The sequence below is a fragment of the Oncorhynchus gorbuscha genome, linkage group LG12 (assembly GCF_021184085.1).
Source record: "Oncorhynchus gorbuscha isolate QuinsamMale2020 ecotype Even-year linkage group LG12, OgorEven_v1.0, whole genome shotgun sequence".
In the NCBI taxonomy this organism is placed as follows: Eukaryota; Metazoa; Chordata; class Actinopteri; order Salmoniformes; family Salmonidae; genus Oncorhynchus; species Oncorhynchus gorbuscha.
In genome coordinates, this window is record NC_060184.1 from 4125995 (window position 1) to 4270173 (window position 144179).

Genomic DNA, 144179 nt, shown 5'->3' on the forward strand with positions numbered 1-144179 from the left:
CAGGTCTGGGTGTTGTGCAGAAACCCCTAGGTCCTGGAGAACAGGTAATGGAGGACATTAGGAGGATCCAGGTCTGGGTGTTGTGCAGACACCCCTAGGTCCTGGAGAACAGGTAATGGAGGACATTAGAAGGATCCAGGTCTGGGTGTTGTGCAGAAACCCCTAGGTCCTGGAGAACAGGTAATGGAGGACATTAGAAGGATCCAGGTCTGGGTGTTGTGCAGAAACCCCTAGGTCCTGGAGAACAGGTAATGGAGGACATTAGAAGGATCCAGGTCTGGGTGTTGTGCAGAAACCCCTAGGTCCTGGAGAACAGGTAATGGAGGACATTAGGAGGATCCAGATCTGGGTGTTACAGTTACAGGGAACAGGGTAGGAGACAGAGACATAAACAAGCAACAAGTTACACTGTACTGGGAGAAAATGTGATGGATTAGTCCGATGTTATAAATGGGAGAAATGTACTGTTCAACAGTTTTGGAAGGTGTAGCCTACCTCAAGCTGGTCCCCCTCATTCTGATCCGAACTCACTGGTTAATTTTTATAAACTCAGCATAATAACCATTTCTTGTTTTGTCTATTGGGCTTCACCGAAGTGTAGGGCGTCAGAGCTTTCAGTGGTCGACCGTCCAACTGGAGAAGGTTGTTGGCTTCCACCGAGGAAACCCTAGGAAGAGAAAGAGAAAAATGTCAGTGTTAGGGAAAACTCAAATCTAGCTTCAGGTTATTTATTGGGGTTATTATCTGAGAGTTTTTATTTTCATCTTAATGGATAGTGACCCCAGCTAGGAGCGAAAGAGCAGCAAGTTTTCCCAGGTCTCACCTTCCTTTTGTCAATCTTCATATATATATACGTATAGCACTTAGTCTCACCTTCCTTTTGTCAATCTTCCAAACCAAGTAATTAGCCCGGATGTCGTAGTACATATATATATACGTATAGCACTTAGTTCCCTTTCATGATTCTGCTCCAGTAGACCTTGATCTTTTTTTTGGTACAGTTGTGTCATGAATTCATTTTCACAGATTGTTTTTTATACACTTTAAATGGTAATCATAGACTAAAACACTGGATTCTGGTGTGTGGAATATAGAGAGAGGTGGTTGCTGTGTGGGTGGGAAGTTCTGCCTGTCCCTTGTTCTCAACAGGTACAGCCAGTCTGTTTCTCCTGTGTCTTGTCCATGTCCAGTCTCACCTTGTTCTCAACAGGCACAGCCAGTCTGTTTCTCCTGTGTCTTGTCCATGTCCAGTCTCACCTTGTTCTCAACAGGCACAGCCAGGCAGTTTCTCCTGTGTCTTGTCCATGTCCAGTCTCACCTTGTTCTCAACAGGCACAGCCAGTCTGTTTCTCCTGTGTCTTGTCCATGTCCAGTCTCACCTTGTTCTCAACAGGCACAGCCAGTCTGTTTCTCCTGTGTCTTGTCCATGTCCAGTCTCACCTTGTTCTCAACAGGCACAGCCAGTCTGTTTCTCCTGTGTCTTGTCCATGTCCAGTCTCACCTTGTTCTCAACAGGCACAGCCAGTCTGTTTCTCCTGTGTCTTGTCCATGTCCAGTCTCACCTTGTTCTCAACAGGAAGTCAGTCTGTTTCTCCTGTGTCTTGTCCATGTCCAGTCTCACCTTGTTCTCAACAGGAAGTCAGTCTGTTTCTCCTGTGTCTTGTCCATGTCCAGTCTCACCTTGTTCTCAACAGGAAGTCAGTCTGTTTCTCCTGTGTCTTGTCCATGTCCAGTCTCACCTTGTTCTCAACAGGAAGTCAGTCTGTTTCTCCTGTGTCTCGTCCATGTTCAGTCTCACCTTGTTCTCAACAGGCACAGCCAGTCTGTTTCTCCTGTGTCTTGTCCATGTCCAGTCTCACCTTGTTCTCAACAGGAAGTCAGTCTGTTTCTCCTGTGTCTCGTCCATGTCCAGTCTCACCTTGTTCTCAACAGGCACAGCCAGTCTGTTTCTCCTGTGTCTCGTCCATGTTCAGTCTCACCTTGTTCTCAACAGGAAGTCAGTCTGTTTCTCCTGTGACTCGTCCATGTCCAGTCTCACCTTGTTCTCAACAGGCACAGCCAGTCTGTTTCTCCTGTGTCTTGTCCATGTTCAGTCTCACCTTGATTGATAACATATCTCTTGGAGCGCCAGAATATACATGAACAGCGGACAATCATCTTTACCTGGTCAAAAACCTCCGTATCCTGGTCAAAAACCTCTGTATCCTGGTCAAAAACCTCCGTATCCTGGTCAAAAACCTCCGTATCCTGGTCAAAAACCTCCGTATCCTGGTCAAAAACCTCTGTATCCTGGTCAAAAACCTCCGTATCCTGGTCAAAAACCTCCGTATCCTGGTCTAAAACCTCCGTATCCTGGTCTAAAACCTCAGTATCCTGGTCTAAAACCTCCGTATCCTGGTCAAAAACCTCCGTACCCTTGTCAAAAACCTCCGTATCCTGGTCAAAAACCTCCGTATCCTGGTCTAAAACCTCCGTATCCTGGTCTAAAACCTCCGTATCCTGGTCAAAAACCTCTGTATCCTGGTCTAAAACCTCAGTATCCTGGTCAAAAACCTCCGTATCCTGGTCAAAAACCTCCGTATCCTGGTCAAAAACCTCCGTATCCTGGTCAAAAACCTCCGTATCCTGGTCAAAAACCTCCCTGGTCAAAAACCTCCGTATCCTGGTCAAAAACCTCCGTATCCTGGTCTAAAACCTCCGTATCCTGGTCAAAAACCTCCGTATCCTGGTCAAAAACCTCCGTATCCTTCTCAGTCCGTGCCTGAAGGTGGTCCTCGGAGGCGATCTGGATCTGGTTCGATAACTTCCACATCAGGTGGGGTTTCAGCGATCTGAAAGTACGTTATACAAAAATAGCAATAGACCAACAACAACACTAATAGACAAACAACAACAACAACACTAATAGACAAATAACAACATTAATAGACATCAACAACAACACAGATAGACAAACAACAACACTAATAGACAAACAACAACAACACTAATAGACAAACAACAACAACAACAACACTAATAGACAAATAACAACATTAATAGACAACAACAACAACACAGATAGACAAACAACAACACTAATAGACAAACAACACAAATAGACAAACAACAACACTAATAGACAAACAACAACACTAATAGACAAACAACAACAACAACAACACTAATAGACAAACAACAACACTAATAGACAAATAACAACAACAACACTAATAGACAAACAACAACACTAATAGACAAACAACAACAACAACACTAATAGACAAACAACAACACTAATAGACAAACAACAACAACAACAACACTAATAGACAAACAACAACACTAATAGACAAACAACAACAACAACACTAATAGACAAACAACAACACTAATAGACAAACAACAACAACAACAACACTAATAGACAAACAACACAAATAGACAAACAACAATGGAAGATATTGAAATATGTCTGATTTTCTACCATAGAAAAACAATAACAACGACTTGTCAATCAAAAAATAAAAACCTTGGTCACAACCTATGATATCCTTATCTTGTTCCGAAGTTCATGACCTCAAAACGACCTTGGCAGAACCGTAGGTATTGAAGATGTCCAATATTGCCAGTCTTGTCCTTGATGGGTATCATACAAAATAAAAATAAAATACATTTTTGGTTCCAACCACACCTTTTTAATGGCGTTACACAAGGGGATCTAGAGTTAAGCACAATCTCTTCCTTTACTGACTTTAATGGGTATTGGCTCCACCCACTTGGTAAGGCGATTGGTCGTCATTAGACCAATCAGCTGTTGCCATTCCTGGAGTATAGTGAAGAGTCTGATGAGTTCCACCACTAACATTTACAGTGAGATTAGAAGATGACTTTATTCTTACCCGTGTCTGTGTCATACAGTATACAGATTTTAATATCGGTAAAGACACACACACACACACACACACACACACACACACACACACACACACACACACACACACACACACACACACACACACACACACACACACACACACACACACACACACACACACACACACACACACACACATTCAATAATGTTGAATTTGAATTTGGCAAAATGTGAATTTGTGGCAATTTACCCGATCATGTGCCATGGTGAAACAACCGATGGGCTTCAACTCCACCACCAGTCTTCACCCTCTCAAACGTCTGGCAGACTAGACAGGTACTGACCTATAAGCACAAAGTGACACATTGAAACATTGTGTGCTCTCTGATATGACATTCATTGAAATCATAATCATTTCAGATATATTACAATGCGATTGATAAACAAAAAGATTATTTCACTTGCCCCAGCTGTCCTCATCCTTGACAATTCCACGCCAGAAGAAGTGTAGGTTGATTTTGGCAATCATGCTCTTCACTCCCGAAATGGCCAGCATGCATCTCGGTCAGCATGGCCTCCTCCTCCTCCTCCTCCTCCTCCTCCCTCCTCCTCAGTGAAAGTCACCCTGCTGTGTGGCTGGCCATCCTTCCCCCGTAGGTAGATATGATTGATTAACAAGTTGGAGGACAAGAGTTGTTGAAATACTCTTGTCTAAGCGCATTGACACTGCTGTCTCTCTCTGTTTCTCTCTCTTCCCACCTCTCTCTCTTTCATCCTTTCTCTCTCTGTTTCTCTCTCCTCCCACCTCTCTCTCTTTCATCCTTTCTCACTCTGTTTCTCTCTCTTCCCACCTCTCTCTCTTTCATCCTTTCTCTCTCTGTTTCTCTCTCCTCCCACCTCTCTCTCTTTCTTTCATCCTTTCTCTCTCTGTTTCTCTCTCCTCCCACCTCTCTCTCTTTCATCCTTTCTCTCTCTGTTTCTCTTTCTTCCCACCTCTCTCTCTTTCATCCTTTCTCTCTCTGTTTCTCTCTCCTCCCACCTCTCTCTCTTTCTTTCATCCTTTCTCTCTCTGTTTCTCTCTCTTCCCACCTCTCTCTCTTTCATCCTTTCTCACTCTGTTTCTCTCTCCTCCCACCTCTCTCTCTTTCATCCTTTTCTCTCTCTGTTTCTCTCTCCTCCCACCTCTCTCTCTTCCATCCTGTCTCTCTCTGTCTGTCAGTCTGTCTGTCAGTGTGTCTGTCTGTCTCTCTCTCTTCCTGTCTCTCTCTGTCTGTCAGTGTGTCTGTCTGTATCTCTCTCTCTTCCTGTTTCTCTCTGTCTGTCAGTGTGTCTGTCTCTCTCTCTTCCTGTCTCTCTCTGTCTGTCAGTGTGTCTGTCAGTGTGTCTGTCAGTGTGTCTGTCTAGCGAAGACACCCAGTAAAGGTAAAGTGAACCTACCACTACTGCTCCACAAATGTAATGCCATTTGTAGCCATTGTTCTCTCTCTTACGTTTTATCTTAACAAGATATGATCACGGTTGTTTTATACTGTTAACCTTGGTTTATTGGGCGTTACTGCCAAACAGTAGCCTGTATTGAGTTTGGTTAATAAACCTGGAATTGGTCAACCCCCCCAGCGACCGGCAGAGGAAGCCCAGCGACCGGCAGAGGAAGCCCAGCGACCGGCAGAGGAAGCCCAGCGACCGACAGAGGAAGCCCAGCGACCGGCAGAGGAAGCCCAGCAACCTAGCGACCGGCAGAGGAAGCCCAGCGACCGGCAGAGGAAGCCCAGCGACCAGCAGAGGAAGCCCAGCGACCGACAGAGGAAGCCCAGCGACCGGCAGAGGAAGCCCAGCAACCCAGCGACCGGCAGAGGAAGTACAGCGACCAGCAGAGGAAGCCCAGCGACCGACAGAGGAAGCCCAACGACCGGCAGAGGAAGCCCAGCGACCGGCAGAGGAAGCCCAGCAACCCAGCGACCGGCAGAGGAAGCCCAGCGACCGGCAGAGGAAGCCCAGCAACCGGCAGAGGAAGCCCAGCGACCGACAGAGGAAGCCCAGCGACCGGCAGAGGAAGCCCAGCAACCCAGCGACCGGCAGAGGAAGCCCAGCGACCGGCAGAGGAAGCCCAGCAACCGGCAGAGGAAGCCCAGCAACCGGCAGTGGGATAAAGTTGAAGCAAGAGAGTTTTTGGCCGATATTGTGCTCTTTTTTTCTCATTGACTAAATATTTGATCTCCTTACAGTTTTCAGTTTCAAAAGCTATAAACTGTAACAACATTTTGTTATTTTTTAATTATTTTTTTAGAAGGAGTTCAAGGGCAAATTAGTTATTACACTTCACAGAGTTAGGTGTTCCCTGACAGAAATATATTACATTTGCTTTACCGTGCTGTGGTACAAAACAGAAGTTCATAAAGAGGTCAAAGCCAGTTAGCTAGCTAACTACAAACTAACCCCTTTGCTAGATAGCTTAGCTAAGAAATTGCCTGCACCAAGCTTCCACTTTCCAGCTAATTATTTCACATTTAACTGACCGGGTAATCCAATCCAATTTGCAATGTGTCTCCATGCAGCATTTCTTTGCACGTGGTTCCCAGAAGCAATTGTCATTTTGGTCAAAAATGGGAGGGAACCCAGAGACAGCGAAAATGGGAGGGAACCCAGAGACAGCGAAAATGGGAAGGAACCCAGAGACAGCGAAAATGGGAGGGAACCCAGAGACAGCGAAAATGGGAGGGAACCCAGAGACAGCGAAAATGGGAGGGAACCCAGAGACAGCGAAAATGGGAGGGAACCCAGAGACAGCGAAAATGGGAGGGAACCCAGAGACAGCGAAAATGGGAGGGAACCCAGAGATAGCGAAAATGGGAGGGAACCCAGAGATAGCGAAAATGGGAGGGAACCCAGAGATAGCGAAAATGGGAGGGAACCCAGAGATAGCGAAAATGGGAGGGAACCCAGAGATAGCGAAAATGGGAGGGAACCCAGAGACAGCGAAAATGGGAGGGAACCCAGAGACAGCGAAAATGGCCGTTTCATCTACGCTGCAAACCTGTCTGCAGCCTTGCCGAAGCACATGGGGGTCAAGTACAGGGAACGGTTTGACGAAAACAAAATATGGCAAAACGCATCTGGTGTATATATGGCATTGGGATGAAAGCATCGGGGAGATAAGTTATTTCAGCCACTTATTGAGACTTGAAGGACAGCTGGTGTTTGGTTGCTGGAATTATTTTTAGTGTGAAGGTAGCCTACTTTTTGAAGGTTGTTTGACAATCAGATGAAAAACATTTACATTTACATTTACATTTAAGTCATTTAGCAGACGCTCTTATCCAGAGCGACTTACAAATTGGTGCATTCACCTTATGACATCCAGTGGAACAGTCACTTTACAATAGTGCATCTAAATCTTAAAGGGGGGGGGGGGTGAGAGGGAATACTTATCCTATCCTAGGTATTCCTTAAAGAGGTCATTGTATTCATGTCACATGAATGCAATGGGGCGGCAGGGTAACCTAGTGGTTAGAGTGGAGGGGCGGCAGGGTAGCCTAGTGGTTAGAGTGGAGGGGCGGCAGGGTAGCCTAGTGGTTAGAGTGGAGGGGCGGCAGGGTAGCCTAGTGGTTAGAGTGGAGGGGCGGCAGGGAAGCCTAGTGGTTAGAGTGTAGAGGCGGCAGGGTAGCCTAGTGGTTAGAGTGTAGAGGCGGCAGGGTAGCCTAGTGGTTAGAGTGTAGAGGCGGCAGGGTAGCCTAGTGGTTAGAGTGGAGGGGCGGCAGGGTAGCCTAGTGGTTAGAGTGGAGGGGCGGCAGGGTAGCCTAGTGGTTAGAGTGTAGAGGGGGCAGGGTAGCCTAGTGGTTAGAGTGGAGGGGCGGCAGGGTAGCCTAGTGGTTAGAGTGGGAGGGGCAGGGGCAGGGTAGCCTAGTGGTTAGAGTGGTTGGAGGGGCGGCAGGTAGCCTAGTGGTTAGAGTGGAGGGGCGGCAGGTAGACTAGTGGTTAGAGTGGAGGGGCGGCAGGTAGCCTAGTGGTTAGAGTGGAGGGGCTGCAGGTAGCCTAGTGGTTAGAGTGGAGGGTTGGCAGGGTAGCCTAGTGGTTAGAGCGTTGGACTAGTAACCGCAAGGTTGCAAGTTCAAACCCCTGAGCTGACAATGTAAAAATCTGTTGTTCTGCCCCTGAACAGGCAGTTAACCCACTGTTCCTAGGCTGTCATTGAAAATAAGAATTTGTTCTTAACTAACTTGCCTGCTTAAATAAAGGTAAAATAAACATTAAAAGGTCATACATTTTTTTACACTTAAATTAAAACCAGTGGGGGGAGGGCGTGGGCCTCAGGCTGGCCACTGCCTGGGGCCTCCAAATCACTATGTCCCGTCTCTTGTCTCTAGCTTAAATAGACAGATTTTGAATGGGATTTGTTACCGCAACATGTAAAGTGTTTGTCCCATGTTTCATGAGCTGAAATAAAATAAATGCTCCATTTAATTGTATTAATTTTACCTTTATTTAACCAGGCAAGTCAGTTAAGAACAAATTCTTATTTTCAATGACGGCCTAGGAACAGTGGGTTAACTGTCTGTTCAGGGGCAGAACGACAGATTTGTACCTTGTCAGCTCGGGGGTTTAAACTTGCAACCTTTCGGTTACTAGTCCAACACTCTAACCACTACGCTAACCTACCGCCCCCATAAAGCTTATTTCTCACAATTGTTGTGCATAATTGTGTTTATATCCATGTTAGTGAGCATTTCTCCTTTGCCAAGCTAATCCATCCCCCTGACTGGTGTATCAAGAAGCTGAATAAACGGCATGATCATTACAAAGGTGCACCTTGTGCCGGGGACAATAAAAGGCCACTCTAAAATGTGCAGTTTTGTCACACAACACAATGCCACAGATGTCTCAAGTTTTGAGGGAACGTGCAATTGGCATGCTGACTGCAGGAATGTCCAATTAAATGTTAATTTCCCTTAAGTCGCCTCCAACGTAATTTTAGAGAATTTGGCAGTACACCCAACCAGCCTCTCAACCGCAGATCACATGAAGCCACGCCAGCAAAGAACCTCAACATCCGCCTTCTTCACTTTCGGGATCATCTGAGACCAGCCACCCAGACAGCTGATGAAACTGAGGAGTATTTCTGTCTGTAATAAAGCCCTTTTGTGGGGAAAAACTAATTCTGATTGGCTGGGCCTGGCTCCCAAGTGGGTGGGTCTATGCCCTCCCAATCCCAACCCATGGCTGCGCACCTTGCCAATCATGTGAAATCCATAGATTAGATACTAATGAATTAATTCCAATTGACTGATTTCCTTATGAATTGTAACTCAGTAAAATCGTTGAAATTGTTGCGTGTTGTTTTTATATTTTAGTTTGGTGCTGCATCCATGGCAATGTCTCACTGGCGCCACCTGCTGGTTTCTCAAACTTCAGTTTCAGGATATGAAAGCTCAGTTGCTGACTTTAATTCAAATCGTTAGATTAGATACACATAGTACCAGTCGAATGTTTGGACACACATACTCATTCAAGGGTTTTTTCTTTATTTTTTGCTATTTTATACATTGTAGAATAATAGTGAAGACATGAAAACTATCAAATAACACATATGGAATCATGTAGTAACCCAAAAAGTTTTTTTTTAAATCACGATATTTTTTATATTTGAGATTCTTCAAAAGTAGCCACCCTTTGCCTTGATGACAGCTTTGCACACTCTTGGCATTCTCTCAACCAGCTTCATGAGAGTCACCTGGAATGCGTTTCAATTAAAAGGTGTACCTTGTTAAAAGTTAATTTGTGGAATTTCTTTCCTTCTTTATGCGTTTGAGCCAATCAGTTGTGTTGTGACAAGGTAGGGGTGGTATACAGAAGATAGCCCTCTTTGGTAAAATACCAAGTCCATTACAGCTCAACTACTCAAAGAGAAAAGACAGTCCATCATCCCTTTAAGACATGAAGGTCAGTCAATCCGGAAAATAACGTTGAAAGTTTCTTTAATTGCAGTCGCAAAAACCATCAAGTGCGATGATGAAACTGTCTTCCATGAGGACCGCCACAGGATATCACGTCCCAGAGGATATCACGTCCCAGAGGATATCACGTCCCAGAGGATATCACGTCCCAGAGGATATCACGTCCCAGAGGATATCACGTCCCAGAGGATATCACGTCCCAGAGGATATCACGTCCCAGAGGATATCACGTCCCAGAGGATATCACGTCCCAGAGGATATCACGTCCCACAGGATATCACGTCCCAGAGGATATCACGTCCCACAGGATATCACGTCCCAGAGGATATCACGTCCCAGAGGATATCACGTCCCAGAGGATATCACGTCCCAGAGGATATCACGTCCCCTCTCCTGCAGATCATACTGTAATGACCCTGGGTTGATATCGACTCTGCTGCTCGAGCTTTTGTGGCACAGTCAATAGCGCGCTGGACTTCGGGCTAGAAGGTCGAGGGTTTGAGACCTGCTCCCTGCCTGTTTCATTACAATATGTTAATCAGAGTTAACTGCATCTCAGATTGCAGCCCAAATAAATGCTTCACAGAGTTCAAGTAAACAGACACATCTCAACATCAACTGTTCAGAGGAAACTGTGTAAGTCAGGCCTTCATGGTCGAATTTCTACAACAAAAAAACACTACTAAAGGACACCAATTAGAAGAAGAGACATGTTTGGGCCAGGAAACACGAACATTGGACATGAGACCAGTGGAAATCTGTCCTTTGGTCTGATGAGTCTAAATCTGAGATTTTTGGTTCCAACCACCGTGTCTTTGTGAGACGCAGAGTAGGTGAATGGATGATCTCCGCATGTGTGGTTTCTACCGTTAAGCATGGAGGAGGTGTGATGGTGTGGGGGTTATTTCCTGGTGACACTGTCTGTGATGTATTTAGAATTCAAGGCACACTTAACCAGCATGGCTACCACAGCATTTTGCAGCGATATGCCATCCCATCTGGTTTGCACTTAGTGGGAATATAATTTGTTTTTCAACAGGACAATGACCCAACACACCTCCAGGCTCTGTAAGGACTATTTGACCAAGAAGGAGAGTGATGGAGTGCTGCATCAGATGACCTGGCCACCACAATCACCTGACCTCAACCTAATTGAGATGGTTTGGACCACAGAGTGAAGGAAAAGCAGCCAAAAAAGTGCTCAGCATATGTGGGAACTCCTTTCAGACTGTAGAAAAAGCATTCCTCATGAAGCTGGTTGAGAGAATGCCAAGAATGTGCAAAGCTGTCATCAAGGCAAAGGGTGGCTGCTTTGAAGAATCTCAAATCTCAAATATATTTTGATACACTTTTTTTTGGCTACTACATGACTCCATATGTGTTATTTGATCGTGTTGATGTCTTCACAATTATTCTACTGTGTAGAAAATAGTAAAAAATAACAAAAAAAACCCTTGAATGAGTAGGTGTGTCTGAACTGTTGACTGGTGCTGTATATGTAACATCTATAGTGTCGTTGTGAATTAGAAATAGTTAAATAGTTTCCCATTGATTGGCATCGGAACCTTAATGTCCGATGTCCTCTTGTTCCAGTCGGCATGTTTTTGTGTTCCCACTTCATTCTCACTCAACCAGTAACATTTCTGGTCAAACATCAGCAGAGGTGCCAGGTAGGATGCTAGTGTTTACATTTAAAATCTAGTTACATTTACAAATCTAAATTGTTGTTGTTGGACGTGTTGATTAACCAATGTATCGGACAAAGATATCATTATCAGCCTTGCTACACTTTCAGGTTGTCTACGCAGTTTAACCTTAGATAGGAAGTTAGCTCTCTAGCTAAATCTGTCATTCGTTGATAAAACTCAACTATGGTCTCCACCGCTCGCTACTTTTATTCCGTTTACCTGTATAAAAGCCGTCTGTCAGGAACCAAAGATACACGTTTTATATGAATTTAAAATGATCTAATATCAGCCTACCAGCTTGCGTACGTCGTTAGTTAGTTAGCTAGATGCCTAGCCGGTAGCTAATGCTAGTGGGTACTCGGGGAAATCAATTCAATTACTGGCTTTATTGGTATATGTTAAATATACAGAAGTGAAATAAACACAAATATACAGTAAACATTACACTGCATAGAAGTTCCAAAATAAAGAGGATTACAAATGTCATTAAAACAATATCAATTCAATTCAAGGGTCTTTATTGGCATGGGGATACATGTGTTAACATTGCCAAAGCAAGTGAGGTAGATAATATACAAAAGTGAAATGAACAGTAAACATTACACATATCTCCAACTGGGACAAATCGATTTGAACAGTCAACCAACTCGAGTCTCTTTCTTGAACTCCGACCCGAAGATCCACCGATGTCTTGATTTGACCTCGTATTTTTCCGAGTTCGTAGTTGTTTTGAACGCGGCATGAGGGCTGTCACTCCTACAACCTCCCGAGTTGGTTAGTTATCTTATGGTGCTTTCAATACAACTGCGAACTCGGAGATCGCCGATTCCTGAACGTTCAATCTACATGGGAACTCGGGGCGGAAACGAGCTCCCGACTGTTGAAAAATCAACTTGAATACTCATCCAACTCGGGGCTATTTATAAAACTCTGACCTGAAGGTCACTGCCATCATGATTTGTTTTGAACTCGGGGGGATAAAATAAAAAAGGTGACACACACTAAATATTTTTCTCAGTCGGAGCTGTCCCCCCCAGAGCTCTCTCTCTCAGTTGTCTTGATCAAACTGCAGTCGAGGAGTTCGCATTTGTTTTGAACGCTGTATTTTTTTTTTGAGCTCAGACTTCCCGACCTGAAGATCACTGATTTCATAATTTGACCGTTTATATATATATTTTCTTCGAGTTCCCAGTTGTCTTGAAAGCACAATTTGATTGCCAGGAAGTTTGCACCAGGAACATGTTAACGAGCTAGGTGGCCAAAGCTAGTATTGCAAGCATCTGATGTCTATCAAACATTAAATTATAATTTCTTGTTGTGAAAAAGAAACTGCACCTCTTGGTTGAGAAAATAAATAAACATACAGAGGCAACTGAGTGGACTATCTCTGGTTAATGAACAAATACAAAAAGGCTAGCTAACTCACACTATCGCCTTATGGTAGGCTGTCTGTGTCTCTGTTTTAGGAAATGGAGTTTGCTGAGCTGATTAAGACCCCCAGAGTGGATGGGGTGGTGTTGAGGAGACCCTTCCTTCCCACAGTGGAGGGAACTCTCTGTCTGACAGGACATCACCTCATACTGAGCTCTAGACAGGACAACACAGAGGAACTCTGGCTGCTGCATGCTAACATCGATGCCATAGAGAAGAGGTGGGTGTTCGGTAGCTCAGGCTCAGCGTCAAGCTGCTCCATGCTAACATCGATGCCATAGAGAAGAGGTGGGTGTTCGGTAGCTCAGGCTCAGCGTCAAGCTGCTCCATGCTAACATCGACCCCATAGAGAAGAGGTGGGTGGTCGGTAGCTCAGGCTCAGCTTCAGGCTGCTGCATGCTAACATCGACCCCATAGAGAAGAGGTGGGTGGTCGGTAGCTCAGGCTCAGCTTCAGGCTGCTCCATGCTAACATCGACCCCATAGAGAAGAGGTGGGTGGTCGGTAGCTCAGGCTCAGCTTCAGGCTGCTGCATGCTAACATCGACCCCATAGAGAAGAGGTGGGTGGTCGGTAGCTCAGGCTCAGCTTCAGGCTGCTGCATGCTAACATCGACCCCATAGAGAAGAGGTGGGTGTTCGGTAGCTCAGGCTCAGCTTCAGGCTGCTGCATGCTAACATCGACCCCATAGAGAAGAGGTGGGTGGTCGGTAGCTCAGGCTCAGCTTCAGGCTGCTGCATGCTAACATAGAGAAGAGGTGGGTGTGTGTGTACAGAACAAACACAATGGGGTTGTAGGGGGATATTTGGGGTTAGGGACTTGCTAGTAGGTATAAAGACCTGAGTGTCAGGGTTGAGGATGGGGTGAGGGGTTAGGATCAGGGGTGAGGGTAAGGAGGGGTTAGGATTAGGGGTGAGGGGTTATGATCAAGCTTAGGGTCAGTGTTAACCTTCTCCTTCCCCTATCTGCAGGTTTGTGGGGTCTCTGGGCACCATCATAGTCAAGTGTAAAGACCTCAGGGTGATTCAGCTGGATATCCCTGGCATGGAGGAGTGCCTCAACATCGCCAGCTCTATCGAGGTGAGGAGGGACTATAGTCTCCATGTTTTATATAAAAACATCAATGGTATGAATAGGAACAATGCAGGTTGACCAGTAAACTATCCTCTGGTATCAATCCCAGCATGGAGATAAACAATGGTATCAATCCCAGCGTGGAGATAAACAATGGTATCAATCCCAGCATGGAGATAAACAATGGTATCAATCCCAGCATGGAGATAAACAATGGTTCAATCCCAGCGTGGAGATAAACAATGGTATCAATCCCAGCGTGGAGATAGACAATGGTATCAATCCCAGCGTGGAGATAAACAATGGTATCAATCCCAGCGTGGAGATAAACAATGGTATCTATCCCAGCGTGGAGATAAACAATGGTATCAATCCCAGCGTGGAGATAAACAATGGTATCAATCCCAGCGTGGAGATAGACAATGGTATCAATCCCAGCGTGGAGATAAACAATGGTATCAATCCCAGCGTGGAGATAAACAATGGTATCAATCCCAGCGTGGAGATAGACAATGGTATCAATCCCAGCGTGGAGATAAACAATGGTATCAATCCCAGCGTGGAGATAGACAATGGTATCAATCCCAGCGTGGAGATAAACAATGGTATCAATCCCAGCGTGGAGATAGACCTCTAGAGGAGTTTCTCTCTGGTTCTAATCTCATTCATAGACACTTCCGCCTAAATGCCTGGTCTGGTGGACCAACGAGTCAAACTTGGCATTCGTCAGCCGACACAGACAGTCGGAAGAACCCCCCGCCCCCAAATAAATAGTCTTAATGTACCCACCAATCCTCTCCGACAATACCTTCCCTCTAACCCTCCCCTTTACACTAGCAAAGCAGATTCACACATCAGTCATGTGATTCGCTAAAATGAAATGATGACAAATACTTAAGTCAGTAGGTCCCTCAGAATTCTACGGTCACTCCCACTAAGGTCAACTCTGAGTGGTTGCTATCCCAGGCTTGTATGTGTTGTACACAATAACCTGGGGAGGAGGTTACTAGCTATGGTTCTCAGGCTGTGGTCACATTCTCTATGAAGTGTTCACTACAGAGTGCACACTCAACGTAATACCTGCTCTCTTCCTCTAGGTTCTGTCCACTCTGGACTCGGTCTCCTTGATGTACCCAGTCAACGTAATACCTCCTCTCTTCCTCTAGGTTCTGTCCACTCTGGACTCGGTCTCCTTGATGTACCCAGTCAACGTAATACCTCCTCTCTTCCTCTAGGTTCTGTCCACTCTGGACTCGGTCTCCTTGATGTACCCAGTCAACGTAATACCTCCTCTCTTCCTCTAGGTTCTGTCCACTCTGGACTCGGTCTCCTTGATGTACCCAGTCAACGTAATACCTGCTCTCTTCCTCTAGGTTCTGTCCACTCTGGACTCGGTCTCCTTGATGTACCCAGTCAACGTAATACCTGCTCTCTTCCTCTAGGTTCTGTCCACTCTGGACTCGGTCTCCTTGATGTACCCAGTCAACGTAATACCTCCTCTCTTCCTCTAGGTTCTGTCCACTCTGGACTCGGTCTCCTTGATGTACCCAGTCAACGTAATACCTCCTCTCTTCCTCTAGGTTCTGTCCACTCTGGACTCGGTCTCCTTGATGTACCCAGTCTTCTACCGGCCCATGTTTCAGGTCATTGAGGACGGATGGAAGTCTTTCCTTCCAGAGGATGCTTTCAAAGACCTGGAGTCCATGGTATGTAAGGGCTTCCCTGTTCACCCTGGGACCTGCTGAGGTAATACGATGAGTCTACAAAACATTAAGAACACCTTCCTAATATTGGTATGCAAGGGCTTCCCTGTTCACCCTGGGACCTGCTGAGGTAATACGATGAGTCTACAAAACATTAAGAACACCTTCCTAATATTGGTATGTAAGGGCTTCCCTGTTCAACCTGGAACCTGCTGAGGTAATACGATGAGTCTACAAAACATTAACCCGTCTCCTCCCCTTCATCTACATGTCCCCTCTCCTTCATCTACATGTCTCCTCTCCTTCATCTACATGTCTCCTCCCCTTCATCTACATGTCTCCTCCCCTTCATCTACATGTCTCCTCCCCTGCATCTACACTTATTGAAGTGGATTTAACAAGTGACATCAATAAGGGATCATATCTTTCACCTGGTCTGGTTATGTCATGGAAAGAGCAGCTGTTCTTAATGTTTTGTAGACTAAGAGTATATTGAGATAATTACCCCTGTACGTCTGTTTCTAATTACCGCTGGGTGTTGTATAGCTGTTTCTAATTACCTCTGTATGGCTGTTTCTAATTACCTCTGTATGGCTGTTTCTAATTACCTCTGGGTGTTGTATGGCTGTTTCTAATTACCCCTGGGTGTTGTATGGCTGTTTCTAATTACCTCTGTATGGCTGTTTCTAATTACCCCTGTATGGCTGTTTCTAATTACCCCTGTATGGCTGTTTCTAATTACCTCTGGGTGTTGTATGGCTGTTTCTAATTACCCCTGGGTGTTGTATGGCTGTTTCTATTTACCCCTGTATGGCTGTTTCTAATTACCCCTGTATGGCTGATTCTAATTACCTCTGGGTGTTGTATGGCTGTTTCTAATTACCGCTGGGTGTTGTATGGCTGTTTCTAATTACCGCTGGGTGTTGTATGGCTGTTTCTAATTACCCCTGTATGGCTGTTTCTAATTACCTCTGTATGGCTGTTTCTAATTACCACTGTATGGCTGTTTATAATTACCTCTGGGTGTTGTATGGCTGTTTCTAATTACCCCTGTATGGCTGTTTCTAATTACCTCTGTATGGCTGTTTCTAATTACCACTGTATGGCTGTTTATAATTACCTCTGGGTGTTGTATGGCTGTTTCTAATTACCCCTGTATGGCTGTTTCTAATTACCCCTGTATGGCTGTTTCTAATTACCTCTGGGTGTTGTATGGCTGTTTCTAATTACCTCTGGGTGTTGTATGGCTGTTTCTAATTACCTCTGGGTGTTGTATGGCTGTTTCTAATTACCCCTGTATGGCTGTTTCTAATTACCCCTGTATGGCTGTTTCTAATTACCCCTGTATGGCTGTTTCTAATTACCTCTGGGTGTTGTATGGCTGTTTCTAATTACCTCTGGGTGTTGTATGGCTGTTTCTAATTACCCCTGTATGGCTGTTTCTAATTACCCCTGGGTGTTGTATGGCTGTTTCTAATTACCTCTGGGTGTTGTATGGCTGTTTCTAATTACCCCTGTATGGCTGTTTCTTTTAGATCTGGATGTTTCAAGGTTTATTTGTCAAATAAGGCAAATGTTTCTTTCATGATATTTTTCAATAATGTTCTGTCAAATCAAATCAAATGTTTTTCTAAAGCCCTTTTTACATCAGCAGATGTCACAAAGTGACATAAAAACAACCCGTAAAAACCCAGCTTTCCTTAAGTATTTTAACGATCAAATCTCCCCTCCTCACTACCCCACCTCCCTCCCTCCTCTCCCTCCATCCATCCCTCCTCTCCCTCCATCCATCCCTCCTCTCTCTCCATCCATCCCTCCTCTCCATCCATCCATCCATCATCCCTCTCTATCCATCATCCCTCCTCTCCCTCCCTCCATCCATCAATTCGCTCCCTCCATCCATCCTCTCCATCCATCCCTCCTCTCCCTCCATCCATCCCTCCTCTCCCTCCATCCATCCCTCCTCTCCCTCCATCCATCCCTCCTCTCCCTCCATCCATCCCTCCTCTCCCTCCATCCATCCCTCCTCTCCCTCCATCCATCCCTCCTCTCCCTCCATCCATCCCTCCTCTCCCTCCATCCATCCCTCCTCTCCCTCCCTCCATCCATCTTCCCTCCTCTCCCTCCCTCCATCCATCCCTCCATCCATATTCCCTCCCTCCCTCCATCCCTCCTCTCCCTCCATCCATCCCTCCATCCATATTCCCTCCTCTCCCTCCATCCCTCCTCTCCCTCCATCCATCCCTCCTCTCTCTCCATCCATCCCTCCTCTCCATTCCTCCTCTCCCTCCATCCCTCCTATCTCTCCATCCATCCCTCCCTCCATCCATCCATCCCTCCTCTCCCTCCATCCATCCCTCCTCTCCTCCATCCATCCCTCCTCTCTCTCCATCCATCCCTCCATCCATCCCTCCTCTCCATTCCTCCTCTCCCTCCATCCATTCCTCCTCTCCATTCCTCCTCTCCCTCCATCCATCCATCCTCCATCCCTCCTCTCCCTCCATCCATCCCTCCTCTCCCTCCATCCATCCCTCCTCTCCCTCCATCCATCCCTCCTCTCCCTCCATCAATCCCTCCTCTCCCTCCATCAATCCCTCCTCTCTCTCTCTCCATCCATCCCTCCTCTCCATTCCTCCTCTCCCTCCATGCATCCATCCTCCATCCATCCCTCCTCTCCATCCATCCCTCCTCTCTCTCCATCCATCCCTCCTCTCCATTCCTCCTCTCCATCCATCCCTCCTCTCCATTCCTCCTCTCCCTCTATCCATCTCTCCTAGACTGAAGAGTGGCGTCTGACTGATGTGAATAAGGACTACAGTGTGTGTTCCTCCTACCCTCCTCTGGTGGCCGTACCTAAAGATGTGGATGACGACACCCTGAGGAAAGCAGCCGCCTTCCGCCACGGTGGACGCTTCCCCGTACTCAGCTACTATCACAAGAAGAACGGCATGGTGAGAGGAGTGCACGGCACCATGGGAAATTGAGTTTTTGTAGTCAATGTAGTTCACCATAGAGAAGTGTTCTCGTCTACCATGTTCATAATTTATGTGGCAGAATGTCTTTTAGGCTTTCCAAGGTATTAAACCCCAACTGAATTGGTCTATTTGAGTCTGATCTTAAAGGGAAAATCCACCCAAAAAACGGTCTTTTGGTATTTGTTTCATTAGTCCATTGTTGCAACACACAAACAAAAATGCATGTCATCAATCAATATTATTTGGAATCGGCTAAACTTTGAACATGGAGATATTAAATAAATGATAGAGAATAGGCCTTGAATAGGAAGAGTGAAAGAGACTCGTATACACTTCATTAACACAGGAATACAGCTGGTGGGATTGTTTTTGGCTGGCGTTTTCCTTCAAACCTTTTAGAGGTGGTGGGATTGTTTTTGGCTGGCGTTTTCCTTCAAACCTTTTAGAGGTGGTGGGATTGTTTTTGGCTGGCGTTTTCCTTCATACCTTTTAGAGGTGGTGGGATTGGTTTTGGCTGGCGTTTTCCTTCAAGCCTTTTAGAGGTGGTGGGATTGGTTTTGGCTGGCGTTTTCCTTCAAGCCTTTTAGAGGTGGTGGGATTGGTTTTGGCTGGCGTTTTCCTTCAAACCTTTTAGAGGTGGTGGGATTGTTTTTGGCTGGCGTTTTCCTTCATACCTTTTAGAGGTGGTGGGATTGGTTTTGGCTGGCGTTTTCCTTCAAGCCTTTTAGAGGTGGTGGGATTGGTTTTGGCTGGCGTTTTCCTTCAAACCTTTTAGAGGTGGTGGGATTGGTTTTGGTTGGCGTTTTCCTTCAAGCCTTTTAGAGGTGGTGGGATTGGTTTTGGCTGGCGTTTTCCTTCAAACCTTTTAGAGGTGGTGGGATTGGTTTTGGCTGGCGTTTTCCTTCAAACCTTTTAGAGGTGGTGGGATTGGTTTTGGCTGGCGTTTTCCTTCAAGCCTTTTAGAGGTGGTGGGATTGGTTTTGGCTGGCGTTTTCCTTCAAACCTTTTAGAGGTGGTGGGATTGGTTTTGGCTGGCGTTTTCCTTCAAGCCTTTTAGAGGTGGTGGGATTGGTTTTGGCTGGCGTTTTCCTTCAAGCCTTTTAGAGGTGGTGGGATTGGTTTTGGCTGGCGTTTTCCTTCAAACCTTTTAGAGGTGGTGGGATTGTTTTTGGCTGGCGTTTTCCTTCATACCTTTTAGAGGTGGTGGGATTGGTTTTGGCTGGCGTTTTCCTTCAAGCCTTTTAGAGGTGGTGGGATTGGTTTTGGCTGGCGTTTTCCTTCAAGCCTTTTAGAGGTGGTGGGATTGGTTTTGGCTGGCGTTTTCCTTCAAACCTTTTAGAGGTGGTGGGATTGGTTTTGGCTGGCGTTTTCCTTCATACCTTTTAGAGGTGGTGGGATTGGTTTTGGCTGGCGTTTTCCTTCAAGCCTTTTAGAGGTGGTGGGATTGTTTTTGGCTGGCGTTTTCCTTCAAGCCTTTTAGAGGTGGTGGGATTGTTTTTGGCTGGCGTTTTCCTTCAAGCCTTTTAGAGGTGGTGGGATTGGTTTTGGCTGGCGTTTTCCTTCAAACCTTTTAGAGGTGGTGGGATTGGTTTTGGCTGGCGTTTTCCTTCAAGCCTTTTAGAGGTGGTGGGATTGGTTTTGGCTGGCGTTTTCCTTCAAACCTTTTAGAGGTGGTGGGATTGGTTTTGGCTGGCGTTTTCCTTCAAGCCTTTTAGAGGTGGTGGGATTGGTTTTGGCTGGCGTTTTCCTTCAAGCCTTTTAGAGGTGGTGGGATTGGTTTTGGCTGGCGTTTTCCTTCAAGCCTTTTAGAGGTGGTGGGATTGGTTTTGGCTGGCGTTTTCCTTCAAACCTTTTAGAGGTGGTAAAAGTCTCATCTTTCTGTATGTTCAGTAGCACGTATAACGTAAATACATTTACATTTTAGTCTCTTAGCAGGCATTTTTATTCAGTGACTGAAGTGAAAAATATAACAACCTAATTAACCAATCAAAATGCTCAATTTCTGTCTTCCTCTGTGGTGTCTGCTTCTTGACCCCTGAGCTCTAATCCCTGATTCGCTCTCTGTCACCAGGTGATGATGCGTTCAGGCCAGCCGCTGACCGGCACCAACGGGCGTCGCTGTAAGGAAGACGAGAAGTTGATCAACGCCACGTTGCGGGCGGGGAAACGCGGCTACATCATCGACACGCGTACCGTCAGCGTGGCGCAGCAGGCCAAGGCACGGGGAGGAGGGTTCGAATCAGAGGCCAACTACCCACAATGGAGGAGGATTCACAAGGCTATAGAGAGGTGATGGAAGGGTGATAGTTATATTATATATTATTAGGTGATGGAATGGGTGGTAGTTATATTATATATATTATTAGGTGATGGATAGGGTGATAGTTATATTATATATTATTAGGTGATGGAATGGGTGATAGTTATATTATATATTATTAGGTGATGGAAGGGTGATAGTTATATTATATATATTATTAGGTGATGGAAGGGTGATAGTTATATTATATATATTATTAGGTGATGGAAGGGTGATAGTTATATATTATTAGGTGATGGAAGGGTGATAGTTATATTATATATTATTAGGTGATGGAAGGGTGATAGTTATATTATATATATTATTAGGTGATGGAAGGGTGATAGTTATATTATATATTATTAGGTGATGGAATGGGTGATAGTTATATTATATATATTATTAGGTGATGGAATGGGTGGTAGTTATATTATATATATTATTAGGTGATGGAATGGGTGGTAGTTATATTATATATATTATTAGGTGATGGATGGGTGATAGTTATATTATATATATTATTAGGTGATGGAATGGGTGATAGTTATATTATATATATTATTAGGTGATGGAAGGGTGATAGTTATATTATATATTATTAGGTGATGGAAGGGTGATAGTTATATTATATATTATTAGGTGATGGAATGGGTGATAGTTATATTATATATTATTAGGTGATGGAAGGGTGATAGTTATATTATATATTATTAGGTGATGGAATGGGTGATAGTTATATTATATATTATTAGGTGATGGAAGGGTGATAGTTATATTATATATATTATTAGGTGATGGAATGGGTGATAGTTATATATATTATTAGGTGATGGAAGGGTGATAGTTATATTATATATTATTAGGTGATGGAATGGGTGATAGTTATATTATATATTATTAGGTGATGGAAGGGTGATGGTGATCAAATCACATTTTTCACATACACATGGTTAGTAGATGTTATTGGTCACATGGTTAGCAGATGTTATTGGTCACATACACATGGTTAGCAGATGTTATTGGTCACATACACATGGTTAGCAGATGTTATTGGTCACATGGTTAGCAGATGTTAATGGTCACATGGTTAGCAGATGTTAATGGTCACGTACACATGGTTAGTAGATGTTATTGGTCACATACACATGGTTAGCAGATGTTATTGGTCACATACACATGGTTAGCAGATGTTATTGGTCACATGGTTAGCAGATGTTAATGGTCACATACACATGGTTAGTAGATGTTATTGGTCACATACACATGGTTAGCAGATGTTATTGGTCACATACACATGGTTAGCAGATGTTATTGGTCACATACACATGGTTAGCAGATGTTATTGGTCACATACACATGGTTAGCAGATGTTAATGGTCACATACACATGGTTAGCAGATGTTAATGGTCACATACACATGGTTAGCAGATGTTATTGGTCACATACACATGGTTAGCAGATGTTATTGGTCACATACACATGGTTAGCAGATGTTAATGGTCACATACACATGGTTAGCAGATGTTAATGGTCACATGGTTAGCAGATGTTATTGGTCACATACACATGGTCAGCAGATGTTAATGGTCACATGGTTAGCAGATGTTATTGGTCACATACACATGGTTAGCAGATGTTATTGGTCACATGGTTAGTAGATGTTAATGGTCACATACACATGGTTAGCAGATGTTATTGGTCACATACACATGGTTAGCAGATGTTATTGGTCACATACAGATGTTACATGGTTAGCAGATGTTATGGTAGTCACAGATGTTAATGGTCACATGGTTAGCAGATGTTAATGGTCACATGGTTAGTAGATGTTAATGGTCACATGGTTAGCAGATGTTAATGGTCACATGGTTAGCAGATGTTAATGGTCACATGGTTAGCAGATGTTAATGGTCACATGGTTAGCAGATGTTAATGGTCACATGGTTAGCAGATGTTATTGGTCACATGGTTAGCAGATGTTATTGGTCACATGGTTAGTAGATGTTAATGGTCACATGGTTAGTAGATGTTAATGGTCAGCAGATGTTAATGGTCACATGGTTAGCAGATGTTATTGGTCACATACACATGGTTAGTAGATGTTATTGGTCACATACACATGGTTAGTAGATGTTATTAGTCACATGGTTAGCAGGTGTTAATGGTCACATGGTTAACAGGTGTTAATGGTCACATGGTTAGCAGATGTTATTAGTCACATGGTTAACAGGTGTTAATGGTCACATGGTTAGCAGAGGTTATTGGTCACATACACATGGTTAGTAGATGTTAATGGTCACATGGTCAGCAGATGTTATTAGTCACATGGTTAGCAGGTGTTAATGGTCACATGGTTAACAGGTGTTAATGGTCACATGGTTAACAGATGTTATTAGTCACATGGTTAGCAGATGTTATTAGTCACATGGTTAACAGGTGTTAATGGTCACATGGTTAACAGGTGTTAATGGTCACATGGTTAACAGGTGTTAATGGTCACATGGTTAGCAGATGTTATTAGTCACATAACATGGTTAGTAGATGTTAATGGTCACATGGTCAGCAGATGTTATTAGTCACATGGTTAGCAGGTGTTAATGGTCACATGGTTAGCAGGTGTTAATGGTCACATGGTTAGCAGGTGTTAATGGTCACATGGTTAGCAGGTGTTAATGGTCACATGGTTAACAGGTGTTAATGGTCACATGGTTAGCAGATGTTATTAGTCACATAACATGGTTAGCAGATGTTATTGGTCACATGGCTAGCAGGTGTTATTGGTCACATGGTTAGCAGATGTTAATGGTCACATGGTTAGCAGATGTTAATGGTCACATGGTTAGCAGATGTTAATGGTCACATGGTTAGGTGTTAATGGTCACATGGTTAGCAGATGTTAATGGTCACATGGTTAGCAGATGTTATTGGTCACATGGTTAGTAGATGTTATTACAATACAAGTTATATAAATGTTATTAAAGTGACCAATGATTTCAAGTCTGTAGAAAGGATTCTGCCTACATGTGCTAGTGATGGCTGTTTAACAGTCTGAGGGCCTTGAGATAGAAGCTGTTGTTCAGTCTCTCTGTCCCAGCTTTGATGCACCTGTACTGACCTCGCCTTCTGGATGATAGCGGGGTGAACAGGCAGTGGCTCGGGTGGTTGTTGTCCTGATCTTTTTGGCCTTCCTGTGACAGGTGATGTAGGTGTCCTGTAGGGCAGGTAATTGCACCGCACCACCCTGATGGAGAGGGGTGAGGTCATGGTGATGGGGAGGGCGAGGTGAATGAGATGGTCAGGGAGAGGTGATGGGGAGGTGATGGGGAGGGCGAGGTGATGGAGATGTGAATGAGATGGGGAGGGAGAGGTGATGGGGAGGGAGAGGTGATGGGGAGGGAGAGGTGATGGGGGGGAGAGGTGATGGGGAGGGCGAGGCGATGGGGAGGGCGGGCGATGGGGAGGGCGAGGCGATGGGGAGGGCGAGGCGATGGGGAGGGCGAGGCGATGGGGAGGGCGAGGCGATGGGGAGGGCGAGGCGATGGGGAGGGCGAGGCGATGGGGAGGGCGAGGCGATGGGGAGGGCGAGGCGATGGAGATGTGAATGAGATGGGGAGGGAGAGGTGATGGGGAGGGAGAGGCGATGGTGGGGAGGGAGAGGCGATGGTCGGGGAGGGAGAGGCGATGGTCGGGGCGAGGCGATGGTCGGGGAGAGGCGATGGTCGGGGAGAGGCGATGGTCGGGGAGAGGCGATGGTCGGGGAGAGGCGATGGTCGGGGAGAGGCGATGGTCGGGGAGAGGCGATGGTCGGGGAGAGGCGATGGTCGGGGAGAGGCGATGGTCGGGGAGAGGCGATGGTCGGGGAGAGGCGATGGTCGGGGAGAGGCGATGGTCGGGGAGAGGCGATGGAGATGTATACAATAAGTGATCTTGTAGAGAATGAGAGAGGCCTCTTCTGGCCCAAAGCCTGTATTAGCAAGGGCAGCACCATTGAGGACTTTCACCATTGAAGAACTCAACTGAGTGGGACTTCCTCTGGGTTACGGAAGGTTCACATAATTCCATCCAGGTCATCAGGAGGGATCAGCCAATGAATGATACTCGTGAACAAACATTCTATAACTGCAGGTGGCAGTGAAGCACCAACCTTGTCTTTATACCTCTTCAGGTGGCAGTGAAGCACCAACCTTGTCTTTATACCTCTTCAGGTGGCAGTGAAGCACCAACCTTGTCTTTATACCTCTTCAGGTGGCAGTGAAGCACCAACCTTGTCTTTATACCTCTTCAGGTGGCAGTGAAGCACCAACCTTGTCTTTATACCTCTTCAGGTGGCAGTAAAGCACCAACCTTGTCTTTATACCTCTTCAGGTGGCAGTGAAGCACCAACCTTGTCTTTATACCTCTTCAGGTGGCAGTGAAGCACCAACCTTGTCTTTATACCTCAAACAACTGACTGCTTCAACACGGAAATCACCTCACTGGCACTGCCCGCGCGCCCCCAGACGGCCTAATGGAAACGATCTGGACGAGTTAGCCGACAACGTCACAGAAAAACGATGTGCACGCCTCAATGGGGCAGAAGGCCGTGTGGTTTATGGTTCTGAACGGGCAGATCTCTAGCAACAATGACACAAAAATGCAATGTGGGGAATTGTAGGTGGCTCGTTTTATCTTGTTATTGATACCCTGTCTTGTTTTGAGTCGAGTCATTTGATAATAGGCAACAAAAATTTGCTAGCTAGTTAATCAATAACTAACCATTTATTTGAGAGACAAGTCACAAACTCGGATACCTCCTGCACCTCAACCTGTTGTTTCAGCCTGCTGTTTCCCAAGTTTTACTTTAGTTTGTATTTATTTACGTTTTAGTGTCAACACATGCTACCAGCTAGCTAGCTAGGTTGCAATGGGGCTCGCTTCGCCTGGAATAGCTAACTAACATTTCCAGCGCTGTTGAAGCTATGTTTATTACGCTCTTGTCCGGGACAATATTGACAATGCAGACTTCCAATGTGGCAATTGTTTGCTAGCGGAGGTGGCTATCCTTAGCAAGCAAATGTCCATTTTGCTCGAACTTATGGGGGAAATTAACATTGGAACTTTCTCGTTCTCAACTCCAATGGCTGGACGCCACTCTGGGTGATGGATGATGGCTGGACGCCACTCGGTGCTGATGGATGATGGCTGGACGCCACTCGGGGCTGATGGCTGATGGCTGGACGCCACTCGGGGCTGATGGATGATGGCTGATGGCTGGACGCCACTCGGGGCTGATGGATGATGGCTGGACGCCACTCGGTGCTGATGGATGATGTTTCCCCATCTCGTCATCTGTCCATATCTGAAGGGTCTGTGCTACCTGGAACTAGCCTGCCAAGGAAGTCTTCTCCATCTGCTTCTCCTCCTCCATCTTGTAGTGAAGTAGGTGAAGAAGATTGTTCCTATCAGCGAGGTTCATTCAGAGCAGATTGATATAAGGAATAGCTTCGCTCCCATTGGTGCCTGATCTACCGGCGCCATCATCGATGGAATTACCTGTGTTTGCGGTGGCGGTTCTGACGCCAGCAGCAGCTTTGTCGCCGAGTTCGACTCCTTCCCCTCTCTTTGGATCTGACCGGGCACTGCCTGCTGTGGGAGGTCTGGACCTATCGCCGGGAGCAACGGGGGCGCACTCTATCCTGCTTCTCGTGGGCCTGTGGAAAGGTTCAACGAATTGTGTGAGTGGTAGGAATGGGCGGATTTCTCCGTTCTCCGGCTGCTGTATTGGACAGTTCAATGGTGAGAAATGTCTCAGTCCCTGGAGCACAAACGTTGTGCTATCCAGGAGCACGAGTACAGAACATCAACAAGCTGCTCCCAGACATTATAAACCTGCATCAGGACATCAATAATCTGCTCCGTAACATTATAAACCTGCATCAGGACATCAATAACCTGCATCAGGACATCAATAATCTGCTCACTAACATTATAAACCTGCATCAGGACATCAATAATCTGCACCAGGACATCAATAACCTGCACCAGGACATCAATAACCTGCATCAGGACATCAATAACCTGCATCAGGACATCAATAACCTGCATCAGGACATCAATAATCTGCTCCCTAACATTATAAACCTGCATCAGGACATCAATAATCTGCATCAGGACATCAATCTGCTCCCTAACATTATAAACCTGCATCAGGACATCAATAATCTGCATCAGGACATCAATAATAACATTATAAACCTGCATCAGGACATCAATAATCTGCTCCCTAACATTATAAACCTGCATCAGGACATCAATAACCTGCATCAGGACATCAATAATCTGCTCCCTAACATTATAAACCTGCATCAGGACATCAATAATCTGCTCCCTAACATTATAAACCTGCATCAGGACATCAATAACCTGCATCAGGACATCAATAACCTGCATCAGGACATCAATAATCTGCTCCCTAACATTATAAACCTGCATCAGGACATCAATAATCTGCATCAGGACATCAATCTGCTCCCTAACATTATAAACCTGCATCAGGACATAAATATTCTGCATCAGGACATCAATAATCTGCTCCCTAACATTATAAACCTGCATCAGGACATCAATAATCTGCTCCCTAACATTATAAACCTGCATCAGGACATCAATAACCTGCATCAGGACATCAATAATCTGCTCCCTAACATTATAAACCTGCATCAGGACATTATAAACCTGCATCAGGACATCAATAATCTGCTCCCTAACATTATAAACCTACATCAGGACATCAATAATCTGCATCAGGACATCAATAATCTGCTCCCTAACATTATAAACCTGCATCAGGACATCAATAACCTGCATCAGGACATCAATAACCTGCATCAGGACATCAATAATCTGCTCCGTAACATTATAAACCTGTATCAGGACATCAATAATCTGCTCCCTAACATTATAAACCTGCATCAGGACATCAATAATCTGCTCCCTAACATTATAAACCTGCATCAGGACATCAATAACCTGCATCAGGACATCAATAATCTGCTCCCTAACATTATAAACCTGTATCAGGACATCAATAATCTGCTCCCTAACATTATAAACCTGTATCAGGACATCAATAATCTGCTCCCTAACATTATAAACCTGCATCAGCACATCAATAATCTACTCCCTAACATTATAAACCTGCATCAGGACATCAGTAATCTGCTCCCTAACATTATAAACCTGCATCAGGACATCAATAATCTGCTCCCTAACATTATAAACCTGCATCAGGACATCAATAACCTGCATCAGGACATCAATAACCTGCATCAGGACATCAATAACCTGCATCAGGACATCAATAATCTGGTACCAGATATTATAAACCTGCATCAGGACATCAATAATCTGCTCCCTAACATTATAAACCTGCATCAGGACATCAATAACCTGCATCAGGACATCAATAACCTGCATCAGGACATCAATAATCTGCTCCCTAACATTATAAACCTGTATCAGGACATCAATAATCTGCATCAGGACATCAATAATCTGCTCCCTAACATTATAAACCTACATCAGGACATCAATAACCTGCATCAGGACATCAATAACCTGCATCAGGACATCAATAATCTGCTCCCTAACATTATAAACCTGCATCAGGACATCAATAATCTGCTCCCTAACATTATAAACCTGCATCAGGACATCAATAATCTGCTCCCAGACATTATAAACCTGCATCAGGACATCAATAATCTGCATTAGGACATCAATAACCTGCATCAGGACATCAATAACCTGCTCCCTAACATTATAAACCTGTATCAGGAAATTGAGTCTATCGTAATTCATGTGGGATTCAATGCCATTATGAAGGGCAGCTCAGAACACCTGAAGATGGATTTTAAAGAACTGATTGGGTCTCTGCTTTACACCAACAAACGCCCCATATTATCTGTCCCTCTGCCCTCCCTAAACGTGACATTGAACAGTTCAACAGACGTCTATCCCTCCGTAACTGGCTACCAGACTATTACAGCTCTGTGGGTGATTCTGGAAACAAAGCTTGTTTTATAAAGAGGAAGTGATCCACTCAAATCATTTGGTTTCCTGGATCCTTTCACAGCATTATAAGGAGGAAGTGATCCACTCACAGCATTATAAGGAGGAAGTGATCCACTCACAGCATTATAAGGAGGAAGTGATCCACTCACAGCATTATAAGGAGGAAGTGATCCACTCACAGCATTATAAGGAGGAAGTGATCCACTCACAGCATTATAAGGAGGAAGTGATCCACTCACAGCATTATAAGGAGGAAGTGATCCACTCAAATGATTTGGGTTCCAGGATCCTTTCACAGCGTTATGAGGAGGATGGGATCCACCCACTGTAACGCAAAGTCCAGGATCCTTTCACAGCATTATAAGGAGGAAGTGATCCACTCAAATGATTTGGGTTCCTGGATCCTTACACAGCGTTATAAGGAGGAAGTGATCCACTCAAATCATTTGGTTCCTGGATCCTTTCACAGCATTATAAGGAGGAAGTGATCCACTCAAATGATTTGGGTTCCTGGATCCTTACACAGCGTTATAAGGAGGAAGTGATCCACTCAAATCATTTGGTTTCCAGGATCCTTTCACAGCGTTATAAGGAGGATGGGATCCACCCACTGTAACGCAGGGTCCAGGATCCTTTCACAGCGTTATAAGGCAGTTTGAGACAATGACTTATCAGTGACCCAAATCCAGCTCAGTTAATCCCTACCATTGTGTCTCTGAGTCATCATTGCCCTGAATGCCTTTGCTGATCCCACAGCAGTAATCATGTACCTATGAACCAGATGTATACTGTCAGAACTGAGGCGGTGTGCCCTAGTAGACAGTCTACTGTGTGCAGCTCACCCTGCACTAACATAAATAACATGAGCATGTCTACTTATTCTAGGCTTTCCAGTAAAGCAATGAAAAGAATCAAGCATCCCCCGAAAAGTGTTAAACTGCCCACGTTAACAAATGTAGCTTAAGAAACAAGAATACATGAAATCAATAATTTGCTAGTAACAGATGACATTCATATTCCGACTGTCTCTGAAACTCGGTTAGATAACCTGAGCCATCATAAGTTATCAGTCAACCTACCAGGGATTGATGAGGAATTAAAAAATTGTACGGTTGAGAGGGATGAGGCTAAATAATATGTCTCTATAGTAAACAAATAAGTCTGACTGCACAACCGATTGGCAAAACATACTGCAAATTGAGAAATCATGTGACTAAACGGAAGAAGGAGAAACTACACTAGGAAACAAAGAAGAATGATAGTTAAAACCTGTGGAGCACCTTAAGTAAAGTTTTGGGCAAAAAGGCAAACTCGGCTCCATCATCTATTGAATCAGATGGCTCATTCATCACAAAGCCCACTGATATTGCAAACTACCCTAATAATTTTTTTCATTGGCAAAAAAATGTAGGCATGACATGCCAGCGACAGACGCTGACACTACACATCCAAGTATATCTGACCAAATTATGAAAGACAAGCATTGTAATTTTAAATGATGTAAAGTGGAGAGCCTGATAACCTATCTGATAACCTCTTCCCCCCCCCCCCCCCCCCCCCAGGTTCAGTATCCTCCAGGAGAGCCTGATAAAGCTGGTAGAAGTCTGTTATAACCTCTTTCCCCCCCCCCCCCCCAGGTCCAGTATTCTCCAGGAGAGCCTGATAAAGCTGGTTGAAGTCTATTATAACCTCTACTCTCCCCCACCCAGGTCCAGTATCCTCCAGGAGAGCCTGATAAAGCTGGTTGAAGTCTATTATAACCTCTACTCTCCCCCACCCAGGTCCAGTATCCTCCAGGAGAGCCTGATAAAGCTGGTAGAAGTCTATTATAACCTCTACTCTCCCCCACCCAGGCCCAGTATCCTCCAGGAGAGCCTGATAAAGCTGGTTGAAGTCTATTATAACCTCTACTCTCCCCCACCCAGGTCCAGTATCCTCCAGGAGAGCCTGATAAAGCTGGTAGAAGTCTATTATAACCTCTACTCTCCCCCACCCAGGCCCAGTATCCTCCAGGAGAGCCTGATAAAGCTGGTAGAAGTCTATTATAACCTCTACTCTCCCCCACCCAGGTCCAGTATCCTCCAGGAGAGCCTGATAAAGCTGGTTGAAGCCTGTAATGACCAGAGCCACAGTATGGACCGCTGGCTCAGTAAACTAGAGGCTTCTAATTGGCAGACTCACGTCAAGGAGATCCTCACTACTGCCTGTCTGGCTGCTCAGTGCATTGACAGGTAGGTAACCTCTATATTATCTCTCTATCTCTGTCTCTCTTTAAGTTAAACTCAAACTTTTATCCTTCTCGTGTCTGTCTGTCTCAGGGAGGGTGCGTCAGTACTTGTGCACGGGACAGAGGGGACAGACTCGACCCTACAGGTGACGTCTCTGGCTCAGATCATCCTGGACCCAGCCTGCAGGACCATTCAAGGATTCCAAGCTTTAGTGGAGAGAGAGTGGCTGCAGGTAACACACACACACACACACACACACACACACACACACACACACACACACACACACACACACACACACACACACACACACACACACACACACACACACACACACACACACACACACACACACACACACACACACACACCCTGAGACTGAACTATTCCCCCCCTAATAGCAAGCCTTCTCTTTCTGAAAATTCAATGATGATTTATTGGCATGGGAAACATATGTTGACATTGCCAAACCAGTGAAATAAACAAAAACAACACTTCATGTTTTGTTGTTGAAATGAACAGTACACATTACACTTACATGAAGGTTTCAAAACAATAGATGTTTCAAGTGTAAAAATGATCAGCTGTGTATAGTGTTTTAGCAATGTAGTTGAAGTGTGAATAATAGGGAAGACAAAATCAACACAAACACATCAATTGGGATGGCAACTTTCATAGAAGGCCCTTCTAGCCTTGTCTCTTAGATCGCTCACAGCCTTGTGGAAGTTACCTGTGGTGTTGACGTTTAGGCCAAGGTGTATATATAGTTGTTTGTGTGCTCTGGGGCAACGGTGTCTCGATAGAATGTGTATGTGTTGTCCTGGCAATTGGACTTTTTTGTGGGGGGAGGGAACACCATCATTTTTGTCTTACTGAGATTTACTGTCAGGGCTCAGGTCTGTCAGAATATGTGCAAAATATCTAGGTGCTGCTGTAGACCCTCTTTGGTTGGGGACAGAAGCACCAGATTAATCTGCAAACAGGAGACATTTGACTTCAGATTCTATTAGGGTGAGGCCAGGTGCTGCTAGTAGGGTGAGGCCAGGTGCTGCTAGTAGGGTGAGGCCAGGTGCTGCTAGTAGGGTGAGGCCAGGTGCTGCTAGTAGGGTGAGGCCAGGTGCTGCTAGTAGGGTGAGGCCAGGTGCTGCTAGTAGGGTGAGGCCAGGTGCTGCTAGTAGGGTGAGGCCAGGTGCTGCTAGTAGGGTGAGGCCAGGTGCTGCTAGTAGGGTGAGGCCAGGTGCTGCTAGTAGGGTGAGGCCAGGTTATGCTGACTGTTCTAGTGCCTTTCGCCAATTCAGCCTTATTCTTAAATGGGTGAAGAAAAATAATACTCATCAATCTACACACAATACCCCATAATGACATCACAATACCCCAGAATGACATCACAATACCCCAGAATGACATCACAATACCCCAGAATGACATCACAATACCCCAGAATGACATCACAATACCCCAGAATGACATCACAATAACCCAGAATGACATCACAATACCTCATAATGACATCACAAAACCCCATAAAGACAAAGCGAAAACAGGTTTTTAGAACTTCTGGCAAATTTATATGAAAAAAAAAAAAAAAAAAACTTCCAACGCAGGAGTGGCTTCGGGACACGTCTCTGAATGTCCTTGAGTGGACCAGCCAGAGCCCGGAATTGAACCCAATCGAACATCTCTGGAGAGACCTGAAAATAACTGTGCAGCAACTCTCCCCATCCAACCTGACAGAGCTTGAGAAGATCTGCAGAGAAGAATGGGAGAAACTCCCCAAAGTACAGGTGTGCCAAGCTAGTAGCGTCAAACCCAAGAAGACTGGAGGCTGTAATCACTGCCAAAGGTGCTGAATACTAATGTCAATGTGATATGTCAGTTTAACTTTTTTTATACATTTCTAAAAAAAACTGTTATTGCTTTGTCATTATGGGGTATTGTGATGCCATTATGAGGTATTGTGATGTCATTATGGGTTATTGTTTGTCGATTGATGAAAAAAACAAATCTATTTTAGAATAAGGCTGTAACATAAGAAAATGTGGAAAAAGTCAAGGGGTCTGAATACTTTCCGAATTCACTGTATTTATGTTGAAGAGGGTGGGGCTTGTGCTGCATCCCTGTCTCACCCCACGGCCTTGTGGAAACACATCTAATAGCTGAGTTAGAGAATCCAGTGGGTTCTGGTACTCTCTCTAATAGCTGAGTTAGAGAATCCAGTGGGTTCTGGTTAGTGGGTTCTGGTCTCTAATAGCTGAATTAGAGAATAGCTGAGTTAGAGAATCCAGTGGGTTCTCCAGTGGGTTCTGGTACTCTCTAATAGCTGAGTTAGAGAATCCAGTGGGTTCTGGTACTCTCTAATAGCTAGTGGGTTCTGGTACTCTCTCTAATAGCTGAGTTAGAGAATCCAGTGGGTTCTGGTACTCTCCAATAGCTGAGTTAGAGAATCCAGTGGGTTCTGGTACTCTCTCTAATAGCTGAGTTAGAGAATCCAGTGGGTTCTGGAGCTCTCTCTAATAGCTGAGTTAGAGAATCCAGTGGGTTCTGGAGCTCTCTCTAATAGCTGAGTTAGAGAATCCAGTGGGTTCTGGAACTCTCTCTAATAGCTGAGTTAGAGAATCCAGTGGGTTCTGGAACTCTCTCTAATAGCTGAGTTAGAGAATCCAGTGGGTTCTGGAACTCTCTCTAATAGCTGAGTTAGAGAATCCAGTGGGTTCTGGAACTAGCTGAGTTAGAGAATCCAGTGGGTTCTGGTACTCTCTAATAGCTGAGTTAGAGAGTCCAGTGGGTTCTGGAACTCTCTCTAATAGCTGAGTTAGAGAATCCAGTGGGTTCTGGAACTCTCTCTAATAGCTGATTCTAAGTCTAGTAATGTGTTTATTGGTTATATCTCCCTCCTCCCTCTAGGCGGGCCATCCGTTCCAGCAGCGTTGTTCCCAGTCAGCCTACAGTAACAGTAAGCCTCGTGGTGAAGCCCCGGTGTTCCTGCTCTTCCTAGACTGTGTGTGGCAGATCCTCCGCCAGTTCCCCTGCTCCTTCCAGTTCTCGCAACACTTCCTGGTTCTGCTCTTCGAACACACCTACGCCTCGCAGTTCGGGACCTTCATGTGCAACAGCGCCTCCGAGAGGTCTGTCAGAGAATTACATCCTGAGAGTCATACGTTATGTTTAGTTATGGATACACAGTGCCTTCAGAAAGTATTCATACACCTTGACTTATTACACATGTTGTCGTGCTACAACCTGAATTCAAAATTGATTAAATATATTTTGTTTCTCACCCACCAACACACAGTACCCCATAATGATATCACAGTACCCCATAATGATATCACAGTACCCCATAATGATATCACAGTACCCCATAATGATATCACAGTACCCCATAATGATATCACAGTACCCCATAATGATATCACAGTACCCCATAATGATATCACAGTACCCCATAATGATATCACAGTACCCCATAATGATATCACAGTACCCCATAATGATATCACAGTACCCCATAATGATATCACAGTACCCCATAATGATATCACATAATGTACCCCATAATGATATCACAGTACCCCATAATGATATCACAGTACCCCATAATGATATCACAGTACCCCATAATGATATCACAGTACCCCATAATGATATCACAGTACCCCATAATGATATCACAGTACCCCATAATGATATCACAGTACCCCATAATGATATCACAGTACCCCATAATGACAAAGTGAAAACATGTTTTTAGAAATGTTAGCAAATATATTGAAAATTAAATGCAGAAATATCAAATTTACATAAGTATTCACACCCCTGAGTCAATACATGTTAGAATCACCTTTAGCAGATATTACAGCTGTGAGTCTTTATTGGTAAGTCTCTAAGAGCTTTGCACGCCTGGATTGTACAGTATTTGCACATTATTCTTTAAAGAATTCTTCAAGCTCTATCAAGTTGGTTGTTGATCATTGCTAGACAGCTATTTTCAAATATTGCCATAGATAGTCAAGTCAAAACTGTAACACGGCCACTCAGAAACGTTCAGTGTAGTCTTGGTAAGCAACTACAGTGTAGATTTGGTCTTGTGTTTTAGGTTATTGTCCTGCTGGAAGGTGCATTTGCCTCCCTGTGTCTGTTGGAAAACAGACTGAACCAGGTTTTCCTCTAGGATTTTACCTGTGCTTAGCTCTATTCCGTTTCTTTGACAAGCATACCCATAACATGATGCAGCCACCACCATGCTTGAAAATATGAAGAGTGATACTCAGTGATGTGTTGGATTTGCCCCAAATATATCGCTTTGTATTCAGGACAGAAAGTTGCATTTCTTTGCAGATTTACTTTAGTGCCTTGTTGCAAACAGGAAGCATGTTTTGGAATATTTTTATTCTGTACAGGCTTCCTTATTTCACTCAACATTTAGGTTAGTATTGTGGAGTAACTACAATGTTGTTGATCCATCCTCAGTTTACTATCACAGCCATTAAACTATGTAACTGTTTTAAAGACACCATTGGCCTCATGATCAAATCCCTGAGCAGTTTCCTTCCTCTCCGGCAACTGAGTTAGGAAGGACGCCTGTATCTTTGTAGTGACTGGGTGTATTGATACACCATCCAAAGTTAAATGAATAACTTCACAAAGGGATGTTCAATGTCTGCTTCTTATGTGTACCCATCTACCAATAGGTGTCCTTTCTGAGGCAGTGGAAAACCTCCCTTTGTCTTTGTGGTTGAATCTGTGTTTTGAAATTCACGACTCGACTGAGTGACCTCACGATTATCTGTATGTGTAGAGGTACAGAAATGAGATCAGTCAGTCAAAAATCATGTTAAACTCTATTATCGCACACAGAGTGAGTCCATGCAATTTATTATGGGACTTATGAAAGCACATTCTGCCTCCTGAACGTGTTTCCGTTTGCCATAACATAGTGGTTGAATACCTATCGACTCAAGACATTTCAGCCATAACATAGTGGTTGAATACTTATCGACTCAAGACATTTCAGCCATAACATAGTGGTTGAATACTTATCGACTCAAGACATTTCAGCCATAACATAGTGGTTGAATACTTATCGACTCAAGACATTTCAGCCATAACATAGTGGTTGAATACTTATCGACTCAAGACATTTCAGCCATAACATAGTGGTTGAATACTTATCGACTCAAGACATTTCAGCCATAACATAGTGGTTGAATACTTATCGACTCAAGACATTTCAGCTTATCATTTTTTAATGATTTTTTTGTAATAACATAATTCAGCTTATCAGTATTTTTAATGATTTTTTTGTAATAACATAATTCCACTTTGACAGTATAGTGTAGTGTGTGTGTGTGTGTGTGTGTGTGTGTGTGTGTGTGTGTGTGTGTGTGTGTGTAGGCCAATGACACACAAAAAAAATCAACATTTTATTCCATTTTATATTCCGGCTGTGACACAACAACATGTGGAATAAGGGTTTGAATACTTTCTGAAGACCCTGTATCTCTACATGTCGTCCATGATGTTCCCTCTATAGTTCTGAACGTTGGACCAGGCGCTTGTAACGCCAGGGTAGTGGGTTCGATCCCCGGGACCACCCATACGTAGAATGTATGCACACATGACTGTAAGTCGCTTTGGATAAAAGCGTCTGCTAAATGGCATATATTATTATTATTATTATAGTTCTGAACGTTGGACCAGGGCCCGTACAGTACATGGCCAGTGCTGTTCTTTCCCTTGACTTTTTTAACCTGTGACCTGGTCAGCGTTACCTCAGACCTGGTCAGCCAATCACACGCAGGTCAGCGTTACCTCAGACCTGGTCAGCCAGAGAGAGAGTGTGTGTTCTACAGGGGAGAATCTCTGTTCACTGCAAGGGACTGGGGATACACAAGTCACTGCTCAAGTTACCCCTAAGTCAGACACTAATACGGCTTTAAAGAGTCACTAGTCAGACACTAATACGGCTTTAAAGAGTCACTAGTCAGACACTAATACGGATTTAAAGAGTCACTAAGTCAGACACTAATACGGATTTAAAGAGTCACTAAGTCAGACACTAATACGGATTTAAAGAGTCACTAAGTCAGACACTAATACGGCTTTAAAGAGTCACTAAGTCAGACACTAATACGGATTTAAAGAGTCACTAAGTCAGACACATACGGATTTAAAGAGTCACTAAGTCAGACACTAATACGGATTTAAAGAGTCACTAAGTCAGACACTAATACGGATTTAAAGAGTCACTAAGTCAGACACTAATACGGATTTAAAGAGTCACTAAGTCAGACACTAATACGGATTTAAAGAGTCACTAAGTCAGACACTAATACGGATTTAAAGAGTCACTAAGTCAGACACTAATACGGATTTAAAGAGTCACTAAGTCAGACACTAATACGGATTTAAAGAGTCACTAAGTCAGACACTAATACGGATTTAAAGAGTCACTAAGTCAGACGGATTTAAAGAGTCACTAAGTCAGACACTAATACGGATTTAAAGAGTCACTAAGTCAGACACACGGCTTTAAAGAGTCAAGTCAGACACTAATACGGATTTAAAGAGTCACTAAGTCAGACACTAATCGGATTTAAAGAGTCACTAAGTCAGACACTAATACGGATTTAAAGAGTCACTAAGTCAGACACTAATACGGATTTAAAGAGTCACTAAGTCAGACACTAATACGGATTTAAAGAGTCACTAAGTCAGACACTAGTCAGACACTACGGATTTAAAGAGTCACTAAGTCAGACACTAATACGGATTTAAAGAGTCACTAAGTCAGACACTAATACGGATTTAAAGAGTCACTAAGTCAGACACTAATACGGATTTAAAGAGTCACTAAGTCAGACACTAATACGGATTTAAAGAGTCACTAAGTCAGACACTAATACGGATTTAAAGAGCCGCTGAACATGCCGATTTGGCACGTTGCTCATAAACATTTTAATATATAATAATAATAATAATAATAATAATAATAATAATAATATATGCCATTTAGCAGACGCTTTTATCCAAAGCGACTTACAGTCATGTGTGCATACATTCTACGTATGGGTGGTCCCGGGGATCGAACCCACTACCCTGGCATTACAAGCACCATGCTCTACCAACTGAGCTACAGAAGGACCGAAAGAAAGATTTCAGTGTTGTAGGTGTGTATCCGGGTAATGATGTTTGTCCCCCCCGAACAAGCACTGCATATTTCACATCCTCAAAATCCCAAGAATGAATCTAAGATAATTCATTTTGGTACTTTTTTCCCCCAAATATGTAAAATTGCCCAACTAAAACATCGTACCAAAGTGTTTTGGTGCAACAAATGTACATCGTCAAATCAAAAACAAATGTATTCTAGTTTCGCTTTGTAGTCAATTTTGCCGCTAGAATAACTTTCCTGGCTCATATCAATGCCACATAGGCCATTTTCAAAGATTTGTTGCTTTTTAAAGGCAGTCCCTCTAAGGTGGCCTGCGTCCTAAATGGAACACTATTCCCTTTATAGTGCACATGTCCTGGTCTAAAGTAGTGCACTATGTAGGGAATAGGGCTCTATACGGCTCTGGTCTAAAGTAGTGCACTATGTAGGGAATAGGGTTCCATAGGGCTCTGGTCTAAAGTAGTGTACTATATAGGCAATAGGGCTCTGGTCAAAAGTAGTGCACTATGTAGGGAATAGGGTTCGATAGGGTTATGGTCAAAAGTAGTGCACTATGTAGGAAGTATGGTTCCATAGGTCTCTGGTCAAAAGTAGTGCACTATATAAGGAATAGGGTGCCATTTGGGATGTAGACTTGTCACTCAGGGCTGCTCCAGCAGACAAGGCCCACTTACCACTCTTATTTACTTGGTTCTTATGTGTGTGTACTTTTGAAAGCCGGGATGGGTTTCATTTGGGACAGATAGCTCCTAGCTGGTCTCATATTAAATCTCAACTAAAATGTGTAATGAATCATGTGGTAATTGAGCCAGTTGAGGTGACTAAACTGCCTGGAGTAACTCTGGATTGTGAACTGTCATGGTCAAAACATATTGATACAACAGTAGCTAAGATGGGGAGAAGTCTGTCCATAATAAAGCGCTGCTCCGCCTTCTTAACAGCACTATCAAGAAGACAGGTCCTAGAGGACCTAGTTTCTACCTTCTTAACAACACTATCAACAGGGCAGGTCCTAGAGGACCTAGTTTCTACCTTCTTAACAACACTATCAACAGGGCAGGTCCTACAGGCCTTAGTTTCTACCTTCTTAACAGCACTATCAACAAGGCAGGTCCTACAGGCCCTAGTTTCTACCTTCTTAACAGCACTATCGACAAGGCAGGTCCTACAGGCCCTAGTTTCTACCTTCTTAACAGCACTATCGACAAGGCAGGTCCTACAGGACCTAGTTTCTACCTTCTTAACAACACTATCAACAGGGCAGGTCCTAGAGGACCTAGTTTCTACCTTCTAGACAGCACTATCAACAAGGCAGGTCCTAGAGGACCTAGTTTCTACCTTCTTAACAACACTGTCAACAAGGCAGGTCCTATAGGCCCTAGTTTCTACCTTCTAGACAGCACTATCAACAAGGCAGGTCTTACAGGCCTTAGTTTCTACCTTCTAGACAGCACTATCAACAAGGCAGGTCCTACAGGCCCTAGTTTCTACCTTCTTAACAACAATATCAACAGGGCAGGTCCTACAGGCCCTAGTTTCTACCTTCTTAACAACACTATCAACAAGGCAGGTCCTACAGGCCCTAGTTTCTACCTTCTTAACAGCACTATCAACAAGGCAGGTCCTACAGGCCTTAGTTTCTACCTTAACAACACTATCAACAAGGCAGGTCCTACAGGCCCTAGTTTCTACCTTCTTAACAACACTATCAACAAGGCAGGTCCTACAGGCCCTAGTTTCTACCTTCTTAACAACACTATCAACAAGGCAGGTCCTACAGGCCCTAGTTTCTACCTTCTTAACAGCACTATCAACAAGGTAGGTCCTACAGGCCCTAGTTTCTACCTTCTTAACAACACTATCAACAAGGCAGGTCCTACAGGCCCTAGTTTCTACCTTAACAGCACTATCAACAAGGCAGGTCCTACAGGCCCTAGTTTCTACCTTCTTAACAACACTATCAACAAGGCAGGTCCTACAGGACAGATGGACTTCATCACTGCTGTTTGTTTCTTATTGTTCAGAGTAAATAACTCATGGACACTAGAGAAGCTTTAACCAAGTTTAATTCTGCCCAAAGGTTCTGTAAAGCTGTAATTAGGTAGCGGTCCTGCTGCTGGGTTGTTGCCCTCCTACGGCCTCCTCCACGTCTCCTGATGTACTGGCCTGTCTCCTGGTAGCGCCTCCATGCTCTGGACACTACGCTGACAGACACAGCAAACCTACTTGCCACAGCTCGCATTGATGTGTCATCCTGGATGAGCTGCACTACCTGAGCCACTTGTGTGGTTTGTAGACTCATGCTACCACTAGAGTGAAAGCACCCTCCAGCATTCAAAAGTGACCAAAACATCAACCAGGAAGCATAGGAACTGAGAAGTGGTCTGTGGTCACCACCTGCAGAATCTGACCTGACCTCCTGACCTCAACCCCTCCTTCACCTAATCCTCAGATGTCCATCTGTCTCCCCTATGTCAACACGGTGCTCTCCTCCCGTCCACCCAGCACATTCTTTCTACAGATCTCTCTCCTCAATATACCCTGCGTCTGATCTATCATGTCAGATGTAACAGAGTCAGATTCGCGACCTCACTTCCCAGCTTGAAAAGTCTCCACCCGTACTATTGAAACGCCTATCTTTTTGGTAGTTGGCTAAGACGTTGCTAAGTAGGTGGTCACGTGTGTTTTGCGAGGCAGAGGTCCCGGGTTCTAGCCTCGGTGGAAGCTGGTGCGGAAGGTCAAGCACAGGGCTTTAGGGAAACATGTGTTAACAAAATGTACAGTAAACATTACACTCACAAAAGTTCCATAAGACTCGAAAATACATTTTAAACGTCATATGTCTGTATACAGTGTTGTAATGATGTGCAAATAGTCAAAGGACAAAAGGGAAGATAAATAAACATAAATATGGGTTGTATTTACAATGGTGTTTGTTCTTCACTGGTTGACCTTTTCTCGTGGCAACAGGTCACAAATCTTGCTGCTGTGATGGCACACTGTGGAATTTCACCCAGTAGATATGGGAGTTTTATCAAAATTTGATTTGTTTTCTAAATCTTTGTGGGTCTCTGTAATCTGAGAGAAAAATGTCTCTCTATAATGGTCATACATTTGGCAGGAGGTTAGGAAGTGCAGCTCAGTTTCCACCTCATTTTGTGGGCAATTTGCACATAGCCTGTCTTCTCTTGAGAGCCATGTCTGCTTACGGTGGCCTTTCTCAATAGCAGGGCTATGCTCATTGAGTCTACATAGTCAAAGCTTTCCTTAAGTTTGGGTCAGTCACAGTGGTCAGGTATTCTGCCGCTGTGTACTCTCTGTTTACGGCCAAATAACATTCTAGTTTGCTCTGTTTTTTTTTGTTAATTCTTTCCAATGTGTCAAGTAATTATCTTTTTGTTTTCTCATGATTTGGTTGGGTCTTAATTGTGCTGTTGTCCTGGGGCTCTGTGGGGTCTGTTTGTGTGAACAGAGCCCCAGGACCAGCTTGCTTAGGAGACTCTTCTCCAGGTTCATCTCTCTGTAGGTGATGGCTTTGTTATGTTGCTTTGTTGAATTTAAAAGCTCCTTTCCGTGTTTTGATAATTAGCAGGTATCTGGATGCATTATTTGGTGTTTTACGTTGTACACTGAGGATATTTGTGCAGAATTCTGCCTGCAGAGTCTCAATTTGGTGCTTGTCCCATTTTGTGAATTCTTGGTTAGTGAGCAGATCCCAGACCTCACAACCATAAAGGGCAATGGGTTCTATAAATGATTCAAGTATTTTTTAGCCAGATCCTAATTGGTATGTCAACTTTTATGTTCCTTTTGATTGCATAGAAGGCCCTTCTTGAATTGTCTCTCAGATCGTTCACAGCTTTGTGGAAGTTACCTGTGGTGTTGATGTTTACGCCAAGAAATGTATAGTTGTTTGTGTGCTCTGGGGAAACGGTGTCTAGGTGGAATTTGTATTTGTTGTCCTGGTAACTGGAACTTCTTTTCTTTTTCTTTTTTTCTTTTTTTTTTGGAACACCATTATTTTGGTCTTACTGAGATTTACTGTCAGGGCCCAGGTCTGACAGAATCTGTGTAGAAGATCTGGGTGCTGCTGTAGGCCCTCCTTGGTTTGGGACAGAAGCACCAGATCATCAGCAAACATTAGTAGGGTCAGGCCAGGTGCTACAGACTGTTCTAGTGCCCTCGCCAATTCGTTGATATATATGTTGAAGAGGGTGGGGCTTAAGCTGCATCCCTGTCTCACGCCCCGGCCATGTGGAAAGAAATGGATGTTTGTGTACATGGATTTTATAATGATGTATGTTTTTCCCCCAGCACCACTTTCCACCAATTTGTATAACAGACCCTCGTGCCAAAGTCAAAAGCTTTTTTGAAATCAACAAGACATTAGAAGACTTTGCCTTTGTTTTGGTTTTGCTTGTCAATTAGAGTGTGCAGGGTGAATACGTGGTCTGTCGGAAGGTAATTTGGGATGAAGCCAATTTGGCATTTGTTCAGTACATTTTTTTTTCTGTCTGCAGTTAATGATAGTGCAGAGGATTTTCCCAAGGTTGCTGTTGACGCATATTCCATGGTAGTTTTTGGGGTCAAATTTATTTAGTCTTTTGTGGATTGTAGTGATCAGTCCTTGGTTCCAAATATTCAGGAAAATACCTAAGGAGTTAGAGTTTAATTATTGCCAATTGGAATTTGTATTTTATATATTTTATAATTTTGCATTACCATCAACACCACAGTCCTTTTGGGGTTGGAGGGTTTGTATTTTGTCCTGCACTTTATTCAATGTAATTGGAGAATCCATTGCGTTCTGGTAGTCTTTAATAGTTGACTCTAACATTTGTATTTGATCGTGTATATGTTTTTGCTGTTCTTTGTTAAAGAGCCATAAAGATTGGAGAAGTGGTTTACCCAGACATCTCCATTTTGGATAGATAATTCTTCATGTTGTTGTTTGTTATAGAGAGCCATAAAGATTGGAGAAGTGGTTTACCCAGACATCTCCATTTTGGATAGATAATTCTTCATGTTGTTGTCGTTTTATAGAGAGCCATAAAAGATTGGAGAAGTGGTTTACCCAGACATCTCCGTTTTGGATAGATAATTCTTCATGTTGTTGTTTGTTTAGAGTTTTCAAATTTTCCGGCGTGCTGCTCCTTATTTTTCTGAGTAGATGTTCAAGTTGACTGTGAGTTTGCTGTGGTCTGATAGGGGTGTCAGTGGGCTGACTGTGGTCTGATAGGGGTGTCAGTGTGCTGACTGTGGTCTGATAGGGGTGTCAGTGGGCTGACTGTGGTCTGATAGGGGTGTCAGTGGGCTGACTGTGATCTGATAGGGGTGTCAGTGGGCTGACTGTGGTCTGATAGGGGTGTCAGTGGGCTGACTGTGGTCTGATAGGGGTGTCAGTGGGCTGACTGTGGTCTGATAGGGGTGTCAGTGGGCTGACTGTGGTCTGATAGGGGTGTCAGTGGGCTGACTGTGGTCTGATAGGGGTGTCAGTGGGCTGACTGTGGTCTGATAGGGGTGTCAGTGGCTGACTGTGGTCTGATAGGGGTGTCAGTGGGCTGACTGTGGTCTGATAGGGGTGTCAGTGGGCTGACTGTGGTCTGATAGGGGTGTCAGTGGGCTGACTGTGGTCTGATAGGGGTGTCAGTGGGCTGACTGTGGTCTAATAGGGGTGTCAGTGGGCTGACTGTGGTCTGATAGGGGTGTCAGTGTGCTGACTGTGGTCTGATAGGGGTGTCAGTGTGCTGACTGTTACTGTGAACACTCTGAGAGACTCTGGGTTGAGGTCAGTGATAAAGTAGTCTACTGTGCTATTGCCAAGAGATGAGTTATAGGTGTACCTACCATAGGATTCCCCTCAGAGCCTACCATCGACTATGTACATATCCAGTGTCTGACAGAGCTGCAAGAGTTGTGCCTCGTTTTTGTTGGTTAAGTTGTCATAGTTGTGCCTAGGGGTGCATATGGGGGAGGGAATGCTGTCACCTGCAGGCAGGTGTTTGTCCCCCTGTGTGCTGAGGGTGTCAGGTTCTGGCGTTTAGGTCACTACAGACTAGTACATGTCCCTGGGCCTGGAAATGATTGATTTACCCCTCCAGGATGGAGAAGCTGTCTTCATTAATGGGGATTCTAGTGATGGGATATAGGTAGCACACAGGAGGACATTTTTCTCTGTTTGAGATCATTTTCTTTTGAATCTCTCCTATTCCCCCCCAGGTCTAAGTTGAACCTGTCTCAGAAGACGGTCTCTCTGTGGTCGTGGGTGAACAGGCCCCAGGAGGTGGAGAGGCTGTCGAACCCGCTCTACGAGGCCAACTGTCTGGTTATATGGCCCTCCGTAGCCCCTCAGAGCCTGCTACTATGGGAAGGTAAGAACCTGGCTCCATTCCTAACCCCTGACCCCAAATGTTCTGCCTACTCCCAGGTAGGTGTTTCTGTTTTGGATGGTTCACGAGTAGAATGGGTTTAGGGGAGCTCGACACTGACTTACTCAGACACACGACTAGCAATATCTAATATTCCAAACTACATGTTTGAGCTGTTAATTTTTACACTTCGCTTTTTTTTTTTTACAATTTCACAAAAAATAGGACTTTCAAAACCAAAAGTGTTCGTCTATTCCAGCTTCCCTCCCTTTTCTTAGTTTCTTGTTCACCTCTCAGTATGACCTCTTCCACTTCCTCTCTTCCTTTTTCTTTGTCTTAGTATCTGTATTTATTATGGATCCCCATTAGTTCCAGCTACTCTTCCTGGGGTTTATTATGGATCCCCATTAGTTCCTGTCAAGGCAGCAGCTACTCTTCCCGGGGTTTATTATGGATCCCCATTAGTTCCTGTCAAGGCAGCAGCTACTCTTCCTGGGGTTTATGATTGATCCCCATTAGTTCCTGCCAAGGCAGCAGCTACTCTTCCTGGGGTTTATTATGGATCCCCATTAGTTCCTGCCAAGGCAGCAGCTACTCTTCCTGGGGTTTATTATGGATCCCCATTAGTTCCTGCCAAGGCTGCAGCTACTCTTCCTGGGGTTTATTATGGATCCCCATTAGTTCCTGCCAAGGTAGCAGCTACTCTTCCTGGGGTTTATTATGGATCTCCATTAGTTCCTGTCAAGGCAGCAGCTACTCTTCCTGGGGTTTATTATGGATCCCCATTAGTTCCTGCCAAGGTAGCAGCTACTCTTCCTGGGGTTTATTATGGATCCCCATTAGTTCCTGTCAAGGCAGCAGCTACTCTTCCTGGGGTTTATTATGGATCCCCATTAGTTCCTGCCAAGGCAGCAGCTACTCTTCCTGGGGTTTATTATGGATCCCCATTAGTTCCTGCCAAGGCAGCAGCTACTCTTCCTGGGGTTTATTATGGATCCCCATTAGTTCCTGCCAAGGCAGCAGCTACTCTACCTGGGGTTTATTATGGATCCCCATTAGTTCCTGCCAAGGCAGCAGCTACTCTACCTGGGGTTTATTATGGATCCCCATTAGTTCCTGCCAAGGCAGCAGCTACTCTACCTGGGGTTTATTATGGATCCCCATTAGTTCCTGCCAAGGCAGCAGCTACTCTTCCTGGGGTTTATTATGGATCCCCATTAGTTCCTGTCAAGGCAGCAGCTACTCTACCTGGGGTTTATTATGGATCCCCATTAGTTCCTGTCAAGGCAGCAGCTACTCTTCCTGGGGTTTATTATGGATCCCCATTAGTTCCTGCCAAGGCAGCAGCTACTCTTCCTGGGGTTTATTATGGATCCCCATTAGTTCCTGTCAAGGCAGCAGCTACTCTACCTGGGGTTTATTATGGATCCCCATTAGTTCCTGTCAAGGCAGCAGCTACTCTTCCTGGGGTTTATTATGGATCCCCATTAGCTCCTGTCAAGGCAGCAGCTACTCTTCCTGGGGTTTATTATGGATCCCCATTAGCTCCTGCCAAGGCAGCAGCTACTCTACCTGGGGTTTATTATGGATCCCCATTAGTTCCTGCCAAGGCTGCAGCTACTCTTCCTGGGGTTTATTATGGATCCCCATTAGTTCCTGCCAAGGCTGCAGCTACTCTACCTGGGGTTTATTATGGATCCCCATTAGCTCCTGCCAAGGCTGCAGCTACTCTTCCTGGGGTTTATTATGGATCCCCATTAGTTCCTGTCAAGGCAGCAGCTACTCTACCTGGGGTTTATTATGGATCCCCATTAGTTCCTGCCAAGGCAGCAGCTACTCTACCTGGGGTTTATTATGGATCCCCATTAGTTCCTGCCAAAGCAGCAGCTACTCTTCCTGGGGTTTATTATAGATCCCCATTAGTTCCTGCCAAGGCAGCAGCTACTCTTCCTGGGGTTTATTATGGATCCCCATTAGTTCCTGCCAAGGCAGCAGCTACTCTTCCTGGGGTTTATTATGGATCCCCATTAGTTCCTGCCAAGGCAGCAGCTACTCTTCCTGGGGTTTATTATGGATCCCCATTAGTTCCTGCCGAGGCAGCAGCTACTCTTCCTGGGGTTTATTATTATATTTCACATTATTTAACTAGGCAAGTCAGTTAAGAACAAATGACAATGACGGCCTACAGTGGGTTAACTGCCTTGTTCAGGGGCAGAACGACAGCTCGGGGGTTCGATCTAGAACCCTTCCGATTACCAGTCCAACGCTCTAACCACTAGGCTACCTACCATTCCCTCAGGACACTACTCTACCACCACATATCCACAACACAAAATCCATGGGTGTTTCTCAATATGCATGCTACCGCGCTCCACAGTCTCATGCTCGGAGTGCATTTTCCAACAATGTTCTCTTGAATACGTTCTTGTGAGGCAGCAGCTGGAGAACTTCCTGGAATATTCCATTTGCAGCATCCCCACTGTATTCCTCACAAGGCTGAGCAGCACTCTTCCTACTGTTTATTATGAGCAGCACTCCCCATTAGTTCCTCCAAGGCAGCAGCACTCTTCCTGGGGTTTATTATGGATCCCCACACTGCCAAGGCAGCAGCTACTCTTCCTACTTATTACCTCACACTCCCCTACTGTAGTTCCTGCCTCAGGCTGAGCAGCACTCTTCCTACTTTATTACCATTAGTTCCTGCCAAGGCAGCACTACTCTTCCTGGGGTATTACCTCAGCACTCCCCATTATTACCTCACGCTGAGCAGCTACTCTTCCTACTGTATTTGGATCCCTCACGCTGAGCAGCACTACTCTTCCTACTTTATTACCTCAGCACTCCCCCTACTGTATTACCTCAGCAGCTCCCTTCCTGTATTACCTATGGATCCCCTACTGTATTACCTCATGCTGAGCAGCACTCTTCCTACTGTATTACCTCAGCACTCCCCTACTGTATTACCTGCCGAGGCAGCACTACTCCCCTACTGTTTACCTCAGCACTACCCCACTGTATTACCTCACGCTGAGCAGCACTCCCCTACTGTATTACCTCAGCACTCCCCCTACTGTATTACCTCAGCACTCCCCTACTGTATTACCTCATGCTGAGCAGCACTCCCCTACTGTATTACCTCAGCACTCCCCTACTGTATTACCTCAGCACTCCCCTACTGTATTACCTCAGCACTCCCCCTACTGTATTACCTCACGCTGAGCAGCACTCCCCTACTGTATTACCTCATGCTGAGCAGCACTCCCCTACTGTATTACCTCACACTGAGCAGCACTCCCCCTACTGTATTACCTCACGCTGAGCAGCACTCCCCCTACTGTATTACCTCACATTGAGCAGCACTCCCCCTACTGTATTACCTCACGCTGAGCAGCACTCCCCTACTGTATTACCTCACGCTGAGCAGCACTCCCCTACTGTATTACCTCAGCACTCCCCTACTGTATTACCTCACGCTGAGCAGCACTCCCCCTACTGTATTACCTCACGCTGAGCAGCACTCCCCCTACTGTATTACCTCACGCTGAGCAGCACTCCCCTACTGTATTACCTCACGCTGCACTCCCCTACTGTATTACCTCACACTGAGCAGCACTCCCCCTACTGTATTACCTCAAAGAGCAGCACCCCCTACTGTATTACCTCACACTGAGCAGCACTCCCCCTACTGTATTACCTCACGCTGAGCAGCACTCCCCCTACTGTATTACCTCACGCTGAGCAGCACTCCCCCTACTGTATTACCTCAGCACTCCCCTACTGTATTACCTCACGCTGAGCAGCACTCCCCCTACTGTATTACCTCACACTGAGCAGCACTCCCCCTACTGTATTACCTCAGCACTCCCCTACTGTATTACCTCAGCACTCCCCTACTGTATTACCTCAGCACTCCCCCTACTGTATTACCTCACGCTGAGCAGCACTCCCCCTACTGTATTACCTCATGCTGAGCAGCACTCCCCTACTGTATTACCTCAGCACTCCCCCTACTGTATTACCTCAGCACTCCCCCTACTGTATTACCTCACGCTGAGCAGCACTCCCCCTACTGTATTACCTCACACTGAGCAGCACTCCCCCTACTGTATTACCTCACGCTGAGCAGCACTCCCCCTACTGTATTACCTCACGCTGAGCAGCACTCCCCCTACTGTATTACCTCACGCTGAGCAGCACTCCCCCTACTGTATTACCTCACGCTGAGCAGCACTCCCCCTACTGTATTACCTCACGCTGAGCAGCACTCCCCTACTGTATTACCTCATGCTGAGCAGCACTCCCCTACTGTATTACCTCAGCACTCCCCTACTGTATTACCTCACGCTGAGCAGCACTCCCCCTACTGTATTACCTCACGCTGAGCAGCACTCCCCTACTGTATTACCTCACGCTGAGCAGCACTCCCCCTACTGTATTACCTCACGCTGAGCAGCACTCCCCCTACTGTATTACCTCAGCACCCCCTACTGTATTACCTCATGCTGAGCAGCTCCCCCTACTATATTACCTCACACTCCCCTACTGTATTACCTCACGCTGAGCAGCTCTCCCCCTACTGTATTACCTCACGCTGAGCAGCACTCCCCCTACTGTATTACCTCACGCTGAGCAGCACTCCCCTACTGTATTACCTCACGCTGCACTCCCCCTACTGTATTACCTCACACTGAGCAGCACTCCCCTACTGTATTACCTCACGCTGAGCAGCACTCCCCCTACTGTATTACCTCACGCTGAGCAGCACTCCCCCTACTGTATTACCTCATGCTGAGCAGCACTCCCCCTACTGTATTACCTCACGCTGAGCAGCACTCCCCTACTGTATTACCTCACGCTGAGCAGCACTCCCCCTACTGTATTACCTCACGCTGAGCAGCACTCCCCTACTGTATTACCTCACGCTGAGCAGCACTCCCCCTACTGTATTACCTCAGCACTCCCCTACTGTATTACCTCACGCTGAGCAGCACTCCCCTACTGTATTACCTCATGCTGAGCAGCACTCCCCTACTGTATTACCTCACGCTGAGCAGCACTCCCCTACTGTATTACCTCATGCTGAGCAGCACTCCCCCTACTGTATTACCTCACGCTGAGCAGCACTCCCCCTACTGTATTACCTCACGCTGAGCAGCACTCCCCTACTGTATTACCTCACGCTGAGCAGCACTCCCCCTACTGTATTACCTCAGCACTCCCCCTACTGTATTACCTCACGCTGAGCAGCACTCCCCCTACTGTATTACCTCACGCTGAGCAGCACTCCCCCTACTGTATTACCTCATGCTGAGCAGCACTCCCCCTACTGTATTACCTCATGCTGAGCAGCACTCCCCCTACTGTATTACCTCACGCTGAGCAGCACTCCCCCTACTGTATTACCTCAGCACTCCCCCTACTGTATTACCTCAGCACTCCCCTACTGTATTACCTCAGCACTCCCCTACTGTATTACACTCAGCACTACCCCTACTGTATTACCTCACGCTGAGCAGCACTCCCCTACTGTATTACCTCATGCTGAGCAGCACTCCCCCTACTGTATTACCTCACGCTGAGCAGCACTCCCCCTACTGTATTACCTCACGCTGAGCAGCACCCCTACTGTATTACCTCACACTGAGCAGCACTCCCCCTACTGTATTACCTCACGCTGAGCAGCACTCCCCCTACTGTATTACCTCACGCTGAGCAGCACTCCCCTACTGTATTACCTCAGCACTCCCCCTACTGTATTACCTCATGCTGAGCAGCACTCCCCCTACTGTATTACCTCACGCTGAGCAGCACTCCCCCTACTGTATTACCTCACGCTGAGCAGCACTCCCCTACTGTATTACCTCGAGCAGCACTCCCCTACTGTATTACCTCACGCTGCACTCCCCTACTGTATTACCTCACACTGAGCAGCACTCCCCTACTGTATTACCTCACACTGAGCAGCACTCCCCTACTGTATTACCTCACGCTGAGCAGCACTCCCCTACTGTATTACCTCACGCTGAGCAGCACTCCCCTACTGTATTACCTCAGCACTCCCCTACTGTATTACCTCACGCTGAGCAGCACTCCCCTACTGTATTACCTCACGCTGAGCAGCACCCCCTACTGTATTACCTCAGCACTCCCCCTACTGTATTACCTCCCACTCCCCTACTGTATTACCTCACGCTGAGCAGCACTCCCCTACTGTATTACCTCACGCTGAGCAGCACTCCCCTACTGTATTACCTCATGCTGAGCAGCACTCCCCCTACTGTATTACCTCAGCACTCCCCTACTGTATTACCTCAGCACTCCCCTACTGTATTACCTCACGCTGAGCAGCACTCCCCCTACTGTATTACCTCACGCTGAGCAGCACTCCCCCTACTGTATTACCTCACGCTGAGCAGCACTCCCCTACTGTATTACCTCACGCTGAGCAGCACTCCCCTACTGTATTACCTCACGCTGAGCAGCACTCCCCCTACTGTATTACCTCACGCTGAGCAGCACTCCCCTACTGTATTACCTCACGCTGAGCAGCACTCCCCCTACTGTATTACCTCACGCTGAGCAGCACTCCCCCTACTGTATTACCTCAGCACTCCCCTACTGTATTACCTCACGCTGAGCAGCACTCCCCCTACTGTATTACCTCACGCTGAGCAGCACTCCCCCTACTGTATTACCTCACGCTGAGCAGCACTCCCCTACTGTATTACCTCACGCTGAGCAGCACTCCCCTACTGTATTACCTCACGCTGCACTCCCCTACTGTATTACCTCATGCTGAGCAGCACTCCTACTATATTACCTCACGCTGGGCACACCCCTACTGTATTACCTCACGCTGAGCAGCTCTCCCCCTACTGTATTACCTCACGCTGAGCAGCACTCCCCCTACTGTATTACCTCACGCTGAGCAGCACTCCCCCTACTGTATTACCTCAGCACTCCCCTACTGTATTACCTCACGCTGAGCAGCACTCCCCTACTGTATTACCTCACACTGAGCAGCACTCCCCCTACTGTATTACCTCACGCTGCACTCCCCCTACTGTATTACCTCACGCTGAGCAGCACTCCCCCTACTGTATTACCTCACGCTGAGCAGCACTCCCTCTACTGTATTACCTCACGCTGAGCAGCACTCCCCCTACTGTATTACCTCACGCTGAGCAGCACTCCCCCTACTGTATTACCTCACGCTGAGCAGCACTCCCCCTACTGTATTACCTCACGCTGAGCAGCACTCCCCCTACTGTATTACCTCACGCTGAGCAGCACTCCCCTACTGTATTACCTCACGTTGAGCAGCACTCCCCTACTGTATTACCTCACGCTGCACTCCCCTACTGTATTACCTCACGCTGAGCAGCACTCCCCTACTGTATTACCTCACGCTGGGCAGCACTCCCCCTACTGTATTACCTCACGCTGAGCAGCACTCCCCTACTGTATTACCTCACGCTGAGCAGCACTCCCCTACTGTATTACCTCATGCTGAGCAGCACTCCCCCTACTGTATTACCTCACGCTGAGCAGCACTCCCCTACTGTATTTCACCTCAGCACTCCCCCTACTGTATTACCTCACGCTGAGCAGCACTCCCCTACTGTATTACCTCAGCACTCCCCTACTGTATTACCTCCCACTCCCCCTACTGTATTACCTCAGCACTCCCCTACTGTATTACCTCACGCTGAGCAGCACTCCCCCTACTGTATTACCTCAGCACTCCCCCTACTGTATTACCTCAGCACTCCCTCTACTGTATTACCTCAGCCCTACCCCTACTGTATTACCTCACGCTGAGCAGCACTCCCCCTACTGTATTACCTCATGCTGAGCAGCACTCCCCCTACTGTATTACCTCACGCTGAGCAGCACTCTCCCTACTGTATTACCTCACGCTGAGCAGCACTCCCCCTACTGTATTACCTCACACTGAGCAGCACTCCCCGTACTGTATTACCTCAGCACTCCCCCTACTGTATTACCTCACGCTGAGCAGCACTCCCCCTACTGTATTACCTCATGCTGAGCAGCACTCCCCCTACTGTATTACCTCACGCTGAGCAGCACTCCCCGTACTGTATTACCTCATGCTGAGCAGCACTCCCCCTACTGTATTACCTCACACTGAGCAGCACTCCCCCAACTGTATTACCTCACACTGAGCAGCACTCCCCTATTGTGTCTGTAGTTACGTTTTCACACTGAACCAGACAGTATGCCCCCTACTGTTTTAACACCACTGAACCAGCACTCCCTCTACTGTATTGTGTCTTAACACCACTGAACCAGGAGTGCAGTATGTTATGTTTTAACACCACTGAACCAGGAGGGGACAGTATGCTGCTTGGTGTTTTAACACCACTGAACCAGGAGGCAACCCATAAATACACCTAACTTGCCTAATAGGCAAGTGCCTTTCAGACTTTAATGTCAATTCCTGGACAGCCTTACGGACTCATGACTGGCTTACGAAGCTCACATGATCATATGACTGTCTTCCAATGCTTCGTGTGGGTTACCAGACGTCACTGAATTCCACCCTGGCATTCTCTCCCTGGCTGGGAATTGTTTGCTATCTGTGGCACGTGGACTGACTCTCTCTGCCCCCTCCAAAGTGCCCTGCGTTGTCTGCTTATTATAGGGCGTCCTTACTGACTTTAGGGTCACTTGAGTTGCAGTGACGCCTCCACAGAAGGTCAAAGGCCGGACGGGAGGCTTGCGTGCTAATTACCATTACATGAACATCGATGGACAAGCCAGCCGCGAGCAGACTCTAATCTTATGCCCGATGTCCAGTAGATGCCTTTTGTTTTGCCCGGATTTTCTGTACTTGACGCCCAAGTGCTTTGCTTTTTTCAAATAGCTAAAAGCTAAGCGAGCTATTTCTAGTCTGGTTATGAACTTCTGTTTTTACCACAGCACGGTAAAGCAACACGCGAGTTTATAATATTACCCAGAACGCACCGCAGCCTTGTGTGGCATCTCCAATGTATTGACTCATCTGGTGGCCATGAGGCATTAGTCCCTAGTTATTCTGATCGCCGTTTTAGATTCATACAAGACTGGTCAGATGCCACTTAAGTTCCCTGACCTTTAACCCTAAAGGTTGAATCATAACTTTTCCCGGTTTACACCACTTTCACTCCCATTGACTCCTATGCATAAGGATGTGTTCATAAATTCACTCTGGCAGTTCAGAGAGAATAAAATGTCACATTCGCTGTACAGACTTTACAGTGAAATGCTTTCCCAACGATGCAGAGTAAAACATGTTTTTAAATCTTTTTTTATAGTAACACAAGGAATAAAATATGAACCTATATACAGGAAGTACCAGATCATTTTGGATCTACATACAGGAAGTACCAGATCATTTTGGATCTACATACAGGAAGTACCAGATCAATGTGGAGCTATATACAGGAAGTACCAGATCAATGTGGAGCTATATACAGGAAGTACCAGATCAATGTGGAGCTATATACAGGAAGTACCAGATCAATGTGGAGCTATATACAGGAAGTACCAGATCAATGTGGAGCTATATACAGGAAGTACCAGATCAATGTGGAGCTATATACAGGAAGTACCAGATCAATGTGGAGCTATATACAGGAAGTACCAGATCAATGTGGAGCTATATACAGGAAGTACCAGATCAATGTGGAGCTATATACAGGAAGTACCAGATCAATGTGGAGCTATATACAGGAAGTACCAGATCAATGTGGAGCTATATACAGGGAGTACCAGATCAATGTGGAGCTATATACAGGGAGTACCAGATCAATGTGGAGCTATATACAGGGAATACCAGATCAATGTGGAGCTATATACAGGAAGTACCAGATCAATGTGGAGCTATATACAGGGAGTACCAGATCAATGTGGAGCTATATACAGGAAGTACCAGATCAATGTCTCTCTCTCTCTCTCTCATTTTCTCTCTCTCTCTCTCATTTTCTCTCTCTCTCTCTCTCTTCTGTCCCCCCCCCAAGGTGTGTTCCTGCGTTGGAAGCGCAGCTCCAGGTGTCTGGATGAGGCGTACGACGAGATGGTTCATATCATACAGTACAACAAAGAGCTGCAGAATAAAGTCAACAACCTCAGGAGACAGCTGGCCCAACTGGAGACTGAGGAGCCTCTGCTGCAAACACCATAGAGGATAGGGGGGAGGGAGGGAGGGAGAGAGAGAGGGAGAGAGAGAGGGAGAGAGGGAGAGAGAGAGAGAGAGAGAGAGGGAGAGAGGGGAGAGAGGGAGAGAGGGGAGAGAGGGAGAGAGAGGGAGAGAGAGGGAGAGAGAGGGAGAGAGAGGGGAGAGAGGGGGAGAGAGGGGGAGAGAGAGGGGGAGAGAGAGGGGGAGAGAGAGGGGGAGAGAGGGGGAGAGAGGGGGAGAGAGGGGGAGAGAGGGGAGAGAGGGGAGAGAGGGAGAGAGAGGGAGAGAGAGAGGAGAGGGAGAGAGGGAGAGAGAGGGAGAGAGAGGGAGAGAGAGGGAGAGAGAGAGGAGAGAGAGAGGGAGAGAGAGGGAGAGAGAGGGAGAGAGAGGGAGAGAGAGGGAGAGAGAGAGAGAGAGGGAGAGAGAGGGAGAGAGAGGAGAGAGAGAGGGAGAGAGAGGGAGAGAGAGGGAGAGAGAGGGAGAGAGAGGGAGAGAGAGAGAGGAGAGGGAGAGAGAGGGAGAGAGAGGGAGAGAGAGGGGAGAGATTAAAGAGAGAGGAGAGAGAGAGGGAGGGGGAGGGGAGGGGAGACTCAAGCAACCTGAGGCTGTATGTATTAAACATCTTGGACAGGATTTACCTGATCCTAGATCAGCACTCCTACTCTATCTAATGTTATTCATCATTATTATATAAAAGGCCTTATTGATGCTCCTACTCTGAACTGCCTGACGCATACGGTCCCAGAAGAAGAGAACGGTATGAACTGGGACGGGGACGAGGGACGAGGAACGGAGGGACAGGGACGGGACAGGGACGGAGGGACTGGGTAGAGAGATTTTTGAGTACTTTAAAAATGCTTCCTCGTCTTTAAGTAATGCGGTAGATTCCTTGCTTTACACCAATCTGCTGGTGGTAGGTCAGTGACTGCTGGAAAGGTGAGAGAGTTCTCTAGAGCAGCACTAAAGCCCAAAGACACACACACATCTCTCTATATTACAGCAGTGTATAGATATGTTCCTCATGCTACCCCTGGTCACCAGCCAGCAGCTGCCTGACTTTAGTAACCCCCCACCAGCTCACGTTCTACATAAATAGATCCACACACCCAGGCACCTCGTCCAGTTATGAAAGGGGCTCTTATTGCTGGATATGAGGAGACTTTGAAACACTACTCTGAGTAACCACGGCAACACGTGCCAGTAGCTGCACTGTGTACACACACTGGCTACTTTAGAACACACAGAACCACACACACTGGCCACTGTAGAACACACAGAACCACACACACACTGGCCACTGTAGAACACACAGAACCACATACACACTGGCTACTTTAGAACACACAGAACCACACACACTGGCCACTGTAGAACACACAACCACACACACACTGGCCACTGTAGAACACACAGAACCACATACACACTGGCCACTGTAGAACACACAGAACCACACACACTGGCCACTGTAGAATACAAAGAACCACATACACACTGGCTACTGTAGAACACACAGAACCACACACACTGGCCACTGTAGAACACACAGAACCACATACACACTGGCTACTGTAGAACACACAGAACCACATACACACTGGCCACTGTAGAACACACAGAACCACACACACTGGCTACTGTAGAACACACAGAACCACATACACACTGGCCACTGTAGAACACACAGAACCACACACACTGGCTACTGTAGAACACACAGAACCACATACACACTGGCTACTGTAGAACACACAGAACCACACACACTGGCCACTGTAGAACACACAGAACCACATACACACTGGCTACTTTAGAACACACAGAACCACATACACACTGACTACCATAGAACACACAGAACCACATACACACTGGCTACTATAGAACACACAGAACCACATACACACTGGCTACTATAGAACACACAGAACCACACACACACTGACTACTATAGAACACACATAACCACATACACACTGACTACTATAGAACACACATAACCACACACACTGACTACTTTAGAACACACAGAACCACATACACACTGACTACTTTAGAACACACAGAACCACACACACACTGACTACTATAGAACACACAGAACCATACACACACTGACTACTATAGAACACACAGAACCACATACACACTGGCTACTATAGAACACACAGAACCACATACACACTGGCTACTATAGAACACACAGAACCATACACACACTGACTACTATAGAACACACAGAACCATACACACACTGACTACTATAGAACACACAGAACCACATACACACTGACTACTATAGAACACACAGAACCACACACACACTGACTACTATAGAACACACAGAACCATACACACACTGACTACTATAGAACACACAGAACCATACACACACTGACTACTATAGAACACACAGAACCATACACACACTGACTACTATAGAACACACAGAACCACATACACACTGGCTACTTTAGAACACACAGAACCAAAAAATCAGAACGATTGAAAAGCAAATGTTGAAAAAATTAAACAAGATCATCGCTGTCGAAATAAAAGCCTATATATCCAAACTGAAAACGTTTAAATAAATTGAAAATAAAAAAATAAAAATAAATAAATAAAATGTAAAAATACAGTTTAACCATTGTCTTGGCAGACGTTACTACTGCCATTGCTGTTCTGCTCTAAAATAGCTTTTTGGGAGAGGTATTTCATGTGTAATATTGTCATTATACTAGCTAACTGCAGCAGATGGAAAGTTGATTATGTTGTACGTTTAACACTACGATGAACCTGTTTTGTACTTTTCATTGACTTGCTGTCTTCATTGGTCAAAATGTCTTAAGATAACAGTATAGGGTGTTCATCAGGGTTAGGGTCCATTCCGATTTCAGAAAGTTAACCAAATTTAGAAAATGTTCCTAGTTAAAAATGAGTTGCAGAGAATTGGAACGGAAATTGACCCCAAAACCTCGGTGGGCCGTCTTATCGCCTCAGACCAGAACATCGACCGTCGTCTTTCTGTTCGTTTCCTGGTGATTCTACACGTTGAGTCTCCGCCAGTCGTGGACACCACTGTCCTGCTGCTTTTAAAGGTTTCCTCTTCCTGCTGTGTTTCGGTTAGAAGAAGACACGCGGAAAAAAGCTACTGACGCTGAGGTTGAGCGATCAAGTCATCTTATGACGTGACGCAAAGCGGCATAAACGTTCGGAAACCTCTTTTTATGACTGTCCTTGTCGTACGTGTTTCTATCGGGTGCGATGGGGTGGCCTTCCAAGCGCTCTCCACGCCTGCATCCTGAAAGGGCGATACCTAGTCCCCCTAGCCTAATGTAGAGGTCAAAGGGCGATACCTAGTCCCCCTAGCCTAATGTAGAGGTCAAAGGGCGATACCTAGTCCCCCTAGCCTAATGTAGAGGTCAAAGGGCGATACCTAGTCCCCCTAGCCTAATGTAGAGGTCAAAGTGCGATACCTAGTCCCCCTAGCCTAATGTAGAGGTCAAAGGGCGATACCTAGTCCCCCTAGCCTAATTTAAATCTATGAACACTCTGTCTTAATAATGCGACTGACTGTCTACTTGTAGGTGGGCTGCCTGCTTTCTGCTAAGTCATGTTGCAGGGTTGGCTAGCCAACAACTTTACAAGAGTTGGCCTCTGAAAAATACACTGTCATTTGGGTGAAAAGCTGAGCGACTTAAGACACCGAGACGACTATATGGATCTGTATATTGAAAGAGTTTCTGAAAAGGGTTTCATGTTCGATGCCCGTTTTTATATTCCTATACTTATCTTGTAAACCACATAATGATTTGCGTGTATGAATGGCTTTTAGATGTCAAAATAGTTACAGCTTCAGAATGACAGGAAAGAGCTGTACATATTAGCCTTCTATCGGTGTCCACTGTTATCACGTGGGTTATAATTAGGCTCATGCTATGCTATGCTATGCTATACTATACTAATACATTGTTGTTATCGCTGACACACGTTGTTCTGTTTTAGCCTTCTCACGTTCTGACATTCACACCTCTGATCGGTGCAATTCCTTCTGGGGGGGAGGGTGGGGGGGGATATTCTGTTTAATCTAAGTTAAATATTTGAGTTTTTTTCTCTCATCTCCCATTTTGATTTCTTCTGTCTTTATGAAATGAACCTTTTTTTATTGAGTGATTTAAATTGAATATGTTTTCTCGGGCATTAAAAGAGGATTGTGCTGAAGGCATTGACGTGTGTTTATTGTGCCTGTCTCAAGACTTATTTCAGACAGGTTGTGTTTATTGTGCCTGTCTCAAGACTTATTTCAGACAGGTTGTGTTTATTGTGCCTGTCTCAAGACTTATTTCAGACAGGTTGTGTTTATTGTGCCTGTCTCAAGACTTATTTCAGACAGGTTGTGTTTATTGTGCCTGTCTCAAGACTTATTTCAGACAGGTTGTGTTTATTGTGCCTGTCTCAAGACTTATTTCAGACAGGTTGTGTTTATTGTGCCTGTCTCAAGACTTATTTCAGACAGGTTGTGTTTATTGTGCCTGTCTCAAGACTTATTTCAGACAGGTTGTGTTTATTGTGCCTGTCTCAAGACTTATTTCAGACAGGTTGTGTTTATTGTGCCTGTCTCAAGACTTATTTCAGACAGGTTGTGTTTCAGCTTCACACCGGACAGCCTGTACTGGACACTACATGACCTGCTCATCCAACATCTCTTTCTAAAATCATGGGCATTTAATATGGAGTTTGGTCCCCTCGTTGATGCTATAACAGCCTCCACTCTTCTGGGAAGGCTTTCTACTAGATGTTGGAACACTGCTTGCTTTCATTCAGCCACGAGCGTTGGTGAGGTTGGGCACTGATGTTGGGCGATTAGCTCTGGCTCTGCAGTCAGTGTTCCAATTCATGTTTTTATGGGGTTGAGGTCAGGGATCAAATCAAATTGTATTTGTCACAACAGGAATACACATTACAGTGAAATGCGTAAGTCTTTAACCAACAAGTCCTTAAGTCCTTTAGTCCTTAACCAACAAGTCCTTAAGTCCTTTAGTCCTTAACCAACAATGCAGTTTCAAGAAAATACCCCCCAAAAAGTAAGAGATAATAATAACAAATAATTAGAGAGCAGCAGTAAATAACAATAGCGGGGCTATATACAGGGGTTACAGAGTCAATGTGGAGACTATATACGGGGGGAACCGGTACAGAGTCAATGTGGAGACTATATACAGGGGTTACAGAGTCAATGTGGAGACTATATACGGGGGGAACCGGTACAGAGTCAATGTGGAGACTATATACAGGGGTTACAGAGTCAATGTGGAGACTATATACAGGGGTTACAGAGTCAATGTGGAGGCTATATACAGGGGTTACAGAGTCAATGTGGAGACTATATACAGGGGTTACAGAGTCAATGTGGAGGCTATATACAGGGGTTACAGAGTCAATGTGGAGACTATATACAGGGGGGTTACAGAGTCAATGTGGAGGCTATATACAGGGTTACAGAGTCAATGTGGAGACTATATACAGGGGGGGTTACAGAGTCAATGTGGAGACTATATACAGGGGGGGTGGAGACTATATACAGGGGTTACAGAGTCAATGTGGAGACTATATACAGGGGTTACAGAGTCAATGTGGAGACTATATACAGGGGTTACAGAGTCAATGTGGAGGCTATATACAGGGGTTACAGAGTCAATGTGGAGGCTATATACAGGGGTTACAGAGTCAATGTGGAGACTATATACAGGGGTTACAGAGTCAATGTGGAGGCTATATACAGGGGTTACAGAGTCAATGTGGAGACTATATACAGGGGTTACAGAGTCAATGTGGAGGCTATATACAGGGGTTACAGAGTCAATGTGGAGACTATATACAGGGGTTACAGAGTCAATGTGGAGACTATATACAGGGGTTACAGAGTCAATGTGGAGACTATATACAGGGGTTACAGAGTCAATGTGGAGACTATATACGGGGGGAACCGGTACAGAGTCAATGTGGAGACTATATACAGGGGTTACAGAGTCAATGTGGAGACTATATACAGGGGTTACAGAGTCAATGTGGAGACTATATACAGGGGTTACAGAGTCAATGTGGAGACTATATACAGGGGTTACAGAGTCAATGTGGAGACTATATACAGGGGTTACAGAGTCAATGTGGAGACTATATACAGGGGTTACAGAGTCAATGTGGAGACTATATACAGGGGTTACAGAGTCAATGTGGAGACTATATACAGGGGGGGTGAGACTATATACAGGGGTTACAGAGTCAATGTGGAGACTATATACAGGGGTTACAGAGTCAATGTGGAGGCTATATACAGGGGGGGTACTATATACAGGGGTTACAGAGTCAATGTGGAGGCTATATACAGGGGTTACAGAGTCAATGTGGAGACTATATACAGGGGGTACCGGTACAGAGTCAATGTGGAGGCTATATACAGGGGGTACCGGTACAGAGTCAATGTGGAGACTATATACAGGGGGTACCGGTACAGAGTCAATGTGGAGGCTATATACAGGGGGTACCGGTACAGAGTCAATGTGGAGCTATATACAGGGGTACCGGTACAGAGTCAATGTGGAGGCTATATACAGGGGGTACAGAGTCAATGTGGAGACTATATACAGGGGTACCGGTACAGAGTCAATGTGGAGACTATATACAGGGGGTACCGGTACAGAGTCAATGTGGAGGCTATATACAGGGGTACCGGTACAGAGTCAATGTGGAGGCTATATACAGGGGGTACTGGTACAGAGTCAATGTGGAGACTATATACAGGGGGTACCGGTACAGAGTCAATGTGGAGGCTATATACAGGGGGTACCGGTACAGAGTCAATGTGGAGACTATATACAGGGGTACCGGTACAGAGTCAATGTGGAGGCTATATACAGGGGTACCGGTACAGAGTCAATGTGGAGGCTATATACAGGGGGTACCGGTACAGAGTCAATGTGGAGGCTATATACAGGGGGTACTGGTACAGAGTCAATGTGGAGACTATATACAGGGGGTACCGGTACAGAGTCAATGTGGAGACTATATACAGGGGGTACCGGTACAGAGTCAATGTGGAGACTATATACAGGGGTACCGGTACAGAGTCAATGTGGAGGCTATATACAGGGGGTACCGGTACAGAGTCAATGTGGAGGCTATATACAGGGGGGGTACAGAGTCAATGTGGAGACTATATACAGGGGGTACAGAGTCAATGTGGAGACTATATACAGGGGGTACCGGTACAGAGTCAATGTGGAGGCTATATACAGGGGGTACCGGTACAGAGTCAATGTGGAGGCTATATACAGGGGGTACAGAGTCAATGTGGAGACTATATACAGGGGGTACCGGTACAGAGTCAATGTGGAGACTATATACAGGGGGTACCGGTACAGAGTCAATGTGGAGACTATATACAGGGGGTACCGGTACAGAGTCAATGTGGAGACTATATACAGGGGGTACCGGTACAGAGTCAATGTGGAGGCTATATACAGGGGGTACCAGTACAGAGTCAATGTGGAGGCTATATACAGGGGGTACCGGTACAGAGTCAATGTGGAGGCTATATACAGGGGGTACCGGTACAGAGTCAATGTGGAGACTATATACAGGGGGTACAGAGTCAATGTGGAGACTATATACAGGGGGTACCGGTACAGAGTCAATGTGGAGGCTATATACAGGGGGTACCGGTACAGAGTCAATGTGGAGACTATATACAGGGGGTACAGAGTCAATGTGGAGACTATATACAGGGGGTACCGGTACAGAGTCAATGTGGAGGCTATATACAGGGGGTACCGGTACAGAGTCAATGTGGAGACTATATACAGGGGGTACAGAGTCAATGTGGAGACTATATACAGGGGGTACCGGTACAGAGTCAATGTGGAGGCTATATACAGGGGGTACAGAGTCAATGTGGAGGCTATATACAGGGGGTACCGGTACAGAGTCAATGTGGAGACTATATACAGGGGGTACCGGTACAGAGTCAATGTGGAGGCTATATACAGGGGGTACCGGTACAGAGTCAATGTGGAGACTATATACAGGGGGTACAGAGTCAATGTGGAGACTATATACAGTATAATAAACTAATTAACTAAAATTAAACTAGTATAATAATACAGCTTATTCAACCATTCAACTAGTTTAATACAGCTCATCCAACTAGTTTAATACAGCTTATCCAACTAGTTTAATACAGCTCATCCAACTAGTTTAATACAGCTCATTCAACTAGTTTAATACAGCTTATTCAACCCTCCAACTAGTTTAATTCAGCTTATCCAACTAGTTTAATACATCTTATTCAACTCTCCAACTAGTTTAATACAGCTTATCCAACTAGTTTAATACAGCTTATTCAACCCTCCAACTAGTTTAATTCAGCTTATCCAACTAGTTTAATACAACTTATCCAACTAGTTTAATACAGCTTATCCAAATAGTTTAATGCAACTTACCAACTAGTTTAATGCATCTTATCCAACCATCCAACTAGTTTAATACAACTTATCCAACTAGTTTAATACAGCTTATCCAACTAGTTTAATACAGCTTATCCAACCATCCAACTAGTTTAATACTGCTTATCCAACTAGTTTAATGCATCTTATCCAACTAGTTTAATGCAGCTTATCCAACTAGTTTAATGCAGCTTATCCAACTAGTTTAATACAGCTTATCCAACCATCCAACTAGTTTAATACAGCTTATCCAACCATCCAACTAGTTTAATACAGCTTATCCAACCATCCAACTAGTTTAATACAGCTTATCCAACTAGTTTAATACAGCTTATCCAACCATCCAACTAGTTTAATACAGCTTATCCAACCATCCAACTAGTTTAATACAGCTCATCCAACTAGTTTAATACAGCTCATCCAACTAGTTTAATACAGCTCATCCAACTAGTTTAATACAACTCATCCAACTAGTTTATTACAGCTCATCCAACTAGTTTAATAAGCTTATCCAACTAGTTTAATACAACTCATCCAACTAGTTTATTACAACTCATCCAACTAGTTTAATACAGCTCATCCAACTAGTTTAATTCAGCTTATCCAACTAGTTTAATAAGCTTATCCAACTAGTTTAATACAACTCATCCAACTAGTTTAATACAGCTCATCCAACTAGTTTAATACAGCTTATTCCAACTAGTTTGTAATCAAAAGTCCCTGTTCAATTCCAGGTATCAGGGTCCAGGGGGCTAGATTTGGGACATAACCCAGAGTAATTTCCTTGAGGTCACAGAACTTTGTGTACTTTAAAAAGTGTGTCGCTCTAAATCACTGATTAACCTGTTGCTTTGGAGTCAGGGGCCTAAAGTAGTGCACTATGTAGGGAATAAGGTGCCATAGGGAATAGGGCTCTGGTCAACAGTAGTGCACTATATTAGGGGGCTATTTGGGACGCACATAGTGTCTTGTTTCATATTTCCCATACCCCTGATGACGGAAAAGGGGGTGTGCACCTATCGACCAATCACAAGTCATCTGAGTTATGAGCCTGCTCTCTGGTTACTCGGGTCAGTCCGTGGTCAGCCCTGCCCTGCCTCTCCTCAGATACAAACAAACCTCAAAGTCAAACGAAGGGTGTGGAAAAACCAACATGTTCACACTGATCTGTAGGCCTTAATCACATGATCTTTAGGCCTTAATCACATGATCTGTAGGCCTTAATCACGTGATCTGTAGGCCTTAATCACATGATCTGTAGGCCTTAATCACATGATCTGTAGGCCTTAATCACGTGATCTGTAGGCCTTAATCACATGATCTGTAGGCCTTAATCACATGATCTGTAGGCCTTAATCACATGATCTTTAGGCCTTAATCACATGATCTGTAGGCCTTAATCACATTTACATTACATTTAAGTCATTTAGCAGACGCTCTTATCCAGAGCGACTTACAAATTGGTGCATTCACCTTATGACATCCAGTGGGACAGTCACTTAACAATAGTGCATCTAAAACTTAGGGGGGGTGGGGTGAGAGGGATTACTTAACCTATCCTAGGTATTCCTTAAAGAGGTGGGGTTTCAGGTGTCTCCGGAAGGTGGTGATTGACTCCGCTGTCCTGGCGTCGTGAGGGAGTTTGTTCCACCATTGGGGGGCCAGGGCAGCGAACAGTTTTGACTGGGCTGAGCGGGAGCTGTACTTCCTCAGTGGTAGGGAGGCGAGCAGGCCAGAGGTGGATGAACGCAGTGCCCTTGTTTGGGTGTAGGGCCTGATCAGAGCCTGGAGGTTTGAGGTGCCGTTCCCCTCACAGCTCCAGGCAAGCACCATGGTCTTTAGCGGATAGCTTCAACTGGAAGCCAGTGGAGAGAACGGAGGAGCGGGGTGACATGAGAGAACTTGGGAAGGTGATCTTTAGGCCTTAATCACGTGATCTGTAGGCCTTAATCACATGATCTGTAGGCCTTAATCACATGATCTGTAGGCCTTAATCACGTGATCTGTAGGCCTTAATCACGTGATCTGTAGGCCTTAATCACATGATCTGTAGGCCTTAATCACGTGATCTGTAGGCCTTAATCACGTGATCTGTAGGCTTTAAGCACGTGATCTGTAGGCCTTAAGCACGTGATCTGTAGGCCTTAAGCACGTGATCTGTAGGCCTTAAGCACGTGATCTGTAGGCCTTAATCACGTGATCTGTAGGCCTTAATCACGTGATCTGTAGGCCTTAATCACGTGATCCTTAATCACGTGATCTGTAGGCCTTAATCACGTGATCTGTAGGCCTTAATCACGTGATCTGTAGGCCTTAATCACGTGATCTGTAGGCCTTAATCACGTGATCTGTAGGCCTTAATCACGTGATCTGTAGGCCAACTAGTTTAATCACGTGATCTGTAGGCCTTAATCCGTGATCTGTAGGCCTTAATCACGTGATCTGTAGGCCTTAATCACGTGATCTGTAGGCCTTAATCACGTGATCTGTAGGCCTTAATCACGTGATCTGTAGGCCTTAATCACGTGATCTGTAGGCCTTAATCACGTGATCTGTAGGCCTTAATCACGTGATCTGTAGGCCTTAATCACGTGATCTGTGCCTTAATCACGTGATCTGTAGGCCTTAATCACGTGATCTGGACGTGATCTTAATCACGTGATCTGTAGGCCTTAATCACGTGATCTGTAGGCCTTAATCACGTGATCTGTAGGCCTTAATCACGTGATCTGTAGGCCTTAATCACGTGATCTTTAGGCCTTAATCACGTGATCTTTAGGCCTTAATCACGTGATCTGTAGGCCTTAATCACGTGATCTGTAGGCCTTAATCACGTGATCTGTAGGCCTTAATCACGTGATCTGTAGTCCTTAATCACGTGATCTGTAGTCCTAGTCACGTGATCTGTAGTCCTAGTCACGTGATCTGTAGTCCTAGTCACGTGATCTTTAGGCCTTAATCACGTGATCTGTAGGCCTTAATCACATGATCTGTAGGCCTTAATCACATGATCTGTAGGCCTTAATCACATGATCTGTAGTCCTAGTCACGTGATCTGTAGGCCTTAGTCACGTGATCTGTAGGCCTTAATCACATGATCTGTAGGCCTTAATCACATGATCTGTAGGCCTTAATCACATGATCTTTAGGCCTTAATCACGTGATCTGTAGGCCTTAATCACGTGATCTGTAGGCCTTAATCACGTGATCTGTAGTCCTAGTCACGTGATCTGTAGGCCTTAATCACGTGATCTGTAGGCCTTAATCACGTGATCTGTAGGCCTTAATCACGTGATCTGTAGGCCTTAATCACATGATCTGTAGTCCTAGTCACATGATCTGTAGGCCTTAATCACGTGATCTGTAGGCCTTAATCACATGATCTGTAGGCCTTAATCACGTGATCTGTAGGCCTTAATCACGTGATCTGTAGGCCTTAATCACATGATCTGTAGGCCTTAATCACATGATCTTTAGGCCTTAATCACATGATCTGTAGGCCTTAATCACATTTACATTACATTTAAGTCATTTAGCAGACGCTCTTATCCAGAGCGACTTACAAATTGGTGCATTCACCTTATGACATCCAGTGGGACAGTCACTTAACAATAGTGCATCTAAAACTTAGGGGGGGTGGGGTGAGAGGGATTACTTAACCTATCCTAGGTATTCCTTAAAGAGGTGGGGTTTCAGGTGTCTCCGGAAGGTGGTGATTGACTCCGCTGTCCTGGCGTCGTGAGGGAGTTTGTTCCACCATTGGGGGGCCAGGGCAGCGAACAGTTTTGACTGGGCTGAGCGGGAGCTGTACTTCCTCAGTGGTAGGGAGGCGAGCAGGCCAGAGGTGGATGAACGCAGTGCCCTTGTTTGGGTGTAGGGCCTGATCAGAGCCTGGAGGTACTGAGGTGCCGTTCCCCTCACAGCTCCGTAGGCAAGCACCATGGTCTTGTAGCGGATGCGAGCTTCAACTGGAAGCCAGTGGAGAGAACGGAGGAGCGGGGTGACATGAGAGAACTTGGGAAGGTGATCTTTAGGCCTTAATCACGTGATCTGTAGGCCTTAATCACATGATCTGTAGGCCTTAATCACATGATCTGTAGGCCTTAATCACGTGATCTGTAGGCCTTAATCACGTGATCTGTAGGCCTTAATCACATGATCTGTAGGCCTTAATCACGTGATCTGTAGGCCTTAATCACGTGATCTGTAGGCCTTAAGCACGTGATCTGTAGGCCTTAAGCACGTGATCTGTAGGCCTTAAGCACGTGATCTGTAGGCCTTAATCACGTGATCTGTAGGCCTTAATCACGTGATCTGTAGGCCTTAATCACGTGATCTGTAGGCCTTAATCACGTGATCTGTAGGCCTTAATCACGTGATCTGTAGGCCTTAATCACGTGATCTGTAGGCCTTAATCACGTGATCTGTAGGCCTTAATCACGTGATCTGTAGGCCTTAATCACGTGATCTGTAGGCCTTAATCACGTGATCTGTAGGCCTTAATCACGTGATCTGTAGGCCTTAATCACGTGATCTGTAGGCCTTAATCACGTGATCTGTAGGCCTTAATCACGTGATCTGTAGGCCTTAATCACGTGATCTGTAGGCCTTAATCACGTGATCTGTAGGCCTTAATCACGTGATCTGTAGGCCTTAATCACGTGATCTGTAGGCCTTAATCACGTGATCTGTAGGCCTTAATCACGTGATCTGTAGGCCTTAATCACGTGATCTGTAGGCCTTAATCACGTGATCTGTAGGCCTTAATCACGTGATCTGTAGGCCTTAATCACGTGATCTGTAGGCCTTAATCACGTGATCTGTAGGCCTTAATCACGTGATCTGTAGGCCTTAATCACGTGATCTGTAGGCCTTAATCACGTGATCTGTAGGCCTTAATCACGTGATCTTTAGGCCTTAATCACGTGATCTGTAGGCCTTAATCACGTGATCTGTAGGCCTTAATCACGTGATCTGTAGGCCTTAATCACGTGATCTGTAGGCCTTAATCACGTGATCTGTAGGCCTTAATCACGTGATCTGCCTTAATCACGTGAGGCCTTAATCACGTGATCTGTAGTCCTTAATCACGTGATCTGTAGTCCTAGTCACGTGATCTGTAGTCCTAGTCACGTGATCTTTAGGCCTTAATCACGTGATCTGTAGGCCTTAATCACATGATCTGTAGGCCTTAATCACATGATCTGTAGGCCTTAATCACATGATCTGTAGTCCTAGTCACGTGATCTGTAGGCCTTAGTCACGTGATCTGTAGGCCTTAATCACATGATCTGTAGGCCTTAATCACATGATCTGTAGGCCTTAATCACATGATCTTTAGGCCTTAATCACGTGATCTGTAGGCCTTAATCACGTGATCTGTAGGCCTTAATCACGTGATCTGTAGTCCTAGTCACGTGATCTTTAGGCCTTAATCACGTGATCTGTAGGCCTTAATCACGTGATCTGTAGGCCTTAATCACGTGATCTGTAGGCCTTAATCACATGATCTGTAGTCCTAGTCACATGATCTGTAGGCCTTAATCACGTGATCTGTAGGCCTTAATCACATGATCTGTAGGCCTTAATCACGTGATCTGTAGGCCTTAATCACGTGATCTGTAGGCCTTAATCACATGATCTGTAGTCCTTAATCACATGATCTGTACGCCTAATCCCCTAGAGTATTAACATAATATAACATCCCCATCAGAATCTGTCTGTTTAAACTGAAGATATATATTTTTTTGTATGGGCTGTGTCTCAGTCCGCCACATTCTTCTATGGCTGCATTCCAAACACGTAAAAGACACACTCTCCCCTCAGCCCTCAAATTAAGTGGACACCTCTGATGATCTATCATGAGTTAACACTTGCAGGGCGAGGGGAGGAATGAATTCATTTTAAACGAATCGCCTTTGCATGGAAATCCGTCATTAGTTTGTCCCAACGTAGTGTTTTCAGTCATCACGGAACCACCGGTGGCTGTTGTGTGTGCTTTATATGCGCTACAGTTAATTATGAATCGCATTTCATATCTTGGCCAAAAAACAATATATCCGCAGACATCGAATACTAGCCATCTGACGATATCAGGTAAATTGAAAATTATAATGTGATTGTCAGGGAAAGTTATGCACTAGCTATCGTTTCCAAAAGAGAGACGTGTTTGTGCCATTATGTGCATTAGTAGCACAATTTCTAACTTATTTACATTCAGTTTTACTTATACTTGTGTAAGGTGACTCCATATTGATGTTAGTTTTAAGTTTTGGTAAAATTTTAATTGAGATGTACAATCATCCAGAATTAAATTATGGGGTGTTTCAGGCCCTGGAGTGAACAGAATTCAATCACTCACACTCGGACCAGGGTAGCCTAGTGGTTAGAGCATTGGACTAGTAACCGAAAGGTTGCAAGTTCATATCCCCGAGCTGACAAGGTACAAAATCTGTCGTTCTGCCCTTGAACAGGCCGTCATTGAAAATAAGAATTTCTTCTTAACTGACTTGCCAAGTAAAATAAAGGTAAAATAAAAAATAAAAACCACAAAAGAAGGATGAGGGACTTAGGTTGGCAACTTTCCTTGCATGGCTAATTGTGTGGACCGACAGCAAAGATGGCCGCTGGGATCCCCCCCCCCAAGGGCATATGGTGAGGGCAAGTGGACAAGCAATATGTCTTTGACATGTTTGGAATGCAGACCCCCCCCCCTGTCTGTGGTGGGAAGTGGCAGAGCTACAGTGATGCGGACCCCCCCGTCTGTGGTGGGAAGTGGCAGAGCTACAGTGATGCGGACCCCCTGTCTGTGGTGGGAAGTGGCAGAGCTACAGTGATGCAGACCCCCCCTGTCTGTGGTGGGAAGTGGCAGAGCTACAGTGATGCAGACCCCCCTGTCTGTGGTGGGAAGTGGCAGAGCTACAGTGATGCAGACCCCCCCCCCCTGTCTGTGGTGGGAAGTGGCAGAGCTACAGTGATGCAGACCCCCCAGTCTGTGGTGGGAAGTGGCAGAGCTACAGTGATGCAGACCCCCCCCCCCCCTGTCTGTGGTGGGAAGACCCCCCCCCCCCCCTGTCTGTGGTGGGAAGTGGCAGAGCTACAGTGATGCAGACCCCCCCCTGTCTGTGGTGGGAAGTGGCAGAGCTACAGTGATGCAGACCCCCCTGTCTGTGGTGGGAAGTGGCAGAGCTACAGTGATGCCCCCCCCCTGTCTGTGGTGGGAAGTGGCAGAGCTACAGTGATGCAGACCCCCCCCCTGTCTGTGGTGGGAAGTGGCAGAGCTACAGTGATGCAGACCCCCCCTGTCTGTGGTGGGAAGTGGCAGAGCTACAGTGATACCCCCCCCCCCCCCCTGTCTGTGGTGGGAAGTGGCAGAGCTACAGTGATGCAGACCCCCCCCCCCCCCCCTGTCTGTGGTGGGAAGTGGCAGAGCTGCAGACCCCCCCCCCCCGTCTGTCTGTGGTGAGTGCAGAGACCCCCCCCCGTCTGTCTGTGGTGGGAAGTGGCAGAGCTACAGTGGTGTTTCGCAGACCAGGTGACATCCCCAAAATCGGTCTTCTCACAATAGTGTCGCGCATTCGATGGTGTTCTTCGTAAGTATTATGTAAGTGGCTATATGAGAAGTGTATGATAATAAGGGTGTATTGTATGTATTAATGCTGAGTGTGTAATGTACAGTGTCTATTTTCTATACAGCAGTACCTGTGTTTAAGACAGTTTTCCCCTTGGGATATTTCATATGTATCATTTACTAAATCGTAATAAACATGAATAAAAGGTATGCTACCACGCCTATATTTTGTACCAATTGACAGCAACACAAATGTATTTTCAGTGAACTGTTGCTTGTTACAATGTTATGGGATTGTCAAAAAAATTTTTTTTAAATATATATATAATGTAAGATACCTGCCAGAACATTTCTCTGGTAACAGCTTTCCGCCACCTTAGCGTCATATTCCGTATGTTATCATAATGCTGGTCCTTCTGTAGCTCAGTTGGTAGAGCATGGCGCTTGTAACGCCAGGGTAGTGGGTTCGATTCCCGGGACCACCCATACGTAGAATGTATGCACACATGACTGTAAGTCGCTTTGGATAAAAGCGTCTGCTAAAAGGCATATATATTATTATTATATTATTATTATATTATTATTATATTACTCCCACTTTGAGGTCAGTTGACAAATGCCAGCTCCTGAGGTAATACATTACACAGTATACCGGAATAACGTTTCTTACCACAATTACAGAAATCACTGATATCATTTTTGTAAAAAAAAAAAAAAATTCAAATAGACTGCAAGAAATTTGACTTCCAGACATTAGAGGAGGAGTTTTTTTTAGTGGTATTTTTTAGTTTTGTCACCTCTCCCTCATGTCCCTTCACACACAATAGTGATGAGCGGCTTGAGGGTCATTTAATATTGCCTGGCTGAAGGGCGGGCGGGTTGAATAAAGAGAAACAATACCTTAACATGTTTTATAAATGTATCATTCTTGTGCAATTTATATCTATAGGCTACATTGAGGGTTTTTCGGTCTTAGTGCATAAACCTAAACTTCAGGGTTTAACTGTACTAGCGCCAAATAGCCAACACAGCCAATCTAAACTTCAGGGTTTAACTGTACTCGCGCCAAATAGCCAACACAGCCAATCTAAACGTTAGGGTTTAACTGTACTCGCGCCAAATAGCCAACACAGCCAATCTAAACGTTAGGGTTTAACTGTACTCGCGCCAAATAGCCAACACAGCCAATCTAAACTTCAGGGTTTAACTGTACTCGCGCCAAATAGCCAACACAGCCAATCGCTAAATGATGCTTTTGGGATCAGCAGTGCCGGCTGTGTTGTGTGGTAATTGTGAGTGCAGGCTGTGTTGTGTGGTGATTGTGAGTGCCGGCTGTGTTGTGTGGTGATTGTGAGTGCCGGCTGTGTTGTGTGGTGATTGTGAGGCAGCAGTGCCGGCTGTGTTGTGGTGATTGTGTGCCGGCTGTATTGTGTGGTGATTGTGAGTGCCGGCTGTGTTGTGTGGTGATTGTGAGTGCAGGCTGTGTTGTGTGGTGATTGTGAGTGCCGGCTGTGTTGTGTGGTGATTGTGAGTGCCGGCTGTGTTGTGTGGTGATTGTGAGGCAGCAGTGCCGGCTGTGTTGTGGTGATTGTGAGTGCCGGCTGTGTTGTGTGGTGATTGTGAGTGCCGGCTGTGTTGTGTGGTGATTGTGAGGCAGCAGTGCCGGCTGTGTTGTGGTGATTGTGAGTGCCGGCTGTGTTGTGTGGTGATTGTGAGTGCCGGCTGTGTTGTGTGGTGATTGTGAGGCAGCAGTGCCGGCTGTGTTGTGTGGTGATTGTGAGTGCCGGCTGTGTTGTGTGGTGATTGTGAGGCAGCAGTGCCGGCTGTGTTGTGGTGATTGTGAGTGCCGGCTGTGTTGTGTGGTGATTGTGAGTTCCGGCTGTGTGTTGTGGTGATTGTGAGTGCAGGCTGTGTGGTGTGGTGATTGTGAGTGCCGGCTGTGTTGTGTGGTGATTGTGAGGCAGCAGTGCCGGCTGTGTTGTGTGGTGATTGTGAGGCAGCAGTGCCGGCTGTGTGGTGTGGTGATTGTGAGGCAGCAGTGCCGGCTGTGTTGTGTGGTGATTGTGAGGCAGCAGTGCCGGCTGTGTTGTGTGGTGATTGTGAGGCAGCAGTGCCGGCTGTGTGGTGTGGTGATTGTGAGGCTCTATACAAATTCAATAGTCACAAGATGGGATTTCAAAATAGGCCTTGTGGCACGTCAAGGGAACTGTAGCCTGCTGTTGAGATGGGTTAAATGGAAACTGACATCTGGACACTGACTGTAGGTCTAGAACTTCTCACATTACCTTAACAACTTTTGCAGAATGAAGCGTTTCTTGCAGTAAAATGATACTCCAAATGGCTAAATTTGGACCTGGGAACAGGAGCGGAGAAATATGCTGAATTTATTTCTGCATCGTGAGAGAACGCAATAGTCAGTTAGATACAATCTGTAGAGGTGCTGTCTTCATCATAAAAGCAGATAGTACTTAAAATATATATATATAATCTTTCCCGTTTTTTTTGTTGCGTTATTGTATTTTCCTCCTCTAAACGTATTTGCACCGCGAAAGATGACCGAGAACTTTACCGATGTCAACTAGATTTAAGCATTTATTCTATCGACCTATTGCATTATTCTGTTGAACAAGGGTTGATTTAGTCTTCTAGGGCAAAAATATAATGACAAAAGATAAGCTGTATGTATCTCATTATAGACAAGTTGACTAACAAAAAGCCTTACAAAATGACCGAAATTATCAGCAGAAACTAAATCAGGCAACAACAAAAAATCCTGCACCCCCTGTCAAAAAATCGTTCTGCCGTGTTTACTGTAGCCTATAGTGCATTTTCTATATCTACTGGTTAGGTTTGAGTGGGGCCTCAGATTTTCACATATAGTCGTTGAGTTGGTGTGCAGTTCTCAGTCAATATCCTGACAGAACACTCCACTCATTGACGTCATGTGGGTGTGGACTCGGCGCGGCAATGGGACCGCACCTCCGAGGCTCCGCCAATCCGAGGGGAAACCGGCTTCTCTTGAACCCAGATGGCTTCTGCTGATATATAACGCCTGGTGCTGAGACATAATTTATGAAAACTTACGAGCGTCGTATAGCTTGTCTAGCTGACAGCGAATAGGACGGACCAGCCAAACTTGGGGAGAAGCATACCTAACCAAGGCGCAAAGAAACAAGGAACACTCTTCGAATTTCATAAAGATCCAGACTATTTATTTGGTGAGTAATTATTCATTTTAACGTATTAAGTTAAAGCAGATATGTTGTATAAACTGAATTGGGGTTTTATTCAAATTTCTTGAAGCAAAATGGACAATTATATGGGACAACATTGAGTTTTTTTTATGCTGCCGCAAATTAGAACTTATTTTAAGGACGTAATATAAAGAACTATATTATAGAGACTGTCGCTTATTGTTAATATTTCTCGAAATCGGCACTCTAGTAGAATTAAAACAACTCGATCGATTCAACTGTTGGCACATCTAACCTTCCCTCAACAAAAAAAAAGTATCCTAAGCAAATAGGACGACATAGAGAAGAAGATATAACACTAATGCTTGAAATTAAAACCTGCCAATGTGGTTTATAACATTTCCGTTACGTGGCCGATACCCGGCCTTTGTTCGGTGTAGGCTTTTCCAATCAGTCCCAGGACACCGTTCATATAAACCAGTGTGAGGATCTTACCTTCCAAAGGGAATGCATGCAGCCTGCTATACATTTATTCCCCTGTGGACCAATTCCTTACATAAAACATTCTCCATTCAACTGCAAAGGCATCAATTTCCTCAACTCGATTTAAGAAGGTGGGAAAAATAATTGATTGGCTGAAAGTGACATGCAACCCCTAGTGACTGGCGTTACCTACTCCAGCATGGTGGTGGTAAATGGTGTTTCATGAACAAAGTGCACATTTTCCCTGTTTTTTTGTTGTTGTTGTTGCCTTCTCTCTATTAAATAGAGTAAAGGAGGAAATTGACGCATTTGCAGCTTGTATAGCCGCCTGCATGCATTCCCTTTGCACAGTAAGATGAAACGACTCAATAGTGCATATCAATATGTTAAGTGTACACATCTACCTCAACGACCTCGTGCTCCTGCACATCCCCTCAATACAGGTACCCAGTGTCTATAGCCAAGTTATCGTTACTCATTGTGTATTTATTATTACTGGTACCCAGTGTCTATAGCCAAGTTATCGTTACTCATTGTGTATTTATTATTACTGGTACCCAGTGTCTATAGCCAGTTAGTTATCGTATTTATTATTACTGGTACAGTGTCATTGTGTATTTATTATTACTGGTACCCAGTGTCTATAGCCAAGTTATCGTTACTCATTGTGTATTTATTATTACTGGTACCCAGTGTCTATAGCCAAGTTATCGTTACTCATTGTGTATTTATTATTACTGGTACCCAGTGTCTATAGCCAAGTTATCGTTACTCATTGTGTATTTATTATTACTGGTACCCAGTGTCTATAGCCAAGTTATCGTTACTCATTGTGTATTTATTATTACTGGTACCCAGTGTCTATAGCCAAGTTATCGTTACTCATTGTGTATTTATTATTACTGGTACCCAGTGTCTATAGCCAAGTTATCGTTACTCATTGTGTATTTATTATTACTGGTACCCAGTGTCTATAGCCAAGTTATCGTTACTCATTGTGTATTTATTATTACTGGTACCCAGTGTCTATAGCCAAGTTATCGTTACTCATTGTGTATTTATTATTACTGGTACCCAGTGTCTATAGCCAAGTTATCGTTACTCATTGTGTATTTATTATTACTGGTACCCAGTGTCTATAGCCAAGTTATCGTTACTCATTGTGTATTTATTATTACTGGTACCCAGTGTCTATAGCCAAGTTATCATTGTGTATTTATTATTACTCATTGTGTTACTCATTATTTATTATTACTGGTACCCAGTGTCTATAGCCAAGTTATCGTTACTCATTGTGTATTTATTATTACTGGTACCCAGTGTCTATAGCCAAGTTATCGTTACTCATTGTGTATTTATTATTACTGGTACCCAGTGTCTATAGCCAAGTTATCGTTACTCATTGTGTATTTATTATTACATTGTGTATTTATTATTACTGGTACCCAGTGTCTATAGCCAAGTTATCGTTACTCATTGTGTATTTATTATTACTGGTACCCAGTGTCTATAGCCAAGCCAAGTTATCGTTACTCATTGTGTATTTATTATTACTGGTACCCAGTGTCTATAGCCAAGTTATCGTTACTCATTGTGTATTTATTATTACTGGTACCCAGTGTCTATAGCCAAGTTATCGTTACTCATTGTGTATTTATTATTACTGGTACCCAGTGTCTATAGCCAAGTTATCGTTACTCATTGTGTATTTATTATTACTGGTACCCAGTGTCTATAGCCAAGTTATCGTTACTCATTGTGTATTTATTATTACTGGTACCCAGTGTCTATAGTTATCGTTACTCATTGTGTATTTATTATTACACCCAGTGTTATAGCCGTTACTCATTGTGTATTTATTATTACTGGTACCCAGTGTCTATAGCCAAGTTATCGTTACTCATTGTGTATTTATTATTACTGGTACCCAGTGTCTATAGCCAAGTTATCGTTACTCATTGTGTATTTATTATTACTGGTACCCAGTGTCTATAGCCAAGTTATCGTTACTCATTGTGTATTTATTATTACTGGTACCCAGTGTCTATAGCCAAGTTATCGTTACTCATTGTGTATTTATTATTACTGGTACCCAGTGTCTATAGCCAAGTTATCGTTACTCATTGTGTATTTATTATTACTGGTACCCAGTGTCTATAGCCAAGTTATCGTTACTCATTGTGTATTTATTATTACTGGTACCCAGTGTCTATAGCCAAGTTATCGTTACTCATTGTGTATTTATTATTACTGGTACCCAGTGTCTATAGCCAAGTTATCGTTACTCATTGTGTATTTATTATTACTGGTACCCAGTGTCTATCAAGTTATCGTTACTCATTGTGTATTTATTATTACTGGTACCCAGTGTCTATAGCCAAGTTATCGTTACTCATTGTGTATTTATTATTACTGGTACCCAGTGTCTATAGCCAAGTTATCGTTACTCATTGTGTATTTATTATTACTGGTACCCAGTGTCTATAGCCAAGTTATCGTTACTCATTGTGTATTTATTATTACTGGTACCCAGTGTCTATAGCCAAGTTATCGTTACTCATTGTGTATTTATTATTACTGGTACCCAGTGTCTATAGCCAAGTTATCGTTACTCATTGTGTATTTATTATTACTGGTACCCAGTGTCTATAGCCAAGTTATCGTTACTCATTGTGTATTTATTATTACTGGTACCCAGTGTCTATAGCCAAGTTATCGTTACTCATTGTGTATTTATTATTACTGGTACCCAGTGTCTATAGTGTCCAAGTTATCGTTACTCATTGTGTATTTATTATTACTGGTACCCAGTGTCTATAGCCAAGTTATCGTTACTCATTGTGTATTTATTATTACTGGTACCCAGTGTCTATAGCCAAGTTATCGTTACTCATTGTGTATTTATTATTACTGGTACCCAGTGTCTATAGCCAAGTTATCGTTACTCATTGTGTATTTATTATTACTGGTACCCAGTGTCTATAGCCAAGTTATCGTTACTCATTGTGTATTTATTATTACTGGTACCCAGTGTCTATAGCCAAGTTATCGTTACTCATTGTGTATTTATTATTACTGGTACCCAGTGTCTATAGCCAAGTTATCGTTACTCATTGTGTATTTATTATTACTGGTACCCAGTGTCTATAGCCAAGTTATCGTTACTCATTGTGTATTTATTATTACTGGTACCCAGTGTCTATAGCCACTCATTGTGTATTTATTATTACTGGTACCCAGTGTCTTACTCATTGTGTATTTATTATTACTGGTTACCTCAGTGTCTATAGCCAAGTGTTATCGTTACTCATTGTGTATTTATTATTACTGGTACCCAGTGTCTATAGCCAAGTTATCGTTACTCATTGTGTATTTATTATTACTGGTACCCAGTGTCTATAGCCAAGTTATCGTTACTCATTGTGTATTTATTATTACTGGTACCCAGTGTCTATAGCCAAGTTATCGTTACTCATTGTGTATTTATTATTACTGGTACCCAGTGTCTATAGCCAAGTTATCGTTACTCATTGTGTATTTATTATTACTGGTACCCAGTGTCTATAGCCAAGTTATCGTTACTCATTGTGTATTTATTATTACTGGTACCCAGTGTCTATAGCCAAGTTATCGTTACTCATTGTGTATTTATTATTACTTACCCAGTGTCTATATTACTCATTGTGTATTTATTATTACTGGTACCCAGTGTCTATAGCCAAGTTATCGTTACTCATTGTGTATTTATTATTACTGGTACCCAGTGTCTATAGCCAAGTTATCGTTACTCATTGTGTATTTATTATTACTGGTACCCAGTGTCTATAGCCAAGTTATCGTTACTCATTGTGTATTTATTATTACTGGTACCCAGTGTCTATAGCCAAGTTATCGTTACTCATTGTGTATTTATTATTACTGGTACCCAGTGTCTATAGCCAAGTTATCGTTACTCATTGTGTATTTATTATTACTGGTACCCAGTGTCTATAGCCAAGTTATCGTTACTCATTGTGTATTTATTATTACTGGTACCCAGTGTCTATAGCCAAGTTATCGTTACTCATTGTGTATTTATTATTACTGGTACCCAGTGTCTATAGCCAAGTTATCGTTACTCATTGTGTATTTATTATTACTGGTACCCAGTGTCTATAGCCAAGTTATCGTTACTCATTGTGTATTTATTATTATAGCCAAGTTATCGTTACTCATTGTGTATTTATTATTACTGGTACCCAGTGTCTACAAGTTATCGTTACTCATTGTGTATTTATTATTCTGGTACCCAGTGTCTATAGCCAAGTTATCGTTACTCATTGTGTATTTATTATTACTGGTACCCATTGTTGTATTCATTGTGTATTTATTATTACTGGTACCCAGTGTCTATAGCCAAGTTATCGTTACTCATTGTGTATTTATTATTACTGGTACCCAGTGTCTATAGCCAAGTTATCGTTACTCATTGTGTATTTATTATTACTGGTACCCAGTGTCTATAGCCAAGTTATCGTTACTCATTGTGTATTTATTATTACTGGTACCCAGTGTCTATAGCCAAGTTATCGTTACTCATTGTGTATTTATTATTACTGGTACCCAGTGTCTATAGCCAAGTTATCGTTACTCATTGTGTATTTATTATTACTGGTACCCAGTGTCTATAGCCAAGTTATCGTTACTCATTGTGTATTTATTATTACTGGTACCCAGTGTCATTGTGTATTTATTATTACTAGTCTATAGCCAAGTTATCGTTACTCATTGTGTATTTATTATTACTGGTACCCAGTGTCTATAGCCAAGTTATCGTTACTCATTGTGTATTTATTATTACTGGTACCCAGTGTCTATAGCCAAGTTATCGTTACTCATTGTGTATTTATTATTACTGGTACCCAGTGTCTATAGCCAAGTTATCGTTACTCATTGTGTATTTATTATTACTGGTACCCAGTGTCTATAGCCAAGTTATCGTTACTCAGTATTTATTATACCCAGTGTCTATAGCCAAGTTATCGTTATTCATTGTGTATTTATTATTACTGGTACCCAGTGTCTATAGCCAAGTTATCGTTACTCATTGTGTATTTATTATTACTGGTACCCAGTGTCTATAGCCAAGTTATCGTTACTCATTGTGTATTTATTATTACTGGTACCCAGTGTCTATAGCCAAGTTATCGTTACTCATTGTGTATTTATTATTACTGGTACCCAGTGTCTATAGCCAAGTTATCGTTACTCATTGTGTATTTATTATTACTGGTACCCAGTGTCTATAGCCAAGTTATCGTTACTCATTGTGTATTTATTATTACTGGTACCCAGTGTCTATAGCCAAGTTATCGTTACTCATTGTGTATTTATTATTACTGGTACCCAGTGTCTATAGCCAAGTTATCGTTACTCATTGTGTATTTATTATTACTGGTACCCAGTGTCTATATCGTTACTCCACCCAGTGTCTATCAAGTTACTCATTGTGTATTTATTATTACTGGTACCCAGTGTCTATAGCCAAGTTATCGTTACTCATTGTGTATTTATTATTACTGGTACCCAGTGTCTATAGCCAAGTTATCGTTACTCATTGTGTATTTATTATTACTGGTACCCAGTGTCTATAGCCAAGTTATCGTTACTCATTGTGTATTTATTATTACTGGTACCCAGTGTCTATAGCCAAGTTATCGTTACTCATTGTGTATTTATTATTACTGGTACCCAGTGTCTATAGCCAAGTTATCGTTACTCATTGTGTATTTATTATTACTGGTACCCAGTGTCTATAGCCAAGTTATGTGTCATTTGTATTTATTATTACTGGTACCCAGTGTCTATAGCCAAGTTATCGTTACTCATTGTGTATTTATTATTACTGGTACCCAGTGTCTATAGCCAAGTTATCGTTACTCATTGTGTATTTATTATTACTGGTACCCAGTGTCTTATTATTACTGGTACCCAGTGTCTATAGCCAAGTTATCGTTACTCATTGTGTATTTATTATTACTGGTACCCAGTGTCTATAGCCAAGTTATCGTTACTCATTGTGTATTTATTATTACTGGTACCCAGTGTCTATAGCCAAGTTATCGTTACTCATTGTGTATTTATTATTACTGGTACCCAGTGTCTATAGCCAAGTTATCGTTACTCATTGTGTATTTATTATTACTGGTCATTGTCTATTTATTATTACTCTGGTATTTATTATTACTGGTACCCAGTGTCTATAGCCAAGTTATCGTTACTCATTGTGTATTTATTATTACTGGTACCCAGTGTCTATAGCCAAGTTATCGTTACTCATTGTGTATTTATTATTACTGGTACCCAGTGTCTATAGCCAAGTTATCGTTACTCATTGTGTATTTATTATTACTGGTACCCAGTGTCTATAGCCAAGTTATCGTTACTCATTGTGTATTTATTATTACTGGTACCCAGTGTCTAGTTATCGTTACTCATTGTGTATTTATTATTACTGGTACCCAGTGTCTATCAAGTTATTACTCATTGTGTATTTATTATTACTGGTACCCAGTGTCTATAGCCAAGTTATCGTTACTCATTGTGTATTTATTATTACTGGTACCCAGTGTCTATAGCCAAGTTATCGTTACTCATTGTGTATTTATTATTACTGGTACCCAGTGTCTATAGCCAAGTTATCGTTACTCATTGTGTATTTATTATTACTGGTACCCAGTGTCTATAGCCAAGTTATCGTTACTCATTGTGTATTTATTATTACTGGTACCCAGTGTCTATAGCCAAGTTATCGTTACTCATTGTGTATTTATTATTACTGGTACCCAGTGTCTATGTTATCGTTACTCATTGTGTATTTATTATTACTGGTACCCAGTGTCTATAGCCAAGTTATCGTTACTCATTGTGTATTTATTATTACTGGTACCCAGTGTCTATAGCCAAGTTATCGTTACTCATTGTGTATTTATTATTACTGGTACCCAGTGTCTATAGCCAAGTTATCGTTACTCATTGTGTATTTATTATTACTGGTACCCAGTGTCTATAGCCAAGTTATCGTTACTCATTGTGTATTTATTATTACTGGTACCCAGTGTCTATAGCCAAGTTATCGTTACTCATTGTGTATTTATTATTACTGGTACCCAGTGTCTATAGCCAAGTTATCGTTACTCATTGTGTATTTATTATTACTGGTACCCAGTGTCTATAGCCAAGTTATCGTTACTCATTGTGTATTTATTATTACTGGTACCCAGTGTCTATAGCCAAGTTATCGTTACTCATTGTGTATTTATTATTACTGGTACCCAGTGTCTATAGCCAAGTTATCGTTACTCATTGTGTATTTATTATTACTGGTACCCAGTGTCTATAGCCAAGTTATCGTTACTCATTGTGTATTTATTATTACTGGTACCCAGTGTCTATAGCCAAGTTATCGTTACTCATTGTGTATTTATTATTACTGGTACCCAGTGTCTATAGCCAAGTTATCGTTACTCATTGTGTATTTATTATTACTGGTACCCAGTGTCTATAGCCAAGTTATCGTTACTCATTGTGTATTTATTATTACTGGTACCCAGTGTCTATAGCCAGTGTTATCGTTACTCATTGTGTATTTATTATTACTGGTACCCAGTGTCTATAGCCAAGTTATCGTTACTCATTGTGTATTTATTATTACTGGTACCCAGTGTCTATAGCCAAGTTATCGTTACTCATTGTGTATTTATTATTACTGGTACCCAGTGTCTATAGCCAAGTTATCGTTACTCATTGTGTATTTATTATTACGTGTATCATTACGTGTTATTCCTTTTCTATTATTTCTCTATTTTCTTTCTCTCTGCGTTGTTGGGAAGGGCCCGTAAATAAGCATTTCACTGTTAGTCTACACCTGTTGTTTACGAAGCATGTGACAAATAAACATTTATTTGAAAGTCACGATCTATGGAAACGTAACGGCACTCAGGGCCGGGTGCAACCTTGGTTAAGTAAGAGACAGAAATGAAACACATCCTTCTGTGTTCTAGAAGTTCTAGCCTAGTTCATAGTGATTCTGAACAACAACAAAACATTGGCTGGGCTGAGCCTATAGCTGTATGCTGTGTTTAAATACAGTTGAAGCCAAATACATTTAAAGTTCTTCAGTTCTTCACTATTACTGACATTTAATCCTCGTACAAATTCCCTGTCTTAGATCAGTTAGAATCACCACTTTATTTTAAGAATGTGAAATGTCAGAATAATAGTAGAGAGAATGAATTATTTCAGCTTTTATTTCTTTCATCACATTCCCAGTGGGTCAGAAGTTTACATACACTCAATAAGTATTTGGTAGCATTGCCTTTGAATTGTTTAACTTGGGTCACATGTTTCGGGTAGCCTTCCACAAGATACCCACAGTACGTTGGATGAATTTTGGCCTATTCCTCCTGACAGAGCTGGTGTAGCTGAGTCAGGTTTGTAGGCCTCTCCCCTCTTTTTCAGTTCTGCCCACACATTTTCTATAGGATTGAGATCAGGGCTTTGTGATGGCCACTCCAATACCTTGACTTTATCGTCCTTAAGCCAGTTTGCCACAACTTTGGAAGTATGCTTGGGGTCATTGTCCATTTGGAAGAACCATTTGTGACCAAGCTTTTACTTCCTGGCTGATGTCTTGAGATGTTGATTCAGTATATCCAAATAATTGTCCCTCCTCATGATGCCATCTATTTTGTGAAGTGCACCAGTCCCTCCTGCAGCAAAGCACCCCCACAACATGATGCTGCCACCCCCGTGCTTCACGCTTGGGATGGTGTTCTTTGGCTTGCAAGCCTCCCCCTTTTTCCTCCAAACATAACGATTGTCATTATGGCTAAACAGTTCTATTTTTGTTTCATCAGACCAGAGGACATTTCTCCAAAAGCTATGATCTTTGTCCCCATGTGCAGTTTGCAAGTCATAGTCTGGCTTTTTTATGAGGGTTTTGGAGCAGTGGCTTCTTCCTTGCTGAGCGGCCTTTCAGGTTATGTTGATATAGGACTTGTTTTACTGTGGATATAGATACTTTTGTACCTGTTTCCTCCAGCATCTTCACAAGGTCCTTTGCTGTTGTTCTGGGATTGATTTGCACTTTTCGCACCAAAGTACGTTCATCTCTAGGAGACAGAACACATCTCCTTCCTGAGCGGTATGACGGCTGCGTGGTCCCATGGTGTTTATACTTGCGTGCTAGTCTTTGTCCAGATGAATATGGTACCTTCAGGCGTTTGGAAATTGCTCCCAAGGATGAACCAGACTTGTGGAGGTCTACTATATTTTTTCTGAGGTCTTGGCTGATTTTCTTTGATTTTCCCATGATGTAAAACAGAGGCACTGAGTTTGAAGGTAGGCCTTGAAATACATCCACAGGTACACCTCCAATTGACTCAAATTATGTCAATTAGCCTATAAGTAGCCATGACATCATTAGCCTAAAGCCATGACATCATTTTCTGGAATTTTCCAAGCTGTTTGAAGGCACAGTCAACTTAGTGTATGTAAACTTCTGACCCACTGGAATTGTGATACAGTGAATTTTAAGATAAATAATCTGTTTGTAAACAATTGTTGGAAAAAGTACTTGTGTCATGCACAAAGTAGATGTCCTAACCGACTTGCCAAAACTAGATTGTGGAGTGGTTGAAAAACAAGTTTTAATGACTCCAACCTAAGTGTATGTAAACTTTCGACTTGAACTAAAGCCTTAGGCTATAGGAATGCTGCGTTTACATAGCCAGTCCTTGGCTCAACGTGTTCTCATTTCGTATTATTCTGTACGTATATCTTTAGTATACATTTTATTATTTTTATTTTATTTCACCTTTATTTAACCAGGTAGGCTAGTTGAGAACACCTATATTTATCCAGGTAGGCTAGTTGAGAACACCTTTATTTAACCAGGTAGGCTAGTTGAGAACACCTTTATTTAACCAGGTAGGCTAGTTGAGAACACCTTTATTTAACCAGGTAGGCTAGTTGAGAACACCTTTATTTTAGGCCAGTTGAGAACACCTTTATTTAACCAGGTAGGCTAGTTGAGAACACCTTTATTTAACCAGGTAGGCTAGTTGAGAACACCTTTATTTAACCAGGTAGGCTAGTTGAGAACACCTTTATTTAACCAGGTAGGCTAGTTGAGAACACCTTTATTTAACCAGGTAGGCTAGTTGAGAACACCTTTATTTAACCAGGTCTAGGAACACCTTTATTTAACCTAGTTGAGAACACCTTTATTTAACCAGGTAGGCTAGTTGAGAACACCTTTATTTAACCAGGTAGGCTAGTTGAGAACACCTATATTTAACCAGGTAGGCTAGTTGAGAACACCTTTATTTAACCAGGTAGGCTAGTTGAGAACACCTTTATTTAACCAGGTAGGCTAGTTGAGAACACCTTTATTTAACCAGGTAGGCTAGTTGAGAACACCTTTATTTAACCAGGTAGGCTAGTTGAGAACACCTTTATTTAACCAGGTAGGCTAGTTGAGAACACCTTTATTTAACCAGGTAGGCTAGTTGAGAACAAGTTCTCATTTGCAACTGCGACCTGGCCAAGATAAAGCATAGCAGTGTGAACAGACAACACAGAGTTACACATGGAGTAAACAATTAACAAGTCAATAACACAGTAGAAAAAATGGGCAGTCTATATACATTGTGTGCAAAAGGCATGAGGAGGTAGGCGAATAATACAGTTTTGCAGATTAACACTGGAGTGATAAATGATCAGGTCATGTACAGGTAGAGATATTGGTGTGCAAAAGAGCAGAAAAATAAATAAATAAAAACAGTATAAAAAACAGTATGGGAATGAGGTAGGTGAAAATGGGTGGGCTAAAAAAACCGAGGCTGTTGAGTCTGCCGATAAGAATATGGTGATTGACAGAGTCAAAAGCCTTGGCCAGGTCGATGAAGACGGCTGCACAGTACTGTCTTTTATCGATGGCGGTTATGATATCGTTTAGTACCTTGAGCGTGGCTGAGGTGCACCCGTGACCGGCTCGGAAACCAGATTGCACAGCGGAGAAGGTACGGTGGGATTCGAGATGGACATTACATTTTATACGGTAGGCTTTGTATTAATTAGTGAATGTCTGTCATCCTTTCCGTTTGATGTGTTACAAATGGCATTTTGTACAGTATGTTTACGAATTTTCTAAATGTACAAATGGTTCGAATTGCAAAACGTATAATATGTTATTAGATGTTATGTTATTATGTTAGATGACTTAACTTACGTTAGCTAGCATTAGATGTTATGTTATGTTATTATGTTAGATGACTTAACTTACGTTAGCTAGCATTAGATGTTATGTTATGTTATTATGTTAGATGACTTAAGCTAACGTTAGCTAGCATTAGATGTTATGTTATGTTATTATGTTAGATGACTTAAGCTAACGTTAGCTAGCATTAGATGTTATGTTATGTTATTATGTTAGATGACTTAAGCTAACGTTAGCTAGCATTAGATGTTATGTTATGTTATTATGTTAGATGACTTAAGCTAACGTTAGCTAGCATTAGATGTTATGTTATGTTATTATGTTAGATGACTTAAGCTAACGTTAGCTAGCATTAGATGTTATGTTATGTTATTATGTTAGATGACTTAACTTACGTTAGCTAGCATTAGATGTTATGTTATGTTATTATGTTAGATGACTTAAGCTAACGTTAGCTAGCATTAGATGTTATGTTATGTTATTATGTTAGATGACTTAAGCTAACGTTAGCTAGCATTAGATGTTATGTTATGTTATTATGTTAGATGACTTAAGCTAACGTTAGCTAGCATTAGATGTTATGTTATGTTATTATGTTAGATGACTTAAGCTAACGTTAGCTAGCATTAGATGTTATGTTATGTTATTATGTTAGATGACTTAAGCTAACGTTAGCTAGCATTAGATGTTATGTTATGTTATTATGTTAGATGACTTAAGCTAACGTTAGCTAGCATTAGATGTTATGTTATGTTATTATGTTAGATGACTTAAGCTAACGTTAGCTAGCATTAGATGTTATGTTATGTTATTATGTTAGATGACTTAAGCTAACGTTAGCTAGCATTAGATGTTATGTTATGTTATTATGTTAGATGACTTAAGCTAACGTTAGCTAGCATTAGATGTTATGTTATGTTATTATGTTAGATGACTTAAGCTAACGTTAGCTAGCATTAGGGGTTAATGTTAGGGTTTAGGTTTAGGGGAAGCCAACATGGTAAGTAGTTAAATATCTAAAATGCTGAAGTTGTCCGTGATGAGATTTGAACACACAACCTTTTGTGTTGCTAGAGGTTCTCATTGTCTCAATGTGCTAGGCTTGGCTCCACAGATGGAGATGCACGAGGGCGCTAATTTAACCTTGAAAGAGGAATTCATTCAGTGAGTAAAATGAGTATCAAGGACAATTTATTATGTTGCACTTGCAACTGTGGGGAAAATGAGGCCAATCACTACATGGCTACACTACACTATATGTTTGAATGTTCTTGGCAGACACAGACCAAATGAACAGTGTTTATTGAATTAGACAAACTAGGCTAGAGTTAGATACATTACGAGTCATAGCGGGACGAGAGCGAGTCATAGCGGGACGAGAGCTAGTCATAGCGGGACGAGAGCGAGTCATAGCGGGACGAGAGCGAGTCATAGCGGGACGAGAGCGAGTCACGAGAGCGAGTCATAGCGGGACGAGAGCGAGTCATAGCGGGACGAGAGCGAGTCATAGCGGGACGAGAGCGAGTCATAGCGGCACGAGAGCGAGTCATAGCGGCACGAGAGCGAGTCATAGCTGCACCATATTTGCACCTTGAGTGGTTTTGCACGCCTGCTACTATTATTTGCCCGTATGATTGTAGGCATGTGAAAACGCTGAACCTGGAAAAAAGATATTGAATGGTCAGTGAACATCACCATTTGAGGCATGTAATTAATTAAATGTATTTAAATTCAGGCTGCAATATGGTATCGGTGTATCAATACACCCAGACACTACAAAGATACAGGCATCTACACCCAGACACTACAAAGATACAGGCATCTACACCCAGACACTACAAAGATACAGGCATCTACACCCAGACACTACAAAGATACAGGCATCTACACCCAGACACTACAAAGATACAGGCATCTACACCCAGACACTACAAAGATACAGGCATCTACACCCAGACACTACAAAGATACAGGCATCTACACCCAGACACTACAAAGATACAGGCATCTACACCCAGACACTACAAAGATACAGGCATCTACACCCAGACACTACAAAGATACAGGCATCTACACCCAGACACTACAAAGATACAGGCATCTACACCCAGACACTACAAAGATACAGGCATCTACACCCAGACACTACAAAGATACAGGCATCTACACCCAGACACTACAAAGATACAGGCATCTACACCCAGACACTACAAAGATACAGGCATCTACACCCAGACACTGACAAAGATACAGGCATCTACACCCAGACATTACAAAGATACAGGCATCTACACCTAACACTACAAAGATACAGGCATCTACACCCAGACACTACAAAGATACAGGCATCTAAACCCAGACACTACAAAGATACTGAGGCATCTACACCCAGACACTACAAAGATACAGGCATCTACACCCAGACAGTGACAAAGATGAGGCATCTACACCCAGACACTCACAAAAGATACAGGCATCTACACCCAGACACTACAAAGATACAGGCATCTACACCCAGACACTACAAAGATACAGGCATCTACACCCAGACATACAAAGATACAGGCATCTGCACAGACACTGCAAAGAGGCACTGGGGACACCCAGACAAAGATACAGGCATCTACACCCAGACACTACAAAGATACAGGCATCTACACCCAGACACTACAAAGATACAGGCATCTACACCCAGACACTAAAAGATACAGGCATCTACACCCAGACACTACAAAGATACAGGCATCTCACCCAGACACTACAAAGATACAGGCATTACACCCAGACACTACAAAGATCAGGCATCTACACCCAGACACTACAAAGATACAGGCATCTACACCCAGACACTACAAAGATACAGGCATCTACACCCAGACACTACAAAGATACAGGCATCTACACCCAGACACTACAAAGAACAGGCATCTACACCCAGACATCCCCACAAGATACAGGCATCTACACCCAGACACTACAAAGATACAGGCATCTACACCCAGACACTACAAAGATACAGGCATCTACACCCAGACACTACAAAGATACAGGCATCTACACCCAGACACTACAAAGATACAGGCATCTACACCCAGACACTACAAAGATACAGGCATCTACACCCAGACACTACAAAGATACAGGCATCTACACCCAGACACTACAAAGATACAGGCATCTACACCCAGACACTACAAAGATACAGGCATCTACACCCAGACACTACAAAGATACAGGCATCTACACCCAGACACTACAAAGATACAGGCATCTACACCCAGACACTACAAAGATACAGGCATCTACACCCAGACACTACAAAGATACAGGCATCTACACCCAGACACTACAAAGATACAGGCATCTACACCCAGACACTACAAAGATACAGGCATCTACACCCAGACACTACAAAGATACAGGCATCTACACCCAGACACTACAAAGATACAGGCATCTACACCCAGACACTACAAAGATACAGGCATCTTTCCTAATGCAGTAGCCGGAGAAGAAGGACACCACTCAGGGATTTCCCCGTGTTGCCAATGGTGACTAAAAAACAGTTAGAGTTTAATGGTTGTGATTCTATTTCTATTGTTTTATTACCATTTTCATTGTATTATTTCACTAATCCTGCATGTTGAAGTGGGGGAGCCTGAGATTTCACTGTACCCTGTAATCTCACCTGCAACCCTGTACATGTGACTATTAAACGATCGGACGCTGATAGGAGAAAACTGAGGACGGATCAACAATATTGTAGTTACAGTACTCTGATTGACAAAGTGAAAAGAATGAGGCCTGTACAGAAAATGCATCTCATTTGCAAAAAAAATATGGCGAGGCAATTAACTTTTTGTCCTGAATACAAAGTGTTATGTTTGGGTCAAATCCAATACAACACATTACTGAGTAGCACTCTCCGTATATTCAAGCACAGTTGTGGCTGCATCATGTTATGGGTATGCTTGTGATTGTTAAGGACTGGGGAGTTTTTCAGGACAAAAAAATAAACGGAAACATGTAAAATCCTAGAGGAAAACCTGGTTCAGTCTGCTTTCCACCAGACACTGAATGAATTCACCTTTCAGCAGGACAATAAGTTAACCCCCTAAGGTCGATGTCCGCACCCACGCGGAAATCTAAATTATTATTATTTTAAAATCCTCAGCCTTAAATCCATCAGTTTAAGCTAGATATCTGTTTTTTTTGCATTGGATGCGTCTCAATCCACCGTATCCGCCTATGCTGCACTTCTGCATCTGCTGTGACAGAGCTGGAGCAGTGTTGGTCAGACCTTGAGACACTCCCAAAATTTTGCCTTCTCACAAAATCGTCTGTAGCGTTCGAACGGTTTGGCCTACAGGGTCTCATCTGTGGAAATATGAGACCCTCAAAAACACGATTCCTTATTTTGCTCTAAGACCCCCACAAGCATCTGAAGTCGGTACAGCCGATCCGACAACTTCTGTCTGTAGCGTCCCAACATCTTAATATGTGCAAAGGTGAGACTCTCAGGAACACATACATGTCAATTGTTTTGCTCTAGGATTTTATGACAGAGATTCCTCTAGTGTAATATATTCAGATTTCTTGTGTACTTTCTGCCCCCCTGCTTCTGCTTATATTTTTTTAATTGAACTTTTATTTATTCAGCCCATCTAAGGTCTGATGCTGCAAATTAGCAAAAGATTGATGGTGGATCAATGCATCTGATTGATGATCCAATATGTTTTTAATTGTATCTGTAGCTAGCAAATTAAAAACATTTATTATAGGTAATGTATTCTGAACCATGAGTTTGAGTCCTTGACAACAAAAGCATTCTACTTATTTGTAAAGTATTCAGGTGAGTGGGGTCCTTACAATGCCCCCCCATCCTCCTCCTCCTTTAGGTGACTGTCAAGATGCCTGTTATTAGAACTCTCAGCAAGGTGGCTAAGCAGGCCCTCCTGAACCCAGGATGTGGCTGTCAGCCAATCACAGTGGCCGTACGGACCATCAGCTTCTCACCTCGCCAGGTCACCTCAGACGCCAGCTTCCACTCCGTGTCCTTCTCCGAGACGGACCACCCCAAGGTTCTCATCACAGGTAAGACCAATCATTGAATCACTCAGTTAAGACCCCCCCCCCCCCCCCCCGAGAGATCACCTAAAGGAAGAAACATAACACAATGGAATCTCTAATTAATGATTTGAAGAAGCATCTTCCTCTAACCACTCTCAAGCTAGCTGTAGTCTGTGGGACGAACCTCAATAACACAATTTCTCTCTGAATAAGATGAGCTTTGTCTAACTGAACATTAACAAGGATTCTCAAGCAACAGACAGGCATAGCTCTATTTGTGGGAAGCGAACCTTAATTACACATCCTCACAACCTAACACAATAGGACCTCTATCTATGGTTTATATAAGTAACCTAAACGACACTCCCAAGCAACAGATAGCTGTATTGATGAAGAGGTTGGTTTGTTGTGTGAACAGAACAGCTGTAGGTGTGAAGCTAGGGCCTCTCCTTCTCCGATGTAGCTTCTCTATGCCTGACGTATCCTGATCTCCACGGCAACCCTGTCGTCATGTTGCTGATCTGTAACGATAACGTCTCTAATGTCCTCTAATAGTAATATGTTTTGTCTTTTGTCTCTTTATAAGGGGGTGTAAGCCCTAACTAACTACATAAACAGCAGGTGAGTTTCATTAATCCGCTTTCTATATCTCTGTCTCTCCCTCCCTCCCTCCCTCCCTCCCTCCCTCCCTCCCTCCCTCCCTCCCTCCCTCCCTTCTCCCCTCTCTCTCTCTCTCTCATTAATCTCTTTATCTCTAGAGCTCTCTCTCTAAACAGCTCTTCTCTTAATCTCTCTTTATCTCTCTCTCTCATCTAAACAGCAGGTGAGTTTCATTAATCTCTCTCTTCTCTCTCTCTCCAACTCTCATAAACTCTGAGTTTCTTAATCCTCTCTTATCTCTCTCTCTCTCTCTCTACATCTCTCTCTGAGTTTCTCCCTCCCTCTCGTTCTCTCTCTCGTTCTCCCTCCCTCTCGTTCTCTCTCTCGTTCTCCCTCCCTCTCGTTCTCTCTCTCGTTCTCTCTCCCTCTCGTTCTCTCTCTCGTTCTCCCTCCCTCTCGTTCTCTCTCTCGTTCTCCCTCTCTCTCGTTCTCCCTCTCTCTCGTTCTCTCTCTCTCTCTCCCTCTCCCCCTCCCTCTCTCCCTCCCTCCCTCCCTCCCTCCCTCAGGTGGCCTTGGACAGTTGGGGGTAGGGCTGGCTAAAAGGTTGAGGTAAGACCATTACAGTGTTCTGTTATAGAGTATGCTTGCCCTTCTACAAGTGTTGCTGTTTATTAACAGTACATATACATATGGTATACATTCATTTAGGATCATATGGATGCTTATTATTAGTACTTAATCTAGGTCCCACTTAAAACTAACTACAATTTATAAAGCCTTTGTATAGCATACATAAAGCCTTCAAAGCCCTGTGGTAACCCAGTGATCAAGAACCAACCACTGAATGTAGTCTTTAGGAGGGAATGTTTTAGTCAAGCTGCTTCTTCTTCTTGCTTTTTAAATGGAACTTCCTGTTTCACAGGAAGCGGTTTGGAAACAAGAATGTAATCCTGTCAGATATCAGGAAGCCTCCAAGCCACGTTTTCTACAGCGGTGAGTGATACACAATATAACCTCTCAGACGTTATGCACAGTTTCAAGCATCTGCTGATCTAGGATCAGTTTTGCCCTTTAGATCACATTGATCACATCACCAAGATTTCACGGACAGAGGGGACCTGATCCTAGATCAGCACTCCTACTCTGAGACACTTAAGAGTATTATTCAATTGGTCTGTTGTGAATACGGTGTGACGTCTGTGAGGTGAGACTACAGGCACACAATGGCATGTGTTGAAGTAGGATGGTGGTTTACTGTGCTACTGAAGTCGACCGGTCTGTCTATCTACCGATCTGGCTGTATTTGCATCACACTGGGTTGACGTCAGACTAGGTTGTTCTAGGTTGTTCATTCACCAGACTGTGTAAATATTCTGTTGGCGTCTGATCAGCTCACCAGCTAACGGGCTAAATTACAGCTTTACTAGGGCTGTTTCGGTGACCGTATTTCCACCACACACACCACACGAGTCATGAAGGCAGTCAAATTCCATTCAATAATTAGGCTTCTCCAAGCTCTGATGCTGCTGATGGTCAATAGTAGCCTACTAAACTTGCTAATTGCCTGGTACTCACCACTCTATTGTCCCTCTGACATCAATGGAAATGTATTTGAAAATCAAATTTAAACACTTCATGAGAGCCCATGAGCTCATGTTACATAACATTTCAATAGGCTATGCAATTGCGGTGATAAAATAGTGTGATGGCCTCTATTAAAAAGAGGAGGATCTCATCAGCGTTCTATAGGCTAGGCCTACTATTATGTATTTCTCAACTTTCCTGATATTAAGCACATTGCTTCTCTTTACAACAGGAGTATAGCCTAGCTGGCTGGCATGGAAATTAAACCACGGGGAAAATCACATTTTTTCCCACTGCCCCTGTTTCAGACAGGTGAATGATAATGGTACATTCTTAATCAAAGAAATTTCACAATTCATAAATATTATTTAGTACATGTAAAGACAAGATTAAATCAAAAATAGTCTGATGGGTGACAATATTAGCCTATCACTTGTGAATGATATATTATCACGTATGAATGATGCCCAGAATAAGAAATATAAGAAATAATGCCTTTTTTGCAACTTTTTTTAATCATCGTCGCACACCTCATGTAGCCTAGCCCTTAGGCCTATATGTTTTAATAAGGTTTGTATCACAACTAAAGTGGCCAAATAACTTCTTAAAATTAAGCACATTAATCCGCTTTATAAGGGGGTGTAGAGCCTAACTACATACATAAACAGCAGGTGAGTTTCATTAATCCGCTTTATAAGGGGGTGTAGAGCCTAACTACATACATAAACAGCAGGTGAGTTTCATTAATCCGCTTTATAAGGGGGTGTAGAGCCTAACTACATACATAAACAGCAGGTGAGTTTCATTAATCCGCTTTATAAGGGGGTGTAGAGCCCAACTACATACATAAACAGCAGGTGAGTTTCATTAATCCGCTTTATAAGGGGTGTAGAGCCTAACTACATACATAAACAGCAGGTGAGTTTCATTAATCCGCTTTATAAGGGGGTGTAGAGCATTAATCCGCTTTATAATAGAGCCAACTACATACATAAACAGCAGGTGAGTTTCATTAATCCGCTTTATAAGGGGGTGTAGAGCCTAACTACATACATAAACAGCAGGTGAGTTTCATTAATCCGCTTTATAAGGGGGTGTAGAGCCTAACTACATACATAAACAGCAGGTGAGTTTCATTAATCCGCTTTATAAGGGGGTGTAGAGCCTAACTACATACATAAACAGCAGGTGAGTTTCATTAATCCGCTTTATAAGGGGGTGTAGAGCCTAACTACATACATAAACAGCAGGTGAGTTTCATTAATCCGCTTTATAAGGGGGTGTAGAGCCTAACTACATACATAAACAGCAGGTGAGTTTCATTAATCCGCTTTATAAGGGGGTGTAGAGCCTAACTACATACATAAACAGCAGGTGAGTTTCATTAATCCGCTTTATAAGGGGGTGTAGAGCCTAACTACATACATAAACAGCAGGTGAGTTTCATTAATCCGCTTTATAAGGGGGTGTAGAGCCCAACTACATACATAAACAGCAGGTGAGTTTCATTAATCCGCTTTATAAGGGGTGTAGAGCCTAACTACATACATAAACAGCAGGTGAGTTTCATTAATCCGCTTTATAAGGGGTGTAGAGCCCAACTACATACATAAACAGCAGGTGAGTTTCATTAATCCGCTTTATAAGGGGGTGTAGAGCCCAACTACATACATAAACAGCAGGTGAGTTTCATTAATCCGCTTTATAAGGGGGTGTAGAGCCCAACTACATACATAAACAGCAGGTGAGTTTCATTAATCCGCTTTATAAGGGGGTGTAGAGCCCAACTACATACATAAACAGCAGGTGAGTTTCATTAATCCGCTTTATAAGGGGGTGTAGAGCCTAACTACATACATAAACAGCAGGTGAGTTTCATTAATCCGCTTTATAAGGGGGTGTAGAGCCTAACTACATACATAAACAGCAGGTGAGTTTCATTAATCCGCTTTATAAGGGGGTGTAGAGCCCAACTACATACATAAACAGCAGGTGAGTTTCATTAATCCGCTTTATAAGGGGGTGTAGAGCCTAACTACATACATAAACAGCAGGTGAGTTTCATTAATCCGCTTTATAAGGGGGTGTAGAGCCTAACTACATACATAAACAGCAGGTGAGTTTCATTAATCCGCTTTATAAGGGGGTGTAGAGCCTAACTACATACATAAACAGCAGGTGAGTTTCATTAATCCGCTTTATAAGGGGGTGTAGAGCCTAACTACATACATAAACAGCAGGTGAGTTTCATTAATCCGCTTTATAAGGGGGTGTAGAGCCTAACTACATACATAAACAGCAGGTGAGTTTCATTAATCCGCTTTATAAGGGGTGTAGAGCCTAACTACATACATAAACAGCAGGTGAGTTTCATTAATCCGCTTTATAAGGGGGTGTAGAGCCTAACTACATACATAAACAGCAGGTGAGTTTCATTAATCCGCTTTATAAGGGGGTGTAGAGCCCAACTACATACATAAACAGCAGGTGAGTTTCATTAATCCGCTTTATAAGGGGGTGTAGAGCCCAACTACATACATAAACAGCAGGTGAGTTTCATTAATCCGCTTTATAAGGGGGTGTAGAGCCCAACTACATACATAAACAGCAGGTGAGTTTCATTAATCCGCTTTATAAGGGGGTGTAGAGCCCAACTACATACATAAACAGCAGGTGAGTTTCATTAATCCGCTTTATAAGGGGGTGTAGAGCCCAACTACATACATAAACAGCAGGTGAGTTTCATTAATCCGCTTTATAAGGGGGTGTAGAGCCCAACTACATACATAAACAGCAGGTGAGTTTCATTAATCCGCTTTATAAGGGGGTGTAGAGCCCAACTACATACATAAACAGCAGGTGAGTTTCATTAATCCGCTTTATAAGGGGGTGTAGAGCCCAACTACATACATAAACAGCAGGTGAGTTTCATTAATCCGCTTTATAAGGGGGTGTAGAGCCTAACTACATACATAAACAGCAGGTGAGTTTCATTAATCCGCTTTATAAGGGGGTGTAGAGCCTAACTACATACATAAACAGCAGGTGAGTTTCATTAATCCGCTTTATAAGGGGGTGTAGAGCCCAACTACATACATAAACAGCAGGTGAGTTTCATTAATCCGCTTTATAAGGGGGTGTAGAGCCCAACTACATACATAAACAGCAGGTGAGTTTCATTAATCCGCTTTATAAGGGGGTGTAGAGCCTAACTACATACATAAACAGCAGGTGAGTTTCATTAATCCGCTTTATAAGGGGGTGTAGAGCCCAACTACATACATAAACAGCAGGTGAGTTTCATTAATCCGCTTTATAAGGGGGTGTAGAGCCCAACTACATACATAAACAGCAGGTGAGTTTCATTAATCCGCTTTATAAGGGGGTGTAGAGCCTAACTACATACATAAACAGCAGGTGAGTTTCATTAATCCGCTTTATAAGGGGGTGTAGAGCCCAACTACATACATAAACAGCAGGTGAGTTTCATTAATCCGCTTTATAAGGGGGTGTAGAGCCTAACTACATACATAAACAGCAGGTGAGATTCAAGTTTATGGGAAGATAATTTTGACCATAAAAATGTATATATATATAAATATATATATATATATTTATGACTTTATAATAAAAGCATAACATGATCACATTTGCGTTCGCTTTTGATAATGGTGATTTCCGCTAATGAAAGATTAGCGCTTGAAAGCTTCTACCATGTACAGTGCCTTGCGAAAGTATTCGGCCCCCTTGAACTTTGCGACCTTTTGCCACATTTCAGGCTTCAAACATAAAGATATAAAACTGTATTTTTTTGTGAAGAGTCAACAACAAGTGGGACACAATCATGAAGTGGAACGACATTTATTGGATATTTCAAACTTTTTAAACAAATCAAAAACTGAAAAATTGGGCGTGCAAAATTATTCAGCCCCCTTAAGTTAATACTTTGTATCGCCACCTTTTGCTGCGATTACAGCTGTAAGTCGCTTGGGGTATGTCTCTATCAGTTTTGCACATCGAGAGACTGAATTTTTTTTCCCATTCCTCCTTGCAAAACAGCTCGAGCTCAGTGAGGTTGGATGGAGAGCATTTGTGAACAGCAGTTTTCAGATCTTTCCACAGATTCGTGCATCATGCAACCTTACAATGTATAAGAATCAAAATACCTGTGTCTTTGTTAACCTCTCAACACAGAATAGCTGCATGTGCAACACTCCCTCAAATCATTTGGAGAAAATATCTGTTCGATTTTATTCACTTTTTTTTTCAATTGATCAGGACCTAGCATAAGGACAACTCAGAGTATGCTATTCTGTTCTTCTGAAATAACTACATTTTCTTCATATCATGTGTCATGTCTACTCCCTCTCCCCCTCTCTGGCGCTCGTTGTCCCAGTTTTTTCATTATTATGCACACCTATCACCATCGTTACGCTCACCTGCACCTCATGAGACTCACCTGGGCTCCATCACCTCCTTGATTACCTCTACTATATCTGTCTTTGGTTCTTTCCTCAGGCGTTATTGTTTCTGGTTGTATGATTCATGTCTACACTACTCATGTTTCTTGTTTTGTTCCATGTTCGTTTATTTACTAAATTCACTCCATGTACTTGCATCCCGTTTATTAGCGTACAAGTTACAGAATAACGCCTCACCAAAGGGAAGAAACATTTTGTTTTTTACTGGTGACATCGGGTCCATGGGCCGCTGCCAGAGTTACCGGGGATGCCTCAGCTGGCTCGTCAGGCTTTCAAAACTCAGCTGGCTTGATAGGTTCACAAGCCTTGGTTGGCTCGTCAGGCTTCCATTACCGAAGTTACCGGGGATGCCTCAGCTGGCTCGTCAGGCTTTCCAAACTCAGCTGGCTTGATAGGTTCACAAGCCTTGGTTGGCTCGTCAGGCTTCCATTACCGAAGTTACCGGGGATGCCTCAGCTGGCTCGTCAGGCTTTCCAAACTCAGCTGGCTTGATAGGTTCACAAGCCTTGGTTGGCTCGTCAGGCTTCCATTACCGAAGTTACCGGGGATGCCTCAGCTAGCTTGATAGGTTCACATGCCTTGGTTGGCTCGTCAGGCTGCCGGGGATTCCTCAGCTAGCTCGTCAGGCTTTCAAAACTCAGCTGGCTTGACAGGTTCGTAAGCCTCAGCCGGCTCGTCAGGCTCCCGTGCCTCAGCCGGCTCGTCAGGCTCCCGTGCCTCAGCCGGCTCATCAGGCTCCCGTGCCTCAGCCGGCTCGTCAGGTTCCCGCGCCTCAGCAGAGACGACCAGCCTGCTCCTGGTCCCCGGGACCAACCCTATGGTCGGCGTCCTGCAGCTGGAACCGCGCATCAGGGACGGGGTGCTGTCAAGTCCACTTCTGGTCCTCGGGACCGTCCCTCTAGTTAGTGTCCTGAGGCAGGAGACGCGTGTCAGGGAGGGGGTGCTGTCAAGTCTACTTCTGGTCCTCGGGACCGTCCCTCTAGTTAGTGTCCTGAGGCAGGAGCCGCGTGTCAGGGAGGGGGTGCTGTCAAGTCTACTTCTGGTCCTCGGGACCGTCCCTCTAGTTAGTGTCCTGAGGCAGGAGCCGCGTGTCAGGGAGGGGGTGCTGTCAAGTCTACTTCTGGTCCTCGGGACCGTCCCTCTGGTTAGTGTCCTGAGGCAGGAGCCGCAGTGTCAGGGAGGGGGTACTGTCACATCTACTCCCTCTCCCCCTCTCTCTCTCCCTCTCCCCCTCTCCCTCTCCGGCGCTACTTGTCACCAGTTTTTTATTAGAGTACACATTACATCATGCTTAACCAGACCTGACTAAAATAAATAATGGATGTATTGTGTTGGTGTAGACTATATTACATGGATTTATTAGACTTTTGAAAATGTAGATGTTCCAAAGGTCTGCATCAGTGGCTTGTAGGCTGTGCGTGGAAGCCAGGAGATGCTAAGTGTGTTTATGTTAATTAACGGTAAATTACTGTGAGACCGACAGTTATATTTGCTTGACAATCACCGGCTGAATAAATTTTGTGACTGCCACAGCCCTAGTCGTTACAACCAGGAAGGAAGCATTAACCTGATTCCCGTTTGGCTAACGTTACATTTATTAATTCATTAATTCAGGAGAATGTAAACTTGTCCGTCGTTTGCTTTAACATTTCTGAAATGTAAATTGAAAAGACATCTGGAGGGTTCCGTAGTTAAATTAGGGAATGATTTGGTTAGTTGTGATATTGATCCTATTGAAAAGCTTCTTGTACAGAACGTCACCAGGAAGTGAATGTGTTTTGAACAGTTCATGAATGGTGATTGATTGGTCAAAACTGTCTACCTCAATGCTTGATGAATGGTGATTGGTTAGTCAATAACCTGTAATGAACTGTCTGCTACATTGACTGATGCAGGGCCAGCTACTACTAAGTAAGTCTATAGGAATTGACCAGGGCACTGTTTAACCAACCGTTATCATGAGTACTATTAGTAATTATCATCCAAAATCCAGAAGACATTATAATTATACTTGGGGCTTTAAGTGAGACCACTGTTTTATATTGATGCTTGTTGTTTCTATGCTGCTTCCTGTTTCTCCTCAGGCCCCTTCATCTACTCTGACATCCTGGACTATAAGAACCTGCGTGAGATTGTGGTGAACAACCGCATCACCTGGTTGGTCCATTACAGTGCCCTGCTCAGCGCCGTGGGAGAGGCCAACGTATCTCTGGCTCGCGACGTCAACATCACTGGTGAGCAATGGAGAAACCGTCATCTTGGCTCAGCCTAGATCCTTGCCACACCAAAGCTTCCTTTTAACCTGGCCTGGGAGGTGCCCAAAGAGAGTAACTGTGAACTTCCTGTTCCTCAGGGCTCCACAACATCCTGGACATTGCAGCGGAGCACGGCCTGCGTCTGTTCGTCCCCAGCACCATCGGAGCCTTTGGGCCCACCTCACCCCGGAACCCGACCCCTGACCTCTGTGTCCAGAGACCCAGGACCATCTATGGAGTGTCCAAGGTTCACGCAGAGCTCATGGGAGAGGTGAGATAAAAACACATGAATACAGAAGAAATGACCAATCAGCATTCAGCCTCAAGCCATTCAACCTCAGTCCAGAACCAGAATCACCTTAATTCCCCATTTACATGTACCAAGAATTTGACCTGGTGAATTTGACCTCTTCAAATCATCTGAAAACATTGGTCTGTAATGTCACTATAAGTGAAACATCCTAACTCTTATTGCCTGTCATCCCTCCAACAGTACTACCACCACCGCTACGGCCTTGACTTCCGCTGTCTGCGCTACCCAGGAATAATATCTGCTGACTCACAGCCTGGAGGAGGAACGACAGGTGAGTTAGAGAGACACACACCCCCTCCCCACACACACACCAAAGCGGAACACCAGGCTCCTCGCTGTCATAACTCTATTTGAGTCCACCCCTCCTGACTTCAACGTGTCGTTGGGGGTTATCTAACAGGGGCATGTTGTAGAACGTCTGCCTCCTGACTTCAACGTGTCGTTGGGGGTTATCTAACAGGGACATGTTGTAGAACGTCTGCCTCCTGACTTCAACGTGTCGTTGGGGTTTATGTAACGGGGACATGTTGTAGAACGTTATGGTTATGGCCTTCAGCAATTTTAGCCAGGGTGATGATGTGAGAACGTGATGCAGTATGTAACCCATGTCTCAATCTCTGCCCTCCTCGACACACCCCTCCCACCATGCCTGGTAACCTCACTTTGGGACGGGTTGTGGTTGTTGCTTTGGTAACTGTAAGGAAGTTAGTCTTGTCTATGCCAGGATTTTCCTGAATGTCCTGTTTCTGTAGCCAGTGTGAGGCAGCTTGATGTACAAGCTAGTAAACCCCCTGAACACAGCCTGGTCTCATACACTAGACATAACACTGGACACTCAAATTAGTATGACATGTTACGTTTGGTATGGTTACATAAGACAGATGGTTACTTAAGGCAAAAACGAAAGTAGGGTGGTATGGGTGGGCGTATAATGCGATCGTTTAGCAACCCGAAGGTTGCAAGTTCGAATCTCATCACAGACAAGTTTAGCTAATTAGCATTTTTTCACCTACTTTCTACTTTGCAACTACTTAGCATGTTAGCTAACTCTTCCCCTATCCCTAACCTTATCCCTTTAACGTAACTCCTAAACTTAACCCTTCTAGCTAACCCTAACCCTTTAACCTAAACCTAACCTTAACACGAACCCCTAGCCTAGCTAACATTAGCCAGCTAGCTAACGTTAGCCACCTAGCTAGATTGCGTAACATATCATACGTTTCACAAATGTGTAACATAATGTACACTTTCTGTAAAGTAACAAGGTCAGATTGCAGCTCTAACATAGAACACATGTTCTAGCCTGGTGAACAGTTGGGACAATGGGAATACATAACAGCATCTGCAAACAGATGACTGTTACAAGTTAACAGAAAGACCAATATTATTTATAGAAGTAGTCAAGATAACCTAGGATTATCTAGACCTGGTGGATTATCTGGTGGATTATCTAGACCTGGTGGATTATCTAGACCTGGTGGATTATCTTGACCTGGTGGATTACCTAGACCTGGTGGATTATCTAGACCTGGTGGATTATCTAGACCTGGTGGATTATCTAGACCTGGTGGATTACCTAGACCTGGTGGATTACCTAGACCTGGTGGATTATCTAGACCTGGTGGATTATCTAGACCTGGTGGATTACCTAGACCTGGTGGATTATCTTGACCTGGTGGATTATCTTGACCTGGTGGATTACCTAGACCTGGTGGATTATCTAGACCTGGTGGATTATCTAGACCTGGTGGATTACCTAGACCTGGTGGATTATCTATTTGTAATATCCGGAAAACTAGACATAACACCATCGAAGATCACACTTTTTAAAACATTTGTTTACCGTTATTTAAGTCGGTTATGAACAAATTCTTATTTACAATGATGGCCTACCCGGGAAACAGTGAGTTAACTGCCTTGTTCAAGGGGCAGAACGACAGATTTTTTTTTTACCTTGTCAGCTCGGGGATTCGATCCAGCAACCTTTCGGTTAGTGTGTATACTCTAAATAGATTGAAAGTCATGACCTGATGGAGGGACAATAGAGCCCTGAGTACCAGGCCATTAGTGACCTGATGGAGGGACAATAGAGCCCTGAGTACCAGGCCATTAGGACCTGGTGGAGGGACAATAGAGCCCTGAGTACCAGGCCATTAGGACCTGGTGGAGGGACAATAGAGCCCTGAGTACCAGGCCATTAGTGACCTGATGGAGGGACAATAGAGCCCTGAGTACCAGGCCATTAGGACCTGATGGAGGGACAATAGAGCCCTGAGTACCAGGCCATTAGGACCTGGTGGAGGGACAATAGAGCCCTGAGTACCAGGCCATTAGGACCTGATGGAGGGACAATAGAGCCCTGAGTACCAGGCCATTAGGACCTGATGGAGGGACAATAGAGCCCTGAGTACCAGGCCATTAGGACCTGATGGAGGGACAATAGAGCCCTGAGTACCAGGCCATTAGGACCTGGTGGAGGGACAATAGAGCCCTGAGTACCAGGCCATTAGGACCTGATGGAGGGACAATAGAGCCCTGAGTACCAGGCCATTAGGACCTGATGGAGGGACAATAGAGCCCTGAGTACCAGGCCATTAGGACCTGATGGAGGGACAATAGAGCCCTGAGTACCAGGCCATTAGGACCTGATGGAGTAATCAATTACTATGATCAGACCAAACCTATCTAAACCTCTCCTCCTCCCTTTCTCCAGACTACGCGGTAGCCATATTCCATGATGCCGTCAAAACGGGGAAGTTTGAGTGCAACCTGAAGCCAGACACGCGGCTGCCCATGATGTACATAGACGACTGTCTGCGTGCCACCGTGGAGATGATGGAAGCCCCCGCAGACACCCTCTCCATGAGGACCTATAACATCAACGCCATGAGCTTTACCCCTGAAGAGCTGGCTCAGGAGGTCCAGAAGCAGCTGCCGGACCTGGAGGTCACCTACGACATTGATCAAGTCAGACAGGCCATCGGTAAGATCAATCCATTTAATTGATCCTTTATTCAGACTGGTGGGTTGCAAAATTCAGATTTCCTGAAAACCTAATGGGAGGATTCCTTCCTGATTCTGGCAATCATCCAACTGGGGATTTCTGGGAATTTTGGGAAAAGTTATCCTGATACTGGTGGATCATACCATTGAGATTGAAGATCGATGAACGAGGGAGCCTTGTCTAAATGCGCCACTGAAGGGTCTTTCGAGATTCTCTTGAACTTCCAAGCATTTATATTTGAGTTAAATGTAGAAACTAGCAACAAAAGTCTCATGTGACAATTTTACTAACTACTTTACAGCCTTTAAAGTAAGAAGACATTATTTTAGCAGACGCTCTTACCCAGAGAGACTAGCAGACGCTCTTACCCAGAGAGACTTAGTCAGTGAGTCATTTAGCAGACACTGTTATCCAGAGAGACTTACAGTCAGTGAGTCATTTAGCAGACACTCTTACCCAGAGAGACTTACAGTCAGTGAGTCATTTAGCAGACACTCTTACCCAGAGAGACTTAGTCAGTGAGTCATTTAGCAGACACTCTTACCCAGAGAGACTTACAGTCAGTGAGTCATTTAGCAGACACTCTTACCCAGAGAGACTTAGTCAGTGAGTCATTTAGCAGACTCTTACCCAGAGAGACTTACAGTCAGTGAGTCATTTAGCAGACACTCTTACCCAGAGAGACTTACAGTCAGTGAGTCATTTAGCAGACACTCTTACCCAGAGAGACTTACAGTCAGTGAGTCATTTAGCAGACACTCTTACCCAGAGAGACTTAGTCAGTGAGTCATTTAGCAGACACTCTTACCCAGAGAGACTTACAGTCAGTGAGTCATTTAGCAGACACTCTTACCCAGAGAGACTTACAGTCAGTCAGTCATTTAGCAGACACTCTTACCCAGAGAGACTTACAGTCAGTCAGTCATTTAGCAGACACTCTTACCCAGAGAGACTTACATCAGTCAGTCATTTAGCAGACACTCTTACCCAGAGAGACTTACAGTCAGTCAGTAATTTAGCAGACACTCTTACCCAGAGAGACTTACAGTCAGTCAGTCATTTAGCAGACACTCTTACCCAGAGAGACTTACAGTCAGTCAGTCATTTAGCAGACACTCTTACCCAGAGAGACTTAGTCAGTGAGTCATTTAGCAGACACTCTTACCCAGAGAGACTTAGTCAGTGAGTCATTTAGCAGACACTCTTACCCAGAGAGACTTAGTCAGTGAGTCATTTAGCAGACACTCTTACCCAGAGAGACTTAGTCAGTGAGTCATTTAGCAGACACTCTTACCCAGAGAGACTTACAGTCAGTCAGTCATTTAGCAGACACTCTTACCCAGAGAGACTTACAGTCAGTCAGTCATTTAGCAGACACTCTTACCCAGAGAGACTTACAGTCAGTCAGTCATTTAGCAGACACTCTTACCCAGAGAGACTTACAGTCAGTCAGTCATTTAGCAGACACTCTTACCCAGAGAGACTTACAGTCAGTCAGTCATTTAGCAGACACTCTTACCCAGAGAGACTTAGTCAGTGAGTCATTTAGCAGACACTCTTACCCAGAGAGACTTACAGTCAGTGAGTCATTTAGCAGACACTCTTACCCAGAGAGACTTACAGTCAGTCAGTCATTTAGCAGACACTCTTACCCAGAGAGACTTACAGTCAGTCAGTCATTTAGCAGACACTCTTACCCAGAGAGACTTACAGTCAGTCAGTCATTTAGCAGACACTCTTACCCAGAGAGACTTACAGTCAGTCAGTCATTTAGCAGACACTCTTACCCAGAGAGACTTACAGTCAGTTAGTCATTTAGCAGACACTCTTACCCAGAGAGACTTACAGTCAGTCAGTCATTTAGCAGACACTCTTACCCAGAGAGACTTAGTCAGTGAGTCATTTAGCAGACACTCTTACCCAGAGAGACTTAGTCAGTGAGTCATTTAGCAGACACTCTTACTCAGAGAAACTTACAGTCAGTGAGTCATTTAGCAGACACTCTTACCCAGAGAGACTTACAGTCAGTGAGTCATTTAGCAGACACTCTTACCCAGAGAGACTTACAGTCAGTGAGTCATTTAGCAGACACTCTTACCCAGAGAGACTTAGTCAGTGAGTCATTTAGCAGACACTCTTACCCAGAGAGACTTACAGTCAGTGAGTCATTTAGCAGACACTCTTACCCAGAGAGACTTACAGTCAGTCAGTCATTTAGCAGACACTCTTACCCAGAGAGACTTACAGTCAGTCAGTCATTTAGCAGACACTCTTACCCAGAGAGACTTACAGTCAGTCAGTCATTTAGCAGACACTCTTACCCAGAGAGACTTACAGTCAGTCAGTCATTTAGCAGACACTCTTACCCAGAGAGACTTACAGTCAGTGAGTCATTTAGCAGACACTCTTACCCAGAGAGACTTAGTCAGTGAGTCATTTAGCAGACACTCTTACCCAGAGAGACTTACAGTCAGTGAGTCATTTAGCAGACGCTCTTACCCAGAGAGACTTACAGTCAGTGCATTCTTAAGGAAGCTAAGTTAGACAGACAACCACATATAGTAAGCAAATGTTTCCTCAATAACTGTCAGTGCCAGTAATAAAAGACATTCACATTATGAACATGCCCCCAACATTATGAACACGCCCCCAACATTATGAACACGCCCCCAACATTATGAACACGCCCCCAACATTATGAACACGCCCCCAACATTATGAACACGCCCCCAACATTATGAACACGCCCCCAAATTTATGAACATGCCCCCAACATTATGAACACGCCCCCAACATTATGAACATGCCCCCAACATTATGGGCACGCCCCTCAACATTATGGGCACGCCCCCAACATTATGAACATGCCCCCAACATTATGGGCACGCCCCCAACATTATCCAATTTGTAAGTCGCTCTGGATAAGAGCGTCTGCTAAATGACTTAAATGTAAAATGTAATGAACATGCCCCCAACATTATGAACATGCCCCCAACATTATGGGCACGCCCCCAACAGTATGGGCACGCCCCCAACAGTATGGGCACGCCCCCAACATTATGAACACGCCCCCAACATTATGAACACGCCCCCAACATTATGAACACGCCCCCAACATTATGGACACGCCCCCAACACTATGGACACGCCCCCAACATTATGACCATGCCCCCAACATTATGGGCACGCCCCCAAAATTATGAACATGCCCCCAACATTATGAACACACCCCCAACATTATGGGCACGCACCCAACATTATGACCATGCCCCCAACATTATGGGCACGCCCCCAACATTATGAACATGCCCCCAACATTATGAACATGCCCCCAACATTATGGGCACGCCCCCAACATTATGAACACGCCCCCAACATTATGAACACGCCCCCAACATTATGAACACGCCCCCAACATTATGAACACGCCCCCAACATTATGGGCACGCCCCCAACATTATGAACACGCCCCCAACATTATGAACACAACGCACCCCAACATTATGGGCACGCCCCCAACATTATGGGCACGCCCCAACATTATGGGCACGCCCCCAACATTATGGGCACGCCCCCAACATTATGAACACGCCCCCAACATTATGGGCACGCCCCCAACATTATGAACACGCCCCCAACATTATGAACACGCCCCCAACATTATGAACACGCCCCCAACATTATGAACACGCCCCCAACATTATGACCACGCCCCCAACATTATGACCACGCCCCCAACATTATGGACACGCCCCCAACATTATGAACACGCCCCCAACATTATGAACACGCCCCCAACATTATGAACACGCCCCCAACATTATATGAACACGCACCCCAACATTATGGGCACGCCCCCAACATTATGAGCACGCCCCCAACATTATGAACACGCCCCCAACATTATGGGCACGCCCCCAACATTATGGGCACGCCCCAACATTATGGGCACGCCAGCAACATTATGGGCACGCCCCCAACATTATGGGCACGCACCCCCAACATTATGAACACGCCCCCAACATTATGGGCACGCCCCCAAAATTATGAGCACGCCCCCAACATTATGAACACGCCCCCAACATTATGAACACGCCCCCAACAAAACGGATCCTCTTCTCTTCTCTCCCTTTTCAGCTGACAGCTGGCCAATGAACTTTGACGACTCTAACGCGCGGAACGACTGGGGCTGGAAACATGACTACGACCTCCCGGAGCTCGTCCAGACCATGCTCAACTACATCGGCTCAGACTCGCGCATCGCACAGACCAACTGAGGGGGCCAGCGGTGACGTGCTTCTCGGTGTCATGCTGGATTAGTGTTGTTTCTTTGTACATACTGTAAAAAAAACATTGTTATAGAGGAGGGAGACATGTGGTCTATGAAGACTTGTTAGAGAGGAGGGAGAAACGTGGTGTGGAAATAGTCACTGTTTACTCTCTCTCCTCTCTTTGTCTTTCTCTGTCTTTCTCTGTCTGTTTCCGTCTGTCTCAGTCTATGTGGCAGAACAAGCTACTACATTGTAAAGGTTGGTCGCTCGAGAAATAGACGTTTGACTCTCCCCTTCTGGGTGAAGAGGTTAGAACACAGGGTCTGTGAGAACATGTTTAGATGAAACATCTCAGACAGGTTGACTTGCACGGCTATGAATTGTTCACTCTATTGTACCATTGTGACATTTTCAAGGCAAACAATCAAAGAATGTAGCATTGGTCAATCTTAAGTGCTTGAACCCTTCTCCTCTCTGTGGTTAGCTATGTAAGGCTATTGTAAAGGGGTCAACGATTGTATAAATGTTTTTGATAAGAGCTGAGAATTCAGGTATCAGAGGGCCTAAATGTATGGCCATAATCCCATTAAGTTGAAGTTTTACTAGCATATAATCATGTAATTTGATGCAGTTTAGAGTAAAGAGAGAATGATTGAAACCCTTTAAAAAATGTTTTTATTTTGTATCATTGAACAGTTATAATTCTGCGTGTGTGTTTTAATATCGATGTGTGGAAGCACACACCGAGTACCAGCTCACATTTTTCTATTATTTTATGTTATTTCAGCTGGGTTTTTTCCCCCACTGATTTCATTCTTGTATGTATTCTGTCTGCTGGTGATAACTGACTGGGAATGATGTTGAATCAATGTGCTCCTTGCACTGCTTGTATGTAAAGTGTGAATGTTCCACAGTCTCTCTGGAACGTTTGGTTGCGTCCCAAATGACTCTCAAACGACTCCCTAGATAGTGTCCACCATATTCCTTAAATATTCCCTATACACTATAAAAGGGATTTCCCATTTGGGATACATCCTATTTGACTGTTTCCGTTAGTTCGTAAGTGATCTGTCAGGGATGTCCGTTTTCACTCCGTCTGTTCGTCAAAAGGGGTCCATGTGGATGTTATTAAAAAGGGAAATGGTTTTGTGGTGGTTGTATGTTTTTCTTTTCGTTGTAAATTAATTCAATGCTTTCTGTGTGTAAGTCTGGAAACAAACATGTGTTCTTTCAATCACAAATCTGCTTTGTCATTACAGTATCTCTTTTCTGTATCCTCTTAATATGACATGTATTTGTCAGGGACCGTGTACAACATGCCATTGCACCATCTTTATATAGATAGTTCATTTTCATCTGTAGTCCCTGGGCAGAAAACAGTCAACATTAAAACATGAATACAACCCTACAGTATAACGCACTGTTTTCCTCCTCACTGTTACAATGTAAACAGACTCTTCCTTTTCACTGCATCACCAGGCATTTACAGGCATTTATTTGATTAACATTTGACTGACAATTTGGTTAAATAAAAAAATAAAAAACAAGACTGGGTAGCTACTGCGGTGAACCTGAAGCATAAGATGAACCAGTGATACTTTGTGAGTTACGTTGAGCCATGTACTCTGGACAACAGTCATGACAGCTCCTGTATGAGCCAAGGAATGTTAAACTGTTCCAAGGTGTTAATGGTGTCCTGTAAAATACTATAGGGTAGGAACATCCTGTACTCAAAACACGCAATGACACGTGACTGACTTTTACTGCAGTATATCACACTGAAAATACACTGCCTCCGATGGAATGGAATGCATTCTAGAACACATTAACAGAACTTACACTGAACCAAAAAGTTTTTACTGAGTTACAGTTCATATAAGGAAATCAGTCAATTGAAATACATTCATTAAGCCCTAGTCTATGGATTTCACACGACTGGGAACCAGAAAACCAGTCTGTATCTGGTGTGACCACCATTTGCAGCGCCACACATCTCCTTCACATAGAGTTGTGGCCTGTGGAATGTTGTCCCACTCCTCTTGAGTTGGGGCGGCAGGTTACCCTCAGTGGGAGCGTTGGACTGGTAACCAAAAGGTTGCAAGATCAAATCCACCAAGCTGAAAAGGTGAAAATCTGTCATTCTGCCCCTGTCATTGAATATAAGAATTTGTTCTTTAATAAAAGCTCAGTTACTGGATATTGGCGGGAACTGGAACTCACTTGTCAATCCAGAGGATTCCAAACGTGCTCAATGGTGACATGTCTGGTTAGTATGCAGGCCATGGAAGAACTATGACATTTTCAACATCTTGTGTACAGATCTTTTTATTTAATTTAATTTCACCTTTATGTAACCAGAACAAGTTCTCATTTGCAACTGCTACCTGGCCAAGATGAAGAAAAGCAGTTTGACACATACATCCATGTGTAACTCTGACAAGTCGGTGAGGACATCTAACTTTGTTCATGACACAAGTCATTTTTCCAACAATTGTTTACAGACAGATTATTTCCTTTATAATTCACAATCACAATTCCAGTGGGTCAGAAGTTTACATACACTAAGTTGACTGTGTCTTTAAAAAGCTTGGAAAATTCCAGAAAATTATGTCATGGCTTTAGAAGCTTCTGATAGGCTAATTGACAACATTTGAGTCAATTGGAGGTGTACGTGTGGATGTATTTTAAAGCCTACCTTCAAACTCAGTGCCTCTTTGCTTAGGTTGAGACGTCGCCGGATGCCCATCTGCTATCCCTGGCCCACTAGCTGTCTGAATCGCTGTGTCTCCAGCTCGCCTATCGTAGCAGCGACTACGGAATTGGCTCCCAGACTCATCTAGTGCTACTAACTGGACACTATGATCACTCGGCTACACATGCCTCTCCCTAATGTCAATATGCCTTGTCTATTGCTGTTTTTGGTTAGTGATTATTGTCTTATTTCAATGTAGATTCCCTAGTCCTGCCCAATATGCCTTAGATCTCCCTTTTGCTCCACCCCCAACACATGCAGTGACCTCACCTGGCTTAACTGGTGCCTCGAGACTAAACCTCTCTCATCACCACTCAATGCCACCTCCTCTGTTCCTCTGGGGATGTAGAGGTTAACCCAGGCCCTTCAGCCCCCAGCACCACTCCTATTCCCCAGGCGCTCTCATTTGTTGACTTCTGTAACCGTAAAAGCCTTGGTTTCATGCAAGTTAACATTAGAAGCCTCCTCCGTAAGTTCGTTTTATTCACTGCTTTAGCACACTCCTCCAACCCGGATGTCCTAGCCGTGTCTGAATCATGGCTCAAGAAGACCACCAAAAACCCTGAAATCTCCATCCCTAACTGTAACATTTCCAGACAAGATGGAACTGCCAAAGGGGGCGGAGTTGCAATCTACTGCAGAGATAGCCTGCAGAGTTCTGTCATACTATCCTGGTCTGTGCCCAAACAATTTGAGCTTCTACTTTTAAAAATCCACCTTTCCGGAAACAAGTCTCTCAATGTTTCCACTTGTTATAGACCCCCTTCAGCCCCCAGCTGTGCCCTGGACACCATATGTGAATTGATTGCCCCCCATCTATCTTCAGAGTTAGTACTGTTAGGTTACCTAAACTGGGATATGCTTACTGTCCTACAATCTAAGCTAGATGCCCTCAATCTCACACAAATTATAAAGGAACCTACCAGGTACAAACATACATCCGTAACCATGGGCACCCTCTTAGATATCATCCTGACCAACTTGCCCTCTATATACACCTCTGCTGTCTTCAACCAGGATCTCAGCGATCACTGCCTCATTGCCTACGTGCGTAATGGGTCCGCGGTCAAACGACCACCCCTCATCACTGTCAAACGCTCCCTAAAACACTTCAGCGAGCAGGCCTTTCTAATCGACCTGGCCAGGGTATCCTGGAAGGACATTGACCTCATCCAGTCAGTAGATGATGCCTGGTTGCTCTTTAAAAGTGCTTTCCTTGCCATCTTAAATAAGCATGCCCCATTCAAAAAATGTAGAACTAAGAACATATATAGCCCTTGATTCACCCCAGACTTGACTCCCCTTGACCAGCACAAAAACATCATGTGGCATTCTGCATCAGCATCGAATAGCTCCCGCGATATGCAACTTTTCAGGGAAGTCATGAACCAATATACTCAGTCAGTTAGGAAAGCTAAGGCAATAATTTTTCAAACAGAAATTTGCATCTTGTAGCACTAATTCCAAAAAGCTTTGGGACACTGTAAAGTCTATGGAGAATAAGAGCACCTCCTCCCAACTGCCCACTGCACTGAGGCTAGGAAATACTATAACCACCGATAAATCTATGATAATCTATAATTTCAATAAGCATTTTTCTACGGCTGGCCATGCTTTCCACCTGGCTACCCCTACCCCGGCCAACAGCTCAGCACCCCCTGCAGCAACTTGCCCAAGCCCCCCCTGCATCTCCGTCACCAAAATCCAGACAGCTGATGTTCTGAAAGAGATGCAAAATCTGGATCCCTACAAATCAGCTGGGCTAGACAATCTGGACCCTCTCTTTCTAAAATGATCTTGTTTTATCCCTGTTACTAGCCTGTTCAACCTCTCTTTCATATCGTCTGAGATCCCCAAAGATTGGAAAGCTGCCACAGTCATCAAATCAAATCAAATCACATTGATTTATATAGCCCTTCGTACATCAGCTGATATCTCAAAGTGCTGTACAGAAACCCAGCCTAAAACCCCAAACAGCAAACAATGCAGGTGTAAAAGCACGGTGGCTAGGAAAAACTCCCTAGAAAGGCCAAAACCTAGGAAGAAACCTAGAGAGGAACCGGGCTATGTGGGGTGGCCAGTCCTCTTCTGGCTGTGCCGGGTAGAGATTATAACAGAAAATGACCAAGATGTTCAAATGTTCATAAATGACCAGCATGGTCAAATAATAATAAGGCAGAACAGTTGAAACTGGAGCAGCAGCACAGTCAGGTGGACTGGGGACAGCAAGGAGCCATCATGTCAGGTAGTCCTGGGGCACGGTCCTAGGGCTCAGGTCCTCCGAGAGAGAGAAAGAAAGAGAGAATTAGAGAGAGCATATGTGGGGTGGCCAGTCCTCTTCTGGCTGTGCCGGGTGGAGATTATAACAGAACGTGGCCAAGATGTTCAAATGTTCATAAATGACCAGCATGGTTGAATAATAGTAAGGCAGAACAGTTGAAACTGGAGCAGGAGCATGGCCAGGTGGACTGGGGACAGCAAGGAGTCCTCATGTCAGGTAGTCCTGGGACATGGTCCTAGGGCCCAGGCCAGTTGAAACTGGAGCAGCAGCATGGCCAGGTGGACTGGGGACAGCAAGGAGTCATCATGTCAGGTAGTCCTGGGGCATGGTTCTAGGGCTCAGGTCCTCCGAGAGAGAGAAAGAAGGAGAGAAGGAGAGAATTAGAGAACGCACACTTAGATTTACACAGGACACCGAATAGGACAGGAGAAGTACTCCAGATAAACAAACTGACCCTAGCCCCCCGACACATAAACTACTGCAGCATAAATACTGGAGGCTCAGACAGTCATCCCCCTCTTCAAAGGTGGAGACACTCTAGACCCAAACTGCTATAGATATCTATATGCATCCTGCCCTGTCTTTCTAAAATCTTTGAAAGCCAAGTTAACAAACAGATCACCAACCATTTTGAAACCCAATGTACCTTCTCCACTGTGCAATCTGGTTTCCGAGCTGGTCATGGGTGCACCTCTGCCAAGCTCAAGGTCCTAAATGATATCATAACCACCATCGATAGAAGATAGTACTGTGCAGCAGTCTACATCAACCTGCCCAAGGCTTTCGACTCTGTCAATCACTGCATTCTTATCGGCAGAATCAATAGCCTTGGTTTCTCAAATGACTGCCTCGCCTGGTTCACAAACTCTCCTTTCAGACTCACATCAATCATCTCCAATCCAAAATTAAACCTAGAATCGGCTTCCTATTTCGCAACAAAGCCTCCTTCACTCATGCTGCCAAACAGACCCTCGTAAAACTGACCATCCTACCGTCCTCCATTCAGCAGCCTCCTGTGGTCTCTTGAGCGTTTGCCATAATATTTGATTTTCTGAGTGAGAATGAGCATTTGCATAAATATTATTATGATTATCTTAAATAAAGGTAAAATAAAAAAATTAAAAAGCATGTGGGGACTGGGATTTGGAGAGATTGAATATATCTGTTAACACACCAGCCAGCTGGTCTACGCATGCTCTGAGGATGTGGCTAGGGATGCAGTCTGGGCCGACAGCCTTGTGAGGGTTAACACGCTTAAATGTCACGTCAGCCATGGAGAAGGAGAGCCCACAGTCCTTGGTAGCGGGCCGCGTCGGTGGCACTGTGTTATCCTCAAAGTGGGAAAAGAAGGTGTTTAGCTTGTCCGGGAGCAAGACGTGATGTCCAAGACGCGGCTGGTTTTCCTTTTATAATCCGTGATTGTCTGTAGACCCTGCCACATACGTCTAATGTCTGAGCCGTTGACCTGGGACTCAACTTTGTTCCTATACTGACGTTTAGCCTGCTTTATTGCTTTGTGGAGGGAATAACTACACTGTTTGTATTTTCCCTGTCTTCTTTCCCTGGTTAAATGCAGTGGTTCGTGCTTTCAGTTTTGTGCAAATTCTCTCATCTATCCACGGTTTCTGGTTGGGGTAGGTTTTAATAGTCACAGTGGGTACAACGTCTCCTACGCACTTCCTGATAAACTCATTCACCGTATCGGTTTATGTGTTGATATTATTGTCTGAAGCTACTCTAATCTGCGTGATCAAAACAATCTTGAAGTGCGGATTCCGATTGGTCAAACCAGCGTTGAATAGTCCTCACCACTGTTGCTTCCTGTTTGAGTTTCAGCCTATAGGAAGGGAGGACCAAGATGGAATCGTGGTCTGATTTGCCAAATGGAGAGCGGGGGGGAGGGCCTTATATGCATTCTGTAAGGTAGTATAGCAATGGTTGAGGGTTTTAGCAGCGCTAGTACAACAATCAATATGTTGATAGAATTTCGGGAGCCCTTTCCTCAAATTTGCCTTGTTAAAATCCCCAGCTACAATAAATGCAGCCTCAGGATATCTGGTTTCCAGTTTGCATAAAGTCCTGGGAAGTTCTTTGAGGGCCATCGTGGTATACCCTTGGAGGGATAAAGACCACTGTGGCTATTATTGACAAATATTCTCTCTCTGCATTTGATTGTGAGATATTCTAGGTCAGGTGAACAGAAGGATATGAGTTCCTGTATATTATCACAGTTACACCACAAGTCCTTCCTCCCACCCTTCTGCTTCTCGGAGAGATGTTTGTTCCTGTCGGCACGATGTACTGAGAACCCAACTGGCTTTACAGAGTCAGACAGAATATCTCAAGAGAGCCATGTTTCTGTGAAACATAGTATGTTACAATCCCTGGTGTCTTTCTGAAAAGCAACTCTCGCCTTGAGCTCATCAATTTTATTATCCAGAGTTTGGACATTAGCGAGTAAAATACTCGGGAGCGGTGGGTGGTTTGCAAGCTTCCTAAGTCGGACCAGAAGATTCCCTCGAACTTTTGGACATTTCGTCACGTTATAGTGGACGCGCTTGTGACTTTGGAATTGTTTACCAAAAGCGCTAACCAAAGTAGATAATTGGACATAAATAACGGACATTTCAAACAAATCAAGCATTTATTGTGGACCTGGGATTCCTAGGAGTGCATTCTGATGAAGGTCATCAAAGGTAAGGAAACATTTATCATGTATTTTCTGGTTTCTGTTGACTACAACATGGCTGCTAATTTGGCTTCTGTTCTGAGCGCTGTCTCAGATTATTGCATGTGTTGCTTTTTCCGTAAACTTTAAAAAAAAAAATCTGACACAGCGGTTGCATTAAGGAGAGGTATATCTATAATTCCATGTGTATAACTTGTATTATCATCTACATTTATGATGAGTATTTCTGTTGAAACGATGTGGTTATGTAAAATCACTTGATGTTTTTGGAACTAGTGAATCTAATCAGCCAATGTAAACTCTGATTTTTTGATATAAATATGAACTTTATCAAACGAAACATGCTTGTATTGTGTAACATGAAGTCCTATGAGTGTCATTTGATGAAGATAATTCAAAGTTAGTGATGAATTTTATTTTTATCTTTATTTCTGCTTTTTGTGAATGCTATATTTCACTGGAAAATGGCTGTGCTTATTGTGGTTTGGTGGAGACCTAACATAATCGTTTGTAGTGTTTTCGCTGAAAAGCTTATTTGAAATCGGACACTTTGGTGGGATTAACAACAAGATTACCTTTAAAATGATATAAGACACATGTATGTTTTAGGAATTGTAATTATGAGATTTCTGTGTTTTGAATTTGGCACCCTCTATTTTCACTGGTAGTTATCATATCGATCCCGGTAGTGGGATTGCAGCCATAACTATAACATAATTACTTAAAAATCATAATGTGATTTTCTAGATTTTTGTTTTAGATTCTGTCTCTCACAGTTGAAGTGTGCCTATGATAAAATTACAGACCTCTACATGCTTTGTAAGTAGGAAAACCTACAAAATCATCAGTGTATCAAATACAGTGCCTTGCGAAAGTATTCGTCCCCCTTGAACTTTGCGACCTTTTGCTACATTTCAGGCTTCAAACATAAAGATATAAAACTGTATTTTTTGTGAAGAATCAACAACAAGTGGGACACAATCATGAAGTGGAACGACATTTATTGGATATTTAAAACTTTTTTAACAAATCAAAAACTGAAAAATTGGGCGTGCAAAATTATTCAGCCCCCTTAAGTTAATACTTTGTAGCGTCACCTTTTGCTGCGATTACAGCTGTAAGTCGCTTGGGGTATGTCTCTATCAGTTTTGCACATCGAGAGACTGACATTTTTTCCCATTCCTCCTTGCAAAACAGCTCGAGCTCAGTGAGGTTGGATGGAGAGCATTTGTGAACAGCAGTGGAGACAAGCACAAGGACAGGTGAAGCAGATCAGGGTGGGACAGTTTGTTTACTGGTCGTGTGCATTTCAAAGTACCGACTAATCTCGAAACCCAGAACCAAATCAGCCAGACTTCAATTGGGTCGCCTGGCACCGTATTCAAATCAAATCAAATGTATTTGTCACATACACATGGCTAGCAGATGTTAATGCGAGTGTAGCGAAATTCCCTACATATTCAGCAGGTTGACATTTATTGCCATGGTTCTTGTCATGGAGACAGAACTGAGAGATTTCCCCTTAAATAGACCGGCTGCAAAGTCAAAATTGGCTATAGTGTAAAACAAATCGGTTACGGTTAGCAGTGGGGTTTAGGTTTTAAATCGTATTTTTTGTCTTTGTGGCTGTGCCAGCCAGTGACCACTCTGCAGAGCTGCCTCCAGGATATGATTCATGTCAAAAACACACGAACTGCCATAATTTGACCAGGGGCCTATGGGAATAAAGTGCTGTTTGGGACACAGTCTCTATCAGCCTATCAGTGAACCATAGCACAAACATTAGCCTCTATCAGCCTATCAGTGAACCATATCACAAACATCAGTCTCTATCAGCCTATCAGTGAACCATATGACAAACATTAGCCTCTATCAGCCTATCAGTGAACCATATCACAAACATCAGTCTCTATCAGCCTATCAGTGAACCATATCACAAACATCAGTCTCTATCAGCCTATCAGTGAACCATATCACAAACATTAGTCTCTATCAGCCTATCAGTGAACCATATCATAAACATTAGCCTCTATCAGCCTATCAGTGAACCATATCACAAACATCAGTCTCTATCAGCCTATCAGTGATCCAAATCACACGTCACATGGCATGTTGAGGCTGTCTGGATGTCTTGTGTGAACTAAAGCGAACAGTTACACGAACACACTGGTCAAGAAGTTAGATACCATTAATTCATATATGTTCTTACAGTATGAAGGTCTCAATTCTCAGAGCCAGATTAACATCAGCCACCTCATATAACCTTCCTGAGGTATGTGGAGTTACATAAAACTATGGCTGATTGGGCCATTGTGCCAAAAGCAACCTGCCACAACCTTTTACACGGTAGACCCAGACAGCTGCTCAGCGGCATCCCAAATGGAAACCTGTTCCCTATATAGTGCACTTATTTTGACCAAGGTCCAACAGGAAATAGGGTGCCATTTCAGTGTGACATGCATTCTACTGTTAGCTCAGGGGATGAATATTAAACCAATAGCATTCTACTGTTAGCTCAGGTGATGAATATTAAACCAATAGCATTCTACTGTTAGCTCAGGTGATGAATATTAAACCAATAGCATTCTACTGTTAGCTCAGGGGAAGAATATTAAACCAATAGCATTCTACTGTTAGCTCAGGGGATGAATATTAAACCAATAGCATTCTACTGTTAGCTCAGGTGATGAATATTAAACCAATAGCATTCTACTGTTAGCTCAGGGGAAGAATATTAAACCAATAGCATTCTACTGTTAGCTCAGGTGATGAATATTAAACCAATAGCATTCTACTGTTAGCTCAGGGGATGAATATTAAACCAATAGCATTCTACTGTTAGCTCAGGGGATGAATATTAAACCAATAGCATTCTACTGTTAGCTCAGGGGAAGAATATTAAACCAATAACATTCTACTGTTAGCTCAGGGGAATAATATTAAACCAATAGCATTCTACTGTTAGCTCAGGGGATGAATAGGAAACCAATAGCATTCTACTGTTAGCCCAGGGGATGAATAGGAAACCAATAGCATTCTACTGCTCAGGGGAAGAATAGGACGCAACAACAATATAGAGCAAATAATGGGACGAGCATCTGTCTGAGTCTCCTAGTGTTTGTGGCTCTGTGTTTTGTGTGTGTATGTGGTTGCGCGTGTGTGTGTGTGGTTTTGTGGTTTTGTCTCTCTCTCTCTCTCTCTCTCTCTCTCTCTCTCTCTCTCTCTCTCTGAGTGATTGACTGACACTGTACAACAAACCGGAGAGTAGCAGTTCTGTCACCACATGCTGGCACCTTTCTTCAATTTCAGCATGTCAGTAATAATGGTCCCACTGGTCTGAGTGACCTTGGAGGGTTTTGTTCTGCTGCAAAGGAGGAAGAGGAGCAGGACAGAGTAGGGCAGAGGGGGAGGGGAGGAGGAGGACCGGGATGGAGGGAGAGGGGGAGGGGAGCGAGGGAGGGAGAGGGGGAGGACCGGGAGGGAGGGAGAGGGGGATGGGAGGGAGGGAGGGAGGGGGAGGGGAGGAGGAGGACCGGGAGGGAGGGAGAGGGGGAGGGGAGCGAGGGAGTGAGAGGGGGAGGACCGGGAGGGAGGGAGAGGGGGAGGGGAGGAGGAGGACCGGGAGGGAGGGAGGGGGGGAGGGAGGGGGGGACCGGGGGGAGGAGGGGGAGGGAGGGAGAGGGGGAGGGGAGGGAGGGAGGAGACAGGGGGAGACAGAGGTCAAGGATAGAGAGGGGGAGGACCGGGAGGGAGGGAGTGGATGAGATGAGGGAGACAGAAGGGGAGGGAGGGACGGAGGAAGTGGACGGGGAGGACAGGGGAGAGAGGGAGGGAGAGGGGGGAGTGATGTTTTGGTGATAGCAGTGAAACCTGCTCTGCTCTCCCTCTCTCCTCTCTTTCAACTCTCTCTCTCTCTCCTCTCTTTCTACTCTCTCTCTCGCTCTCTCTCTCTCCTCTCTTTCTACTCTCTCTCTCTCTCCTCTCTCTCTCCTCTCTCTCCTGTCTCTCCTCTCTCTCTCCTGTCTCTCCTCTCTCTACTCTCTCTCATACCTCTCTCTCTCCTCTCTTTCTACTCTCTCTCTCTCTCCTCTCTCTCTCTTGTCTCTCTCTCTCTCGCTCTCTACTCTCTCTCTCCTCTCTCTATCTCTCTCTCCCCTCTCTCTCCTGTCTCTCCTCTCTCCTCCCTTTCTACTCTCTCTCATACCTCTCTCTCTCCTCTCTCTCTCTTTCTACTCTCTCTCTACTCTCTCTCTCTCTCTACTCTCTCTCTCTTTCTACTCTCTCTCTTCCTCTCTCTCTCTCACTCTCTTGTCTCTCCTGTCTCTCCTGTCTCTCCTCTCTTTCTACTCTCTCTTCTCTCTCTCTGCAGCGGTTTCAGTTCCCACAGATATTCTCTCCCTTGTCCTTCCTTTCTAAAAAGTTAAGATTGCATCTTGTTGAAATGTTTGACACCTGGAATGAGGATTTTTTTTATTTTTACGATACATGGGTTTGAAGAAGCTCCTCTGCATTCCTTGCAGTCTCTAACTCTAGTGAGGTTCCCAGCTTTAAGTCATAAAGGTGCGATGTACTCCTTTTCAGGTAACTGGTTTAAATTCATGTTTTATATTTGTTTTCCCAACCAACAACGTATAACTGTTGTCGAACACTGTTCTGTACATCTGAGGATGTAAGCGGAATAGTCAACATCACTCACACGTCACATGAAGATTCAACACATGCATCCTATTTTTAACACCTCTATAACAAATGACAAACTTAACAACGTATTCCAAATGCCTCCACACAACTCCTAATGGAGGGATCTTCACGTCTTGTGATGTTAGACCAACACATTGTGGTTGTCAGCTAAATGTGTACTGATTACATCTAGAGGGAGATCGAAGCAGGCTCCACCACATTCATAGAACACCTCTACTGGTTCTAAGAATCCTGTGGGGGAATTACTGTCACGTCTGTATGTGGCTGGTGTTACTGTGGCGTAGAAATTAGAGCCTGTTGGTTCTCTTTTCTTAGAACCAAAGCCCTGAAAGAGGGAGGGGTGGGGGGGGGTGTAGAGGAGGATTGGAGGTTTTGGTTTTGTAATGTCTCTCACTGTTAGTCTTTCTGCATAGCAGAGCTTGGTTTTGTAATGTCTCTCAGTGTGCACGTTCACATGCACATGCACACTGGGCTGAACCAATGGGAGGGCCTGATCCATTGGGAGGGCCTGAGCCAATGGGAGGGCCTGTTCCATTGGGAGGGCCTGAGCCAATGGGAGGGCCTGAGAGCCCTGGAACTGGTTTTTGTTCCTTCTTCTCTTCCGGTAACAAGATGGATGTCAAGGAGGGGGTACGAGGGGGTACGAGGGCGTTGCCTGATGACTCAAACTGAATTCTTCCACTGATCCACAAAACTATATTTAATTTCAGAATTGATTAAAAATAATGTAACCTTTCCCTTCTGTTTGATTCAGCCTACGCTGTTTAAATATAGGGTTACCTCCCCCCCCAAAAATGTCTCCAGTATCTGACAATGTCCTCTTTCAAATGTTTTCCTGTAAATACACTGTAAAGACTGTAAATACACAACTTGAAGCAACCAGATATTTACCCATGGAGCACGTTCTGATTGGCCAGTGAGGGGCCAAGCCTTCGACACGCCCACAACTCATTTTTTTTTCATAGAAACCATCCCTTTCGCGCTAACGACAGCAAGTGCGCCAATAATTGTGACAGTGAAAACAGCAAAAATATTTCTGACACACCCCTGAACCCTGAACGCTACCGCCTGCACTTATATCTACCAATGAGTTCAAAGAGAGCCCTCCATCTTAACTCCTCCTCCACATTGACTGGACTGCTTCAACAGCGCAGAAGAGAACCCCCTTTTTTTCTCCTCATCAGGACCGGAAAGCACTCAAACGTTTCTTTTATGCCTGCTACTTTTGGGTTAGCGTATGTTTTAAACGTTAGGAGTGTCCTTACTACAGGCCTTTGCTATTATGCTGCAGTGATTCTCTCGCTCTCTCTCGCTCTCTGAAAGGCTGGCAGTCAATCAAAAATCATTCATCTGAACGGCTGTGTTCATTGCTATTTTTAAAAATAATTTAGGCAGCTCATTGCCTCGTGACCGTCCCGTTTTCCTCTGGCCCAGTTCTCCAGCTCATTGCCTCGTGGCCGTCCCGTTTTCCTCTGGCCCAGTTCTCCAGCTCATTTTTCCTCTCTGGCCCAGTTCTCCAGCTCATTGCCTCGTGACCGTCCCGTTCTCCTCTGGCCCAGTTCTCCAGCTCATTGCCTCGTGACCGTCCCGTTCTCCTGTGGCCCAGTTCTCCAGCTCATTGCCTCGTGACTGTCCCGTTCTCCTCTGGCCCAGTTCTCCAGCTCATTGCCTCGTGACCGTCCTGTTTTCCTCTGGCCCAGTTCTCCAGCTCATTGCCTCGTGACCGTCCTGTTTTCCTCTGGCCCAGTTCTCCAGCTCAATGCCTCGTGACCGTCCTGTTCTCCTCTGGCCCAGTTCTCCAGCTCAATGCCTCGTGACCGTCCTGTTCTCCTCTGGCCCAGTTCTCCAGCTCAATGCCTCGTGACCGTCCTGTTCTCCTCTGGCCCAGTTCTCCAGCTCAATGCCTCGTGACCGTCCTGTTCTCCTCTGGCCCAGTTCTCCAGCTCAATGCCTCGTGACCGTCCTGTTCTCCTCTGGCCCAGTTCTCCAGCCAGCTCAATGCCTCGTGACCGTCCTGTTCTCCTCTGGCCCAGTTCTCCAGCTCAATGCCTCGTGACCGTCCTGTTCTCCTCTGGCCCAGTTCTCCAGCTCAATGCCTCGTGACCGTCCTGTTCTCCTCTGGCCCAGTTCTCCAGCTCAATGCCTCGTGACCGTCCTGTTCTCCTCTGGCCCAGTTCTCCAGCTCAATGCCTCCTGTTCTCCTCTGGCCCAGTTCTCCAGTGCCCTGTCCTTCTCCTCTGGCCCAGTTCTCCAGCTCAATGCCTCGTGACCGTCCTGTTCTCCTCTGGCCCAGTTCTCCAGCTCAATGCCTCGTGACCGTCCTGTTCTCCTCTGGCCCAGTTCTCCAGCTCAATGCCTCGTGACCGTCCTGTTCTCCTCTGGCCCAGTTCTCCAGCTCAATGCCTCGTGACCGTCCTGTTCTCCTCTGGCCCAGTTCTCCAGCTCAATGCCTCGTGACCGTCCTGTTCTCCTCTGGCCCAGTTCTCCAGCTCAATGCCTCGTGACCGTCCTGTTCTCCTCTGGCCCCGTTCTCCAGTTCAGACTTATACAGACTTACTTGAGGGTCATTTTTTGATCACTTTTTGACCTCACTGCTTTTGATTTAACAAAACTTTTCCAGACATGTTTTCCCATGGATGAAGTGGTCAGAAAGTGATTTCTTTTTGGATCTAAATGTCAAAACATTTCAGGGGATAAAGGTGCTCAGAGTTGACCCATATTGCACACCCCCACCCTGACATGAGACATCCATGTCTTCATCACTGGGTAATAGAAATGCTTGAGCTTGATATAATTTAAAAGCTTAAAAACAATTTAATATACTATATGTATTGTTTTGGTTGTCAATTATCTAAAAATCCATAAACTCTTTAATACAAGGTGTCATGTTTTGGCTGATAAATGTAGTAAAATGTGAATAAAATAGACATTTATACTTTCAAATGGACGAAGATGGTTGGAGGTCCTTATATCTGAGAATGTTGACTTGAATGGGAAAATCTGTTGTTTTAAATTATGCTGTCAATCCTCCAATAGGAAACCTATTGAAATCATTGTAATATACACTGAGCAAAAATATAAACGCAACGTGCAACAATATCTAAGATTTTACTGAGTTATAGTTCATATATGGAAATCAATCCATAGAAATACATTAATTAGGATTTCACTATGGACTGGGCAGGGGCGCAGCCATGGGTGGGCCTGGGATGGCATAGGCCCACCCAATTGGGAGCCAGGTCCACACATTGGGGAGCCAGGCCCAGCCAATCAGAAATATTGTTTTCCCACAAAAGAGCCTCCTCCCCTCAGACGATCCCGCAGGTGAAGAAGCTGGATGTGGAGGTCCTGGACCGGTATGGTTCCACTTGGTCTACAGTTGTGAGGCCAGTTGGACGTACTGCCAACTTCTCTAAAACTACGTTAGGGGGCGACTTATGGTACAGAAATTAACATTCAATTCTCTGAGAACTTGCGACATCCGTGGCATTGTGTTGTGTGACAAAACTGCATATTTTAGGGTAGCCTTTTATTGTCCCCAGCACAAGGTGCACCTGTGTAATGATCATGCTGTCTAATCAGCTTCTCGATATGCCACACCTGTCAGGTTGATGGATTATCTTGGCAAAGGAGAAATACTCACTAACAGGGATGTAAACAAATATGTGCACAACATTTGAGAGAAATAAGCTTTTTGTGGAAAATTTCTGGGATATTTTATTTCAGCTCATGAAACATGGGACTAAAACTTTACATGTTGTGTTTATATTTAATAAAATATTTTTAGGAAAGAAATTCCACAAATGAACTTTTAACAGGGCCAATTGAAATGCATTCTCATGAAGCTGGTTGAGAGAATGCCGAGAGTGTTCAAAGCTGTCGTCAAGGCTTTGTACTGACTCAGAGATGGCTTTGTACTGACTCAGAGATGGCTTTGTACTGACTCAGAGATGGCTTTGTACTGACTCAGAGATGGCTTTGTACTGACTCAGAGATGGCTTTGTACTGACTCAGAGATGGCTTTGTACTGACTCAGAGATGGCTTTGTACTGACTCAGAGATGCCTTTGTACTGACTTAGAGATGGCTTTGTACTGACTCAGAGATGGCTTTGTACTGACTCAGAGATGGCTCTGTACTGACTCAGAGATGGCTGTGTACTGACTCAGAGATGGCTTTGTACTGACTCAGAGATGGCTTTGTACTGACTCAGAGATGGCTTTGTACTGACTCAGAGATGGCTTTGTACTGACTCAGAGATGGCTTTGTACTGACTCAGAGATGGCTTTGTACTGACTCAGAGATGGCTTTGTACTGACTCAGAGATGGCTTTGTACTGACTCAGAGATGCCTTTGTACTGACTCAGAGATGCCTTTGTACTGACTCAGAGATGCCTTTGTACTGACTCAGAGATGCCTTTGTACTGACTCAGAGATGCCTTTGTACTGACTCAGAGATGGCTTTGTACTGACTCAGAGATGGCTTTGTACTGACTCAGAGATGGCTTTGTACTGACTCAGAGATGGCTTTGTACTGACTCAGAGATGGCTTTGTACTGACTCAGAGATGGCTTTGTACTGACTCAGAGATGGCTTTGTACTGACTCAGAGATGGCTTTGTACTGACTCAGAGATGGCTTTGTACTGACTCAGAGATGGCTTTGTACTGACTCAGAGATGCCTTTGTACTGACTCAGAGATGCCTTTGTACTGACTCAGAGATGCCTTTGTACTGACTCAGAGATGGCTTTGTACTGACTCAGAGATGGCTTTGTACTGACTCAGAGATGGCTTTGTACTGACTCAGAGATGGCTTTGTACTGACTCAGAGATGGCTTTGTACTGACTCAGAGATGCCTTTGTACTGACTCAGAGATGCCTTTGTACTGACTCAGAGATGCCTTTGTACTGACTCAGAGATGGCTTTGTACTGACTCAGAGATGCCTTTGTACTGGCTCAGAGATGCCTTTGTACTGACTCAGAGATGCCTTTGTACTGACTCAGAGATGGCTTTGTACTGACTCAGAGATGGCTTTGTACTGACTCAGAGATGGGTGAAGGAGCACAGGGATGTCTGGCAAGAACAAAGCCAAAAGATAACAGGGCAAAGAGGTTCTCTTGTCTCTTGTCACAGCAACGCACTCCGGATCACCGTGGGTACCGAGAAAACAGGATGTGTGTTTTCTCGGAGGAAAGAGATATATGGAAATAGAACCATGAAACATTACAAACTCTAAACAAGGCAATTAGACCTATACATCCTTACACACTACTGCCAGTGAGCTCACGGAAATTCTAAATAGCGAGTTCCAATCAGTACCTGAATAGGTGATTCATAAACGGGTCCTAAATACATCTAAAACTAAAAACATTAAATTTTCGTTCAAAACGTTCTCCAAGACCTAAACCTCAACTGGAGTTGTGTGTAAAGGGTGTGACCAATGAGAATGTTGATGAAGCTCCTAGGTATAACATTGGGTGGTCAATATTGTAAAATCACATTGACAAAGTTATTATGAAGATGGGGATACGTGAGATTCGGAAAGTAGTCAGTCCCCTTTTTCCACATTTTGTTACATTTTTCTCAAATGTTTTAAATAGATTATGATTATGAGTATGATGCTATTGTCACGATCGTTTGTAGAATTAATAAGGTGCAGCGTACGTAGAGTCCCTCATGTTTATTAAAACAAAAACATTAAAGAGTAGCAAAATTAACATGAAGCTATGCAGTGCTCAAAGCAACTATACACAAACAAAATCCCACAAAAACCCAGTGGGAAAAGGCTGCCTAAATATGATCCCCAATTAGAGACAATGATAAACAGCTGCCTCTGATTGGGAACCATACCAGGCCAACATAGAAATACAAAAACTAGAGTACCCACCCTAGTCACATAACTTTGGCACACCTGTATTTGGGGAGTTTCTCCCATTCTTCTCTGCAGATCCTCTCAAGCTCTGTCAGGTTGGATGGGGAGCACAGCTATTTTCAGGTCTTTCCAGCATTGTGAGATCAGGTTCAAGTCCGGGCTCTGGCTGGGCCACTCAAGGACATTCAGAGACTTGTCTCGAAAGCCACTCCTGCATTGTCTTGGCTGTGTGCTTAGAGTCGTTGTCATGTTGGAAGGTAAACATTCGCCCCAGTCTGAGGTCCTGAGTGCACTGAAGCAGGTATTCATCAAGGATCTCTCTTCACTTTGCTTCATTCATCTTTTCCTCAATCTAGTCTCCCAGTTCCTGCTGCTGAAAAGAATCCCCACAGAATGATCCTCTCACCCCCATACTTCATTTTACGGATGGTGCCAGGTTTCCTCCACACATGACGCTTGGCATTCAGGCCAAAGAGTTCAATATTAGTTTCATCAGACCAGAGAATCTTGTTTCTCATGGTCTGAGAGTCCTTTAGGTGCCTTTTGTCAAACTCCAAGAGGGCTGTCATGTGCCTTTTACTGAAGAGGCTTCGTTCTGGCCACTCTACAATAAAGGCCTGATTGGTGGAGTGCTGCAGAGATGCTTGTCCTTCTGGAAGGTTCTCCCATCTCCACAGAGGAACTTTAGAGCTCTGTCAGAGTGACCATCGAATTCTTGGTCACCTCCCTGACCAAGGCCCTTCTCCCCAGATTGCTCAATTTCGCCGGGCGACCAGCTCTAGGAAAAGTTTTTGTGGTTCCAAACTTCTTCCATTTTAGAATGATGGAGGCCACTGTGTTCTTGGGGACCTTCAATGCTGGAGAAATGTTTTGGTACCTTTCCCTAGATCTGTTCCTTGACACAATCCTGTCTCAGAGCTCTACGGACAATTCCTTCCACCTCATGGCTTGGTTTTTGCTCTGACATGCACTGTCAACTGTGGGACCTTATATAGACAGGTATGTCCAATCAAAATAATTTACCACAGGTGGACTCAAATCAAGTTTTGGAAACATCTCAAGGATGATTAATGGAAACAGGATGCACCTGAGATCAATTTCGAGTCTCATAACAAATTATTTGAATACTTATGTAAATAAGGTATTTCTGTTTTATATTTTAAAACATTTAATACATTTGTAAAAAATCATTAAAATCTGTTTTTGCTTTGTCATTATGGGGTATTGTGGTGTCAATATGGGGTATTGTGATGTCATTACGGGGTATTGTGATGTCAATATGGGGTACTGTGATGTCATTATGGGGTATTGTGATGTCATTATGGGGTATTGTGATGTCATTATGGGGTATTGTGATGTCTTTATGGGGTATTGTGATGTCATTGTGGGGTATTGTGATGTCATTATGGGGTATTGTGATGTCATTATGGGGTATTGTGATGTCATTATGGGGTATTGTGATGTCGATGTGGGGTACTGTGATGTCATTATGGGGTATTGTGATGTCATTATGGGGTATTGTGATGTCATTATGGGGTATTGTGATGTCATTATGGGGTACTGTGATGTCATTATGGGGTATTGTGATGTCATTATGGGGTATTGTGATGTCATTATGGGGTATTGTGATGTCATTATGGGGTATTGTGATGTCATTATGGGGTATTGTGATGTCATTATGGGGTATTGTGATGTCATTATGGGGTATTGTGATGTCATACTGTGATGTCATTATGGGGTACTGTGATGTCATTATGGGGTACTGTGATGTCATTATGGGGTATTGTGATGTCATTATGGGGTACTGTGATGTCATTATGGGGTATTGTGATGTCATTATGGGGTATTGTGATGTCATTATGGGGTACTGTGATGTCATTATGGGGTACTGTGATGTCATTATGGGGTATTGTGATGTCATTATGGGGTATTGTGATGTGATGTATTGTGATGTCATTATGGGGTATTGTGATGTCATTATGGGGTACTGTGATGCCACTCTACAATAAAGGCCTGATTGGTCATATTATGGGGTATTGTGATGTCATTATGGGGTATTGTGATGTCATTATGGGGTATTGTGATGTCATTATGGGGTATTGTGATGTCATTATGGGGTACTGTGATGTCATTATGGGGTATTGTGATGTCATTATGGGGTATTGTGATGTCATTATGGGGTATTGTGATGTCATTATGGGGTATTGTGATGTCATTATGGGGTATTGTGATGTCGATGTGGGGTACTGTGATGTCATTATGGGGTATTGTGATGTCATTATGGGGTATTGTGATGTCATTATGGGGTATTGTGATGTCATTATGGGGTACTGTGATGTCATTATGGGGTACTGTGATGTCATTATGGGGTATTGTGATGTCATTATGGGGTACTGTGATGTCATTATGGGGTATTGTGATGTCATTATGGGGTATTGTGATGTCATTATGGGGTATTGTGATGTCATTATGGGGTATTGTGATGTCATTATGGGGTACTGTGATGTCATTATGGGGTACTGTGATGTCATTATGGGGTATTGTGATGTCATTATGGGGTACTGTGATGTCATTATGGGGTATTGTGATGTCATTATGGGGTATTGTGATGTCATTATGGGGTACTGTGATGTCATTATGGGGTACTGTGATGTCATTATGGGGTACTGTGATGTCATTATGGGGTATTGTGATGTCATTATGGGGTATTGTGATGTCATTATGGGGTATTGTGATGTCATTATGGGGTATTGTGATGTCATTATGGGGTACTGTGATGTCATTATGGGGTATTGTGATGTCATTATGGGGTATTGTGATGTCATTATGGGGTACTGTGATGTCATTATGGGGTATTGTGATGTCATTATGGGGTATTGTGATGTCATTATGGGGTATTGTGATGTCATTATGGGGTATTGTGATGTCATTATGGGGTATTGTGATGTCATTATGGGGTATTGTGCTGAGGACAAACACGAATTTAATCCATTTTAGAAAAAAGCTGTAAAGTAACAAAATGTGGTAAAAGTCAAGGGGCCTGAAAACCTTCCAACGGCGCTCTATGTCTGTTTTAAAAATGTTTTCTGTGTTTTAGGCAAACAGATCCACTGTACTAGTTGTTCAGGCTCTGATCTTGTCACATCCTGATTACTGTCCAGTGACCACTGTGCAAGTGCAGCAAAGAAAGACCTGGCAATTCTGCAGCTGGCCCAAACACAGAGCAGCATGCTTTGCCCTTCACTGCACATACAGAACTAACATCAACATGTATGACGGTGTTTCCTAGTTGAGGGTTGACGACAGATTAACTGCTCGCCTTTTTGTTTTTATGAGAAATGTTACTGTGACAACAATTCCAGATTGTCTGCACAATCAAATAATATACAGCTCAGACACCCATACATACCCCACAAGACATTTACATTTACATTTACATTTAAGTCATTTAGCAGACGCTCTTATCCAGAGCGACTTACAAATTGGTGCATTCACCTTATGACATCCAGTGGAACAGTCACTTTACAATAGTGCATCTAAATCTTAAAGGGGGGGGGGTGAGAGGGATTACTTATCCTATCCTAGGTATTCCTTAAAGAGGTGGGGTTTCAGGTGTCTCCGGAAGGTGGTGATTGACTCCGCTGTCCTGGCGCCGTGAGGGAGTTTGTTCCACCATTGGGGGGCCAGAGCAGCGAACAGTTTTGACTGGGCTGAGCGGGAGCTGTACTTCCTCAGTGGTAGGGAGGCGAGCAGGCCAGAGGTGGATGAACGCAGTGCCCTTGTTTGGGTGTAGGGCCTGATCAGAGCCTGGAGGTACTGAAGTGCCGTTCCCCTCACAGCTCCGTAGGCAAGCACCATGGTCTTGTAGCGGATGCGAGCTTCAACTGGAAGCCAGTGGAGAGAACGGAGGAGCGGGGTGACGTGAGAGACATGTCACCAGGGGTCTCTTCAGACACCCACACGTGTGAATTTTGTCTTGCTGCTTTTTGTTCTATGTTGATATGTCTGTATGCTATGTCTTGCTTGTCCTATGTCGCTATTGTCTATATTGTAATGGTTTTTAATAACCTGCCCAGAGACTGCGGTTGAAAATTAGCTGGCTGGCTAAAACCGGCACTTTTACAGAAACTTTGATTAATGTGCACTGTCCCTGTAAAAAGAAAATTAACTCAAACTCAAATGTACCCCACAAGACATGTCACCAGGGGTCTCTTCAGACACCCACATATACCCCGCAAGACATGCCATCGGGGTTCTCTTCAGACACCCACACAAACCCCACAAGACATGTAACCAAGGGTCTCTTCAGACACCCACACATACCCCACATGACATGTCACCAGGGGTCTCTTCAGACACCCATACATACCCCACAAGACATGTAACCAAGGGTCTCTTCAGACCCCATACATACCCCACAAGACAAGTCACCAGGGGTCTCTTCAGACACCCACACATACCCCACAAGACATGTCGCCAGGGGTCTCTTCAGACACCCACACATACCCCACATGACATGTCACCAGGGGTCTCTTCAACACCCATACATACTCCACAAGACATGTCACCAGGGGCCTCCTCAGACACCCACACATACCCCACAAGATATAGCACCAGGGGTCTCTTCAGACACCCAAACATACCCCACAAGACATGTCACCAGGGGTCTACCTAACTACCTTCACAGTGTTATACAGAGCCATGATCACACTCCCTTCCATCTCCAATTACTCAGCAAAATTAATTAAAAAAAATGATAAAGCAACATCTCATGGCACGATATGGACTATAAAATGACGCACACAGTCTACAAACACATTATTCTTTAGTTGCGTTGTTTGTATATCATTGTAGTTTGTATATTTGTGTGACTGTTCTTGTGTATCAGTGTTTGGTTAATTGTCGTGTTTTATGTTTTTGCGTGGATCCCAGGAAGAATTGATGCTGCTTCGGCAAGAGCTAACATGAATAAAACCAGTAATGTACTGCATCAGTAGGCCTGACAGACACGTCACTAGACTGATACATTCCTCTCTTTATAAATAGGGAATTCAACTGGAATTAACATGGTCTTCTGATGTGATTTAAGCATTGACATGGAATAATGGGTATGGAATCATTTTATAATTGAGAGTAAATAATTTAAGAACTATATATTTTTTTAAAATGTGGGGAGGGAAAAACAGAGAAAAAAATAATTCCAGGAAAATAAAATAAAATATTCTAAGAGTTGTTTATTAACCATTATTTGACAAGGTATTATTAATAACAGAAAACACAACTCTTGCACAACTAAGGACCTGGGAAAGAGTTGAAAGGTGGAGGAGAAGAGAAGAATGTTCCCGTTTGAAATCAGTAGCCACTGATCGAGGCCACCCGTTCCCCACAATAAGAATTGTTTCCGGTCCTTGTGTCACTTCGTTTTCTCAGAACAACGTTTGTGTTACTACAGAGCATAGGAATTGACATGGTACTCAATCTCCTCTCTCACTGGAATCTGGAAACAGAAACATGTCCCACCTATTACCCATAGTGCACTACCAGAACCCTGATCCAAAGTATTGTACTCTATAGAGAATTGGGATGCTTTGGGAAACACTCCAAACATTTCCCATCCCTCTAACACAGAACCCCTGGCAGGCAAGAGGCAGCTTGTTAGAAGGTGAACCACAGTGTGTACATTACGTAGCACTCTTCAAGGTTACACCGAGTCAGGCTGTATTTCCCTAAGAAGATTACTCTCTCTGAGATTAAAACACAATACACTTGGGAGACTGAGGCACATGTTTTCTTACCCAACCAACCAACCATGCCAGACCAGGGGACAGACTTGTTTAATAAAGACCCAACCTTTCAAGAGCTCCAGCTTCTAGATAACTAGTAATCAGACAGGCCGGGCAAGCAAACACCTACTCCTTTAACATACATTACGGAACGAGAAGTGTAAACAGTGAGTGTGAGATGGATAAGGTCTGTACTACTGTATCAAAAACAATGTGCCCTGTGATAGAGATGGTAAGGTCCTTTAAACCCGGCCCTCTGGACACACACTGGTTGAATCAATGTTGTTTCCATATAATTTCAAGGAAATTACGTCGAACCAACGTGGAATAGACGTTGAAATGACGTCTGTACCCAGTGAGTATCCTCTCTATAGTGCACTCATTTGGACCAGAGCCAATAGGGTGCCATTCCGGAAGCACCCAATGTAACTGAAAGCTAGGTATGATCCGCGTCCCGCTTAGTGAGCTGATAGAGACGTTTAGTCCCTTCTCTACACAGAGGGCACCTTGTTTTAAAACGGTACAGATCATATCTGTTTACAGGAACATTTTCCTTTTCCTAAAGCTTGCATAAGACCCTACCTGGCCCAGGGTCAACTGTTCATTGTTCAGCGTTCTGAGCATCGACCAGCACATAGGCTGCCAGACAGCTTTTCTCCACACTACTGCCTGACAGCTTTTCTCCACACTACTGCCTGACAGCTTTTCTCCACACTACTGCCTGACAGCTTTTCTCCACACTACTGCCTGACAGCTTTTCTCCACACTACTGCCTGACAGCTTTTCTCCACACTACTGCCTGACAGCTTTTCTCCACACTACTGCCTGGCAGCTTTTCTCCACACTACTGCCTGACAGCTTTTCTCCACACTACTGCCTGACAGCTTTTCTCCACACTACTGCCTGACAGCTTTTCTCCACACTACTGCCTGACAGCTTTTCTCCACACTACTGCCCGACAGCTTTTCTCCACACTACTGCCCGACAGCTTTTCTCCACACTACTGCCTGACAGCTTTTCTCCACACTACTGCCTGACAGCTTTTCTCCACACTACTGCCTGACAGCTTTTCTCCACACTACTGCCTGACAGCTTTTCTCCACACTACTGCCTGACAGCTTTTCTCCACACTACTGCCTGGCAGCTTTTCTCCACACTACTGCCTGGCAGCTTTTCTCCACACTACTGCCTGACAGCTTTTCTCCACACTACTGCCTGGCAGCTTTTCTCCACACTACTGCCTGGCAGCTTTTATCCACACTACTGCCTGACAGCTTTTCTCCACACTACTGCCTGGCAGCTTTTCTCCACACTACTGCCTGACAGCTTTTCTCCACACTACCTTTTCCCATCACTCACCACTGGACTAGGCTAATTCATTGTAAAATAGGCTTACGGGAAACATCAATAAACTCTTTCCTGCTGGACCACAGACAGAGAGGAGCTGCACACTACAGACTAGGGCTGTACACTATATACTAGGGCTGCACACTACACACTAGGGCTGTACACTATAGACTAGGGCTGCACACTATACACTAGGGCTGTACACTATAGACTAGGGCTGCACACTACAGACTAGGGCTGTACACTACACACTAGGGCTGTACACTACACACTAGGGCTGTACACTACACACTAGGGCTGTACACTACACACTAGGGCTGTACACTACAGACTAGGGCTGTACACTACAGACTAGGGCTGTACACTACAGACTAGGGCTGTACACTACAGACTATTTTTTATTTATTTTTATTTCACCTTTATTTAACCAGGTATGCTAGTTGAGAACAAGTTCTCATTTGCAACTGCGACCTGGCCAAGATAAAGCATAGCAGTGTGAACAGACAACACAGAGTTACACATGGAGTAAACAATTAACAAGTCAATAACACAGTAGGAAAAAAATGGGCAGTCTATATACAATGTGTGCAAAAGGCATGAGGAGGTAGGCGAATAATACAATTTTGCAGATTAACACTGGAGTGATAAATGATCAGATGGTCATGTACAGGTAGAGATATTGGTGTGCAAAAGAGCAGAAAAGTAAATAAATAAAAAACAGTATAAAAACAGTATGGGGATGAGGTAGGTGAAAATGGATGGGCTATTTACCAATAGACTATGTACAGCTGCAGCGATCGGTTAGCTGCTCAGATAGCTGATGTTTGAAGTTGGTGAGGGAGATAAAAGTCTCCAACATCAGCGATTTTTGCAGTTCGTTCCAGTCACAGGCAGCAGAGAACTGGAACGAAAGGCGGCCAAATGAGGTGTTGGCTTTAGGGATGATCAGTGAGATACACCTGCTGGAGCGCGTGCTGCGGATGGGTGTTGCCATCGTGACCAGTGAACTGAGATAAGGCGGAGCTTTACCTAGCATGGACTTGTAGATGACCTGGAGCCAGTGGGTCTGGCGACGAATATGTAGTGAGGGCCAGCCGACTAGAGCATACAAGTCGCAGTGGTGGGTGGTATAAGGTGCTTTAGTGACAAAACGGATGGCACTGTGATAGACTGCATCCAGTTTGCTGAGTAGAGTGTTGGAAGCCATTTTGTAGATGACATCACCGAAGTTGAGGATCGGTAGGATAGTCAGTTTTACTAGGGTAAGCTTGGCGGCATGAGTGAAGGAGGCTTTGTTGCGGAATAGAAAGCCGACTCTTGATTTGATTTTCGATTGGAGATGTTTGATGTGAGTCTGGAAGGAGAGTTTGCAGTCTAGCCAGACACCTAGGTACTTATAGGTGTCCACATATTCAAGGTCGGAACCATCCAGGGTGGTGATGCTAGTCGGGCATGCGGGTGCAGGCAGCGATCGGTTGAAAAGCAGGCATTTGGTTTTACTCGCGTTTAAGAGCAGTTGGAGGCCACGGAAGGAGTGCTGTATGGCATTGAAGCTCGTTTGGAGGTTAGATAGCACAGTGTCCAATGACGGGCCAAAAGTATATAGAATGGTGTCGTCTGCGTAGAGGTGGATCAGGGAATCGCCCGCAGCAAGAGCAACATCATTGATATATACAGAGAAAAGAGTCGGCCCGAGAATTGAACCCTGTGGCACCCCCACCGAGACTGCCAGAGGACTGGATAGCATGCCCTCCGATTTGACACACTGAACTCTGTCTGCAAAGTAATTGGTGAACCAGGCAAGGCAGTCATCCGAAAAACCGAGGCTATTGAGTCTGCCGATAAGAATATGGTGATTGACAGAGTCGAAAGCCTTGGCGAGGTCGATGAAGTCGGCTGCACAGTACTGTCTTTTATCGATGGCGGTTATGATATCGTTTAGTACCTTGAGTGTAGCTGAGGTGCACCCGTGACCGGCTCGGAAACCAGATTGCACAGCGGAGAAGGTACGGTGGGATTCGAGATGGTCAGTGACCTGTTTGTTGACTTGGCTTTCGAAGACCTTAGTTAGACAGGGCAGGATGGATATAGGTCTATAACAGTTTGGGTCCAGGGTGTCTCCCCCTTTGAAGAGGGGGATGACTGCGGCAGCTTTCCAATTCTTGGGGATCTCAGACGATATGAAAGAGAGGTTGAACAGGCTGGTAATAGGGGTTGCGACAATGGCGGCAGATAGTTTCAGAAATAGAGGGTCCAGATTGTCAAGCCCAGCTGATTTGTACTGGTCCAGGTTTTGCAGCTCTTTCAGAACATCTGCTATCTGGATTTGGGTAAAGGAGAACCTGGAGAGGCTTGGGCGAGGAGCTGCGGGGGAGGCAGAGCTGTTGGCCGAGGTTGGAGTAGCCAGGCGGAAGGCATGGCCAGCTGTTGAGAAGTGCTTATTGAAGTTTTCGATAATCATGGATTTATCGGTGGAGACCGTGTTACCTAGCCTCAGTGCAGTGGGCAGCTGGGAGGAGGTGCTCTTGCTCTCCATGGACTTCACAGTGTCCCAGAACTTTTTGGAGTTGGAGCTACAGGATGCAAACTTCTGCCTGAAGAAGCTGGCCTTAGCTTTCCTGACTGACTACGTGTATTGGTTCCTGACTTCCCTGAACAGTTGCATATCACGGGGGCTATTCGATGCTATTGCAGTCCGCCACAGAATGTTTTTGTGCTGGTCGAGGGCAGTCAGGTCTGGAGTGAACCAAGGGCTGTATCTGTTCTTGGTTCTGCATTTTTTGAACGGAGCATGCTTATCTAAAATGGTGAGGAAGTTACTTTTAAAGAATGACCAGGCATCCTCAACTGACGGGATGAGGTCAATGTCCTTCCAGGATACCCGGGCCAGGTCGATTAGAAAGGCCTGCTCACAGAAGTGTTTTAGGGAGCGTTTGACAGTGATGAGGGGTGGTCGTTTGACTGCGGCTCCGTGGCGGATACAGGCAATGAGGCAGTGGTCGCTGAGATCCTGGTTGAAGACAGCGGAGGTGTATTTGGAGGGCCAGTTGGTCAGGATGACGTCTATGAGGGTCCCCTTGTTTACAGAGTTAGGGTTGTACCTGGTGGGTTCCTTGATGATTTGAGTGAGATTGAGGGCATCTAGCTTAGATTGTAGGACTGCCGGGGTGTTAAGCATATCCCAGTTTAGGTCACCTAACAGAACAAACTCAAACACTACAAAACTAGGGCTACACACTACAGACTACAAACGAGGGCTGTACACTACAGACTAGGGCTGCACACTACAGACTACAAACGAGGGCTGTACACTACAGACTAGGGCTGCACACTACAGACTATGGCTGTACACTACACACTAGGGCTGTACACTACACACTAGGGCTGTACACTACACACTAGTGCTGTACACTACACACTAGGGCTGTACACTACACACTAGTGCTGTACACTACACATTAGGGCTGTACACTACACACTAGGGCTGTACACTACAGACTATGGCTGTACACTACACACTAGGGCTGTACACTACACACTAGGGCTGTACACTACACACTAGTGCTGTACACTACACACTAGTGCTGTACACTATAGACTAGGGCTGCACACTACAAAACTAGGGCTACACACTACAGACTACAAACTAGGGCTGTACACTACAGACTAGGGCTGCACACTACAGACTAGGGCTGCACACTACAAAACTAGGGCAACACACTACAGACTAGGGCTGCACACTACAAAACTAGGGCAACACACTACAGACTAGGGCTATACACTATAGACTAGGGCTGCACACTACAGACTAGGGCTGTACACTACACACTAGGGCTGTACGCTATAGACTAGGGCTACACACTACAAAACTAGGGCTACACACTACAGACTACAAACGAGGGCTGTACACTACAGACTAGGGCTGCACACTACAGACTAGGGCTGTACACTACAAGCTAGGGCTGCAAACTTCAAACTAGGGCTGCACACTACAAACTAGGGCTGCACACTACAGACTAGGGCTGCACACTACAGACTAGGGCTGCACACTACAAACTAGGGCTGCACACTACAGACTAGGGCTGTACACTACAGACTAGGGCTGTACACTACAGACTAGGGCTGTACACTACAGACTAGGGCTACACACTACAGACTAGGGCTGCACAGGGACTGAGGTGTGTCCTTTATACAGTATGCTCCCTATATAGTGCACATTTTTTTGACTAGGGCCCAAACTATGCAAATATAACTCTCTATCACTAAAAACATTGATGTGCCATGACGTCAGAGACCACTATGATGTCAGAGACCACTATGATGTCAGAGACCACTATGATGTCAGAGACCACTATGATGTCAGAGCCCACTATGATGTCAGAGACCACTATGATGTCAGAGCCCACTATGATGTCAGAGCCCACTATGATGTCAGAGACCACTATGATGTCAGAGACCACTATGATGTCAGAGCCCACTATGATGTCAGACACCACTATGATGTCAGACACCACCATGATGTCAGAGCCCACTATGATGTCAGAGCCCACTATGATGTCAGAGCCCACTATGATGTCAGAGCCCACTAAATCACCAAATGCCTTTGACCGTTCCATGTTGTCTTGTTAGATTGGGATAGTAATCCAAAAGTAACTGAAATTCATCTGATTACAATATATATATATATTTGCTGGTAATGTAAGTGATTACAGTTATTTTGTAATGAGATTACAGTGTATTCTATTACCCCCCGCCCCTGGCTGAGCTGCCTTCAAGGCCACTGGCGGTAAATGTGATAGTAGTTTGATGATGATCTGTGATCTGCTGGCACACTTAACATAACGGAACATTCATATTCATTCACATGGTAGCCAATAGTCACTTCCTTCCCATAAGGCACACTGACCTAAACGCTCAATCCTGCAGCACATATATTACAGTAGCCTTTACAACCAGTCACTGTAAACTATTGTTGTGGGTTGAATCAACCCATTGAACCCCAAGTTGAATGTGGCCTCCTTAGCCTACAACGTTTGCAGCAGTTCAATGCTGATACTGAACATTTTGTATAATTTGATGTATGTATTGGTGCGCTTGTTCGTAGCTTTCGCTGCCGTTGTCTCTGTTACATTTTCGACAGGAAATGATGCCAGTCTCAAGCACCTTATGATAATCTTGACGTCTATTAGTATGACGGTGTATTGGCACCCCCCCGTGTTGAAAAACATAACCTACACTTCCCTCGGGTAGGAAACATAGAAATATGTCAGTAGAAGAGAAAATAACAATCGATTTTTAGCTATATAGATAACTAAATTACATTAAAATGAAAGGAATCAAGGGGTTTGTGCATCTAGTTATCGGAAAATTGACAAAACGCAAGTCACATTTTATACAGGCACTTTTAGGGCAAACACACGGGCTTCCGTCAACGTATTTAAAGACCGAAGGATGTCCGTTTGTGCAGAAAGGGCTTCTTCTAATGTTTTTAGTAGTATTTTGTGGTTCGTACATTACATAAATAATGGTGCTTGTTATGTGGTGCTGTCTGAACAAGTCAACATCGATTTAGTTTAAGTCGTGTCTTTAAAAAATGGCTCGAGTGCAGGCTTCGGCGTTTTCACCAATTTGTACCGGGAAAAAAGGGTTTAATTGGAGCTTCATTTTCCGTTCACAGCGGATATGAATCAGAACGAGAGAAGAAGAAACAGCAGCGTGTCATTTTCACGGAGACATTTTTTTTCTCCAATGTTTTCGTCAAAACGTCGTGCGAAGCGGTACATTTTGTTGTTAACAAATCTAGTACATGGGGGAACACAAGTATATATGAATAATATACCAAGGACAATTGGGCTAGGGGCAATATCACATTACACAAGGACCTTAAAGGACATACATACACTTAATAATTGTAACAGATTGTTTTGTTAGTGGAGGATTTAATATTTATATTTATAATTAATTTAATTATATTTTAAATATAGTTCAATCTCTTTTTGTAATATAAGGAAATGTGGTGTTTTGTTTGTAAATTTACATTTGTGAATATGAAATTTGGCCAAACGGATAACGAAATTAATTACATAAAATTGTTTCAACTTATTTCTTTCATGGGTAAAGAATTCAAGCAGTACATTTCTCCACACTCGTGTAAGATCTTCATAAATGCGTTCAATTATAAATCTACTGATGTATTGTAACAGTTTCCTTACATGAATACAATGCCAAAAATAGATGCACCACTGTTTCTGGGTGGTCATTACAAAAGGTATCATTTGAGCCATTAATCAGTTGTAATTACCAACCATGTTCACATCTTGCATCATGCCTCACTTATGCCTTCGAGTTTACTATAAAAAAAAAAGAAGTTTTACTATTTAAAAAAAAAAAAAGCGGAATCTATGCTATTATTTAGGATACCAGACAGAAGCTCATACTACACTAAATGAAACGAATTAGTTGATTTAGTTGAACAACAGTGCAGAAAGTTTGGTTTGACAAAACAATGTTCAAAGTAATTTTACTTTGAACTTCACACCCTCACGTCTCTGAATGTTATTTAGGTCCGTCCCTAAACTACCTGCTGAGCTGCCGGTCAGGTAAAACTTTTAGGACAACGTTCTAACTATATAAACACAGTGGCCAGTAGATGGCAGTGTTTGAAAGTAGCTTGGATTAGAAGAAAACTCCCGGAAACACGTCGAAATCATTGATGACGTAGGCTACTTCTGATAAAGTTGCTTCGTTCAAAAACAACTGGAAACTCGGGAATGTCAGAGGTGATAACATCAGTGAATTTCAGGTCAGAGATTCAGAGCTCTAGAAAGAGGCTCGAGTTCCCAAATTGGATGACAGTTCAAAACGTTATTCCCAGTTGGAGATTTTTTTTCAGAGTTCCCGGTTATCTTGAGTAGACTGAAGTTGGAGGTCGGAGTTTTCCGAGCGCCCAGTTCCAAGTTGTTATGAACACGGTAAGTGATATGCTACATGGCCAAAAGTGTATGGACACATCTTCAAATCAGTGGATTTGGCTATTTCAGCCACACCCGTTGCTGACAAGTGCATAAAATCGAGAACACAGTCTCTTGTGGCCCAATGGAAGCATTTTACATTTACATTTAAGTCATTTAGCAGACGCTCTTATCCAGAGCGACTTACAAGTCCCTGCATCAATGTTCCAACATCTAGTAGAAAGCCTTCCCAGAAGAGTGGAGGCTGTTATAGCAGCAATGTTCTAACATCTAGTGGAAAGCCTTCCCAGAAGACTGGAGGCTGTTATAGCAGCAAAGGGGGGGACCAATTCCATATTAATGTCCATGATTTTCAAATGAGATGTTCGACTCGCAGGTGTCCACATCAGTGGCGACCCGTCAATCAGGGCAGAACCCCACTAGTTTTGAAACCCACATTTTTTGCAAAAAATAAAATATATATATAAAACAAACTTAGGAGGGCTTGCATGTAATTTTGGCATTAATATGTGTCAGATATCAGTTTGCAAACAATGTAAAAAAAAATATATATATATATAATTGAGTTAATAAAGCCGCATACAAACATGGTCTCTTTTTTTATTTTCTTGAGTAAAGCAGCTCCAAAATGCAGGTGCTGAGTGCTTTCTGTGGTGGTGGGGAGGGCCAGAAAAATCATAGGGGCATTGCGCCGTGATTGGCTCAGTATTCTGTCACTCATGGGGACCTTCAGCTTCAGTCCTGAGTAAGGGTAGACGTCCAAAATGTCAGCCCTTTGGGGCCTTCCATAGAGTTATATTACAAGTGCCCTTCCAAGAAGGCCACAGATGACTGCAACATTTAACAAAGAACTGCAGTTCGTTTCAGAGTGGGTGGCAAGGAATAAGTTAGTCCTAAATATTTCTACAACTAAAAGCATTGTATTTGGAACAAAACACTCACTAAACCTCAACTAAATCTTGTAATATATAATGTGGAAATTGAGCCAGTTGAGGTGACTAAACTGCTTGGGGTAACTCTGGATTGTAAACTGTCATGGTCAAAACATATTGATACAACTGTAGCTAAGATGGGGAGAAGTCTGTCCATAATAAAGATCTGCTCTGCCTTCTTAACAGCACTATCAACAAGGCAGGTCCTACAGATCTTAGTTTCTACCTTCTAGACAGCACTGTCAACAAGGCAGGTCCTACAGGCCCTAGTTTCTACCTTCTAGACAGCACTGTCAGCAAGGCAGGTCCTACAGGCCCTAGTTTCTACCTTCTTAACAACACTATCAACAAGGCAGGTCCTACAGGCCCTAGTTTCTACCTTCTTAATGTAACAGATGTGAAACTGCTAGCTAGTTAGCGGTGGTTCGCGCTAAATAGCGTTTCAATCGGTGACGTCACTTGCTCTGAGACCTTGAAGTAGTGGTTCCCCTTGCTCTGCAAGGGCTGCGGCTTTTGTGGAGCGATGGGTAACGATGCTTCGTGGGTGACTGCTGTTGATGTGTGCAGAGGGTCCTTGGTTCGAGCCCGGGTATGGCGAGGGGACGGTCTAAAGTTATACTGTTATATTAACATTACATTAACAACACTATCAACAAGGCAGTTTCTACCTTAACAACACTATCAACAAGGCAGGTCCTACAGGCCCTAGTTTCTACCTTAAAACACTATCAACAAGGCAGGTCCTACAGGCTCTAGTTTCTACTTTCTTAACAACACTATCAACAAGGCAGGTCCTACAGGCCCTAGTTTCTACCTTCTTAACAACACTATCAACAAGGCAGGTCCTACAGGCCCTAGTTTCTACCTTCTTAACAACACTATCAACAAGGCAGGTCCTACAGGCTCTAGTTTCTACTTTCTTAACAACACTATCAACAAGGCAGGTCCTACAGGCCCTAGTTTCTACCTTCTTAACAACACTATCAACAAGGCAGGTCCTACAGGCCCTAGTTTCTACCTTCTTAACAACACTATCAACAAGGCAGGTCCTACAGGCCCTAGTTTCTACCTTCTTAACAACACTAACACAACAACTGGAAACTCTGGTGGAAAAAGCGAGCTACGACTGGGAAATTATATTTTGAAAAAGAGTACTATTTTAATAGTAACGTTAAATTATACACCATTTAAGTTTATTGTGATGGTAATGGAGGCGGGGAGCAAAATGATCATGGCTATTGTGTTAGAGACCAGAAGATACCAGCTGAATGACTGGAAATGTATCTCTAATAAGAATGACACTGGGACAAGTCATCTTTATTACACGTGGGTAGTGCAAACCAGCCAACAGAATGGTGTGCAAAATGTATTCACATAATTGTTCAGTGTGTAATTTAGCATGCCGTCATGCAGGTCAAGATAGTGATTTGAAATCAGCACTCTTTATGGGTAACAGCCAGTTACATGTATTGATGTTGATAGAGATGAATGTGACAGAATAATAGAAACTAACTCGATTCTTTGTTGTAATGTGCCCTGGCACACGCCCAGTCTGTGGGTTAGCTCTGCCAGTCTATTGAACCAGGAGGTAGATAGGAGAAGCCCTTTCATGTGTCATAATTATGAGCTTTGGCCGAACAGGGTCGAAACGATCTTCTCCATGCTTCCAAAACGCATGTGCATCAAGTAGAGAAAAAGCAGGCTAGACATTAAGGCAAAAACAACTTACACCAAAGCAAAGCTGTTCGACACACATACAAAAACACCGAGTTACACAGAAAGAATGCAGCCAGCTATATGTCCTAATGTGTTTGCTTGAAGTTAATCTTTCATTGTCCTGGAGAATAATACGCAGCGGAAACTACCGGAAAAAGTAGCTACACGTAAGTCAGAGCGCCATCTGCTGATAGAATGTCCGTTAGTAAATGCGGGAATTTGATTGGTCTGATGAGAGCAAAGATTTCTCATCCGAGTGGAGAAGGGCAACTGAAGCACAACATTAGTACAGAAATGACCATTAGAAACAGCTCAGATCTGCATTTTCAAAATGCAGGCAGATATTTATTATGCATTTGATATTTTTTTGTCTGCGTTTAACATGACACCTGGTTATACAGTAATTGTGCCAGCCCAAACCACTGATAAACTAACAGTCTAGCTCTACGTCAACTAGTCTTTCTGTGATTCCTCAGAGAAGAATGTATGAGAGAAGAATCAGGAAAGAGCCTGTATCTTACCTGTTCTGGAGACAGCAGGAATGACATGTTCATCTGTCTCTATCAGGGAGAACATAACACATCAAAGTCAAAATGGAGAACAACCAAATGGGTCTGGTAACCACTGCCAGCCACCAGGTGAGTTAGATATTACTGATGGTCAATCAGCGAAGGTCTATTGAATTAATTATGCATCTGATCACCTAACATCTGCAGCCTGTCTCTTCCCAAGAGTAGAGAGTATACAGGGGAAGAGGTGGGTGTTCAGGGAACTAGAGGAAGTGTGACGTACAATGTTTCGCCAAGTAGTGTCTCCTCTAGTAGGGATGGAATCACTACGGTGACTATCACAATATTATGTTGATTCTACAGTATGAGAACTAGTTAACGTTAGCTGGCGCTAGTCGGCTGTACCTGCGCCAAAACTCTGGCATTTCTTCATTCTCTGGCCTCCAAATCATCTTTTGAAATGGTGAGCCAATATGTTTTCATCACTTTTATTTCCATGACTGATCAAAACCAATGTTCTCATGCTCCCTCTTGGCTCTCTGAAGCAGAAACATAAAAAAGCTTTCAGAAAGTTTTCATACCCCTTGACACTCTACCATAAAGGCCTGATTGGTGCAGTTCTGCAGAGATAGTGGTCATTCTGGCCACTCTACCATAAAGGCCTGATTGGTGCAGTTCTGCAGAGATAGTTGTCCGTCTGGGCACTCTACCATAAAGGCCTGATTGGTTCTGCAGAGATGGTTGTCATTCTGGGCACTCTACCATAAAGGCCTGATTGGTTCTGCAGAGATGGTTGTCCTTCTGGCCACTCTACCATAAAGGCCTGATTGGTTCTGCAGAGATGGTTGTCCTTCTGGCCACTCTACCATAAAGGCCTGATTGGTGCAGTTCTGCAGAGATAGTTGTCATTCTGGCCACTCTACCATAAAGGCCTGATTGGTGCAGTTCTGCAAAGATGGTTGTCCTTCTGGAAGTTTCTTCCATCTCTACAGAGGAGCTCTAGAGCTCTGTCAGAGTGACCATCAGCTTCTTGGTCACTTCCTCCCCCTGATTGCTCAGTT

At 44.1% G+C, this 144179-nt stretch overlaps 2 protein-coding genes across 5 annotated transcripts; both read left to right on the forward strand.

The window, feature by feature from the left end:
• The first annotated feature begins 11374 nt into the window (after nucleotides 1–11374).
• Nucleotides 11375–55013, forward strand: mtmr9 (myotubularin related protein 9). Of its 2 annotated transcripts, none has more exons than XM_046293140.1 (11): nucleotides 11375–11477; nucleotides 12940–13146; nucleotides 13896–14004; nucleotides 15579–15704; nucleotides 18479–18652; nucleotides 20748–20965; nucleotides 31098–31259; nucleotides 31347–31488; nucleotides 34161–34381; nucleotides 44650–44801; nucleotides 54821–55013. In XM_046293140.1, exons 2-11 carry the CDS (start codon nucleotides 12965–12967, stop codon nucleotides 54982–54984), a joined length of 1650 nt encoding a protein of 549 aa, XP_046149096.1. In that variant the 5' UTR covers nucleotides 11375–11477; nucleotides 12940–12964; the 3' UTR covers nucleotides 54985–55013. The 2 variants fall into 2 exon arrangements, with proteins under 2 accessions (XP_046149096.1, XP_046149095.1); XM_046293139.1 differs by having other exon boundaries at nucleotides 11385–11477; nucleotides 12962–13146.
• Nucleotides 55014–74113: 19100 nt separating this feature from the next.
• On the forward strand, nucleotides 74114–108972 carry LOC123990463 (L-threonine 3-dehydrogenase, mitochondrial-like). Of its 3 annotated transcripts, none has more exons than XM_046291010.1 (9): nucleotides 74114–74267; nucleotides 90885–91080; nucleotides 92223–92265; nucleotides 92579–92649; nucleotides 99806–99955; nucleotides 100075–100247; nucleotides 100470–100560; nucleotides 103003–103272; nucleotides 107431–108972. In XM_046291010.1, the coding sequence occupies exons 2-9, from the start codon at nucleotides 90897–90899 to the stop codon at nucleotides 107568–107570; spliced, it is 1122 nt and encodes a 373-aa protein (XP_046146966.1). In that variant the 5' UTR covers nucleotides 74114–74267; nucleotides 90885–90896; the 3' UTR covers nucleotides 107571–108972. The 3 variants fall into 3 exon arrangements, with proteins under 3 accessions (XP_046146966.1, XP_046146965.1, XP_046146967.1); XM_046291009.1 differs by lacking the exon at nucleotides 74114–74267 and adding an exon at nucleotides 85683–85827; XM_046291011.1 differs by lacking the exon at nucleotides 74114–74267 and adding an exon at nucleotides 85729–85789.
• Nucleotides 108973–144179: the final 35207 nt, after the last annotated feature.

Excerpts from the sequence above, each read along its gene's own strand:
- mtmr9 (XM_046293139.1), top strand. The coding sequence starts at position 11,406 with ATGTTTTTGTGTTCCCACTTCATTCTCACTCAACCAGTAACATTTCTG. Across the intron at positions 18,653-20,747 it reads ATCACAAGAAGAACGGCATG|GTGATGATGCGTTCAGGCCA; the intron begins GTGAGAGGAGTG and ends CTCTGTCACCAG. Across the intron at positions 31,489-34,160 it reads TGGAGAGAGAGTGGCTGCAG|GCGGGCCATCCGTTCCAGCA; the intron begins GTAACACACACA and ends TCCTCCCTCTAG.
- LOC123990463 (XM_046291009.1), top strand. The coding sequence starts at position 85,807 with ATGGACATTACATTTTATACG. Across the intron at positions 85,828-90,884 it reads TGGACATTACATTTTATACG|GTGACTGTCAAGATGCCTGT; the intron begins GTAGGCTTTGTA and ends CTCCTCCTTTAG. Across the intron at positions 100,561-103,002 it reads GCCTGGAGGAGGAACGACAG|ACTACGCGGTAGCCATATTC; the intron begins GTGAGTTAGAGA and ends CCCTTTCTCCAG.